The 143,885-nt window shown below is 46.0% G+C and overlaps 3 protein-coding genes across 9 annotated transcripts; 2 read left to right on the forward strand and 1 right to left on the reverse strand.

Annotated features, from left to right (window-relative positions):
• Positions 1-1,989: 1,989 nt before the first annotated feature.
• Positions 1,990-18,075, forward strand: ERFL (ETS repressor factor like). The gene is made up of 5 exons (XM_054998942.1): positions 1,990-2,053; positions 11,538-11,772; positions 15,676-15,865; positions 16,420-16,543; positions 17,477-18,075. The coding sequence occupies exons 1-5, from the start codon at positions 1,990-1,992 to the stop codon at positions 18,073-18,075; spliced, it is 1,212 nt and encodes a 403-aa protein (XP_054854917.1).
• Positions 18,076-21,945: 3,870 nt separating this feature from the next.
• Positions 21,946-78,108, reverse strand: ARHGEF1 (Rho guanine nucleotide exchange factor 1). Of its 7 annotated transcripts, none has more exons than XM_054998984.1 (32): positions 78,028-78,108; positions 68,100-68,195; positions 67,692-67,769; positions 67,163-67,276; positions 66,378-66,476; positions 65,554-65,596; positions 55,718-55,823; positions 55,166-55,306; positions 53,900-53,929; positions 51,740-51,839; positions 50,924-51,017; positions 49,878-49,913; positions 46,937-47,086; positions 46,740-46,842; positions 45,323-45,511; positions 43,921-44,105; positions 42,769-42,915; positions 41,696-41,778; positions 40,780-40,905; positions 40,116-40,230; positions 39,778-39,878; positions 39,236-39,313; positions 38,621-38,696; positions 37,634-37,801; positions 36,254-36,341; positions 35,831-35,932; positions 30,020-30,081; positions 29,386-29,553; positions 29,080-29,265; positions 28,241-28,395; positions 26,821-26,918; positions 21,946-26,047 (listed from the first exon to the last, which is right to left on the reverse strand). In XM_054998984.1, the coding sequence occupies exons 2-31, from the start codon at positions 68,124-68,126 to the stop codon at positions 26,841-26,843; spliced, it is 3,228 nt and encodes a 1,075-aa protein (XP_054854959.1). In that variant the 5' UTR covers positions 68,127-68,195; positions 78,028-78,108; the 3' UTR covers positions 21,946-26,047; positions 26,821-26,840. The 7 variants fall into 7 exon arrangements, with proteins under 7 accessions (XP_054854959.1, XP_054854958.1, XP_054854956.1 ...); XM_054998983.1 differs by having other exon boundaries at positions 28,241-28,392; positions 46,937-47,089; XM_054998981.1 differs by having other exon boundaries at positions 46,937-47,089.
• A 17,094-nt stretch (positions 78,109-95,202) lies between these two features.
• CD79A (CD79a molecule) lies at positions 95,203-105,137 on the forward strand. The gene is made up of 5 exons (XM_054999521.1): positions 95,203-95,313; positions 98,088-98,552; positions 101,873-101,991; positions 103,150-103,218; positions 103,719-105,137. Exons 1-5 carry the CDS (start codon positions 95,259-95,261, stop codon positions 103,839-103,841), a joined length of 831 nt encoding a protein of 276 aa, XP_054855496.1. The 5' UTR covers positions 95,203-95,258; the 3' UTR covers positions 103,842-105,137.
• The last annotated feature ends 38,748 nt before the right edge of the window (positions 105,138-143,885 follow it).

The following is a 143,885-nucleotide window of genomic DNA, read 5'->3' on the forward strand; positions in this document are numbered from 1 at the left end:
GGTTAGAAACTGGGGGGGAGGGGTAGACCTTCCGAGGATGCTAACCCGAGCGCTGCTATGGAGGGATATGGGGGGCGGGGGGGGGGGCGTGCAGTATCTCGCGAGCGCAATGGCCAAGGGTGTTTGCTCTGGGAAGCCACATTTCGAAGTCAATGGAAGAATGGGGGGGGTTAAGGGAGGGGGAGAAGGAAGGGGAGACGGAAGGGAAATTCTTGTCCGCAGATGAAAGGAGAGCCGCTCCTCTGGTAGGAAAGCGTTGGGTCCCCTGTCTTCCCTACAGGCAGTGTCCTACGGCTGTTTACTCAGAGGTAAGTCTTGGTTTAAACCAGAGGCTGGCGAAGCGAAAACGCTCTCCTGCGGAATTTTCAGCATCTCGTTTGAACTGGGCCGTTTGTCGTGCAAAGCGCCGGCCGGACGCGTTCAACTAGAACGGCACGTGTGGATGACTTGCACGGGTCGCAACGCCACCCCCATTCCCGAAGACGCCGCGGGAGCGCGAACTCCTCCGGGGAAGTCCCGTGAAAACTGAGCCTAAAATGCTCTGTGTTCAGTAGGGCGCCTTCTCTTCACGTGTTTAGGATGCCGGCCGGATTCCTTTTTGGAAAACCCGAATAGCCGACCTTCCCCAGCGCATCCCTGCCTTGGCTTGGGCGGGGGCTTTTCGTTTCAAGGACTTCTCGCTGTCCTGCTCCCATGCATTTCTCTCTTGAAATTGCTCTTGGACCAACCGGGGTGTGTTTATTATGAAAAGCAGCGAGACCAGCCAGCAGGGAGGTCTGCGGATGAGGGTGGTCGAGGGTCTGGCGGCAGGTGAAAGGGGTCTGCAGCTTGGGAACGAGGAAAGCGGCAGGGGCCATGAAGAGCAACCGTCTGGGGGCGGGCAAAGGGGGCGGCTAGTAGGCCTCTCCCAGTTGTGTAGAAGAAAGGAGGCGTACAGGAGCCAGGAGGCCCGTTCACACGACCAAGCATCCCCGCTTCCTTTAAGGCGAACACGCGAACGCAGAGGCGTAAAGGCGGCACACCAGACCGCAGCTAAAGCGCCGCGCCCAGGCTCCATTCCTCGGCATACTTCCTTGGGAAGTCAACGCATTTAATTCAGTGGGACTTATTTCCCGCCTGGACTCTTGTGCGTCTCAGGCAAGGAGACCAGACTAGCCGCCCAGTGAACCCCAAACACGGAGCTGCCCTTCCGGCGGGCATGTTAGCAAACCCGCTTGGGGTTCATTCAGACGTGAAGGTGGCGCTTTCTTCCTCCTCTTGGAAACGGGGGTCTATACAGAAGGGCGGTGCGAGTGGCGTCCCTCAGGGTGGGAGCTCTTGGGGAGCAGGAAGGGAGATGGAAGGGTGGGGGAACCGGGACAGGTAAGAAGCACACGGTGATGGTTCTGCCCCCGGTTTGAGCCTAGAATGAAATTTCAGTTTGTGTGTTGGGGAGGAAGGGTCTGGAGTCTGGCAGAGGCCGGCCTGAACGCATGCTCTCTCTCCCCACCCCCTCCCTCCCAGTACTATTCTCTTCCATCTCCCCCTTCTGGTGCCCCTCTGAATCATTTTCTTTCTTTCTTTCTTTCTTTCTTTTTCTTTCTTTCTTTCTTTCTTTCTTTCTTTCTTTCTTTCTTTCTTTCTTTCTTTCTTCCTTTCCGTCCTTCCTTCCTTCCTTCCTTCCTTCCTTCCTTCCTTCCTTCCTTCCACTCTTTCCCTTTCTCTCTCTCTCTTTCCCTTTCTCCCTCCTACCACTAATCTCTTCCATCCCCCCCTTCCTTCCCACTTTCCCTCCTTCTGGTGCCCCTCTGGGTCTTTTTCTCTCTTTCTCTCCCTCTCTCCCTCCTTCCACTATTCTCTTCCATTTTTTCATCATGCCTTTCTCCCTTTGGGTTCCCCTCTGTGCCTGCCTGCCTGCGTGCCTGCCTGCCTGTGCCTGCCTGCCTGCCTGTCTCTCTCTCTCTCACTCATATTCCCCTTTCTCTGCAGGCCTAACCTCCTCCTGTCAGCATGGACTGTAACTGCGTCTCTGATCTGCTCCTCACCTCACCAGTTCCAGCTCTGTGGACTCCAGGTAATGTGGACTCCATTTCACTGCAAACATTCCGGCAGTCCCGGCTGGCCTTGTCCTTGTTCCTTGCATAACCAACCCGTTCAGACCTGCCTGGCCTTTCGCTGGGACCAGCAGGGAACGGCCACGTTTTCACCCATCCTCTCGCCAGGCATATACACCCACCCAGGTGGAATTTTCAGTCGGTCCTTCCCAAAATAAAACGGAGCTGGCAACCTAGGAGCTTTCTGGATCCGCAGTGGCTATGGGTCCAGCCCTGAGTAGAGACCCAGGAGCCAAACTCTGCTCTACCTACCTGCAATTTCTGTAGTCCAAAGATCCTGGGAGAACTTCTCGGACTGCTTTCAATACTGAAATATTCCAAGAATATTCGGTATTCGCTAGCACCTCAACACATGCAGAGGAGCATTCTGTAAATATTTCAGCTCCAACACAGAATACCCTATAAACTCCAGTGTAGCTGTCTGTGCAACCCATAGAATCCAAGGCCATCCTCTGCCCATTAAGCACACCGGCCCTCATGGCCCCTCATTTCACACAGCTCAACATCCTCCCTTCCCGTCAAAATCTTCCCCAAGGGTCTAGACAGCTCTAGAGTTTGTAGCTCCAAGCTCAAGGCTGGGAGAGGAACAGGGACAATCAAAGGAAGTGGTTTTAACCGCAGGGCACTCTTTTCCAGGCTGGGCCTCTGAGGACAGGAGCCCTGCATGTTTCATTAGCAGCTGACTCCAATCCCCCCCGCCCCTCCCCACATCCAGGCTGAAATAATGGCATGGAAGTCAAAACAAGAATCCAAACAGCTTAGTTACAGTTCAGTATCAGTGGAGAGGCTCTCCCTTGCACAGCCAGTGTGGAATAACAACAACAACAACAACAACAACAACAACAACAACAACAACCCTGTGCTTATTATAATAATAATAACATTTGATTTATATACCGCCCTTTAGGATGACTTAACACCCACGCAGAGCAGTTTACCAAGTATATACCGCTCTTCAAGACAGATTACTGCCTCACCCAGAGCAGTGAAACAAGTTAGTATTATTATTATCCCTACAATACCGCTGGGGAGCTCGGGCTGAGAGGAGTGGCTGACCCAAGGCCACCTGCTGAGCTCATGGCAAAAGTAAGAGTCGAACCAGCAGAGTGGTGGTGCACAGCCAAGCCACTTAATGACTGTACTACAGCAGCTCTCCAGTGCAGTTAGAATGTCAGACTAGGAGCTGGGAATCTCTGGTTCGAATCCTGATTTGCTAGGAAGCTAACTGGAAGTCCTTGGGCCAGCTTTTCTCTGTTGCTCTGCCTAATAGATCCAGAGGAGTTAGCCGTGTGAGTCTGTGGTAGCAAAATAGTAAAGAGTCCTTTAAGACTCAACAACTTTATTGTAGCATAAGCTTCTGAGAACTGCAGCTCTCCTTGTCAGATGCATCTGATGAAGAGAGCTAGGATTCTCGAAAGCTGACGATGCATCTGATGAAGACAACTGTGGTTCTTGAAAGTTGATGATGCTTCTGACGATGATAGCTGTGATTCTCGAAAGCTGACGATGTATCTGACGAAGAGAGTTGTGGTTCTCGAAAGCTTATGCTACAATAAAGTTGGTTCATCTTAAAGGTGCTACTGGACTCTTTACTATTTTGCAACTTTTTTCCAAGGCTCTCAAGGCAGGATTTAGGATTTCCTGCCCCTTGTTTATCCAAAGAGAGTCTGGTGACAGGGCCATGATCATCTAGTGAACTTCCTGGCTAGACAGGAAGGGTTTGAACCCAAGTGGGCCTGTTCTAGCACTTCAGCCATCACATCACTCTGGCTTTACACTGAGATAATAGGAGTATCCTCTCCCCATATGTGCTACCAATATCTCACAGTCTTAAGTCCCAAGACCCTGTGAACTTCTACAGCGCAGCAGTTCTTGATTCTTGCCTTTTTGCTCTTTTGCTTTGGAGGTTTTTTGGTTTGCTTTCTTTTTGCAGAGGTGGATGTTTAAAAGAGGGTTTAAATCAAGGCCCATTCAAGTATAGTGGTTAGAGTGTCAGATTAGGATCTGGAAGACCTGGGTTCGAATCCCCGTTCTACCACGAAAGCTCACAGGGTGACGTTGGGCCAGCCACACACTCTCAGCCTAACCTACCTCATGGGGTAGTTAAACCTCTGAATGCCAGCGTCAGGAGGCAACTTCAGGGAAAGGCCTCAGCCTCTGTGCCCAGTTATTTGTTCTCCATAGCAACTGGTTGGCCATGGTGTGAGACAGGATACTGAACGAGACGAGCCGTCAGTCTAATCCAACACAGCTCTTTTTATGAGGATAAAATGGAGGGGAGTAATGGAAGCCACTTGGGGTTCCCATTAGGGAGAAATGCAGGGAATGAAGGAAAACAACAACGTTTTGTACCTTCAGAGGACCCCTTCAGCCCAAATTTGCCTGCTGACGATTCTGGGAAGAACTCTAAGGTGTTCAGGTATGGGGTGTTCAGGCTGGGTTTCTAGGCTTTCAAATGAGAGATGAATGCTTCCCAGAAAAATATACCCTTCCATAGCAGAAGATTGTAATGATTGCTTATAACTGAGGAATCCTGGATAGGTTTTCCTAGAATCCCAATGCCCTAGAATCAGGGCTTTTTTTCAGCAGGAGCGCGGGGGAACGGAGTTCCAGAACCTCTTGAAAATGGTCACATGGCTGGTGGCCCCGCCCCCTGATCTCCAGACAGAGGGGAGTTGAGATTGCTCTCCGCGCCGCTCAGCGGCGCGGAGAGCAATCTCAACTCCCCTCTGTCTGGAGATCAGGGGGCGGGGCCACCAGCCATGTGACCATTTTCTCGGAGGGCATCCCACTGAGTTCCACCCCCTCTTTTCCCAGAAAAAAAGCCCAGCCTAGAATAAACACCTTTGGCCCAGGCCTGGAACCCTTAGGGCAGCCACGGAGATTTACCTGCTTATTCTCAAGTTCCATATAGAGAGAGCACCATTTTTCTTTTTGGAAGGACCGGTGGTTGCATTCCATTTCAGCGGCTCCATTTTATGGGGTAGCTCAAATAATGGTGAATCCCCCCCTTGGTGCAATGGAGGTGTGCAATGGACGCCATCTGTTTTTCAACATGGCTGAAATGAGAAACTCCAGGGCCTTTTGCTGTAGTCCTTTCAGCACGAGGGTCCTCTTTCATTGGCTTTTCCAGCCGTCGCTCAGTGCAGGGGGTGGAGGCAAGGGGACACCTCCCTCTGTCCACGGCATTCTGCTTGCCCAGAGAGAATGGGATCAAGAAGAAGTGTTTAGGACTTTGAAACCAAGTCTTTGAACCTCCTTGGGGAGGTTAGCCTCACGCTTTGAGAGCCGTGGCATTCGAGTGATATATAGAGAGGCCTTCGGGGGAGTGAATGTAATTTACTGCAGGGGTGCCAAAGGTAACTGAAAATCAAGGCATTGATCAACAGTTCATTAGGCCTGTTAATGATAGATTCATAGATAGAGGCACAGATCTGAGAAGGCCGGCCTGACCTCTCCTGTGCCGAAGAGGGCAGAGTATCTCCCCCAACACCTTCTGCTTGAAGTCCATCCCTCGTGGGCTGCAGAGAGAGCTCAGCTTTTAGCCATGATTAATTAGCTGGGGTGGAGGTGACCACGTTGGCTATCCCAGCTCCTCGGGAGATGCCTGCTTTTTAAAAAAAATAAATAACACAGTGTCAGGTTGTTATTAAAGCCCACAGCAGAATTAAGATCTGAAAGCGGAGAGTGCAAATAAGTGAAAGGAGCGGGGAGTGAGTCCACTTCTGGAAAGACATCTCAAAGGACATGGGCAACAATTTCTGAGTTGTTTAAGAGGAAACTCTTAAGAGGTGTTGCCACCTGTGCAGTCATTCTGTGTGCGTGGGCGGGTGCGAGCACGTGCCCCGCTGGTGCATTCCTGTGCTCGCACGTTCCTGTGCATTCCTGTGCAGAAAAAAAGCCCTGAGTCTGTTCCAGTTGGCATTGTTGCTCTGGCCAGGATCCAAGCTGTGGAGACCCTTCAGTGCTCAGCTCGGCTTGTTTCTCAAGTGGCCCTTGAGGGTGGCAGTCCATGGAGAATGCACCTGGTAAATGAAATGGCTAGCTCACCCCTAAACAGACCGTAAAAACATATTGTTTGTTTGTTTGTTTTAGATTTTTATTCTGCTTTCCCCACAAGCCGGCTCAGGGTGGATTACAACACTTTTAAAACACATTGAAATAACTTATACAGTATAAAACGATAAAAACCATTTAAAACCATCAACCATTCAGTATGCAGTAATATAAAATTAGCCAAATGGCAGCCATCAGACTCTACTTGAAAAGCGATTTAAAAAGATGGTGGACAGCTCTAAGGGGAGGGTTCAGATCTTTCAGTCTTCCTCTTTTTTATTGGCCAGCGGGGGCCAAACACATCCTCAACCCTATGCCTGGTGGAACATCTCTATCTTGCAGGTCCGACAAAATGATAACAAATTCTGCCAGGCCCTGGTCTCAATCGACAGAGAGTTCCACCAGGCTGGAGCCAGGAACGAAAAAGCCCTGGCTTTGTCTGAGGCCAGGTGGGCCTCCCTGGGGCCAGGGACCACCGAGAGTTGTTTCTTTCCCAATCGGAGCATCCTCCTGGGGTACATAGGGATAGGTGCAAACTATCACACACAAAAACTGCATACGATAAAACAATATCCAAACATCATATATGAACTGTTCATGTGGCAATTTTTTTTAAAAAAAATGGAGGGCTGCAGCATCACTATAAAAAGAAAATACTGTCATTTCAGATACAATACATTTATATGCAATAACGCCTATCAGGAACCATTTGTGCAATGAAGAAAGAGTTCAGGTTTAAAACAAAATCTTTTCCATATCCAATTGGTGGCCGGATTACTGACCTGTTTCCATATGGATTGTTCCTTATGGAGGTTCTGCTTTGTGTACATGAGCGGAACATCCAAGCATGGGGCCTTCTCTCGGAGTTCATTGGGAAAATCTTTAACTACACCAGGAAATCTCTTTATAAATGGCAGCAATCTCCTTTTCGTCACTTCAATCCATAAAGTATCTAATCCCCAAACTGTAGAAATCTTCACAGCCAAGCGGAAAATATTCACTTCCTTAAATGATATACTGAACCGAATCTGTAAGAGGAAAACAATATTTTTTTCTTTGATTTGCGGTGTCACTCTAAGCAGAATCTTAAACCCTCACCATATGAGCCCCGGAGGACTCTCCGCTCTGGCGGAAAACAACTTTTAAGTGTCCCTGGCCCTAGGGAGGCCCGCCTGGCGTCGACCAGGGCCAGGGCCTTTTCAGTCCTGGCCCCGACCTGGTGGAATGCTCTGTCTTGCGAGACAAGGGCCCGGCAAGATTTGCTTGCATTTCGCCGGGCCTGTAAGACAGAGCTATTCCGCCAGGCATATGGCTGACGCCAGGCAGTGCCCGCCCCCCCCTGTGAAGGGGGGGTTAAACCATCACCCCTATGCAAACACAGAAGCATGTATGAACCACTATGCAGCATGAATTGTTATATTTAATGTTTTTAAATGTTTTTAAATGTATTATTTAATGTTTTTAAATGTTTTTAAACATGTCTGTATTTGTTATCCGCCTTGAGCCTGCGAAAGCGGGGAGGGCGGAATATAAATATAATAAATTAAATTAAATTAAATTAAATCCACTGAAGTCGGTCGACGAGAAGGGTGTAACTCTGTTTAGGATGCCATGGCTGGTTTCATTAATTTTGTTACTCAAATTATTGGTTTTGGTTATTCAGCTCGGTTTTTTGTTTCCGTTGGTTTCAGTGGGAAGCACATAATTCTTGTAACTCTTCCCAGATCCTTTCGACAGGGATGAAATTCTCAGGGTTTGTATTCAAGGAATCCTCCTGCCAGTTTCAACAGACAGCAAATTGTTTTCCTTGTTTTGTAATCTGTTAAAATTCTCACTAGCGGAGCAGGCAGAGTGCACCATTCGGAAGTCCAAGAAGGCTGTTAGTAACATGTAAGAATAACTAGGAGGGGGGATTCCATATGTACACTCATTCATGTGTAAAGAAACTTTCTCCCAGCATTTTTTCTCCTAGCCTAGCTCATTTCCATATCAGAACCTGGCTTGGACTTCAATCACTGGAGCTCAGTAAAAAAGATACGGGAGACCAGGCCATTTGCTTCCTTGCACTGACACACTCCATTTTTGGTTCAAATTGTACTCACAGTCCTCTATTTTTTTAACCTATGAATGGGCAGCTGCATATATAAGTATCCCCCCTCCCTACATTATGCCCTTAGTTTCTTTTACTGAAGGAAAGTGTTATCTTCCTTTCCCCCCATCCATCTCATCAAGGTTAGAAGCATTTGAAGGCAGTTTTTATCAGGAAAAGGGATAACCCTACTCCCATGGCTGTATTTAAGGAAATTCAGTTGGTATCTAAGGTGCAGCTGGATTTGAATCTTCCTCTTCTACTACAGACCATCATGGCTACCCACCTGAAACTATCTTCAAAAAATTAATCTCTTGCATCTCTCTTGTTGATTATCTCTCATATCTTGGCTACTATGGTTTAGGTTTGTGTCTGGCTCACTACTGTACTGCTACTGTTTGCTATATATGCACAAACCAAAACTGCATGGCAGATACTGACTGACACCCAGGGAGAAAATAATACTTTCTCTGTACTCCCCCTCTTCTCTGCAGGATTGTGGCCTCTTATGCCAGTATGTGCAAGAAAAACATCTGTTCCTATGCTGAGTAGAAAAGACAAGATAGTAAACAAAGAGGAACCCCTTCTTATATAGAATCAATCAAAGCCTCCCCTCATTAGTGAGTCAGAAATATGATTGGTGTGAATTATTTGAAAAGATAGACCTATCTATTCAATCCTATCTGGTGATAAGTTTTGTGTGCACCTCTGGTTGGAAGCCACCCTGTCAGTTACATATATGCTGAGTCTTCTCACTCTTTCTGATTCCACTGACTTTCATGAACTTCAAGCTGGACGGTGAGGTGCCAGAATAACTGCATATTCTATAGATTTCTGCACATTATAGATACTAATGTTTCCACTTGGAGGCATTTTCAGTTTGGGTTTTGATTGATTCCAAATGTACAATCAGCAAGTTAAAAAAAATGAAATTACTGAATTTCAAGTGAGATGTCTGGGACAGAGGAAGCCTGGCACTTTTCACCAATAGACCTTATCCTGCATATTGTAGCCCAGTCAAGCCCCCTTTTTTCTTTTGGAATCCATTCCTTACCTGAAGTTTTTTTTACATGCTTTGTTTAATCAAAGTATTTGTGCAGAATCTGTAAATTTTTAAGTAATCCAGTTTTAAAAATTAAGCATAGATGAGACCTAGAGAGGGGAAGTTTAGATTTGCAGAACTTCTCAGGGCAAGTGAAGCATCAGAGAAGGATAGAAGTCGGGGAGACGTTGGAAATAGTGAAATAAGCCATCTAGGCTCAGCACTTTTTTGCTCACTGGTAGGACAGGTGTGGTGTGTAATACAAACCGCTCAGTTTTCTACACCTATCCTGTCCAACTTGCTGTGTGTTGTGTGGCCATTCAGATAGGCAACTATAAAAGAAACATCACCAAGCCCTTGGCTGCTTGCTTTGCATGGCCAAAGGGTCTCATTTGCCTTGACATACCAGAAGTTGTGCTGCTCTGCCCTAGTTTCTCCCCTCTGCCTTCCTCAACCAGGTTCAGTGACCCTTTCAATGTCTTGCAGCCATAGACCTGGGCAATGAAGCTAATTAACTGATAGCCACTGGAGTGTGATGAACAAGATTTCAGTCCAGTAACACCTTAAAGACCGACTAGATTTCCAGGGTACGAGCTTTCAAGATTCAACGCTTTCTTCATCCCAGGCTGAAATCCCCATCTAGTATGACGCTTCATGGGTCCTCTTGGACCAGTCATTCTCTCTTATCCTAACCTACCGCTCAGAGATTTGCAAAGATAAAATGGGGAGGGAGCCAGGTATACAGCCATGAGATTCTTGGAAGGGCTTTTGTGCAACAATACATTACTGAGTACTAGCAGCTTGGGCGGGGGGGGGGGGCTCTCCCAAGTCCGGAGGGGTGGAACTGGTAGAAATCAGTGCAGCCTTATATATACCAGCACCTTTTTTGTAAACAAAAACAACTCAAAAGAGCACTGGTGGAAAGGAAGGAGAAAAACGTAACGCATGAAAATGTTTGCAAAAGTTATGATGCAACATCCTGTCTTTCTATTGCACTTTGGTAGAAGAAACTTGGGACGGAATGTGGGATGGTATAGCCCGATCTCATCAGATCTTGAAAGCTAAGCCAGGTCCCTATGTGGATGGGAGACCACCAAAGAAGACTCTGCAGAGGAAGGCAACGGCAAACCACCTCACTTGTCTTGAAAGCCCCTTGCTGGGGTCGCCATCAGTTGTCACTTGACAGCACATACATATGGACATAGAAGAATCTTCCTCTTCTCGGTGTTTCTGGTCATACAGTAGAAAAGAGCAAGAATCCAGTAGCACCTATAAGACTAACAAAGTTTGTGGTAGGGCATGAGTTTTCGTGAGTCACAGCTCATTCGGGTAGTTGCCCGCCACCACTCAGGTACCTCCTGAGAACAGCTAGACTCATCCTCTGGAAAGCAACTCTTCCAGCTCAGCCCCAGCAAAATAACCAAGTAACATGTTGGAAACCCTGAAAAACTATCTTATAGCAAACTGTGGGTAGTGCCCAAGTGGTCTGGCACATAGGAAAGAGAAATCAGAGAAATATCCCAAAGAAATGGATTGTACCAAGGAAGCCAAAAATGCCTTAATAGAAGAAGGTTTGTTATAGGGGAGGGGGAGAGGGAAATGGTGGGTGGACTTAAAAGGGGCAGGGAAGAGGATAAAATGCAAAACACAGGAAAGAGCACACAATCACACAGCACACAGTCTATCAAATAAAACAATGTTGAGCTGATTCAGCTAAGCACACTTTACCTAAGTTATAGAAGGTTCCTCAGAGCATATGCAGAGTTCCTTGCTGTACCAAGATAGTGGAGGAGTCGTTAACCCCTGGCCCACTGATCTTGGGGTCTCCAGATGTTCCCAAGTGACTCACAAAAGCTTATACCCTACCACAAATTTTGTGAGTCTTATAGGTGCTACTGGACACTTGCTCTTTTCTATTGCTACAGACAGACAAACACAGCTACCCATCTTGATCTATGGTCATACACCACTCCCTTGTTTGTGAGGCCCCAGTTAGGTATAGGATTGTACCCAGCCCCATGTGCCTTACTCTGTAGCTGGGTGCAGGGAGCAGTGGTGTCTCGGTTTGCTGCCTCTGAGCCCTGCCCAAACCTGTTTCCTTCACATAAAAACCCAGTTCATGGCTAGAAGCCTTCCTTCTCCAATGCACATGAGAAAACACCTGGTTTCCAAGAAGAGAAACGAGTATCTAGTGGTGGCTTGGGCTGAAGATACCTTCTGGAATGAAGCTGGTTGATTCCTTTTCTCTGCTGGGCAGGTTTCGCCTTCCCCGACTGGGCCTACAAACCCGAATCAAGTCCCGGCTCGCGGCAAATCCAGCTGTGGCATTTCATCTTGGAGCTTCTGCAGAAAGAGGAGTACCAGAACGTCATCGCTTGGCAGGGGGACTACGGGGAATTTGTCATCAAGGATCCGGACGAAGTGGCCCGGCTCTGGGGCATTCGTAAATGCAAGCCCCATATGAACTATGACAAGCTGAGCAGAGCGCTAAGGTAAGATGTAGGGTGGGATGAAGGAGAAAGCCACTGAAAGAATGGTGGCATGGCTCCCTGGACATTTCAGGGGCGGGGGACAACGCCTCTCTGCAGAGCGATCCACAATGCTGCGCTATAGCAGTACAACACCCCCTAGCTTTGTACCGCAGCATTGCAGCTTGTTCTGGTATCCTGGAGACAGCGTCCAACCTAAAAACGCCAATTTATTTCTGCACTGTTTTTGGAGCCACTTTCAGGGCCAGTTATCGTCTGCTGGTATATCTTTATTTCATAATAATGAGACCATTTGGGGGCTTAATTTGTTTTCCTTTAAACACCATATCGAAGACTGTTAACCATTGGTTAATTATCTGGGCAAGTGATCACGTATGAGGCTGCCTTGCACTTAGTCCCAGCGCTGGTCTAACTAGCTCAATATTGTCTACTTAGATAGGCAGCTGCTCTCAGCACTGACTAAACTTCTTGAAGGGAATCTTGATTTTTTTGCTTGCATGAGAAGTAGTATACTCTGCCCCCACCCTGAGCCACAGTCTTTCTCTGTATACAGACAGAAGAAATGCAAAACTTCATGTACTTCTTGTGGTTGCAAACCTCTGAACACCAGTGCTATGAGGCAGTATCAGGGGAAGTCCTTCTTGGCCTCTATGTCCTATCATTGGCCTCCAGAGTAACTGGTTGGCCACTGAGTTGGTTACTGTTTGAGACAGGATGCTGGTCTGATCCAACAGGGCTCTTCTTTTGTTCACTGTAAAAATTCTAACAGGGTGATGTAGTTTACTTAAAATACACCATGAAGATAACCTAGAATGTATTAAACAGATGATCCAGTTCGTTGCTAGGCCAACTTTAATATTTTCGTCTTCACCCAGTTTGGAATACCAGTGTTCCATTTTGCCTTAGGAACACTCCAAAAATGCTTGTAAATGGACGTGAAAGATCCGGTGATAAAAGATTTGCGTTTCAAGATCTATCTCGAGATCTAGGTGCTCACTGATTCCACGGTGAGCTCTGTCGCTTGTAGGTCTTCTTGGGTTAGAAGATAGATCAAGATGGGTAGCCGTGTTGGTCTGTCTGTAGCAGTAGAAAAGAGCAAGAGTCCAGTAGCACCTATAAGACTAACAAAATTTATGGTAGGGTAGGAGTTCGTGAGCTACAGCTCATTTCTTCAGATACAGCTAGAATGTGAGTCTATCTGTCCTTATGTCTTGGAGAGTGGAGTGATTTGATAACAAAGCTCAAGACAACGCATCCACCTGGACTGAATCGAGATCTAGGCTTCCTGTCTCATTACCAATTGCTGGTTTCTGCACTCCCACCACGCCTCTGTGTACCCCACCCGATCCAATCACGCCTGCTACTGTCATTCACCTTCTATTATCATTTGGCTTCTGTCATCACTCCACTCTCCAAGATATAAGGACAGATGGACGCACATTCTAGCTGTATCTGAAGAAGTGAGCTGTGGCTCACGAAAGCTCATACCCTACCACTAATTTTGTTAGTTTTATAGGTGCTACTGGACTCTTGATCTTTTCTTGGGTTAGAAGCTAAGACTAAACTGGAGGGGGCATGAAAAGTAAACTCTAGATTGACTTCTTTCCCTCGTCACGGAGGGATCAATTATGGGCCTCCATATAAAGTGATCACTGGGTTGGGGGAAAGATTTCAGCCACAAGGAGTGAGCCCTGTACAGAGCCGAAGGATTGTTTCTGGGCCCAATGCTAAGATGCAACAGGCATTTATTTCCCCAACCCTATCCCACACTACAAAAAAAAAAATTTCATTTCTGAAAAAGAAGGCTGTGAGAATTCGTAGTGGGATGGAATAAATACCGGAGATGTTTTCTCCTGACCCAGATCTCTCCATCCAGAATACCGGAAGCTTTTAGGGGATTGGCTTAGGTTCCCTTCTCTTCCTGTGCCTGCCCTACTTGAATTCTTAGAACTCTTGGGAGGAGGGGAAAGTTTACATTCCCTCTTTTACACTTTACTTTTCTAACCACTCAAGAGCGTCTGCCACCCTCTTCTTGTCTCTAGCAGCCTTCCTTCTGTAATTGATCAACAGGGATATTTGTTATTGCTTATTAATTAACTGCTCCCCTCTGGCCACTTGAGATTCCGCCTCCCTAATTAATATTTATGAGGAGCTAAGCGCTATTGACGCTTCCTATTAACTTGGTCGGGGAATTCAGCTCTGCTCTGCCCAGTAAATAAATTCTGCAGACTCCGTAATAATGCTGGAACCCTCCCCACGGCACCATCTTGGCAGCGGGGCAGGAAGCATGGAGAATACTGACATCGGGGAAAGGAAGTTTGATTTGGGGGGGGGGGTGCGATGCCAGGAAGAAAGTGAGTGGTGCTCATAAGAGGTGATGCTCTCTAAGGCGAGGCTGGCTTTCTCATCATGATAGGAGTCAAATAAGCAGAGGGGCTGTGGCTTAATGGGAGAGCATCCCTTTGGCATGCAGAAGGTTGCAGGTTCAATGCCCAGCATCTCCGGTTGAAAGGATCTGGCAGTATGTCTTTTATTTTTTATTTTATTTTATTCAGATTTTTAAACCACCTCTCTCTCGAAATGAGGCCCAAAGTAGTTTACAACGTTAAAATTTACAATAAATATTATACATTTTTTAAAAAAGCAACACGGAGGATCCCACAAGAATATAACCAATAAAAGAAGTGTAATCCCAGTGACTGGAACAACTCAAAAGTTAAACAACCAGGTAGCAAAAATTCCAGTGCTACATACAATGTGAAAGACCTTCACTCAAGACCCTAGAAAACAGCTGCGAGTCTGAGTAGACAAGACTGACTTTGATGGACTAAAAGCCTGAGTCAGTCTAAGGCAGTATTACGTGTTCACTGGGGGTGTGTGAGTTGTACAGAGCCTGTGGAAAGTTTTAATATAGTTGGTAAGTCATCAGCTACTGTTCTCCATGGCCAGTTTTATTTCTTCCATTGTCAATTTGTATCGAAATAAAATCAAAGTCCAGTGCCACGTTACAAACTAACTCCATTTCAACACAAGCTTTCATAAATCACAACAGGTCCACTTCATATGAGAAGGGAAATTACACTGGGAAAGCTTTCTCACACCTACCTTTTCTAAAGCAACTTCTTCTTTCTTCCCCTTGCATTTATTTATTTATGTCATTTATAGTCCACCTTTTCACTCAGACTCAAGGGGGATTACACAGTGTGAGATCAGTACAATCAGTATCAAGGACATTTCCATAAACAATGCCATAGGGTAAAATAAATACAAGTTTACAAAGACATAGCATTATCAAAAATCCAATACAAAGTTGAAGAATTGCTGAAACAGAACATAATTCTAGGACTGACATTAAACAACATGAAGCACAGGTAGCACATAAGAGCACATATTTAAAGCAACAGATAATACGTAAGGCAACATAGTGGTGAAGTCTGTGGTCCCTAACTCATTAGCGAAGCATCTGAGACCCCATCCCTAGAATACAGCCCTTCCATTTGAGTAAAAAAACCTTTTTGAATAATTTGGTTTTGCATCGCTTGCGGGAAGCCAGGTTCTCCTGACCTCCTCAGGCAGGCCATTCCACATGGTAGGGGCCACCACAGAGAAAGCCTGTCTATGGGCTGTTGTTCATTTCACCCATGTGCAGGCTGGCACCTACAGGAGACCCTGTTCAGATGAATGAAGCTCTGTGGAGGAACGCTTGGAAAAACTCCTGGTATAATTCACACCAAGCCTTGACTCCTTCTCTCCCCCATAAAAATTTCCCCAAACTGGTATAGAGAAGTTTCATATACCTCCACTATGACTTTGGACACACACAGTCTTGTCTGGGGATTTGCGGGAATTCCACTTGGCGCATGCGCTCATCTTCCTCCATCCTTATTTCGCTTTGCCTTTGGCCAGGTATTACTACAACAAGCGGATCTTGCACAAGACGAAAGGCAAACGCTTCACCTACAAATTCAACTTCAGCAAAGTGGTTTTGGTCAATTATCCACTTCTGGACATGGCTGCCAACTCCTCATTTCTGCTGGCCCAGAACCCCTTCAACGGGAGCAACCATGGGCCAGATTGTGCCCCACTCACCCCCGAGGTAGGTACTGGACAAGAGGAAGCAGCACTCGGGGCCTGGGCTGTAATGTCTTTGCTTCGCACAAAGACCGGTGCTTCAGGTTCTAGTGTGAAGCTCATGCTTTCTGGAGTACTTTAGAGGCTTTTAAAAGATCGGAATACCACAAAGCATGTGCAGAGTGCCATTTGGGTGTGAACAATGCTGTAAAGTTGCAGCCAATTTATGATGACCCCATGGGGTTTTCAAGGTGAGATAAAGAGAGATGGTTTGGCCATTGCCTGCCTCTGTGTAGAGACCCTGGATTTCCCAGGTGGTCTCGTATCCAACAGGGGCTGAATCTAACAGGGGTGAATCTGCTTACCAGCCTAGGCCATTCAGGTCATGCTGCATTCTTTTGCCACAAGGAGTAACGACGGTCATCTTCCACGCATTCCTGCAGTTGGGAGACATGGCGGCACCCTTTCCAAGCAGCCTTCAGTCCCAGCACCTCCCCTTTTGCAGAGGCCAAACTATCGCTCAGTAGGACACTTGGTCTGCCTACCTCTTTCAACCCCCCCTTTCTCCACCCATCCCAGACCCTGCAAACTCTCTTCTCCAATCCGCGCCTGGGGGACGCCACCACCCGCGCCCCACTCTTCGAACGTCAATCCGAGACGGAAAAGCTGCGCTTGGATGCGGCCTTCCCTTTCCTGGGATCCGGTGAGAGCAAGCTTTTTCCCCTTCCCCTCCAGTCATTTTGGGTTTTCCTGCTCAAAGCCAAGATCCGTTTGACTTAGTCACTTCCTATTGTAATGAAGATAGGTTCAGGTGGGTAGGCAGGTTGGTCTGCAGTAGAAGAGCAAGATTTGGGCCTAGTAGCATCTTGAAAAGTTCATACCCTGGTAATCTAGTTGGTCTTTAAGGTGCTACTGGTCCCCAATCTTGTTGCAATTAAAACATCTTCCACTCCCCTTCCATGCTGCAGCCTTACCCCCCCAGTGTGCCCCTTGTCCAAGCCACCTGGCTCATTTATCCCATTATTTAAGATGGGAGCCCTTTGTGGACAGAAATGCACCTGGGGAAACTTGCATAAGCTGCTCCAAGCCTATGGGGTAGAAATCAACTCAATGTCAGAAATTTCGGTACCCGAAGAATCAACGCCAGGGGTCATTTCGTAGAAAAAGAGCTGGAGGAACTCATTAGCATAACTCATCAGCATAACTCATTACCATATGCCATGCCTCTTGCCATCACCGGAAGTGTGTCATTAGTATAGCTGATTTGCATATGCCACACCCCCTGACTTCACCTATCCTGGTTGTTTTGGACCCAATCCTGGCCATTCAGGGCCAAAATTGGGCCCAAAATGACAAAAAGGGGCCTGAAAATGGCTGAAAAGGGGCCCCAAATGGTCAGGATTGGGCCGCTGATGAACAGGAGAGTGATCCACCACCCATCAGAAGCCCGATCCAGTCCGTTTCGGCCCCAATCCAGGCCAAAATGGACCCAAAATGGCCGAGAGTCAGGTGGGCGGGGCCACCTGACATGTGACCTCTTTGGGGAACTGCTGGAACTGCGTTCCCTCTCGAAATGAGCCCTGATCAGCGCTGTATGTACAGATCATTCCTTCACTGGTTTTTCTTCTTTTTGCAGGTGTCACTGGATACACGAAACCTCCCAGCCTGTTGCCCCCTTATGGCAGGAATGCAGCTTTCCCCGATTACCCCTGGAATTTCAACCCTTACCTTACCAGCACCTTCCCCCTGAACAGCTCCAAACTCCCAGCTTCTCTCTATTCCCCCCACTTCTACCCCAACCCCCTCTCCAGCTCGCTGGCCCAACTGCCCACCCCCCTCTCCCTCCTGCCTGGGGACAGCACTGAGCGGGCTGGGGCGGTGGGGGCCAGCGCTGTCCCCCGCCTTTCCTTGCCCCCCCACAGCACACCCCTGCCCCTGCGGGTGGACACCAACGGGGCAAGCAACCGTGAGAAGGAGCTGCTGGGCGGCAGGGCACAGAGCCCCCTAGGGGGGCGAGGGACCAAAGAGGACCCTGGCTCAGATTCCGAGCTGGAAATCACCGACCTGAGCGAGTGCAGCTCAGAGAACGAAGGCTGCGATTTCAGCCCTGACAGCTTGGAGGCGCTGGAGAGCCAAGTGAGGCTGGAGACAGAGCGCATGGCAGGAGCTCCACGGAGCCCAGCGGAGGTTAGCCTGGCTCCTGCCAAGGAAGGGAAGGGGCTGTTACGGAGCTGAAGCCGCAACCCTCCCGGAGCCCCACTGCCAGCCCTGCTCCCCCTCCGTAGCCAGATTAAGTCCAAATCAAACACTTCCCCAGCCCCCACCATTCCCACATTTTGATGTCTCTATTTTTATAGGAAAAAAAATTTATTCATTCAATATGCTGAGTCAAACATCCTAACAGCATCGCTCCCACAGCCCCCCTTTCTCCTTCCATTGGGGCTGAAATACACCCCCCAACACTCTCTCTCTTTATTATTACAGCACTTAGCCAGTACGTTACCCCCCCCCCCAACACTATAAACTTATATTCCCCCCTCCCTATTTCTCCACCTCTATCCAAAGAATTATGAGCTTCTGATTGTTTGGTGCAACAACTCATCCACAGGCCCAGAGCAAGCAGTGTGTTGGGTTGCCAGCTCCAGGCTGAGAAATTCCTGGAGATTTGGGGGGGGGGTGGAGCCTGGGGAGGGGAGGGTTTCAGGAGAGGCCTCAGTGTGGCATAATGCCAGTCCGAACTCCAACGTGTTCATTTTTTCCAAGGGAACTGATCTCGGTTATCTGGAGATCAGTTATAATTCAGAGATCCAATTTCCAGCTCAGACCCCTTTTCCCACCATCTATCACAGCCGCCTGCCTGCCATAACAACTCCTAAACCAGATGCCCGTGCGCTCACAGAAGCCAGACATCGTCGCTGTCTACTAAATCCCACGCCTTCATGAATCTTTTTTTGCAGCGATCACATTTCCTCTCAAGTTTATAGTCCTTTTTCCCTGGAAAGACAACCAGAAGTTCTTATCCCAGCTGCCACAAGATGGTTTGGTGCTTTGGGAGGGAGGGGGGGGTGCCCTTCCTCAAAAAATAGCATATTGCAGGAGTATTTGCCAGTGGGTCACAGTGGCCTTCCGTCTGGCAGCTGCATTACCTTGTGGTTAGGACCACTTCCAACGACCAGATTGGGAACCACCAAGAAGAGCAGGCCTTTCTCCCCAGGTAGCTCCAATGGAGAGTTCTTGGTGTAAATGAGAGCGGGACCACAAGTGACGCCTGACATAGGTTGGACACTTGCCAGCTTCCCTCAAGTTTTGATGGGAAATGTAGGCAGCTTGGCGGAATGTTGGGCAAGTGACAGTTGAAAAGTCCGTTGGACAGCAGTCGGAGAGCCAAGCTGCAAGACCAGCATGCCTACATTTCCCATCAAAACTTGAGTCTTGAAGCTGATATGGCCACCTTCCATACTATTTCACACATTACATTTTGAGGTATACACCTAAGTGGTTTCCAGTGTGAACACGGCAAGTATATACCGATACACTGGTCTGGCACCTGATAGTAGCCGTAGCCATTGCTGACCTGCAGGTAAAATCCACTCTACCCCGGCACAGAATTCAGGCTGGTGCTCATGTTTTCTTTTACTGCCGATTTCAGATGACAAAATTACGATGAACCCACCCCAAGAATCCAGTACTCTAGGATGTCCCCTCACATTGTGACTGTACCCTACGAAAGGAGACAACTTAACCCTTTCTCTCCCACCCCAGTCCCCACAACCTTTCAAAGTGCAATATTGTCTTGTCATGCTCTGGTGTGACCCTCTTATGTAAAAACGCCCCCCTGCTCCCCCCAAAACAAAGTTTTCGCCCTATCACTGTACTCGTGTCTTCGTGTTTTAAAGAAAACAAAAAAGTGTATTTGTGTGGTTGATATGAAGAAAATGTTTAACTTTCCCCAGCTCTTTTTTTGTAAATACTGTATTAATTTATGGTGTGTAAAAAAACGACAAGAAAAAAAAAGATGGAAAATTTTAACGCTGGCAGGATCGCGATCCTGCTGGCTTTCAAAGCAATAAACTCTCTATTCGGCTTCGTGCCTCAGCTCTGGGCAGGGCAAGGAAAGCGCCTGGCGCTTGGAAGTTTAACCAAAATCTCACCTATGGAAAGAAGGGATTGCTCAAACTGGCTGGAATCCAAGGGTCTTAAAAATACTAATGAAACTTTCTGTTTTCTAAATATGGGGACAATCATTCCAATTCTGACATTATGACAGAAGAAAAAAGTGACCTAGCTTAGTTAAACCTCATTTAGATGGATCCAATCTTTTTCTTGGTATGGACCGAAGGAATAGAATTGAAGCAAGGTTTTCACAACCTCCTTGGCTAATTGATTCTGCTTTCAGAAGACGCAGTCAGGTGTGGAGCTTCAAGATCTGTTGAAGTAGCAACCACCACAAAGCAAAAGTGTTACCTTGGTTTGTTTTTTAAAGTAGAGTCAAAGGAGTGCCTTAAAGACCAATAGAATCTTCCAGGGTATATGCTTTTGTCTGTAAAGTTCACTTTGACAGACAAAATAACTGCACTTACATACCACCCTTCTAGAGAATTAGTGTTCCAGAGCGGTGAACAAAGTCAGTGTTGTTATTATCCCCATAATCCAGCTAGGGAGCTCGGCTGAGAGGAGTGGTTTCCTCAGGGCAATAGTGGGAGTCGAACCAGCAGACAGCTGATTCCCAGCCCAACCACTTAACCACTGTGATACAGCAGCTCTCAAAATAACTGTGCTTATATACTGCTCTTCTGGACAGATTAGTGCCCCAATGACAGCAATGAACTAAGCCATGTTATCCCCACAAATACAGCCATGGAGCTGGGGCTGTGAGGAGTGGCTTACCCAAGCCCACCTGCAGAGTTCATGGCAGTAGTGGGAGTCAAACCAGCAGAGTGCTGCTTTGCAACCCAACCCCTCAACAGGTATTTCCTCCTCATTTCAGTTCAGTGGCACCTTTGAGACCAACAAGATCTCTGGTGTAAGCTTTTGACAGTCAGAGAGCTCCTTTCTTCAGACATGTCTGGCAATCTTGTTGGTCTCAAAAGCACCACTAAACTCAAATCTTGCTGTTCTACTTTGGACCAACACAGCTACCCACCTAATCATTCTCATTTTTCCCTGATGAATAGGAAAGCTCAAAGCCTGGAAAATTTTGTTCATCTTTAAGGTGCTCCTGGATTTGAATTTGGCTCTACTGCTTGGGACTAAAACTGTGTTATAAGAATGCTCTCAAAAGACAGCATAATTTCTAAAGAGGAGCTGGGGATTAGACCTCCTTCAGCCTAGAGCCACGGTAGCTCTAACCTTTTCTTTGCTGCAAAAAGACACACACACACATTTTTGTCATGTCTGTATTACAAATTCACCAGCAGCATTTTTATCATTTAAATGGATTTGCCTTTGCCCCATACACTCTGGGAACTGTAGTTCAACAAGATGCTGAGAATCTTCTGTTAGCCTTTCTCTAGTGACTGCCACCACCACCTCATTAAATAGTTCCCAGGATTCCTTTGGAATAGAAAATTAATGGTATATTATTTTAGCGGGGAGGGGCAGGCATGGCCCAAACAAAGGCTGCGACAATTCTGATCAAAAGGAAACTTGTCCTTATTTCTACTGAGATCAATATGGTAGAGTCAAAAATCCATTTTATGGCCTGTGCCCCTCATTCTGGCCACTCTCTGATTTCAGTTAAAGAGGCCTGAGGGTATTCACTCTCATACCATTTTAGAAACTAAACTTGTCTATGCCTGGATTGTAGCTGGACAGGAGGCTGCTGTGGCATAGTGGTTAAATAGCTGGACTGTGAATCAGCACTCTGCTGGTTCGATTCCCACTACTGCCATGAGCTCTGTAGGTGGCCTTGGGTCAGCCACTCCTCTCAGCACAGCTCCCCAGCTGTGTTACTGGGATAATGATAACACCGACTTTGTTCACTGCTCTGAGTGGGGCACTAATCTGTCTAGAAGAGACAGATGGGTAAAACAGAAGACACAAACGGATAAAAACAGAAGAAAAACAAAGGGATCAACAAGTGGAAAGAGAAAAGGCACCAGGGGCTGTGATGAATATATATTTTAATTTGGCATCTTTACAAGAATATCTTTGGTTCAGTCTCTTTCTTTCTCCTACTACACGTACCTTTAGTCCCTCCAACAACATACACAAAGCCTTGATTTCTCCTTAGACAAGAGGAAAGAAGGAAGGAAGATGAAATGGGTACAAACCCTTCCTTTATACCCACCTTAGAAAGGAATGCTGGTCTTCCCTCTCCGCAACCCATCTCGCCTTCCATTCCTTCCTTATTCAGACCCAAATTCTACTCTATTCCCATCTCTGGGAAAAAGAGCTTTATTTTCTCTCTACTGTTTCCACTGCAAAAAACTTTCTAAGTGGAGGGTAACACTTTCTTTCCGTTCTGCAATTTTTTCCCCCTCTGATACTTTCAAATATATAAAGAAAAAAATATTACAAGTCTGAAGGAAGACATTATTGCAGAGTAAATCCAAAAAAAAGGGGAGGGGGGAAGAGTCATTTTTGTACTGAGCCCTGTGAACGCACAATGAATTCTGGCCCAGGAAACCATTCTCAAGATTACAGATTAGCTACCCACTGGTAGTTTCTTCTAATTCAGATGATATGGGGAAAGGTTAGAGGGGAGGCAGATTAAAGACGGGCCAAGCTCCAAAAGGTGTTATGCTTTTCAGAGTGAGTTCAAAAAACAAAGAAAACATTTCAATCAAGTTAGTGACTGTGAGAACACTCCAGTGGCCAAATAAGATAGGTAAAATAGCACAGATGAGCAAAGTGATGTGAGAATGCATTCAGATGTGGACTGAGTGGCCCAACTCTGTTTGTCTATCCAAACAAAAAAAACCCCATATTGTGCATTACATTTTTCACCACTCTTGGTGGCGGCGATTGCAATTTTTCTGAAGAAATCATCTACCTCTGGCTAGAAAAACGCACACTTTAGTCAGAGGTAATATAGTGGGTACTAAGCAAAATCAGCAAGAATAACCCACTGAATTTTAGCAAATGAACTTGCTCATTTTGCATATTATTCCATTCCCAGAATTGCAGGATTTTTAAACAGTTTGGAGTTGGGGGGTGGGGGTGACTGGAAAAGATTTTAAAAAGCAAACAATGAGTCTGTGTAAAGCTCTGGATTTTTCGGCAGAAGTCCTGCTCAGACTTCTGAGGTTTCAGCATCCATCTTTCTTTACATTCGTAACAGCTGGAAAATTACTTTAAACTGCACTCCTCCAAACCCTGCCTGAAATGCGAGATTCTGAGGATGTCACATTACGCACAGGGCCCTTCCTACAGATTTGGAAAATGGAAACTATATTTGATTCACTCTCAACTCAACCTTGATTTTGGTGTAATTCCGTGAGAGACAGTAAGAGTTAAGGAGAAAAGGAGACAAACACAGTGGGCATTTCTGAATGTTTGGAACAATAGAATGTGTGGCACGGGGAATTCAACCTCAATCTGTGATCTTGAGAATGGTTCTTAAAGCGAAGAACAGCATCAGAAACAAGGGTCACAGGGAAGAGCGGCAGCATTTTTTCAGCTTGGGAGTCCAGATTTTTAAAAACAGTGTGATTTTCACCTGTCTGACTATAACGGATTTGGTGGGGGCTATTACACCCTCCATAATACTGGAAAGCCAAGGACAAAAATCTTACTCTTTTACTCTTTATGCTTGGTTATGCTTTCTTTGTACAGCAGCAGACAAAACAAAATACCTACATATCACTCTTTTTTTTAAAAAAAGCCTCGGGTTTCTTGTTGGAAGGCCCAGCTAAGGGAGTCTAATCTACTCCCTTATATTCACTTTTATATATTTATATATATATATATATAATAACCCAGCAAAATATGAATTTTCTTAAAAATACAAATACATTATTAACACATATAAAGGCACTGTGGAAGAGGAGGAACATGTGCGCCAGTAATTTATTCACTGCATGGCATGGGGGGGGGGGCGTGTTCTGGTTTTGCCTGCTCACTGCTCCCCCTCTGAGACACATCCTTTCCCCACACTTGCTAGGCCAGGCCCCAAGCCCCACCCACCCCACTGACCCTCTGCCAAATCCATCTTTTGCCTACCCTCAAGTAATAGGAATATTTCAAGAGGACACGCTATGTTGCATACCCAATCCCACAGGTGAGACAAAATGGCCAAACCGTGTGTGTGTCAGTGCACTTGTGTGAACAGAAGGGCATAATGCTGGCAGGTACAGTAAGCAGAGGAGTCAGAAGCAGATAAGGAAACCCAGAGGCCGGGTGCTTAGTGCCCACCCCACGGCCCCAAAGGAAGCTCACTGCCATATGCAATCCCAAGAGGCCCAGAGGCAGGAGGCACCAGCAATTCCTTCACCTCCATCCTCCGAAATACTACACTGGCCAATCAGACCTGTGCCCCAGAGCGGCTCCACTGAGTTACACCACAGCGCCACCTGCTGTCCATTTTGTGGAGCAGCCAGCAACAATAAGGCATGGGGAAATGTTAAGAGGCTTTTCGGCTCAAGCGTGGATAGCATTTGCAGCCCAAGTAAATGCTCACTGTTCCCCAGAGAAACGTGGTGGGTTTCTCCTAACTCAGATGCTACATCTGTGGCAGTTCATGGCAAACTTCACAGATAGAAACAGCACCTAGATCTACCGGGACGAGGGGAAGAAGAGCCCTGGTTAGAACTATGCCGTGAAAGCCAGGTAGAACCTCAGTTAGAGTGGACTCGTTCTTAAGTTTACCCAGTACGCTGCTGCAATAAGTATCCAACTCCAAACAGCCCTGGATATGCCAAGGGAGACACAGGGAATGGAGGGGTGAGGCAAGGGAGGCTGGGTGGAACTTCCCTGAAAAGGGCAAGAGTTTGTAAACTTTCTATACAAAGCAACACCAGAGCTTCTGTTGTGGAATCCCTAGGGGTGGCAGAGGACAAGGTTCCCCAGAGGACAAGGTTCCCCAGAACACAGTTTAAACTACTGCGCTAGGGCAAGAGCTTTCATCTTTTCCAGACTCAGAACCATCTTTATCCTGATAGAACTCATTTCGAGATCTGTTGAGATCTGTCACCCTCCTCTCTTCTTCAGACAATCTCTCTCTCTCTTAGCCTCTTTATTTCCTCTCACCTCTCTAGAAGACGGATGTAGCACTCCTGGAACAATCCAGCTAGGTTTGTGGCCGTGTGGCTGAAGGCCAGGGCTTGGCAGAAGAGGGCTGGCAAAAGTTAGGAGGCCCAAAACAAAATATTTCCCTTCTGGCAGCCGGATTGGAGCCGGCACGCCTGTGCAATAGGTTCTGCCTTAAAAGCTGCAGTAAGGGCGAGCTCCAGTTTGCAGGTTGGGAGGGAGAGAGGGAAAGTGGGTAGGGGACAGTGCCGCCATTCCCAGAATAAAGATGGCAGGAAAGAACACGAAAGGAGGAAGGATGATTTGAAGGAAGAAATGGGGAGACAGGAGAAGAGGTACAGCAAACTGAGGGCAGCAAAAGTTTCCAGCGGAGCGGGGTCCTTCCCATGGAACTCACAACCAACGGCTTTTTAAGAGATCCATGCACGGGAATCGAACCATTGCAGTGAAGGACGATGCCCACCCCCCTAGGTGCAGAACAGCCACACCTGGTGGGGATCACCTGAGATACTGCTGGCACACCCTCCTTGATGAGCTCCTCTGCGTTATCTGTTTGGCCACCACTGCTGAGCAGGAAGCCAAGTTCTGTGGATGTACGTCCGAGCCCAGACTAGCTATCCATAGAACACCCCAGTGAAGCTACTTTGCCCCCGTCTCTGGTCCACCAGGAAGTTGTCACTTGCACCGACCCCTCTTTGGCACCAACTCACTACTCGTGTTGTTAAAGGAAAAGTTTACAACCCCCAGAACACCTTTTTATCCTGATGAAACAGCTGCACCCCGGGCCTTAAGGCAGCCGTGGACTTCCACGATGATGTACCTCCTTGATCTCTAAAGGAGGACCTTGATAACATGGTCCGCGCAACAAATATAGAACCCCAGAATCTCTTCCTACACTACAAATCCTCTATACAAAAAGCAGCAAAGGTCCCACTCGGTCGCCAATGCTGGGAAAAGGACCATCCAGCAGGAGAAAGCAGTTGGCGCAGAGATCTCTTCCTCTTTGGTTGCGATGGGCCTGGGAAAGGAGAAGAAAAACCAAGACAAAAGCACCATGAGAAGGGGGGCAACCGGATATGCCAGAGAAGCCTGGAATATGAGGTTGGGATTTGGGGGATAGTTTTCATCACTCACCAGTGCCTTGCCTTTAAAAAAAATGGGGGGGGGGCAAACCCTTGCTCCAAAGCCCCACTTCCCCAGCCAAAAGGCCACCTGCTAAACTTGGGTGGGGAAGGCGGGCCTTGGGCAGGCACTGAACGTGGAAACCTCCCCTGGGCCTGATCCGAATCACGAGTCTACCTTATCTCAATGCAATCAAGCCCAGGGGACCACAGAATGACAACATTCCTGAGGCATCACCTTTTTGGAACCAATTTTGAGGGCTGTGCCCGCTCTTACACCCCAAGTGCTGAGTTCAAATCCCTATCGAGCCCTGAAAAGCTCACTGGGCGGCATCTGGGCCAGTTGCTATCCTGAAGGCTAACCCTACTCTGGGCAGAGATGTTAGGAAGCTGAAAAAGGGTGGCCGAGGAACAGCCCTGAGCTCTTGGAGAAACGGGCAAGAGAAAGACGTCCATCAAAATCAATCACACAGACAACCGGCGCTCCCTGCAAAGTGCAGACAGCTGCTGTTTAAAGATCCACACTGACTGAAGCTCCGACCACCTACTCCAAAGCTCCGACCACCTCTCCTGCAGAGATTAGTTGAATGGAAACAGGTTTTCTGGCAGAAAAGGCTCAGGGACAAAGGAGGCTCAGGGCCCCAGAGCAGGTGCCTCTTTCCCCCATTACCTTCCACATTGGTCTCTGCCTCATGTGAAGCTGGGATGTTGAGGCGACGTGAGTTTCCCCATCAGCTGCTGGAGGTGCCAATATTCTGCTTCAATATCCTAGTAGGGGAGACAAACATACGGAGAACATTCCCCAAGCTGGAACAGGAGAGAGAAAAAAAGCTCACGCACATGCAACAGTACCTGATGGTCTCCGGCCTGTCCACATCTAAGCCTGTTGGCAAATTCAAGATACAGATAATAATATGCGGAGGGATTGTGCAATAGGAATGCCACTATGTTTTATTAACAGAAATAGCTTTTAACCACTTTGTTACCCTGTTTTATATTTTGATATGATCTGCTCAGAGCCTGTTTTACAGGGGGAGCAGAATACAAGTGCAATAAAATAAAATTAAAATTAAGAATAAATAACGATAACAACTGCACTTACAACTTGCACTGCTCTTCTAGACAGATTAGAGCCTCACCCAGAGTGGTGAACAAGTTAGCGTTATTATTATCCCCACAATACAGCTGGGGGAGCTGGGGCTGAGAGGAGCAGCTTACCCAGGGCCACCTGCTGAGATCATGGCAGTAGCACAAGTCAAACCAGCAGAGTGCTGATTCACAGTCCAACCACTTAACAACTGTGCTACAGCAGCTCCCTTACGGTAATAACTGTTCCTGTATACTGCTCTTCTAGACAGATTAGTACCCCGCTCAGAACAGTGAATAGCCAATGTTATTATCATCCTCACAATATAGCTGGGGAGCTGGGCTGAGAGGAGTGGCTGACCAAAGGCCACCTGCTGAGCTCATGGCCATAATGGGAGTCAAACCAGCAGAGTGCTGATTCGCAGCCCAACCACTTAACTATTATACTACAGGACTGGAATTCATTCACAATCAGGGTTTGGTGATGGCTTGCTAAGTGAGCCAAAATGTCAGACTGGGGATTCTGGGAATATCCCAGCATGCACTGCAAATGCAAATGGATCTCAGTTCTCGTATCATCTAAGGACGGCTCACTCAAGGGCAGTAGACATTCCAGAGGCAGAATACGGCTTCTTGGCAATCTCAACTTGTATAAGTTTCTAGTCCTCACAGACACGAGAAAAGGGCTTGTTTTCACAGAAGCTTTTGGAATTAAAACCTTTCAGTGATAAGGAGGTGGAGTTTTTCTGTCCCTCACAGCTCCCTATACCTTCCCCCCAACTATTCAACCCCAATGGGAGCTTTCAGTCCCCACACGGCTGCTGCCTGCCCACCAAACTCCAGCCCTTCCATCCTTCCAACCCAGCTGTTTTAAAATTTCAACAAGCTGTGAAAGTATCAGTTCCAGAATTCATTTATGCCAGCAGAGCGAGCGGCGTGCACCGCATTTTCTGAGCATGCAATGTGGGGTTCCTAAGCCCCGCAAGGCCCTGCCATACTCCTACCTTCAGTCCCTGAACTGCATCTTCCAGAAGTCGCAAGTGGTGTTTCACCCCGTCCGACTGCTGGTGTGAAAGAACGATGGGGGAGCTGTGCCCTTCCCTGTCCAAGTGCTCTGAATTCCACTCTGGCTCCTGTGGGCCATTCGGGGTCCCTTCTGCTAGAGACAAAGGTGTATCCTCAGCACATGGTTCTTTCTCGTCCCAACAATGCAAAGCTTCCCCGGTCAATTGTCTCTCCAACACAGGGCCGGAGCTAGGGTTCTCGGCGCCCGTGACAACCCAAGTCCGGCTGCCCTCGTGTGTGCGTGCAGCGCGCATGCACTCCCGATGCTGCATGATGATGTCACTTTGTGATGTCATCATGCAGAGCGGTGGCAGCACCGGAGGCTGGGAGGCTGCCTGCACCACTTGCCTGCCCCGCTGAGGGGGTGGCCAGCTTGCCGCACGCTCCCTGTCCTGAGGGGGTGGCCTCCCAGCCCTCTGTGCCACTCGCTTGCCCGGCTGAGAAGGCGGCCAGCTTGCCGCGGCACCCTGTCCTGCTGGGCAAGCGAATGGTGCGGGCAGCCACTCAGCCGCCCGCGCTGCCACCGGCGTGCTCCCGGCGGTTGGCAGCTGCGCCCGGCGCCCCCTCTTTAGTGGCGCCAGGGACAGACTACCCCCCCGCCCTCCCTTAATCCGACCCTGCTCCAACACTGTCCCTCTGACACCCCTCTCACGTCACACCCTGTTTTTTCAGAATATACCACTTTGTGGTTCAGTGTCTCCCAACACGATTTCCCACTTACACCCCTAGAGTTTCCCCCCCAGCTTGCCTCTCCATTCCTGGATTTCCCAGCACATACCTGTTCTCAGACTCTCGCTCTGGTGCTCCGCGCTATTCTCCATCTCAGATCTGTCTCCCATTTCCCACTCTTCTTCCTCTTCCCCATCACAGGAGTTCCCATTCTCCGGGGGACGATCCACGCTGTCCGCAGGGAAGCCAGTCTCGACTTCCTCCGATACCTGCAGTAGCCTCTTCAGTGCCAGTACTGCAGGGACATAAGAATTACGGAGATTACACTCTTCCTGGGGGTTTGGCTGAGGTTGTGCCACTGTTGCAGGGAAAGGAGGAATCTATGAAGAAAGGAGGGGAGATTGGGCTTGCGCACCTCTCTCCTGCGCAGCAGCTGCGAGAGTTCCGTGCCCTTCGGGCCGTGGCTTATAGAGGGGCAGGATGTCGGCCAAGAACTCCTCCATGACCTTGCTAGACCTCTGCTCACCCACTTGGCCACGCTCCTCAAATTCGGCCCCTTCCAGCGTGCTGTCCTTCTCCCGTTCTGGCGTGCAGGAACAAAAGGCCGATTAGATCCTTGCCCTTAAGCTCCATGATCCTCTTTCCTAAGGCCCTAACCTCAAGAACGATTCAGCAGGTCTTCTCCCTCCCGCACATTTTCTAGTTTCTCCTCTCCTGCCTTTTAGGAATAGGAGAATCTCTTTCCTGGATCGGATCAGGTATCCTTTCTTTCCTAGCCTAGCATCCTGTCTCCTACAATGGCCAACCCAAAGGCCAAAGCTCGCCCCGACTGATGGGCCCCGCAATGACAAGCATTCAGAGGTACACTGCCTCTGAACATGGAGGCCCCATTTAGCCAACTTTCCCTGTTGAATTTTATCGATCTCTGAATTTTGCCGGATGCCCCCAATTTCTAGCATTAAGAGAGTGTGAGAGAAAAATACTCTCTAAATTCTTCTCCACACCATGAATGCTACTCCCAGTTGTAAACCACTCCCCGCAAACCTCACCTTCAGGCTGCAGCACCTCCTTGCTGCCGTTCTCTGTACCACCGAGCAGCGGCTCTGGGTAACTGTTGGGAGGAAAATATATCTCAAATGCATGTTTTTGCCAGAAACCCAAGGAATGTGTAATACTCCAATACCGTGTAAATGCAAAAGTCCTTCCCCCTGAGCATGATATTCTTGTTTCATCTTTTATTTGTGCATATGTTATGCGCTGTCAAGTAGTCTCTGACCTATGGCGACCTTATCAATGAAAGACCTCCAAAATGTCCTATCATTAACAGACTTCCTCAGATCCTGCAAACTGGAAGCTGTGGCTTATTTTATTGAGTCCAGCCATCTCATTTCAGGTCTTCCTCTTTTCCTACTGCCATCCACTTTTCCTAGCATTATAGACTTTTCCAGAGAATCTTGTCTTCCCATGAGGGGACCAAAGTACGATAGCCTCAGTCTTGTCATTTTAGCTTCTAGGGAGAATTCGGGCTTGATTTGATCTAGTACCCACTTATTTGTCTTTTTGGCTGTCCATGGTATCTGCAGACCTCTCCTCCAGCACCACATTTCAAATGAATCAATTTTCTTCCTGTCAGCTTTCTTCGCTTTTATTTACTGATTTATATTAAAGTACTTTTTATCGAGCCTTCCCCTCCTCTCCAAAAAGGGGCTCAAGGCTTTTGGTTTGGGAGAAAGGGTTATTATTAATGAAGACCTGTTACAAACGGAAGAGAATATTGCGTTGCTGCGAAGAGAGACCAAGTTCTTCCTGCAATACAATTTGAATAAAGAAGTATCGACAAATAAGGTTTGGGACACACATAAGGCCGTGATCAGAGGGATACTAATGGACTTGAACGCGAGAGACAGGAGGAAAAAGGAGGAGAAAAGACAAGAAATTATGGAAAAAATTAAAGCCAAAGAAATTCAGCTCAAAAAGAGACCAGGCAAAAAGAAAATATATCAGGATATAAAAATATTGCAAGAACAGTTATCGGCAATGAACAATAAAGAATTGGAGTGGAATTTAAAGAGGATGAATCAGAGGTCGTTTGAAGGCGCAAACATACCTGGGAAATATTTGGCATGGCAACTAAAAAAGAGGAAGGAGAAGAAAACTATTAGTACGATACGAGAAGATGATAAGCTATTAAGTGATCAAGTCGCCATTAGTAGAGCCTTTTTTAAATTTTATGCAAAATTGTACCCAAAAAAAAGAGGTGAACAAAGATTCAATAGCGGAATATTTAGATAAGACGAAACTTCCGACACTTTCTGAAGAATGGAAAGAGAAACTGAATAAGGAAGTGACAGAAGAAGAAATAAAAGAAGCTATTCAATCAACGAAATTGGGGAAGGTGCCAGGCCCGGATGGACTAACGGCAAAATTTTATAAAATAATGGGCCAAGAATTGGCACCTCTCCTGAAAGAGGTGATGAATGGTGCTATGCAGGATCAAGAGATTCCTGATTCTTGGAAGGAGGCTAACATATCATTGATTCCAAAAGAAGGACAAGATTTGACTAATGTTAAAAATTATAGACCAATTTCACTGTTGAACAATGATTATAAAATATTTGCAAAGATGTTGGCGGAAAGAATTAAAGGATGGATGTCGGAATTCATTGCAGATGAACAAGCGGGATTTTTACCTAATAGACAAATTAGAGACAATTTGAGAACAGTAATAAATGCTATTGAATATTATGATAAGCATTGTGATAAGGTTGGTTTCTTTTTCGTAGACGCAGAAAAAGCATTTGACAATCTGAACTGGGACTTTATGTTCGCCACCATGGAAAAGCTCCAAATGGGAGAAAAGTTCATACAAGCAGTTAAAGGAATTTATAAAGACCAAAGTGCAGCGATTGTAGTGAATGACGATTTGACAAAAAACTGAAAATAAGCAAAGGCACAAGGCAAGGCTGCCCATTGTCTCCATTGCTGTTCATATTGATTTTGGAGATATTGATGATTCAGATACGAGAGGACGACACAATCCGAGGTATAAAGATAAGAGAGTTTACCTACAAGGTCAGAGCATTTGCGGAGGACATAATGTTGATTGTAGAGGATCCAATTGACAATATGCCAAAGGTAATAAAGAAGATAAAGGAATTTGGAGATCTGGCTGGTTTTTTTTGTAAATAAAGAGAAGTCAAAGATACTATGCAAAAATATGACCAAACAGAAACAACAAGAATTGATGGAATTAACCGGCTGCGAGGTAACAAACAAAGTAAAATACTTGGGAATTGAACTAACCGCAAAAAATATAGACTTATTTAAGAACAACTATGAGAAATTGTGGATACAAATAGAGAGAGACTTGATAAAGTGGAACAAGTTGAATTTATCATGGCTGGGCAGAATCGAGACAATAAAAATGAATGTTTTACCTCGTGTGATGTTTCTGCTACAAACGATTCCGATTATCCGAGACTCTAAACAATTTGAAAAATGGCAAAGAAAAATTTCAAATTTTGTGTGGGCAGGCAAGAAACCACGTGTTAAAATGAAAGTGTTACAGGATGCGAAAGAAAGAGGTGGCTTGCAACTGCCCAACTTAAGACTGTATTATGAAGCAATTTGTTTGACATGGATAAAGGATTGGATAACGCTGAAAAATCGCAAGCTTCTGGCATTGGAAGGTTATAGGAAAATATTTGGATGGCATGCATACCTATGGTACGATAAAATAAAAGCGGACTCTCTGTTTCTGCATCACTATATTAGAAGAAGCCTCTTCACAATCTGGAAGAAATATAAGATGTATCTGGAAGATCAAATCCCCTCTTGGGTGGTCCCGTATGAAGTAATAGACCCGAGAACTGTCGAGAATGAGCAGCAATGTTTAACTTATAAGGAGATAACACAAATACAATATTCAACATTAAGAATAAAGTCACAAGAAGAATGGTCTCCTTGTTATAGTTGGCTTCAATACAGACAGATAAGGGATCTTTATAAATTGGACTGTTCAAGGGGAGGAATAAGAATGGAAAATACAGAATTGGAAGAAGTAATGCTACAAGAAGGCAAGAAACAAATCTCAAAGATCTATAAGATACTTCTAAAATGGTACACTGAGGATGAAATAGTAAAAGTACAGATGGTGAAGTGGGCTATAAATTTTCATAAAGAAATAGCAATGGAGGCATGGGAGCACTTGTGGAAGAATACAATTAAGATTACAACATGCACGAATATTAAAGAAAATGTATACAAGATGATATACAGATGGTACTTAACACCGAAGAAAATTGCGCTGGGGAATGCTAAAATGTCAGATAAGTGCTGGAAATGTAAAAAGTATGAAGGATCATTATATCATATGTGGTGGACTTGTGAAGTAGCAAAGCAGTACTGGGGAGATATAATAGAAGTAATTAATGAGGTGTTACAAACCCAAATAAATAAGAACCCAGAACTGCTGCTATTAAATTTGGGAATGGAGAATGTTCCAGTGCAAAATAGAACATTGTTATTTTATATGACAGCTGCAGCAAGATTACTGTATGCGCAGAAATGGAAAGTGCAAGAAGTACCTACTGTAGAGGACTGGATTTACAAATTGCTGTACATGGCAGAGATGGATAAAATGACAAGAAAACTTAAAGATCTAGATCCGGGACAGTATTTGGCGGACTGGGCGAAACTGAAACAATTTTTGGAAAAAAAATGGGATGTGAAAGGAGAACTGTGGCAGTTTGAGAACTTTTGAAATAAGACATTTTAAACAGAAGAGAGAAGTGACTTTACCATTAAGAATGTATACCTATTTTAGTCTAAGCTTGGATCATAATATTTAAAGAATAAGATAGGGAAGTTATGTTAAGTAATACTTTTATCAGAGTACATGAATAAGGGAATAGTTAAACAAATATACTGATGGGGTATACTATATATATTATTATGTTGGTAGATTAGATTGTACATTATATGATGAATGTGTAGTATGGTGCTGTGTGCGGTGCCACATTGGTGGCAGGGTGCACAGTAGGGGTGTTCATACATATTATAATGATAATAGTATATTTGATAGAATATATGTTTAAAAGAAATAGAATATGTTTAAACTAAGACTTTTGTTATATATTATATTATATTATATTATATTATATTATATTATATTATATTATATTATATTATATTATATTATATTATATTATATTATATTATATTATATTATATTATGAGGGGTATAAGATTTATACTATATTGATAGTATAATTGATAGATGTATATTATACTGATAGAATATTTGATAGTATAATTGATAGAAGTATGCTATATTGATAGTATATTTGATATATATGATAGAATACCTGGGGAAAAAAAATTAGAATGTGCTTAGACTAAGGGAATTATTAAGTAATAAGAGGGGGCAAGGGTTGGAAAGCTGTTGGAAGTCGATAGAGAGGGGGGGAGGAAAAGGGTGGGGATAGGGCTAATTAGATATCGAGGGAATGTATGTATGGAATTTGAAAAAGTATACTCACCAATAAAAATTAAAAAAAAAAAAACTTTCCAACATCAGCCTCCTGTTGGAGGCTCCAGGCTGTGAATTCTGACAAGACTCTGTCCAAGCTTTTTACGGTGGCTTGTATCTTCCCATGACACTCAACCAAGGTTGAAGGGTCCCTCCAGCATCAAAGGAAAGATCCTGATAGTCCGGAGGAAGGCTGAGCTGAGCCCGCATTGAAAAAATTCTGTTCATACAAGGTGATGCAACTTCCCAGCCAAGTTGACTGCTCGACTCCCATGGCATGCGATGGTCATGATCCCAGAAAATATATTTTGCAGGATTCCTATTTCTTTTTCTGTTCATAGATCTTATGGACACTGAACTCATACAATGACATAGATGCCCCTTTTGGTCTTCTAGGGCTTTGCTCGAGCTGAGCACAGACCCTTTGGCACCAAAGAGGACATCATCGGAGACTACTCACTTGGTGCAGAAATGCCAAAAAGATGCCCTCCCATGTCCGCTGCCCTCGATTGGGTCAGAGTTGGCTGATCTTTGCCCACTCCCTTTGCCCATGTTTCAAAAAACTCAACATTGTTCCAGGAAGAAAGATTTGGTGCTTTCTTTTGGATTCTTCATTTCAGTGTTTCAGAATTCTATTTCCAACCTGTTCTCCTCCCCCCGATTCTCTCTGCTTATGGTCAATATTCTTGAGACTTGTTTTAAAACAGTAATGTTTCTAATGGAAATGTTGCAGTGTAGAGATGTTGACGGCAACTCTGGGACTTGGTCCCAAGGTGAGGAAATTATTATGATTATTTACAGAATTTATATCTCGCCTTTCTGCCCTTATCTGGGCACCATGGCAGCGAACAGATTAAAAACAGATGTAATAAATACAGATCTTAAGAATCATTAAAACCAATCAAAAACACATCATGCAAACAATGTAAACCAAGTTAAAGTACTCGCACACATAAAGACAACAACTGAAAACTGGGCAGGAAGCAGGGATTGTGGAGGGAATGCCAGAAGAAACAAAGAAAAATTTCACCTGGTGGTATAAGCCAGCAACAAAAGGGGGTAGGCACGTCTCTCTGGGGAGGGAGTTCCAGAGTTTTAATGCTACGACTGAGAACTCCTTTTCCCAGGTTAATTTCGGAAGTACCTGGAGCAAGGCCTCGGAAGATGACTGCCGTGGTTGGGTAGGTTCATAAGGGAGTAGGCGGTCCTTCGGAGATGCGGTCCCAAGCCACGTAGGACTTGGAATGAAAAACTTCCAAAGGAATTCCTGTATGACATCCTACCACAAAATCCTTCATCATTCCTTCTCTTCCAAGAGCGCCATACTTACTAGTGTGGCGAAGTTCTGCTTGGCACTGAATGGCGGGGCTTCCGGCGAGTTGAAGAAGGCAGTTTCAGAGATCCGGCCGTGTCACTGATCAGACTGCACCAGCTAGGAGGGGACAGAGGCAGGGATCAGTTGTATCCTAAAGTCGAGGAAGGCAGTTCCAAGAGACTCAACACATTGCCGGGGATGAGGCCCACCAGGAAGTGTTGTCCCTGGAACTCTAAGGCAAAGCCAGCCGGCACAAGCTCTATTATTACCACTCCAAATGCTCCTCAAATTAAGCTTAAGGCCTCTTTCCCCCCCTCTTTGTCAAGGGCCACTTAATGCAAATTCAGAAAGCTCCCTCTTGATGCCACGGTCACCTATTCCTTTCCACTCTGGCCTAAGGCATGTCAATTCTCCAGCCCTCCAGCCCCGATTTCTTACTTCTTTCTTTCAGACACTGTCTGTGCCACCAGCTCGTAGATCTGCGCCCCGTTCTCCCAGCTGAAGATTACATAGAAGGCCTTGCGATCTAAGAAGGAACAAAAAAGGAGAACAAGAGGAGGATCTTTGCTGGCGTTCATTTCAAGTGTACAACCAGGCATTTCCTTCATAAAAAGGAAGCCACAAAATACAATTTAGAAGACACTTTGCATCCAGCAGTTCCCGCACCCCAAGCGTGCCATGATCAGAAAGGCACTTTTTATGCCTTAAATCCACTGAAGCATAAACCCCCCACAAATTATAGGACTGGGCTGGAATCCAGCTTTTTGAGAATCTTTAATTTAAGAACGAGTAAGTTTCTAGTCCTTAGGGATAGTGTATATATGCTCTAAAATGTATGGGCTAAAATCTCAGAAGCCAGAGTGAGGTCGCTGAACAAGAGAGTGCCTGTGGTTAGATGGCGGACTACCCATGGACAGGGCCTCTCACCTTTATCTCTCCAAAAGTATGCATCTCCTACTAAGACATGACCTTGAGCATCTAGATGTCAGTTTTGCTACTTTGCCAGCTGCTGAGAATGTACTGATTGTTTATTCATAACGATAAGAGGTTCTCACAGAACCCGTGTAATCTTGCGCGCCAAAAACCTAACCATTGGTGGAGCGCGGGACTTTTCAAGTATATCACAACCAGTATGTTTTGATTCCTCACTTCTACCAAGCTTTGTGATGGAGTGCAGACCTGAACGGTAAAATCCTGAATAAAGCCTTTTCTATTGGAACAAATGCGTGTTCACTGGAGAGGGACCACCTGTCAGGGAGGGACTGACAGCCATACGACAAAATTCTGTTCCAACTGCTGCCCAGATTCTACAACTAGAATAATTTCCCATCGCAATGGTAGTGCTTGCAACAGAATTTTAGGTTCACATTAAGAGGGTAGGCTCAGGGATTTATTATCTTAACAGTTACAAGATTGAAGGCCTGGCCTTGATCTCTCTGCTGCCGTTTCTCAAGTTTCTTCAAGGCGTTTTTTCCCCCTCCACAACCACAAACATTCAGGAACTGAGTCACGCCACTGACTCATCTAGGGCAAGCATGTACATGGTGTTCTAGCAGCCAGCAGAGCTGAAGTTTTGGGGAGATGTTTTCCTCAGTCCTGCTACCCAAGTACTTAACTCATTTGGATGTGGCAAAGATTTTCTCTGTGTAACACGCAAGCTCCATCACAGTTCCCCAGCACACCTCTTTAAAAGCACATTCCTCATTTCGTTTCCCTGGGGGTGATGTACCATCCCCACGGAACAGGCGTTCAAGCCCTGGACAGCCCAGCCCGTCCCTGAGCTCTTGGAGAAACCACCCGCCTGTCTCCAATGCCCACCTGTGGCCACTTCGCGGGTCATGGCCGAATTGAGTTTGATGATGGGGCTGAGCATTTGCTTCCCATCAGGGGTCGGCGTGATGGTGCGGCTGTGACATTTCAGCACCAGGCGCTCCTCTTGTTTCTGAAGAAGGACCAAGATGTCGTCTAACAAGAGAACGTGGACATCTGGGAAAGGTGAGGGAGAAGAGAGAGTATGGGTCGAAAAAGGATAGGAAGAAAAAGGTCGGGGTGGGTGCTTCCCCACCTTCTTGCTCACCCCCACTTAGTTGGTAAGAGGAGATACGCCATTCGGCCTTCCCTAGAAGCCACAGCCATCTGAAGTTCTATCTACAATTCATAGATATGACCAAGGGTATGGCAGACAGGTATCTAGGCCCGGTCTGTCCCGAGGGCCTACTAAACCAAGCCCTGGAGAAAACCCTCAAATGTTTGCAGAATGACCCAGAACTGATCGGTGAAGAAGGCCAGAAGTGAGCAAGCAGCATAGTTGCCACATCTCTTGCCCAGGACACTCCAAGGGCTGAAAGAGCCAGTTTGGTGTAGTGGTTAAGAGCGGCAGGACTCTAATCTGGAGAACTGGGTTTGATTCCCCACCCCTCCGCTTGAAGCCAGCTGGGTGACCCTGAGTCAATCACAGCTCTCTCAGAGCTCTCTCAGTCCCATCCACCTCACAAGGGTGATTGGTGTGAGGATAATAACAACACTCTTTGTAAACCACTCTGAGTGCGGCATTAAGTTGTCCTGAAGAGCGATATCAAATGTTATTTTATTATTAAAGCCATGGGTGGAATGGTTGAGTTTTTTCCACAGTGAAAAGAAGCCTCTCTCTTTTTATTCTTAGGCCTCTTATTCTTATGCTCAGCACAGAGGGCCTAGAGTCCAAAAGAAAATGAACCTCTACAGCCACCCCCACCTGACTTTGTCCTGCTACGACCCACACCAAAGCCTGACAGAAGGAAAGAGATGGCATGCCCTTCAACTAACCGACTGATTTGTCCCTGGTCACTCGCCAAGTCAGAGGTCCCTCATAAACGAGCTTCCTGCTGGTGATGTCTGTGTTCTATGGAAAAAAAGGAAGATAAGAGTCCTCTTCATCCAACACACACTCATATGCAAAATTAAGAAATGGGCAGCAGAAATAAATTTGCAATCCTGGAAGAACCAATACCCATGGAAGCCCCCTGCCCCAGGTTCAGATCAAAGATCTCTGCCCTGTTGAAGTCTGTTCCCCAGACCTTGTCACAGAAATGAAGAGTGTCAATATTTAATGGCCAAATTACCCAGAGCAACCTCAGAACCCCATCTGGTATTTGCCATCTCTTCCCGCGCATTTCTTACAGGCGGAAACTCAAACAGTGCAGCATCTCTCCACACAAATAAAACACAGTGCTGGGAAATGGGGCACTTGCTGAATTTCTGCCTGTCATAAAAGGCCACAAAACTTGACCAGAAAACAGACAGCAATTTTGTTGGTGAGGTCTGGCGTCTATTCTCAGGTGCTCTTTCCCCTGCCAAAGGAGTTGAGCGTGAACAGACACACATTCTGTCAATAGTGACTACCCCACTGCTTGATGGAAAAAATACTAAGACAAAACTCACCCGAAATTCGCTAAGCAGAGGATCGGTGCTTTGCTTCAAATTGGAGAGATCCAAGCGACGCTGGTAATCTTTGAGTTTCTGAGGAGTGCAGTGAAGAAAGGGATGAGGGAGAGATTAATTCTCCAGTTCATATAATTGTAACAACTATGTTTGTACAGGCCAAGCATTAGAAATCCACAGAAACACCCAAACTGAGCGAGTGGTATGTCAAATGTTAATTATGAGCAAAATCATATCATATATTGGGATAAGAGAAGGCCAAAAAAGGAATGGAAGCAATAAAGAGCATCAGAAATTAGTTATAACAGCCTGGAATATGAAATACGACAAGGTTGAGAGTAATCCTCTCTTTTGCAAAATGGCTTAACTTGGAATGATTTGTATTGCACTTATGTGTTTCTCCGTTGTAGCTGCAGATGATGCATTATAATGTATATCTGCGGGTGTGGAATTAGGTTTTCAAATCAGGAAAAAAACAATAGGAACAGCGACCCTGACAGGCAGGCAGCAGCACGCAGGGCAACGGGGGGAACAACTCTCACCAGCAAATTCTCCATGTCACGCACGGCATGGTTGACGTGGTTCAGGATTTGTCGACAGCAGTCGGCTGCCCTCTGCACCTTTGCACGCTCCTCGTCCTCCTCTGGAAAGGTGGGGAGAGTTGAGACAGGTGGGAATGGGGCATCAGACCCCTCCTTAAATAGGACCCCCCACTGGTCCATTTATTGCCTGACGATAAATGGACGGACAGGACCTGGGCCTCACCCAAGAGACTTGGTCTATTTTGCCTCTCCTTTGGCCTCTCCCCTACTGCTTTGCTTTCAACCCACTCTTGTGCCTTCAAGCCCTGGACAAGCTCCGCAAATCTCCACCCGCTCACCAGTGCATTTGGCGATGTTGAGAAGCAGCAGCGGATACTTGGTCAGCCTCTGCATCTCGATCGGGATGATGTCCTTCAGCTGCAGCCGCCTGCAGCGAGGCTGGCTTTCTGCCTCCTGCAGGAAGAAGTGAAAATCCCTTGTGGTTGAGATGGGAGGGAGAAGGAGAGATGACGGGAAGGCACCTGCTTGGAATGGGTCTGCGGATCTGGACTTCAAACGGAGGAAGCCCACATTTTTTCCCACCCCTAACAACCCCCTAGAATATCTATTCTTCTTTATGATCAATATTTGAGTAATACTACTTGCCCCTAAAACAGAAAAGAAGTCTGAATTCTGTATTGCAGAAACCCAAAAGCTGAAAGGAAACATGCAAACTAATTTACATTATTCTATGTTTTAAATAACTTATTCTGCTTCTGCTGCTGGCCCAGGTAAGTCTCAAAAAGCAATCCCTCGAATCTAAAATGGAGTTCTCCGTTCTTTTTCAAGCTGAACTCAGGAGCCTTAAAAACTAGGGGAGGGAGGGAGGGGGAGAGAGAGAGAGAGAGAGAGAGAGAGAGAGAGAGAGAGAGAGAGAGAGAATTCTGCAGCCAAGACTGAACTCCACCTTCTAATGTGAAATTCTAGAAACCCAGGCTTGCTTTAAATGCCTCTGAAAGTTACCTGGATGAACTGGTTGAAACGGGGCTCCTTCTTCTGTTTGGCTTTCAGCTGCTCAAGGGCAAAAGACTGGCGGCTGCAGAAGCGGGCAGAGATCTTCTGGAACCAGCTACCTTCGGAGCCGTCAAACTGGGGGGAAAGCGAGTCACACAGAAAGACCCCTCACTTCTTTGCTCTGCATCACAACCTCCAGACTAACACAAGGTCCTCATCCACCTTTGCTCCACATGAATGAGCCACCACTTGAAACCAAACACTTTTATACAGAACTTTCACATTAACTTATGCATAATGTTATTTGCAAGGAAGTGTATACTTTAAAAAAAAAATCTCCTGCTAATAATTCCAGAGGTATTTGTCTCTTTCAGGAAAGATAAACAGGAGTCCGGGGTAATTTTGAATACTAGTCATTTTTTATTCTTGTATCAACTTTCATGGACTGGACTCCACTTCCTAAAATACTTGTAGCATAAATGATTCCATGGGGGGGATATAAATGGGCACACATGTCTCTCTATTTGTGTAGTGGCCCGATGAAAGCCCACAGCTAAATCTTGGCATGCTCTGAGAGTTAAACATGAATCATAGGATGCCGAGACTTAGCCCTAAAACCCATTACTGGGGTTAATGAAGCCCTGCCACAAGCAAAAGGGAAAATAAAGAATGCGCTCCACACTGAACAGAGAGTTTTCCTTACACAGATCAAGGATTCGGATGCAGCCGTTAACAAATATTTAGTCCTTGGTCTAACTTCTTTATAAGTGCTCAGACCTTAGCATGTGTTTATCTTCAGAAGCCATACACTGCCCTGTCCGTTGGACTAGTTTTATCATCCCCACCCAGGGCTGCCAGGTCTCTCCAATCCCCTCCTTGGACTATCCCCGATCCCTGCTCTAAATGAAAAGTATACACTTCTTACCCGCGCCAGCAGTGTATCCCCAATCTCAGAAACAAGAGAGTTGTTTTCCTCCCGGAGTTTCTTGAGTCTTTCTAGGAACAGTTCTGAGGACAGACAGACACCGAGAGATGAAGCAAAACCTCCGAGACGCTTATCACTCTCCAGCCCCAACATACCAAACATGCACACAGTCAAGCACCGGGAAGACAGGGGACAATACATGCACTTAGGGTTGCCAACTGCCTGGAGGACACAATGTCCTGTCCCTTTAACAGAGGCTTAATGGGATCTTATGCCTCCATGCCGTGAACAGCTGTTCATTTCCACACGCTATTAAAGGAATGGGACATTCTTCTCCAGGACTGCTGGCAACCGTAGATGCACTAGCAGGCCCAAGTGTGCAATCCCATAATTTGGGTTGATCATCATTTTGGGAATAAAATATGAGAGTTCTGGTACAAGACTGCACTAGACCAAGAGAAATACCATATGGAGCCCCAACTGTGCGTTCATATGTTGCTTTCGTCAGCTGGCACAAAGAATCCTTCTTGCGCGTTCCCAGTTCAGGCACCCAAGCCAGGCTGCTGAGCCCCAATCCTTGCACACTCCCCCCAAAAGCACAGGCTTTCTTTGAGAACCTTGTGGAAGGCAGAAAGATCGGTGGCTTGCTATGAAGCAGCAGCCACAAGCCGGGGAGGTGGGCATGTTGACACGGCAACAGAGGCCTCCCCGGTTCCCCTCTCTCTGGACTGTGCCAGTCCTTCACCTCACAACCAACTGGGCTGATGTCCCTTTCCAGGAGCATGCTTTGAAGACCATTTTAATCCTCTACTGCTCAGTTTGCTGCCATTTTACCAGTTCTGCTCACGAGCGTTTTAGGAGAAGCCAAATGTTAAGAAATCTAGTAGCTGTTTTTCCGGGCAACCGGCAACACGCTTCACTGCCCGTCAGTAGTTATAAAGCGGTGAAAGGTTGGTGCCAATGAATTTTTACGGAGATTCTAAATGATACCATCAAGAGGTTCCGTTCCTTCCAGACCAATAAGCCTAAAGTGCATGTTTTTTTGGACTCTCCCATCACCCCAGCGCTCTTACTGTGTTCATCAACTAAGTCTTCTAAGCTGGGGAAGATGTTCTCCAGGTCCGTGGCCCCAAAGAACCCTTCGGTCAGCAAGGGTTGGTAGAAGACTTCCAACAGCACCCGTAGCATCCGCAGGTGGGCGTGCTCTGTGATGAACAACTCTGGACGCAGGGGAAGAACAGAAGGGAGGTTAGAACAAAGTTATACCTCTGCAGTGTCTATATATTTATGTGGCAGAGGAATAAATACTAACCATGCCATGTTTCCCTCTGTCCTCTCTGACATTATTCCCAAGCTCCCACTCTCCAGGATTTTTGCAAACGATGCAAAACTGGTAAGAGGACTGTACTGTAAGGCAGTGTTCTCAGGGGAATGTATCAGTAGAGGGATAGAGACCACAGATTTTACTACTATGCGCTCTCTGTTGCTTTGGGTATGATCCTACTGGGTAGTTCTATGTTGTTTAATGTATCAGTTTTAGAACTTTATGCTCTGTTTCAGCATTTCTTCAACTCTGTACTGGATTTCTGCTGGCTTTAAATTTTCGCAAGTTTGCATTTATAGACCCTATTGTGTTGTTTATTGAAACGTGCTTGAAATTGTATTAACTCACACTGAGTAATCTGCCTTGAGTCTCAGTGAGAAAGGTGGACTATAAATAATGCGAATGAATAATAGAATTTATAAATAATAAATACGTTCCAGGTGATCTGTAAACGTTCAGTAGCGAAACAGAGATGCGTGTGACTGAAATGTATGCAAATCGCAAACGTCAACTTCATTGAGAAGGCTTGGATCTTCTAAGTTCAGAATTCTGACTGCCTTCTCATTGGGGGAGGGTGGCCCCAGTATGCACACATAAGAGTCCTGGCCAATGATGAACCTTTTGGAACGTGCGTGTGTTTGTTTATACACATGCATGCAGGACCCTACGATCACTGTCTATAGCAGGTAAATTGGTACATCCTCAAGCGACAACTGCTGTGGTCTAAATGGTGAGATCTAACAGCAGAGCTCTCTGCTGTAGCATGGAAGGAAGAAATTAAATTCTTGAGGACGTGCTTCCTCAGAGACGAATCCCACTTCCCGCCTTTATCAGTGACACTTTTCCGGGGCCCAAATATTTCCGAAGAGGGCACCCATGAGCTCGGGGGTGCCTGACGTACCGTTGATAACCTCCTGCCGCTTCACTTCACTTTTCTTCAGCCTGAGGAGGGTGTCGGGGGGGATGAGCTCCCGCCAGTTCGGCGGTTCGAGCTCCAGCTCCGAAACACGCGGCTCATTCTCCTCAGACTGGGGAAGCAGAAAGGACGGCGGGGGCTCCCCTCCCCCTGCCCCTCCTGGTTCCAAACTGTGTGGGTCAAAAAGAGAGAGACAATGAGAACAGGCCCATGCCAACATAAAATCAGATTAAAATATCACAGCCCCATCCCAGAGCCCTGCCATTTTTAGTCCTCACAAAACCACAGGTCTCAGGGTTCCTTGAGCAACGCCGCAACAGTCAGATCTGGATTAATCCAGTTTAAAATCTGAAGTGAAGGATGCAAAATGGCTGCTGTAGAACATCGTCACATCCCAAACTTTCCCTTTAACAAAGGCCACAAAACAGATGTTCAAAAGTATACAGCACAGAGTTCGAAAAGGACCCTTCTTTTGTGCTCCACTCACATCGGGGGTCCAACTCGGTTATAAACTTTCGCCTCTCTCTGGAAATTCCAAAATTGTCTCCATGACAGCAGAGGGTTTAACAGGGTCCTTCCCCCTTTTCCATCACTCAAGAAACTGGCAGTAATATTTTCAGCAGAAATGTTCTATTTAATGACTGTTCCATTTTGATAGATGAGTAATTCTCCTGGGCATTTTACCACAGGAGGAATTTAACAGGACTCACTAAAAGATGCAGTTAGAGTCTAGAACTTCCCTCCATTAATTTATAATATCTATGTGGCTACTTGTCATGACAGTTGAACAGAGCCTCCATGGAGACAGGCAGTATACCTCTGGGTAACAAATGCTGGGAACACGTAACAAGGGCAGACCATAACCTCTAGGGTCAGGTTGTAAGCTTTCAGCGGGCTCTGGCTGGTTGTTTAAAACCAAACATTGAATTGGGCTGGATCCAGTAAAGCAATGATGTATCCTTACTGCTGTTGTGTTCATTTGACCGGGGTAGAGTGTGTTGCTGCTGCATAAATGCTAAAAGAATTAATGGTACTTTATTGTTATTTGCCCTAGGAAGTTTGAAAAAGACAATATGGATGACTCATGGAATTACTTCTGTCCTCCAAACCAGAAGCGATAGTTGGCTAGAGTGACTTTTCCCTTTGCCCTTGCTCCGTCCCAGTGAACAGATGTAATAAACAGCAATTGTTTAATTCCCACAAAAAGAACTAGAACTCTGAACTGCTGCTGTTAACTCCTGCTGTGTGAGAAGGTAAGTAGTGAATGTCACAGCCTAAGAACATCCCTGTGTCGTTTGCAAAAGGATAAAAAACCCGGTTGTGCTTGCAGGGCTCCTTGGGACTACTATTTGGAGGGGGGGGCACATCAAACCCCCTCTTCACCTACTTGCGGCTCCCCTGCTTCTGCCGAGCCTGATCTAGGGACGGCTTCTCTTCCAGCTCGTTGGCACGAGCAGCGGCCTCGATGTCCACATCACTCCGGGAGCGCGGCTGCTTGCCCTTGGCCGAGCCACGCTGGGACCGCTTCCGCTCGTAAACCCGCAGGCTCTCCGAGCGGCCCAACTTCCCTGTCAGCCTGGCGAAGGAGGAAGGTGGGCACAGCCAGGCCACAAACAGGAGAGAGACGCAGACCAACCGGAGGCAAGGGAGCAGGGTAAGGAAGGTTGAGTTTCACAAGGTAGGGAGCAATGAAATGAACCACGGAGATGGGGGAGGGCCACAGACCAATCACGAGAAACACAGAGGCGGGGCAAAACGTGGCCATACATTGGCACCAGACACCAAGAGGAGAAGAGTCATGTGTGCGTGCATATGGGGTGGGGGAAATCACAAGAAATGGGAGCACGAGCACAGAAAACACCCAATGGGAGGTAAGACGTCAGCACATGCAGCGGTGGGGGGGAAAGGGAGAAAGAGGAAAAAGATGTGAGAATCCCATAACCGTAGAGAGATCCATGCACCAGAACGGGCAAGGGGGCGTCTGTCGTCAGGCCCAATCCCTCATGCAGCCATGCGGAGAACAGCCATCACTCAGAGAAAGGCGGCAACCTCAAGAGGGCTGATCCCCTCCTCCAGGCTTTGATATAAGCAGGAGCTGCAAGAGGCAGCGAGTAACTCCAGTTCACCACTCTGTGCCTGTCGAGGGACAGGGAGCCAAGCCAATAGGCACCAATGCTAAACGGTGCCAGGTGGGGCACGGGGGCACTGTTACAGGAGCTGACTGTGGCAGGGAGAAAGGAATACTTAACTCGGTTTGCGTGTCTCTCCCTGAGGAAGAAATTCATGCAAAGGGTGAGGGGGTGGGGTGGGGAGGCCACCAACCTTTTTCGCCTTCTAGAAGGAAAGAACAGAATATAGAAGGGGGGTTTGATTAACACTGGGTGGAAAGGAAAGGGGAGAGCGTGAAGGGGTCGCTGTCGTCATAGAAACTATGGAAGCTCATAAAAACTATGGAAACTAGGAAAAGCTTCTTTAAACTATGGCTTTTTAAAAATACACACACCAGGGGTGAAAGGAAAAAAGAATACAGTTCTCTAAAATAGGGGAGAAAAGCTGGATCGTTTCCAAGCGTCCAAATGCTGACAGTTTCTTCCTCCCAGATGCAAATTGCAAGTGCTTATCTTTTTACTGCAGACCAGCCAGTGAACAATTGGCTCTGTTCTTACAGTTGGGTGTATTGTGCAAATTTTCAATCCGCACATCAATGTGCTTTCCAAGAGCGGGAAGGGCAGAGTCCACTCGTCTGAACCCTTCCACCACCCAAACCGCTTAAAACGCCGGCCACCACCCACACCCACACTCACCTTTCATTTTCTGCTCCCTCATCCGCCGGGGGCTGTTCCCCAGCAACCGGCTGCTCGGTTACAGGGGAGTCTCCCAAATCTACTTGGACCTGATTGTCCGATCCTATAGACAGCAAAAGGAGCATCAGCAGAGAGAAAGACGAATCAAGACCCATCTTCCTTCCCATTTCAGCATCCCAGCTCCTCCCATCTCTCACCCTGTTCGCCATCGGTGCCCTCTCCGGCTGGGGGGTGGACAGTGACAGACACACCAGGAGGGTCTGACACTAATGAGCCTGCTTTGCTCCGTCCTGAGCTTCCCTCGGCTACCTTTATCCCTTTTCTGTCAATCGCTGGCACCTTATCACCTGCTAGTGGTATAAATTGTAAAAAAAGAATGAAAGTTAGGAGAGAGAGCATACGAAGGATTATAAAGCCACCCACTCCAATTATTTTCCAGTGCAAGGTCTCCCCACCACCACCCCGCCGCCCAATTTCTCAAGGCTCCACTTCCATCTCAAGAGTTTATGCACAGATTAAGCCCCGCCTTGTCATTTCTGACTCAAGGCCGCGGTTTCATTTACTCCCAGGTAGCTGACAGCCTACCTCTGAACTGCAGCCAGAGATACTGCTGCAGCATTCTTTTGGAAAACGAGAAATAAAATGAAAAATTCCACAACCAGAGAACCCAAACCTTGCGCAATGGGAAAAAAATCTGGTGTATTTCTGCCTGGCTCTGCTAGCCATTGGGCTCCACAAGGCAAAGGGTATCCTGCCTCTTGACTACTAGGCATGGCTGGCTCCAAGGCTTCTTGGCTTCCCAAACAAGGAGGCCCCCTTAATGGCCAGGAGAGCTGGAGGTATAACCTGTAAGGGGGAGCGGGAGGGGCTAGAAAAACCTTCTGAAGTCTCATTTCAATCCAGCCCTTCTTCTATCACATAAGCAAGGCGGCATCCCATTATCCTTCCCAGCCAGACAGTCACCAAACCCAAACCAGCTTTGTGTCAGCATATTGGGTTCATTCTATGCAGGGCTCGTTTTGAGGGGGAACGCACAGGAACGCAGTTCCAGTAGTTCTCCAAAGAGGTCACATGTCAGGTGGCCCCACCCACCTGATTTTCGGCCACTTTGGGCCCACTGCAGCCTGGATCGGGGCCGAAATGGCCAGGATCGGGGCCGAAATGGCCAGGATCGGGGCCGAAACAGCCAGGATTGGTCCTGAAATGGCCCAGATTGGGCCTCTGATGGGTGGTGGATCACTCTCCCGCTCATAAGCGGCCTGATCCTGACCATTTTGGGCCCCCTTTTGGCCATTTTCAGCCCCTTTTTGCCATTTTGGGCCCAATTTCGGCCCTGAATGGCCAGGATTGGGTCCAAAACAGCCAGGATAGGCGATGTCAGGTGGTGCAGAATATGCAAACCAGTTATGCTAATGACACACTTCCAGTGATACACACAAAAAAGAACCAACCCACAGTAATAAGGTCTACAGACCCATACAATAATTATAGTTACACAAATGTAACAAAAATGTTACATTTGTGTGACTGTATAATTATTGTATGGGTCTGTAGACCTTATTACTGTGGGTTGGTTCTTTTTTGTGTGTATTCTGGTTACCACACAGTATTGCCCTTCCTACTGCACATTACACTTCCAGTGATGGCAAGGGGTGTGGCATATGCTAATGAGTTATGCTAATGAGTTCCTGCAGCACTTTTTCTACGAAATGACCCCTGATTCTATGGCTTCCAACCGTACCCAGGAAGCTGCCTCTGGGCATAGTCCAACAGGATCAGAAATCAGACACACTTGGTGCAGATCACACCAGGGGAACTGATGGAGCTCCCTAGAACTCCCCAGCAGGAGGGTGGGGCGTCCTCTCCATCTGTTAAGCTGGCCGAGCCCCATGGGCTCCCAATAAGTAAGTCTCCCAATAAGACCAGGCCTGCCCACTTATGCCAGCCATGCTAGCAGATACCCCTTTCCAATACCCAAATGCAGAGATAGCCTTTGCGTTTACGGGCACTCAAGACTCATGTCCCTCTTCAGACCCAGTGCTGTGCAAGGCTGGGAGTGCATATTCTCCAAACCCGAGTCCATACGGCCAGTTGCAGGGTCCCGAAGCCAGGGTGCGCTGGGATGGGCCTCCTCTGCTCAGGTGGGGGAGAGCCGCAGTCTTCCATTCCCCTCCTCTCCTTCCCTCTAGTGTTATCCCTCGTCTTTCCCACAGGGCTTCTACCTGGACTCCTGTCACTCATTTTTCTGCCTCTTGGAACCTACACTAACTAGTAACCAACCTTTCTAAACAGGTCCACCCATCCAAAGCACCTAGCTGAAAATGAGTTTGTTTTAAAAACTATCTGCCTACTCCAAAAGCTAGCTTTTTGTGGATCTAAACCTGGAGATGGACACCTAGAGCTAAAACACAGAAGGCAGGACTGCCTTGCTGACCAGGGAAGAGCACAAGTCCAGGTTCCTAGCACTGAACTGACATCCTGCATCTCTAAGCAAGCACAGTTCTAGCTAGCTCTCAGCTCCAGCCCCTGACATGCCTGGTTCACGCTCCCCTCTCTGGTCTGCAAGTCCCTGACTACACGCTTTCAAGCTCATAAGGTTTAAAATTTGCTATTTCAAAAACAAAAGCCGGCATCCCCAGGAGATTTTACTTCTGCCTAATTCCGGGCTTAATGCAGCTGCAGAAATCACAAAGCCGACTGAACTGGGGAGAGAAAAGACCGGGTCAGAATTAATTCAAGTGTATAATTTGTGCATAAGCCCTCAAGAAAAGGACACGGCCTTGGAGGCTTACCCACCCCTCTGCCAACGACAACAGACATTTCCCGCAGGACAGACAAACAGATGGGACACACACTGAGCAGCCACGGCATGCCAAGAAATCTGTCTGACAATGAGAAGGGTGTGATGGACTCTTTTCAGGATGTGTGTGATACGTATTAGTAGATTACCACCGGACAGAGGGCAATGTTACGTAAAACCATGGACACAAAAGTTAGCGCCTCGGGTTATAAAACAGGATGTATTAGTCTGATGTGGCTCTCCCCCACAGAGGAAGGGAGCCATGTGACACCACGCTGGGGCACCATGCGTTACTGGGGAGCTGCTTTTTCGGAGAGGTGGGGAGGGGGCACTGGTACCTTCACCCTCAGGTTTGGATTGTCTGTAATCAGAATCTACAAAAAATGCAGGAGAGAGAGAGAATATAGCTGGAGGAGAAGGAAAACTGGACGGGAACGGAGGAATATGTCAATCAACCCCCTCCCGGGAAAAGGCAGGCCTGTGTTAAGCCAAAGTCGCATCTGGAGAGGATCTTGCCAGATGTATCACACCATCGGCCTCCGGGCTGCAAGTCGGTTGTTTTGCAGTGGGCTAACGAGATACTGTGGCATATCTCCAGAGAGTCTCTAATTTATTTTATCGTATTTATTTTATTTAATTTATAGTCTGCTTTCCCCACAAGTGGGGTCAGAGCAGATTAACAGCATATAAATACAGATAATCGGGGCTTTTTTTCTGGGAAAAGAGGTGGTGGAACTCAGGACCGCACAATGATGTCACTTTGGGTCAGCTGGAACAAGGGGGGAGTTTTTTAAAGTTTAAATCGCCCCTGGAGAAAATGGTCACATGGCCGGTGGCCCTGCCCCCTGATCTCCAGACAGAGGGGAGTTTAGATTGCCCTCCACGCTGGCGCGGAGGGCAATCTAAACTCCCCTCTGTCTGGAGATCAGGGGGCGGGGCCACCAGCCATGTGACCATTTTAAAGAGGTGCCAGAACTCCGTTCCACCGTGTTCCAGATGAAAAAAAGCCCTGCTTATAATAAAAACAAATAAAAACACTGGTAGCAATCATTTCATGCCACCATTCACAAATGCTATGCACGGGCATCTCCTAGGTTACGTTTGTCCAAGATCCCCATCATCTCTGGGTAACATGTTCCCCTTAAGGTAGAATTGTGAGACCACCTCTTTTCTAGCAATTGCAACAGGAGTGGCTCTGTGCCTCCTGGGCTTGTGCAGACTAGCAGTGCCAAGACCCAGTGAGAGCATTTCCTTGGTTCTTTTCTTGGTGTAGTGAGGACCGATGACCCCAGGGGTCTTGAATGCTAAGCACAGGGCGAGAAGCAGCCTCCCTATGACATAATCTGCACATCGGTTTCTCTTCTTCACCCAACAGAATACTTACAGTGGGAATCACCCCGGTTCCACCGTGCAGGGTCCAAAATGCTGAATCCCTTCTTTGGTTTAGGGGTCTCTTCGGGTTTCTTGGTCCCCGAAATCTAGACGGGCAGGGAGGGAAGCAGAGACAGGAAGGCTGGGATGAGTTTACTAGCCACGCACAAAAGGGGAGTCGGCCACTGGCTTCGCATCTCCCCAAAGTTTCCTTCTCCCCAAAAAACAATCTTCAAGGCTCATCAGAGGTCACTCAACGTATGTCCCAGGCTCAGTTTCCACTGCCATCTGTGATGGGGGTGTTTGTCTGGCCTACCTCCAGTTCAAAGGATCAGTTGGAAAGTGATACGAAAGACCCTCCACCTGAGACCCTAGAAAGCTGCTGCTAGTTTAAGCAGACACAGGATGTTTCTGCACGTCCTTAAAGGGAAGACCCCCTCATCGAACGCGGGCAGCTTTTCCACCTCCAGATGTCTCCCTTTTCAAAAGGGTTGCCGGTTATTTGGCTTCTAGTTTTTCGGTGCCTTTTTTGGAACCGCACTTTCCTGAACAGCCTGAAATCATTTTGAAAACGTAGACATCTGGAGTGAGGTGGAAAAGTCGCCCATGCTTAGTGAGTGGGCTGTCCCTTTATCGACGTGCAGAAACAGCCATATATTCAAAGAATGAAAAGATTCCCAGGGGCACCTTGTCACACTGGTAGAAGGGGGACAAGAATGGGTGTGCCCCTCCCTTCTTCCTTCTTGAAGAGAAACTGAACATTACGCAGTGGAAATCAAGAGCGCATGCGCACACTGCACCGCCCGCCTCCTTTCAAACCTTTGCTTACCTTCTTGCGGAAGAAGTACTTGGATTTCTTGCTGTCGGCCCCTTTGGTCTTAACCCCCAGGTACTTCATATATGTCACAATGGCAGCGAAAATGGAAGAGCTGTGGGGACAGAACAGAAATGTGAAATGGAAAGCAGCCAGGCGACAGGGGCAAAGCAGGCAAGGGGCTTGGGCAAGGGTGGCTACTTTACAGTTTAGTATGGAGCCCAGTGACCTAGCAAAGAGACACTCGAGAAAAGGAAGTCTTCCGACATTACTACGGTCTTTATCTGATGGCGCCCGTCCCTTGGCATTTTATCTTAGCCTTTCAGCATCACGTTCAACAGGCAGTGTTCTAAAGAGGAAAATCAAAAAGAGTCCAGTAGCACCTTTAAGACTAACCAACTTTACTGTGGCATAAGCTTTCGAGAACCACAGTTCCTGAAAGCTTATGCATCTGACGAAGAGAACTGGGGTTCTCGAAAGCTCATGCTACAGTAAAGTTGGTTAGTCTTAAAGGTGCTATTGGACTCTTTTCTATTTTGCTACTACAGACTAACACGGCTAACTACTCTGGATCTGCAGAAGAAAAGCTCTGCTTGCTCAGTGGTGGGATAACCGTACACTCTGTACATGCTCAGAGGCAGGGGTCATTTCATAGAAAAAGAGCTGCAGGAACTTATTAGCATAACTCATTAGCATATGCCATGCCCTTGACATCTCCGGAAGTGTGTCATTAGCATAATTGATCTGCATATGCCACACCCCCTGAACTCACCTATCCTGACAAAATGGCAAAAGAGGCTGAAAATGGCTGAAAAGGGGCCCAAAATGGTCAGAATTGGGCCGCTGCTGAGTGGGAGAGTGATCCACCATACATCAGAGGCCCGATCCTGGCTGTTTTGAGACCAATCCTGGCTGTTTTAGGCCCAATCCTGGCCATTTTGGGCCCAATCCAGGCCAAAACGGGCCCAAAATGGCCAAAAATCAGGTGGGCAGGGCCACCTGACATGTGACCTCTTTAGAGAACTACCGGAACTGCGTTCCTGCGCATTCCCCCTCAAAATGAGCCCTGCTCAGAGGTATTCCCAGAAGAATAGTTGGGACTCAGATGTGGCTGGATTTGGGAATTTTGCCCCAAAGCAGAGATGGGGGTTCCTCTGTAATCAAGGCACTCTGCCAACATCCAAAGGCATTCTCCATTTTTTGCTTTATGCATTTCTGAGCATCAGCTCAAATTAAGTTCATTCATAATTTCCTTCTCTCTCACCACCCCCCGCCCCCAATCCACTTTCAGATATGCAACCCTATGGCTGCTTCCCAGGTAATATTTTCAGCATCCTGCCAATACATGCAATGCAATACTTGGTTTCAAAGTGGTCACTGTACATTGCCATGCCAGAGCAGAGGGATATAGGCAACTTATTAAAAAGTATTCTGTACAGAGTGGATCCCACGAGGCAAGAAGGAATTGTTTTCCGCACGGGCTGACTCCAAGCACCATGGCTGAGGAGGGAGGAAGCAGGGGCACATGCCCCATAAACTTCCAAGTTAGCACTGGAAAGAGAAATGTGCCACCGCTTGTGGATAAAGAAACTTCTCGTTTTAATGGTTCTTATTTGCCACCTCCAGCATTTCCATTAACCCAAAATTGGCCAGGCCACGGAAATGACAAATGCATATCCTGTCTTAACCCACAAACTTTCCCCAGGGAGGAAGGGAGCACCTCCCCCCCCAAACTCAAAATGCACACAGAGGAAGCCACGAAAAACCCGTTCACTCTGGAGCAGAACTTTGCACAAATAAGGTCCGAGGTTCGGTTTCCAATGCTTCTAAAAGGATTTCAGGCTTGCAGCGCTGGGAAGGACCTCTGCTTAAACCTGGGACAGAGCCTTCCAGCTGGGGTAAGCAGCATCAGGCTAGGCAGACCCATGGCATAACTCAAATAGAGCACTTGCTTAAAGGCACAAGGAGGACCGGCATGTTTGTCAGGCTGCATGCCGCAAAGGTTAAAAAAAAACAACCCTCCCTTCCCCACTTCCGGAGCAGCAGTTGAACTAAATGTGCTCAATGCCACATCCGGCAGCGGTGTTTCCATAGAGGCTGCAGGCAAGAAACAAAACCCCTGTTTTCCCCCAACAAACCACCCAACACACTTCAACCCCGCCCTCCAAAACCTACCTTTTTTCCTCGTCGGCAGAAATGGTGAGGCTGAAATTTCACAGAAGAAAGAGGGGAGGGGGGAGAGAGCCAGCTGTGAATCTCGCATTTATGAATCGTAAATCGTATCACACAGAGGAGCTCGGAGCTGCCAATGCCATTATCCCCCCCCCCCCGAATCTTCACAACAATTCTGCAAGAAAGGCCCGACTGCTCGTGCGCGGAACTCATGAATGAACCCAGGATTTTCTGGTCCAAAGTTAACACTTCCTAGCCTCCTGACCACTGAGGGGAATAAGCAGCCAAATCCTGGTGGCCAGGGCATCTCAGGCCTCCTACCCAGCCCGCCTCTGTACTCACCGGTATGTCAGCCCCATCTTTCTTTGGTAAGAGAGAAATGCTCAAAAAGCAACTAAACATGTTCTACAGAAGAGGATGTTGAGAGACGCCTCAAGCAGGGATGCTGTTCCGAATGGATGCAGCAAATGAAGAGAGGATAGGGGCACAAGGGGAGTTTATACACCCCGCAAGGATGATGCAACAGGAGGCAATCTCCCTGGGAAGGGTGGAGGACAAGTCCCCCCCCTTCCTCCCCTCTCCAGCTGGTTTCCATTATCTGGCAGGGACTTGGCAGCAAATGGGAGTGGGGGAGGCCGCAGTCAGCCATGCTGGGCCACGTCCCTCATTTCTCAGAGATGAGAGGCCAGAGCCAGCGGCTAGTTCCTGGCTCGGGTCCCAGCACAAAGTGGGACAAATGCCCAGAACCAGAAGCTCATTTCCTGGGGAAAGAGGAGAGGGGGAGACAGAGCAGGGCCACCCGGTTCCCTACTGGGGATGCTGGTCTGGGTGGGCCCATTTCTCTGGTTTGAAGACTAGATGGGACCAGTAATTGCAAAGGGTGGAATGAGGGGGGAGAGTAGAATGGGATGAAAAGGAGAATCTAGAGAGGAAGATAGATACGAAACAGGAAAGACATTCGGAAGCAAGAAGCTGGGAAGAACAACAGGGGCAACTGATCAATCGCCCCCGTTCCCCAACGGGTCAGCCCACCGGTTTTATCCGGTGCAGGGACATTGGCCTCAAGTCCGCTGAGTGGATCAGGAGGTGGTCAGGATTCTGATTAAGTCCCCTGCTGTGGTCCACGGAAGGAGGATCGGCATGTCTAAGGTTAGGGCAACTATAGAAACCTGGCATGAACCGTTCATGAAGTTCTTGGGCAGAGGAGAGCGTGGATGCATGAGTCCATCCATCAACTCGGGGTGGGGTAATTGGGCATGGCAGACTCACTGCATCTCTTCTAGCTTGCCCAACAGGAGTTCCGCCAGCTGCTTCTCCTTGGCCTCGAGAATCCCTTTGTCTTTCGTCCGATAACTTTCCAACTCGGAAAGCTCTGCCTCCCCAGGCGTCATCCCCATCTTCCGTTTTTCCCTGCAAGAAGGAAAGGCAATTTCCCCTACATCATAACGAATGCATGCCCAAGAACGTGAGCACCCTGAAGTTCGCCTGGCCCCAGTTGACCTTCCCCCCTCCCGAGCCTGTGACATATTCTGGAGATCCCTGAGAGTCCACAATGAGATGCTCAAGAACGGTGGACAACCTCGCTGAGTGACAGGATGCCCATCCCTCTACTTTGGGAAAGGGGCCCTGTTTAGCCCGCCCCAGACCCCAAATCCAGGCCCAGCCAGCAATCCCGGGTGGAGCAGCAGAGTTTATAACTGCAGACGGTTTGCTGTGGTTTCCCCAAACCAGCCTCAAATGTCACTGCTACACTAGTCCCAGCTCTGCCCTCCCCACTTCCCTCTGCCGCTTTCTCAGTGCCCAAGACCCCGGGGACCAGACCTGAAGTCCTCCAGCTGCCGGGCGATCTCTGGTTCTTGGAATGCCTGGATGTCCAGAAGGAATTTCCTCTGCACGTCATCCGCAAGGAGGTCTGGCCGGGTTCGGTCTGCAGGGGGAAGAAAAGGGAACCCCACCTTGCAAAGCTGGACGCTTGCTGAGACTCCCTAGAGGAAAGCCTGGTATGGCATTCCCAGGTGAATGCGGGAAAGCAGGAGAATCCCCCACGAAACTCAAGGTGCTCGTTTGGCCCTTTTGCCAGCTTGTGTTCCAACAGCCCAACCTGCCCCCCCTCCCCACACACACCAGTTCCTCTTCTATAGGATGGCAGCACAAACACGGGCGCGCTGCGTCTATAAATGTTTAAAATTTCGGCACCCTTACCAATTTAGCACAAGGCAATCAAATGTTCACACAGCACACAAGCTGTGCTATTTATGCGTAAACCTTTCCAAAAGAAGAATTTGGAATTGTTCGGTCTTAAATGTGGCGCGAAAGAACCACTCGGAAAGAACTTGACATGTGAGATGCCACAGGAACTAAAAACTTCTTGCTTCTACACGGTGGTTTAGTTCAGTTCAACAAGCTTCGCACACCCTTCCAATCATTCTTGTAATGAGGCAGACCGGTTTCATTTCCGCCCCCCCCCAGTGTAAATAAGAAAGTGAAGCAGAGAGATGAGTGTGCCCAAGGCCACCTGTTCATCTTGTGACTAAGGAGAGATTCGAATCCAGTTCTCAACTCAAGTACCTCACCCATTGTTCTGAACAAACTCATCAGCGTGATTCGACTTAAAACACCGTATTCAATGTACAGGTCTGTAAAGTGCAGTTAAGTCACACCCTGTAGGGTTGTCAAGCCAAGAGACTTCAGAGGTGGTTTGCCATTGCCTGCCTCGGTGCAGCAACTCTGAAATTCTCTGCTGGTCTCCCATCCAAGTACTGACCAGGGCTAATCCTGCTTCGCTTTTGAGACCTGACAATAGCGCTACCTCGGCCATCCAGGAAGGGCACATATGGCTTTACCACCTGGGTCTTGAGTCTGCAGTTCATTTTTCTCCAATGCCTCTCTAAGAAGGTGAGGGCCAAGCCATGCCACCTGCTCTGCCTCAGATGGACTGCCTGTGGGTCCCCTGACCCCAACCCTCTCTCCATCCATCCAAGCACAAATGTGCCTCTGACTTCACAGCAGGAGTGCCCTGACGGCACCCTTTGAGAGATCTGGCAGCATGCTGTGAAATCATTACTTGCTGACCTCTTATTTCACTCGCTCCTGCACTTAGCTTCTGAGATTTGATAAGACTGGGCTTGCCTGGGCCTTCCACGGCAGGGCTTCGATGTGCATATTAAGGCACAAAGCAATTAATCTGGTGCTTTTTGGTTACTGATGGTAAAGATGTAAGGAGTGGCTTTTATTGTTGTTGTTGTTTATTTATAGTCTGCCTGCTTCACTGAGATCCAAGGCAGATTGCATACCGGAAGTGAATACAATATAATCATTTCTTTTTGGACTTGCAGGCTGGCCCAGACATGTGCAGGGTATGAAGCCCTGAGAACCACAAATTGTTGTGGCTTTTCGCAAAGCAAAAACTAAGATCAGCAGAATTCTGGCCAACTTGGCGCTTGCCACGTCCTTTCCTAACCTGTACCAGAATGGCAGCCCTTTCCAAACAGCACAGCGGCCAAGATTCTGCCAGCTTCCCTTTACCAACGCATGCTGACCGCAGGAGCGCTCCCAAACCTCTGGCATTCTGCATTCCATTTCAAGGTTCCCATCCTTAAGAGTCGGGAGGAAAATTTTTGTTGCTATATTGGTACCAGAGAGGGGGGGGGGAACCTCTGGAAACTCAAAATAATCCTCCCCACCCTGCCCCCCACGCTGTCCTGGCAGCTGTCCTGCATAATAAACCAAAGAATCGGCTTACAGCCCTGACTCAACAGGAGTCAAGGGATTTGGAGGCCGTTTCAAGGGGGGGCCTTTCTCAGTGGTTTTGTGCAAACAGAGCGCCAACGAGGCACCGAATTGCTTGGGACTGCCTCTGTCCCTTGCCAAGATGGAAGCTGGTCACTTCTGGCACCAAGCACATTGCCCCAGATAGTATCGTGCAGGCTGCTCTGGGGCAGCGCCGATTTGTTCATGCGGGGCTCCCTCTCACAGAGGGAGGAGGGAGAAGAGAGTCCCGGCTATTTCTGAGCTTCAAGCAGCTGTCCTCCTTCACAGGGTATATAATCCAAGGGCCCCTTGCAAATCCTTGGCTTCAAAGGGCCTCAGAGAGACTTTGAAGAAATAATGCCTGAACGAAAACACAGGATTAGGGCAGATGGAAGGAACACAGCCACAGTCCTGCTGGATCGGACCAAGGCCAAAAGCAACTAGAGGCCACCACAGATATAAACAACAGGCTGCCCTGTCGTGCAGATTCCTGCACGCAGCAGCCGCCCAGTCGCCCTGGAGGATCAAGGTAAGAGGGCACCGAGGCTGAGGCCTTCCCCTACTGCTGCCGCCCAGCTCTGGTGTGTTCAGAAATTCGCTGCCTCCGAGTACGGAGCTTTCCTCTACACTCATGGCTAGTCGCCGCTGATGGACCTACCCGCCACGGATCTGTCTAATCCCTTTTTCAAGCCGTCTATGCCTACGGCCATCGCTACACCCTGTGGCAGTGAATTCCACATTTTAATCACTCACTGCGTGAAGAAGTCTTATCGTGAATCTACTGCTCCTCAACTTCACTGGATCCCCTCGAGTTCTAGCATTTGGGGAGAGAAAACTCTTAACTACAGTGGTCCAGGCAATGGTCACCTCTAGGCTAGACTACTGTAATGTGCTTTACGCAAGGCTTCCCCTGAACTTGATCTGGCGGCTGCAACTGGTTCAAAATGTGGCAGCACGGGTCATCACCGGAGTGCCTTTTACTGCACACGTAACACCAGTATTGCGCCAGCTGCATTGGTTACCGGTGGAGTACCGGATCAGATTCAAGGTTCTGGGACCAGCGCATCCGTGGGACCACCTCTCCCTATATGAGCCCCGGAGGACGCTTCTATCTAGTGACAAACATTTGTTACCAGTCCCTGGCCCCAGGGAGGCCCGCCTAGCGTTGACCAGAGCCAGGGCCTTTTTGGTTTTGGCTTCAACCTGGTGGAACGCTCTGTCTAAAGAGATCAGGGCCCAGCCGGATTTGCTATCCTTCCGCCGGGCCTGCAAGACGGAGCTGTTCCACCAGGCATATGGTTGACGCCCCTGGGCCTCCCTGCCGGCCACCTAGAGGAAGCTGTGCCCCTACAAAGGATACCTACCACCTAGCCTTTGCCAAATACTTCTGAAGGTGGTTAAGTAGTGGTCGCTGGAGAAATCTGCTGCTATATGTCCTTAAAATCTGCTGCTGCTGCTGTCTGTTTTTAAATATTTAAGGAGTTTTAATTGGTTTTAAAGTTATATGCATTTTACACTATTGTATTAATTGTAATCCACCCTGAGCCTGCTGATGCGAGGAGGGTGGAATATAAATCGAATAAAATAAATAATAAACAAATAAAAACCTTCCTCGATCCACTTTCTCTACCCCTTGCATAATTTTATAAGCCTCTCCTCGTAGCTGTCTTTGTCATAGACTGAAAAGGTCCCAGATTCTTCAGCCTTTATTTAAAGGAAAGGTGCTCCAACCTCTTCTTTATCTTGGTTGCCCTTTTTCTGTACTTCTTCCAGCTCTGCCATGTCCCTCCTGATGATGAATTGAACAGTACTGAATTCGATGGTTGTTGTGGGTTTTCCGGGCTGTATCGCCATGGTCTTGGCATTGTAGTTCCTGACGTTTCGCCAGCAGCAGGATACAGTGAAGCCTCCCGCCATTAGCTTTCCACACCCTGGGAAACTCTTACAGGATGACTCAGCCCAAACCCACCTTCCTGAGTAGATATAAATGTCCTGCCAACATCTTTTCCACACTCTGACACTGAGAGATCTCTGTCTTTTGGTGCTGCACCTCTGAAGATGCCAGCCACAGCTGCTGGCGAAACGTCAGGAACTACAATGCCAAGACCACGGCAATACAGCCCGGAAAACCCACAACAACCATCGTTCTCCGGCCGTGAAAGCCTTCAACAATACAGTATTGAATTCATTCACGGCATCTTTCCTACATAACAGCTGGGACCCGAGCTGGCAACTGCAGACCAACCGCCGTTCCAAATGGGACACGCACAACCCCTGATTTGCTCACATAAAGCCACTGAGTGGGGAAAGCCTCAGCCATCTTGCCAGTGCACAGGATTCAAGCAAATATCACAGCTCACACCCACCATATCAGTATCTTAAGATATCTCATAGATCCAAAGGAGTTAGCCGTGTTAGTCTGTAGTAGCAAAACAGTAGACTCCAGTAGCACCTTTAAAACTAACCAACTTTATTGTAGCCTAAGCTTTTGAGAACCACAGCTCTCTTCATCAGACGCATCATCAGCTTTCGAGAACCACAGCTCTCTTCGTCAGATGCACTGTTAGCTTTCAAGAACCACAGCTCTTTGTTAGATACATCGTCAGCTTTCGAGAACCACAGCTCTCTTCGTCAGATGCATCATCAGCTTTTGAGAACCACAGCTCTCTTCATCAGATGCATCTGATGATGCATCTGATGAAGAGAGCTGTGGCTCTCGAACGCTTAGGCTACAATAAAGTTGGTTAGTCTTAAAGGTGCGACTAGACTATTTACTATTAAGACATCTCAGATGTTCCTATCGCTTATGGACAGACCCACACTCTCATCCTAACCTACCACACAGGGTTGTTGTGAGGATAAAGTGGAGGATAGCGATGTAAGCTACTCTGGGACCCCACTGGAGAGAAAGATGTGGTATGACTGTGACCAGAATAGCTGTTCCCCCTTCTGTCCCCTCCTTTTAAGAGCTCCCCCCTCTATGCACTACTGGCTGCAGGGGTTGGTGGGGGCTGCCATCTTGGGAATCGTAATTTATCTTATTTATCGTAATTCTCGCTGTATTTTATGCTTGCTAGGTTGATATAGTCTAGCTAAGTTTTAAATGTAGAAAAGAGATCCCTCTTCTGTATCTGTATCTTCAGATACAGCTTACATCTTCAGGTAGCTAAAGAAGTGAGCTGTGGCTCACAAAAGCTCATCCCCTACCACAAATGTCGTTAGTCTTAGAGGTGCAACTGGACTCTTGCTCTTTTCTACTGCTACAGACAGACTAACCCAGCTACCCATCTTGATCTATGTTTTAAATGTATTTATACCTTGTTGTGACCCGCCCTGAGCCCGCTTACGGGAAGGGCGGGATAAAAGTCCAATAAATGAAATGAAATTTAAATGTGAATAAATAAAGATAAGGAGGGGGAAAGTATGCCAACGATGTCACACAAAATCTCAAATGGAGGGCGGACAAGTGAGAAAGATGCTCAGTAATGGGGGACGGGTCTTCAGACCTCCCCCCCCCCTTATTTCAGATAAATCAGCCTATTTGCCATATGCTACTTAATTTGCACTGTCCACAGAATTTAGGTGAAGTTAGCAACAAACCCAAGATCTTTAAAAAGGGACACGGCATTTCCGAATCAGTGAGTTCACATCTGCTTCTCCCTCCGCCCCCGCCCAGTACATATATTATATAAACACTCATTCTCTCTCTTTTACAGGAAACAGCAGTAGGATGTGACTTTGCCTCGGCACCACGCTGTGCAAACCTCACTTTTGGAAGAAAAACCCAAAGAGCAGGGCAGGAGGGGCCGGCCGAGCAGTGGGTCGCCATTGCCCATCATGGCCACAAGATGGCACCTTGAGGATGCTCAGCAGTTTTTCTCTGTCCCTAGCCCCCCCACCGCCCCCTAGTATGGCAGCCGTGGAGGCTGGGCTGGGTCTGTGGCTGCAGATGAGCTAATCTATTGGCCAGGACAGCAGGAGAAAAGAGCAGCCCCCCCCCTCCTCGCCAAGCTCCCAAGCTCTTCAACTTCCGGACTTTTGCACAGTTTAACCAGCTGGGTGCGGCCCCACCAGCTGTCAGCAAAAGCCAGGAGGGGAGCTACTGGCAGAGACTGGGGGATTGCGGGGGGAGGCTGCACTTTGAGTCTGGGAAGATCTGTTCGCACAGCCTCCTCGACTCTTCCCATATATAGTGGCAGAAACTTCGACAGATACCTGCCACCCCACGTTGCCTCTGACCAATCGATTCCCAGCCCTTCGGCCCCTGGGCATGTTTGCTCAGAAGTAAGTCTGGCTCTGGCCAGCAGGGCGTGCTGCCAAGCCTGTGCGCCAACGGAGCCCAGCCCTAGCAAAGCTCCTATCCCTGAACGCCACACAGTCTCTGAGACTGTGCCCAAAAGTTGATCACTGCAAAGACCCATGCATCTGGCGAAGAGAGCTGTGGTTCTTGAAAGCTTATGCTTCAATCAAGTTGATTAGTCTTTAAGGTGCTACTGGACTCTTTGCTATTTTGCAAAGGGAAGGTTATTCTGGACAGAGGACTGTGGGGAGGCTGCCCCCTCCCTACTTGAACATCACCTGGCAGAGAAGCAGCAACGACAGGGAAATCATTTTCTCCCTCCCTGCCAGAGTTGCTGCTTGCCCTGAGACTACAGAGGCCAAGGGAAGGACACTTGGGCCTCCGCCACTGACTAAGAGGCAACGAGGTAGTTGTGCAACCCTACCAGGAGCTGTGGCTCAATGGGTGAGAGTCTGCTTAGTATGCAAGAGGTCTCAAGTTCAATCCCTGGCATCTCTAGTTAACAGGGAGTAAGGGATGTGAAAGAGCTCTGTCTGGAGAGCAGCTGCCAGCCTGAGTAGGCAATACTGAACGTGATGGACCGATGGTCTGATTCAAGATAAGGCAGCTTCATGAGTGCTATCGTACTTTGGTCACAACATGAGAAGACTAGATGCCCTGGAAAGGGCGACAATGCTAGGAAAAGTGGAAGGCAGGAGGAAAAGAGGAAGACCTAAAACGAGGTGGCTGGACTCAATAAAGGAAGCCACGTCCTCCAGTTTGCAGGACCTGAGCAAGTCTGTTAGTGATAGGACATTTTGGAGGTCTTTCATTCACTTGACGGCACATAACAGACACATGAGTGCACATGTACCAAGGGAAGCTCAGTCAGGCTGCGACAGGACAAAAATGCCCAGTTACCAGGTTCTGGGTGTCAGATTCTGCCCCGCGGGCCTCCCTGATCTTGGCTCTGGGAGGTTGTCAGGGACAACGCAGGTTCTCGCTCTGTGGACAGAGAGGGGATATACATCACCCTCACTCCCTCTCAGTCTACTCTCAGGCCTGCTCAACCTGACGGAGTCCTGGCTGCCCCCCCTTACTTCTTGCCTTCCACAGCCTTTGGCCTCCTGGGCTCCTCCAGGCTCAATCTTCCTCCTCTCTTCCCTCTTCCACACTCTTCCTCCTTCCAGCTCCTCTCTCACTCTACCAGACTCCATCACGCTCCTACACAATCCACACCATCCTCCTTCTCCTAACTCGCCACCACCTCCTTGGGAGAGAACTTCCCTTACATCCCTTCTCCCATTTCCAGCTCCATCTTCCAACCACGCCCCCCAGCCCTCTAGCCATGGCCCTGGCTGTCCTAGGCAGCCACACAAGAGGTTGCTTTGTTGGCTGCTCTGGGCAGCCACACCTGTGTCTTCTTTGCTGGCTGCCAGGCTTCCTCTGCTGAATGCCTCAGGCAGCCCAACCTGGGGCTGCTTTGCTCCCAGCCTCATCTGGCTCTGGTTAGCTCCTTGGAGCCTACCTGTAGGTTGAGGCATGGCCCTGTGCTGCATTTGTTGCCTTCCCTCCACTACAGGTATGTTTGCCAGCTGGCTTGCTGTTCCTGCATCTTGTGCTCTCTCCCACCAGTGGGGTCCTCTCCTGGCTGTCCTCATTCCCCGTCTGGGCTCCTAGGCTCCCACTGGAGGGTGGGGCTAGCTGGCTTCCACCTGCTCCTCTGAGGCTTTGGTGCTTCTCTCCCTCCCTCTGTTGCTGTCGGGTTTTGGACCAGGGTGGCTGGGTAGCTGTCTCCCATTCCCCTCCTCCCGGTAAGTCTGAGGGCTGGGCCTCAGACCCCGGACACTGGGCTCTGACAAACTGATCACTCTGCCTATTCCCTGGCTTTTGTCAAGTTTGGAAAGCCCAAAATAGCAGGGGTGTGGCCGGGTGGGTCATCTTAGATCAGCTGCGTTGGATCACATCAATGGGCCATCAAGTCCAGAATCCTTTTTCATTCAGTGGCCACTTAAATTCCCCTCCTCCAACCGGAGACAACCCACCAACAGGGCCAGTACTGGCATTCGGAAGGTTATTGCCCCTGAACATGGGGGTTCCATTTCATCACTGTGGCCAGGAGCTCTTGATGGGCCCTGATTTGCTCTAATTCCCCTTTAAAGCCACCTGAGCTGGTGGCAGCCATGACATCCTGCGGCAGTGTGGCCACCCCACTGGGAACACTGTTCCACCTTAAGGGTTAAAAAAAAAAAACAGGCTAATTTGCATCACGAAATTTTCCGTTTAAAGAATGGGAGCTTGTTTTCAGAGCAGGAAAAAAATCTGGTAAAATAATCCTCTGACCACTGACAGAATGCTTAATAGCGCAGTCCTGTGCAGAGTTACTCGAGTCTTAAAGCCACTGATTTCAAAGGACATAGGGTGGAGTAAATCTGTCCAGGATTGCCCTGTTAATGAGTAATTTACAGAGAAGACGGTCAACTTCCTCTGCCTGGGAGCTGCTTGATAATCCAACTCCCCCAGCCGTGAAGTCACTGCCCTCCTTTCCCTAGCTGCAAACGCTGTGCCACTGGCCAGTGAGCAAAGCTGCCTACCGCTAAAGGTGGGCGTCCGACATCCTATGCAATATCAGCTGCCGGCATCTACGTATTGCATTTTAATTCAAGCAGCATTGGGAGACCTTTTTTGGTGGAAACGTGGACTGAAAATCATTTTTTAAAAAGGCTGGAGAAAGGCGAACCAGGCCTGTCCAATGGAGACAGCAGCAAACTCCCATTGGCAAAGCTTCTGGATTCTGCACCCCCACCCCCACCCCTGCAGCTCGCCCAAGGCAACCCACCAGAATTCTGCACCAAGAAATACTGGATTCTATAACCTGTAGTCATTCCGGACACAGCAAATCTGCCTACGTTTCCATAACCTGAATAAGTTCTGCTGCTGTAGCACAGTGGTGAAGTGGCTGGGCTACGAATCAGCACCCTGCTGGTTCGACTCCCACTCCTGCCATGAGCTCAGCAGGTGGCCTTGGGAGGCCACTTCTCTCAGCTCCAGCTCTCCATCTGTTTTGTTGGGATAATAATAATACTGACTTTGTTCACCACTCTGAGTGTGGCACTAATCTGTCCAGAAAGACGGTATATAAGCATCATCATCATCATCATCATCATCATCATCATCATCATCATAGAAGGGCCAATCAGCGCCCCAGGGCACCAAAGCCACCATATATACAATCTCCATCTCCCCCTTGGTTCCAAGCAGTCAACCAGGAAAAGTGTAACCATTAAAGTCTAGAAGTTTTCTTGAGAAAAAGAAAAAAATAATGAGATTCTCAGGCTGCAGGCTGTATTAAGTCCTGCATTTGTATGGACCTGCAGAAATGCCGGATGGCTCTGCATTTATTTCAGCTTCCGATGAGCTTTCTTAAAAGCGCCCGTGTGTCTCTGAAAAGCCCACAAGTGAACTTAGGCAAGGCATGTGAACCGTAATTAATCTGCACAATTTTATTCTTGTTGCAAAATCTATTCGCACAGAGACCACAAAAGTTGTTTCTGGTTTAACCTTCCTGTTCTCCCCACCATCACCACCACCCTCTTCCTATTATTGCATCATCGACTTTAGCTCTTACCCAGCTCAAACTGCACGGGGGTTGGGATAGGGACACGCAGCAACTGCAAAAGGAAACAAAAAAGGTAGAAGACGGTAATTAAAACCACCAAGGACATACACTCTGCCCTGAGGGATCTCTCATAGAGCAAAGACATACAGTTGTTAACTCAATGGAACCTCTCTATTCAAAAGCAGTCTATCCCCAAGTGCCAGAGTCAAAGAGCACTCCTTTGTGCCCTTCTTGTAAACTTGCAGAAGGACTCTGCTGACTCCTGCTGAACAGAGGATCTTTGACTAGACAGACCTTTGTTCAGATAGCGAAAAACAATTCTTGTGGGAGTGACGGCTCAGGGTGTCCGCTGGCTCTCTTGTGCAAACAAGACTTTTATCCCCGTCAAAGAGAAGAAGGCACCAGAGGACAGAAAGGGGAGAGGAGGGGAGGGAAGTTATATGCAGTTTGGCTTCCTTACTGAGCTATCCAGGGGGCACATTAGACATTACGATCAGCCTGCATGGACAGATTTTCTGAGCAGGGAAAATGTACAAATGCCACATGTTTATCGTAACGTGTGAACGCTGCACTCACTGTTAAATGTGATGCTGCAGCAAAAGAATTCACCCATGGGACTAATTTAAACCGGACGTGCAAAACAACGATGCAGCGTTTAACCAAGAGATCATGAACACAGAAGCCAAGACTCTGAAGATGTCCTGAACAGAGCTAAGCCAGCCCTGCCATGTAAGGTTCCCATGAGAAAAGGACAGGGTGGAGTTGGGGAGAGAACAGACCAGGAGTTCAGAGATGGGAGGCAGTCCAAAAAGGATCCAACAGCGTTTGCTCACCCCTGCTTTATCCAAGAAAGTGTGGCAAAATTCCACAAATTGCTTCTTCCCTTCCTTGGGTGTAAGGTGGCGGATAAGGTCCACGTGCAGGTAACAGAGCTATAGAAAAGGGGAAGAGAGTATTTTACTGGTAACGGGGAAGGGGGTAGAAGCCTGTGACGTCAGACTCCTGCAGACCTTGTCATGTTGGCAATCCCAAAATCCTGGACAAACATAGAGGACTGTAAACCAGAAACTGCTGCCAAAGATACACTCGGGGGGGGGGGGAGCGTGCAACCAATGTAATGGCCAGGACAGGTGATGGAGGCACAAGAGGGGAGGCTGAACATTTCAGATCAGCACTGATCCCCCAGGTGAGAAGTTTCCACCTCACCTGCTGGTTTTGCACACATGTAACGGAGAGAAGCGTTTAGCATGCAATGCCGCTGTCCACAGCCCAGCAAGGGCCTTACCACACTGAAACGGCCCGTGCCATTTCAGGTATTGGGCAAACAGCACAGAAGTGTTTTACGAGGCTGTTCAACCAAAGTTAACTAGTTGTATGCAGGTGGCCCAAGAAGGTGTACACAAATGCACCTGTTCCGCCGGCGACTCATAAGGAAGTAAGAAAAGCTCGGCTGGATCGGGCCAGCAGTCCACTGAGTCCGGCCCCCATCTCACACAAAGGCCAACCGACGCAACTCATGCGCTGCTCCCGTGCAGCACAGCCAAGCGGGCCAGCCAGGCGGGCCAACTGCACAGCTGCACTGACCAAAGTCCAGCCACGCATACTGCGCAAGTCTCACCGCAGGGCTGGAGTCGAACTGGAGTACCACATGTTGCAGAAAGACCATCAAATAGGCGGGATGCTTCTTCAGTATCTCTAGGTTCTGGAACAAGCTGCTTTGCGCATCTGGGTTCTGGAGCACAGGAGAGACATCAAGGTAGAAAATGAGCACAGTTCCCTCCTCCATCTTGGTCTGCTCACCTTCCTCAACACCCTTGGGAGTCCCCCCCCCTCCAATCTCGCGCCCAGCACCACTCATCATTACCCCCCTCTACCATACTTCCCACCCTGGCCTGGATAGCCCAGGTGAGCCCGATCTCTTCGGGTCTCAGAAGCTAAGCAGGGTCGGCCTTGGTTAGTAATTGGATGAGAGACCTCCAACGAAGACCAGGGTTGCAGAGGCAGGCAATGGCACACCACCTCTGTCAGCCTCTTGCCATGAAAACCCCACCAGGGGTCGCCACAAGTCAACTATGACTTGAGGGCACTCTCCACCACCACCTGCTTCCCATCCCACCCGAGTCTGCTCCTGCCTGTCTTCTACTCACCAGCTCGATGTCATTCTCAAAGTCCTCGTCTTCAGCGCCAATGATCGTTATCCCAGTTTGGGCACCCGGAGCCGGGTTCTAGCAAGGATGGAATGGCAAAGACACAGAGAAGGTCTACCTTGTGCCAATACATTCTTGCCTTTGCCAAACTACATGCCTCTTTTGAAGATCGAACTCGAATCACCGAGGGGTTCAAAGTCTTGTTGGCCCCCGCCAGCCCCAAGAACAAACCCGAGCAGGGAGTTTTGGAGAGAGACCACGTAGCCCCTACCCTTCACTAAATCCTATTTATAACACGCACTGCTCCCTACGGGATGCAGAAAGGAACTGGGAGCTCTGATTTGGGGAATGTTCCCTTCAACTGCTTTCATAACCAAAGCTTTCCCGTTCCCCACGCCCCTTACTCACTCCGTTGTATGCCTCTTCCAACTCCATTCTGCCCCCTGGGGAGGCGTCCCCCAGTGGCTGGGTCGAAGGATCCACGGGACAAGGCTTAGCAGAAACCTGCAGATGACACCCAAAGGCAAAGGTCACCAACCGATCGCTCCCCACAGCTTCCACTTCCGACCTCCTCCCAAAAGTTTTTCAGGGCTATCTTTTCCCTGGAAGGAATCCTTTCACAGGAGCCTTTGACAAGACGTCATGGGCCTTTCTCCCAGCTGGGGACTCATTCTCTTCTCTTCCATTTTGTCCTGTGAGGTAGGTTAGGCGGAGAGCGTGCGACTGGCCCAAGTCTCCATGTCAAGTGGGGATCCCATCTTGGGATCTCCAGAGCCTGGTCCGGCACTCAGACCACTACACCCTGCTGGAGATCGAACGAGATGGAGCCCTTTTCCTCTTTGGAAGAGTAGCAGTTTCACAGCACACTGCCGAATCCCTTGACAGGTGCCACCATGCCCCTCCTGTTATTCGAGTCAGGGGACCCACAGGCAGTCCAACTGAGGCACAGCAGGTGGCCTGGCTTGGCCTGTTCTCACCTTCCCAGAGTGGCACTAGAGAAAGATTACCTGCAGACTCAAGAACTAGGGGGTAAAGCTATATGTGTCCTAACCTGGATGGCCCAGGCTAGCGCAATCTCAGCAGATCTTGGAAGCTAAGCAGGGTCCACTCTGGTCAGTACTTGCATGGGAAGTCCAGGGTCACTATGCAGAGGCAGGCAATGGCAAACTATTTCTATGTGCCTCTTGCCTTGAAAACCCTGTGGGGGGTCGCCATAAGTTGGCTGTGACTTGACAGCACTTTGCACATAAAATTATATGTGGGCTGACCCACTCCTGATTGTCAAAGGGAGCTCGTATGATGGAGGGACCACCCCCTTAAAAAAGGAAGAAAACTAGCTTGGAAGTCTCCTCCCTGACATTGGCTTTTCTACATGCAGGGAACTGTCTTGCATGGAGAAGCTTTCAGCCGCATGACCCCCCACCCCCACTGGCAGTCCGCAATGGTACAGCCCAGACACAACCAAGCTGACGGGAAGGCTGCTAAAATGTAGGTTCCAGTGAAGAAACTGAGGGAAGGGGATATTGGTTGGTACTCCTCTAATGGAGATCAAAGGTTGCTCCAATGTGACACCCGGCTGTGAGATGCTAGCTCAGCTTTTCAGAAGCAGCCAGTATCATCCGTGGCAGCAACTGGGAAGCTGGAAGGGGCGGGGGAGCGAGATTTGCAAACAGAGAGGTATTCACGCTACCAAGGCTGCCCCTCCGTCTCCTCTCTCCCCGATTACTCAGAAATTCTTAAACTAGGTGGAGGTACAGAGGGGCATGAATACTGCTTCTGTCACCTACAAAGAGGCTTCACAGAACGGTGCAAACAGGCGGGGAAACTCCACACCCCATAGACAGCCTGACTCATAAAGGGCACTGTGCCAGCAGCTTGGCACAGGGCAGGCAGGGTGGAGACCACTTTTTTTTGGGGGGGGGGGAGGGATATGGATGGAAAAGCTACATTTCACAAGGTTCCAGAGCTGGACTGAACTACTATTTGCCTGCCTAAATATGCACATACATATAAACTGTGCCCCCCCACCAAGTTAGGGGGTATTAAGCTAACCTGAGTATTGCAATCTAATCTTAGAAATCCATGCACAGAAAACTACTAGGAAGTGTGGAAACTGATGCATTGAGCTTTGGTGTCTTCTTACAGAAGAGCAAGGGAGAAAAATGGCTCATTGGGCATTTAGCACTTTGGAGCCCTCTAGCGGGGAAGGCTGAGTTATTTTTTGCACCCACATGCCCTCTAGTGGGGGAACAACAACAATACACGTGACATCTAATTAAAAGGTCCTTTCAGGGCATGTTTAAACCAGGCTTGGCTACCCGAGATGAGCTGAAACTATTCCAGGTGACCACACCTTTCTCAGTCACAAGTGGCCAATGGAAATATTTATAGAGAGGAAGCTAGTAAATCTGTGTTTTTGAGGACTAGTCACTTTAATAGTCAGATGTGCAAGACTGATTTAATAATGGAACACTGAATGATTACTGAAGGTATCGCCTGCTTTTATTGCACAGTCGTTACCTTGTAATCTACTTTACGTATTGTTTATATTATTCCTTGCCTTAGATAGTTTGTTGTTTGCACGGAACTCTAATTCTGTAATCCTGATCCTATTGCATTGCTCATCGGTTGCCTTATGCTGTTTGGTCGCACTGTTTTAAATCCCGTAATCCACCATGAGTCTCAGCAAGAATGCGGACTATAAATAAATTAATATTAATAATAAAAGGAGAGAACAACAATAACAATATTAATAAGGCACAAAATGTAATCCAGGTTTTTTAAAGCTAACATAGCTTCCACCCAAGGAACATTTTCCTCCTCTTCAAAATAGGCAGAAGTACAACAGGGACAGCTTTCCTCCAACATTGCAATTCCGGACTGGGAAAAGCTGCACTTATGCCGATCTCCCCAACAAACAACTCTTTAAAAAGGCATAGAAACTTTGATAGGATTTTGTATCTGATGCACCCGGGTAGGAGAATGAACCGTGATCACCTATCCAAGCTCATTATTCCCACACCTCACATTCTATGCGCTTTTGAGAAGCTAGCGCCAAAACAACTTGCCGTTGCCATGAACGAATGATCAGCGCTGCAGCAGAAACAGGTAGCTGTGATGTTTTGTTAGGCGTGGTTGTCGGAAACCTACATCCCTTCCTCATCCATGGAAATTGTTGGGAAGGTCTCAACCTAGCCCACCTCACAAGGTCATTGTACGTGTGAGATGCACATGGGAAAGCAGAAACGATGACAATTATCTGCCCAGCTGAAGGGGCTGGACTGGCTCCACGGTGAATAATCATCAGAACAGGGTGGGGGAGACCAAGGCAGGAAAAGCAAGCACAGGGCAGTGAACAGACTTCAGGAAGAAGATCCGCGAGTGCTTGGAAGGAGACAGCATTAATTAATTAATATACAAAATCTTCCTTCCCGGCTTCAGAGGGAAGTTTCAGGATGGGCAAGCCAAACTACCTTCTCATTCCAACCGTACCTGCTTCCTGAAGGCTGAAAGTCCAAATAGGAAGTGATGCCACAACACACAACCCTCCCTTCTCCCTTCTGTTTTTCTCTGCTGCCTCCTGAACAACAGAGCCTAGGGAAGAGAAAATCCCCATGCCCAGGACACCTGTGTTCCCTGGGGCTTTCCCTTCCCTTCTGGCCAGGGGCACCTCCACATTGCCGGGTTCTAAAACAAAGGAGCAGCCTGCGAATATTTACAAAAGGCACCGATTTCCTGCAGCAGGAAGTGATGCAAGCACGGCTGTCGCCACACACATGTGCGCGCCAGTCGCCAAGAGCGATCCACTGGCTCACAGGCCTGCATTACCTCTGCGGTTTCAGGGAATTCAGGAGGACTTCTGGGAGGCCGGGCCACAAGTTCACCAAGTGCAGAACTCTGCTCCCAACTGTGTCCCAGTCACATGCATCCAAACAAAGCATAAAGGCGGTGAGCTCTACCCTGCGTTTCACACCCAGCCTCTGGTTTTCAGGCTGCTTCGAAATATGGCGGTTCCATTGAGCTCTTGCCGAATTTAACAACAGACCTGTCCTTGAAATGGCTTCATCTTAGAAGCACGGCCACCCCCCCTGCACAGCCACCAGCCATCATCACAACTTTGGAGACAGAAACAAAGCAGGGAAACCCCGGATAGTCAAAAGCTACAAGAACCAATACCGGGAATATACAGTCAAAATTTTTGGATTTTTATAGCAATATATTGGTGCAAAATGTGCAAAAGTGCAAAGTGTCAACAATAAATACAATCTATAATAAATACAATCTATAATAAATACAAGGTAACAATTATACAAGGTAACAGTTGTTTGTCCGTGTTTTTGTAATGTTCATAAAGAAACGTCTGGGTGAGAGCTGCAGTAGAGCCTTCTTAGGAACGTAGGCAGACAGTCCCACAGAGGAGGGTGACCACAATCCAAATCAAATGAAAATATTGATGTGCCGACGGGATTATGCTTGCATATTATACCATTCCCGTTTCGTATACACAACTTCTTCCTGGGCACAGTTATTGGAACCTTCCTAATGGTCTTCAATTAGAACAGCTCACCACATGATATTTTCATTACTGGCATGAACCACCATTTCAGTGCAACGGACATGTTGCACATTTTGCACCAATATATTGCTATAAAAATCCAAAAATTTTGACTGTATATTCCTGGTATTGTTTCTTGTATCATCACAACTTTGGGCAATGCATTCCATGCCCTAATTATTGATTGGATAGAGTGAGCCCCATCTTTAGACATAACTCAAGGTTCAGCAGAGGTCCCTGTCAGTTCCCAAACACTCCCCCTCCCTTAAGTTCTCCTTATCCCAATGAGAATAGCCAGAATATTCCCTCTTCCTTCTGGGTTCTCTTGCCCCTTTGACATCTCCCCACAATTCATCTTCCAGCTGTTCTCTGAGAAAGGCACTGGGGGTGGAGGAGAAGGCAAGAGCCCGTCAGAGTCTTCGAGCATGTTGAAGCTTGGAGGAAGTACCTAGGTATATTCATTTTTGGGGGGTCCATAAAGCAGATTTACTCCAATTTTACTATTCCATCTCACCTCCAGGTTGGGAGCAGGCCTACATCTTCCGAGTGCAAGCAAGGCGGCAGAATCCCACAGAGACAGTTTAAAGCGAATGATAGGGCCTTCACCCAACTTCTAGAAATTCAATGGTGGAAAGAGGAGACACATCTTAGCCGGCTTCTCCTCGTGGCCCAGCTATCCCCTGCCCTGATCCATATCTGCCTTCATTTCCCATCTTCTCGTTTCCTTCCTTGGTTCTTTTTTTTTTAAATCCTAGTGTCCATCAAAGAGGATAAGGGGAAGGAGAAACAGAGCTAAGGGAGGGGGATCAAGAGAACCAGCTCAGGGTCACCTCATTCGACCCTCTGGACACGTGACAAGTCAGCCCATGTTGTTTTCAGGGACTTTCGACTGTGACGAACCACTTGTGAGCACTCATTGGGGACACAGCTCCGTAGATACACACCGAATGGTGTTTTGGTATTTGCAGATCTTTTCTGCAAAAGCACTCAGCCTCTGCAGCCTTAAGTCAAAAAGCATAATCTTGTGTACAGCCAGAGGCGAACACCGCTTGTTCAGTTGGAGCAAGCCGATACACACACTACTACTTCCTGCTGCCACCACACTTCAAACTCATGGCCTTTCGTTTTCTCTCTTCCCTTTGTGACTACCTCGTTGCTGAAATTTAGACTGTAAACTTCTCCTGGCAGATAGCACTTTGTCCGGCTCGATACGTCCCATCTTAGAAGAGGCATTCCCCCTTCTCTCATACACGGGAAGGAACACCTCTTCTAAGATGGCGCCTGCTACATGCACGGTCTAAAATGAAAGGACGTATGCTGCTCTCCTTCCAACTGTTTTATTCAGATTTATGCAGAAGAAATCAACGTAACGTGATCTTAACTCATATGACTTGCTGTAACTGGCTTGGCTGCACTTTACGGAGGCCACCAGGAACAGGTTTAATTCAGGAGGCCCCACAGTGAATATATGAAGCTTCTGTGAATGAGACCAGTTGTCTGACTCAATATTTTACTTCCTTCTCTGACTGGTGGAAGCTCTTTCCCACTCCTATCTGAGATCCTTTAGAGATGCTGGGAATCGAACCTGGACTTTCTGCACTGTGTCACTGAGCTACCATCCTTCCCAGGGCTTTTTTTCAGCGGGAACGCGGTGGAACAGAGTTCCAGCACCTCTTGAAAATGGTCACATGGCCGGTGGCCCCGCCCCCTGATCTCCAGACAGAGGAGAGTTTAGATTGCCCTCCGCACCTCTGGAGCGGCGCGGAGGGCCATCTAAGCTCCCCTCTGTCTGGAGATAAGGGGGTGGGGCCACCGGCCATGTGACCATTTTCGCCGAGGTTTGATTTAAACTTTAAAAAACTCCCCCCTTGTTCCGGCTGACCCAAAGTGACGTCATTGTGCAATCCTGAGTTACACCACTGAGTTCCACCACCTCTTTTCCCAGAAAAAAGCCCTGCTCCTTCCTCTGAAACATTATGCAAGAATCTAGTTTGGTTTTCCTGCTGTGACAAGCAGCAGCTCTCTAAGGCCGAAAAGGGTCTTTCCTAAACACCTGCCAATCGAGATCCTTTATCTGGGGATAGCTGGGACTGAAACTGGGGCCTTCTCTGAGGAAAGCAGGCAGCTCTGCTACTGAGACCTTCCTTGAAACATCATCTTCTGTGTAAAACTCCAGCTGACACTAATTTCTACAGGAACTTCTGAGCAATGTTATGGTGGGGGCCAACCTCCAGTCCAGTTCTGACTGCGTGTGGGAGGTCACGGAACAAGGGCAGCCCGTCTCTGCACACAAACCCTAACGTCTTTGCAAATCAAAGCCTTCTCTCCATGCCCCCTGCAATGCCAATAATGGACCCTCGCTGGAAAAATATCTTATAGGATGCCTTTTTCATCCCTTGCCGTTTTCCTTCCCACCCCTGGATGTAAGGCTTTACCCCTGGTTGTATGTATACCTTTCCCAACCATCGATTTGCTCGATGCATAATCGATCCACACCAAAAAAGAAGAGCAAAGAACTTCAAATAAGGCCCCCAAACGATCCTTTGACTGGGGCATGCAGGATGCAGAGACAGTAAGCCAAAGAAAAGACAGAGGGCTTATTTGAGGCTGGAACCTCCTCAAGAGGAGGCCAGGCAGCCCAGTCTCCCCCCACCCCAAAAAACCACACAGCGCCTGGCATGCGCTCCAGAACTGACCTCACAGGCTCAAGATGCTTCTTCGGCCTCCCAAGCTAGAAGAATGCTTGGCATGCGAAACCTTCTCTCAGGGCAGCTGGAGCAATGAGAGAACAGGAGGTGGCAAAGGGGGAGGGGGGACATGCCCTGTAGAGGGCGCCAGGTAAGGCTGACTGGCTGAGCCTGTATTCCCAAAATGTCACCATCGGACAGGACTTCAGGGGTCCCATATTTCAGACAGCTGCCGCATCAGAGCGTCTCTGGATTTTTAATTATTGTCTCCCTGTTTTCAGGTTCTAGGGGAAGTTTAGGAATGGGACAGAAATACAGATACTACCTATTAGGCAATTCTTAGTGCATAAATAATAGAATGATAGGTAGGGTTTATCTAGGTCAAGTTTAATAACTCTATTTCTAACCCCCCTTTTTTATTGTCAACAAAAAACTATATTGAAACGAGGAATAGACCCTCTTATTAAGGACAATTATAATTCTTGTTCAACGAGTGGTTAAAGCATTGATGATTGTAATAGTAAGAATTCCATCTTCTTTGTTATGCATTTATATTGTTGTTTCTACGTTGTTGAATGCTCAATAAAAATTTAATTAAAAAAAAAAGGAATGGGACAGAAAGCTAGCAATGTCCCCCTCACGGAAGAGAGTTCATTTTGCTTTGTATGGCACAAGGCACACTCTATGCCCTCCAGGAGATGTCAATTCTGTACTCACAACACAGAGATGGAGGGAGAGAATTAACTGCATGTGTGGGAAGCAACGGAGGGAGGTCCCAAGGGTGCAGACATTGCAGTTTGCACAAAAACACTCTCCATGCATTAAAAGGACACCCTGATTAACTCCGGTCTATACTTCCTGGAGCCTGGCCAGGTTATATAAGCAGGCAAGAGATAGGCACACAGTACAGTTAAGTTCTACCCCATCCAATCCTGCCATCACCCTACCGGCACTTTCAAAATACCCTCGTGTGCCCCCTTTCAAACACGCAAACGGATGCTCTCTCCGCCTGTCAAAAGCGGCTTTCTATTAAGTTTATCAAAGGAGTTTATCAAAGTTTAAAAGTTTATCAAAGGAGGTCTTAGGCTTTTACACTTTTATTAATTTGGGCGTGCTCTGTTGTTGTTGATTTTTATAATGAGTCACCGATTGAATCTGTGGGTCAGCAGAGCAATAAGGTTGGGAACCACTGGCACAGATCAAGAACCACCCACTGTCTTGGACGATACCCCTTATAATAATCTCCACAAATAAATCATTCACTACCTAATATTTCTAGGTACCATTTCCCCCTCCTCTCCCCACAAGACCCCTTGCGTCCAACCTCCTCTTTCCCTCCCATCATGCCCCACCTGCCTGTCACCCGAACCCCAAATTTCAGCATACCCGTTTTCAATCAGAAATCACATCCGTCTCTCTCTTGAGCCTATAAATTGGATCCTAAACTTTTGCATGAGCCCAAAAGAAATATATAAAAAGAATGGAAACCAGGCCTCAGCCCCATTCATTGCCCGGGAGAGAAGTCCCAGCATGGATGCTCAACACCACACCTGACCTCAATATAGACTATGCTATTTGGTACTGGCTGCTAATGTAGATATGCTCCTACTGAGTAGTTTCCACATTGTTAATGATGTCATGATAATTAGTTATGCTTTGTTTCAGAAAAGTTTCAACTCTGAGCTTCAGCATTATGGTTGTTTTCAAATTTTCTGCTCCTCGTGCACTATTGTATCTGTTATTGAATGCCAAGGTTGCCAGGTCCAGGCTGGGAAATTCCTGGAGATTTGGGGGGTGGAGCCTGGAGAGGGTGGGGTTTGGGGAGGGGAGGGGCCTCAGAATGGACTCTAATACCATAGAGTCCACCCTCCAAAGCAGCCAGTTCTCCAGGGGAACTGATCTCTGTCACCTGCAGATCAGCTGTAATTCGGGGAGATTTCCAGCCACCACCTGGAGGTTGGGAACCTTACTGAATCGCTGTTGCTCATATGGTATTTTGTTTAAGTGAACGTCCTAGCTGCGGATTATATTGCACTGCCTGCATAATCCGTCCTGGGTCTCAGTAATAAAGGCGGAATAACACCACCAACAATAACAATAACAATTTTTATTTATTTATTTATTTGTGTCATTTATATGCCGCCCTTCTCACTGAGACTCAAGGCAGATTAATGAACTTGATAATAATAATTATTAATAATAGTGTTTATTTATGTCATTTATAGTCCATCTTTCTCACTGAGATTCAAGGCAGATTGATGAAGGGGATGATGACAGCAATAATAACTGCAGTGGCATACAAAGAGCGCACTGCGCTCAATCTCAAAAGATCCAGAGGCGTTAGCTGTGTTATTCTGTAGCAGCGAAATAGAAGAGTCCAGCAGCACCTTTAAGACTAACCAAATTTACTGTAGCATAAGCTTGCAAGAACCACAGCTCTCTTTGTCAGATGCAACTTTATTGTAGCATGAGCTTTCGAGTACCACAGCTCTCTTTATCAGATGCATATTGTAGCATAAGCTTTCGAGAACCACAGCTCTCTTTGTAAGATGCAACCTGACCGTTGCATCTGACGAAGAGAGCTGTGGTTCTCGAAAGCTTATGCTACACTAAAGTTGGTTAGTCTTAAAGGAGCTACTGGACTCTTTTCTATGTAGCCTCAAAAGAGAAAGTCAAGGGAGGCGGGATCCCAGCCCTGCATTCTCCGCCTCGCACTGCGCCGGCGAGTTCTGGTTTCCTTTGTAACCCCCAAACCCCCAAGGCCTTTTTGCGCCGGTTTCTCCGCCTCCCCCTCGGCCCCTTCCCGGCCCGTTTCGGGGCTGGGAAACAGGTGCCGGGGCTGAGGCGGGGCTCGCCCGGCGCAGTCCTAACCAGCGCTGGCCCAGACCGCAGGAGCGCCGCTTAGGACTGCGCTGCAATCCGGCCCGGGCGCGTTAAGACGCCGCGGCGGAGCTCGGCGGGGCCCCCGAAGGCGTCGGGCGAACGCCCGCCCTCCCCTCCGTCCCTCCCCGCGCCCTCTGCCGGCATCTGAGTCCGGGGAGCCCCGGCCCCTCCCGGGCTCCGCTGCCTGCCCCGAACGGCGCGCGTTCCTCACCTGGGCTGGAGCGACCCCTCCGACGCGGGGCCCGGGACGCCGCGGGCTGCTGGCCGGGCTTCCTGTTGCAGAGGGCGGCTTGCGGGGAGGGGCCGGGCCGGCGGCGGAGGGGGGGGGCAGGAAGCCGCCTGCATTTTCCGGCGCCCTCCCCGCCTGTCTCCTCCTCCTCCCAGCCGCGGCCCTCCCCTCGCTCGCCGTGCACAGGAATGCGGCGCGCTTGGCGGAAGGCGGCTGGGGAGGCGCCTGGGACTAGGGGCGGGCGGGGATCGGGGCCGCAGGGCCAAGCGCCGGGCGCGGGAGAGACCAGGGCAAAGCCGCTGCCTCCCCCCCGCCCCCCCATCCAGTGGCGAGGAGTTCCAGGGGTTGCACGAGAGAGCGCTGGAGACTTATTTATTTATTTATTTATTTATTTATTTATTTATTTATTTATTTATTTATTTATTTATTTATAGGTGCTGGTTGTGGATTTTCCAGGCTGTATGGCCGTGGTCTTGGCGTTGTAGTTCCTGATGTTTCGCCAGCAGCTGTGACTGGCATCTTCTGAGGTGTAGCACCGAAAGAGATCTCGCAGTGTCGGACACTGAGATCTCTGAGAGACACTGAGAGATCTCTGTCTTTCGGTGCTACACCTCTGAAGATGCCAGTCACAGCTGCTGGCGAAACGTCAGGAACTACAATGCCAAGACCACGGCCATACAGCCCGGAAAATCCACAACAACCATCGTTCTCTGGCCGTGAAAGTATTTGACAATATATTTAATTTATATTCCGCCCTCCCCACATCAGCAGGCTCAGGGCGGATCACAACCAAATTTAAAAACCGATTTCATCATAGATACAATTTAAAATCATAAAACATCCCAATACATAGATTAAAATACATGTAAACATTCACGTGCACATACACACATATATATATTTGATTACCCAGGAAGAAATGATAGCTTTTATCAGGGCTTTTTTTCATGGGGAACACGGAACGGAGTTCCAGCACCTCTTGAAAATACAATAGTGCTTGAAAATAATACGATTTCAAAGAACCCCCTGTGTTTCTTCCTCATTTCCCTCTTGAGAGTTCCGCCACCTCTTTTCCCAGAAAACATCCCCTTGGATTTTATCTAGATAAACTTTTAGCCGACAAGGATCAAGAAATTACTCTAAAGGTGGCAAAATTCACTGTGCAGGCCATACAGATCAGGTATTTTATAGAGGGAAATATTTAAATATTTTATAACTTCAGGGATTTAAGTATTTAACAATATGGTTTTAGGGAACTCAGGTCTCAAGGTTTTAAATATTTAAGAATCCGAACTCTGGAATTTTATTGGACAGCTCTGTAAATAATATGACTTACCTTGATTGTAGGTTGTATGTTATTACTTTTGGTCTCTGACCAATGACATTTGATTAATGCGTTTTGTTCATGTATTGCTTGTTCTGTTATAGGGTTGGCAACTCCGAGCTAAGAAATTCCTGGAGATTTGGGGGTGGAGTCTCAAGACAGTGGGGTTTGAAAAGAGGAATGACCTCAGTAGGGTATAATGTCACAGAGTCCACCCTCAAAAGCTACCTGGGGGACGGATCTCTGTTGTCTGGAAATCACTTGCCATTTCAGGAGGCCTCCAGACTCCACTAGGAGGTTGGTAACCCTCGCTCCTGTCCTTCAAAGTAGTCATTTTTTTCCTCCAGGGGAACAGAACTCTGTTGTCTGGAAATCACTTGTCATTTCAGGTCTCGAGGCTCCACCTGGAAGTTAACGACAAGACCAGGGAATCACGAAAGTATACAAAGTTGATATTAATAATTCAAAGTGCAAACATGCAAAAATGTGTCAAGTTACAATAAATACAGTACAAAGTTACAGAGTCCATCAATAACCAATTCATACAATACAAGATGAATATCCACAGTCCATAGCATTCATTAAACAATTATAAAGTGCAACATGCTATCAATAAAAGGCCGCCAGTAGGTGGAATGCGGTGCAAGATGTTATCTCTTAACAGTCCATGGAATAATTATGAATACGTAGAAAATCGCCGACGGGAATATGCAGGCAATTTTTCAATAACCCGTTTCGTGAGTACAACCTCACTTCATCTTGGGCGTACAACAATTTGGACTGGGCAGACTGTAAGTATGAAATTACAAAGGTAAGATTGCATTATGATAAACATTCTAAAATAAATGATCCTCATTCACATACTCACAAGTGCGACATTTATACAGAAGCACCCTCTCCTACGGCTCATGCGACGGTGGTGTGGACGGACCAATACCAAATTAAAAAGGACGCCGTATATATTTCAATTGGGACCGAATCAATTTGTATCGTATCTAATCAAGCCCAGCTGGGGAAAATCGACCAGGGTCCACGCAAACTTACAGTGTATTATAAAAAACAGGAAAAGGGTATTTCTAAATTCATTCCAAGTGGTTTAAGAGACTGAAGTTGAAAGATCCATTTAGATTCTAATTGTAGGAGAGCCTTGCCCATGTCTAAGGCATGAGGGCGGACCAAGTGTTCCAACACTGAAACTTTGAAATCGTTGTGCGAATGTTGACATTCAAGAAAATGGGTCACTAGAGGTGCCTCTAGCACTGCATTCCTAATTCTAGAGACGTGTTCTTGGATCCTAATCCTCAGGGGACGGGTAGTACTGCCTATGTATAATAACGGGCATGTACATTGAATGATATAGACAATATTAACAGACTTGCAATTTGAAAAAGCAGTCCTGTTGGAGGAGCGAGTCGGCAAGATCTGTTCAAGCTTGACCATATGTCTACACACATTGCAGTTACCACACGCAAAATGACCATTGGGCATGTTAACGCGTGGGGGGGTGGTAGAAAACTAAGATCTTATTAAAATGTCCCTAATGGATTTTGTGCGTCTGTAGCCGACCGACACTCCCGACTCGCATCCACGAACCCCGGAGACAATATGCCAGTGCTGTCTAACTATCGAAGTAATCTTATGGGCCAAGGGGCTGTAATCCAAACCCCATTTAATACTATTATCAACTGCCCTGCATCTGGGAGTCAGCAGTGTGTTTCTATCCGTACTGTCTGAACGTACCTGGGCACGTGCAATGACATCGCTGGGGTATCCTCTAGAGACAAATCTCTCCCCCAACTCCCGCCGCCAAATGCGGTAAAAATCTGGATTGGTTGAATTTCGTTTTACTCGCAAAAATTGACCCAAGGGGATGTTGTCCCTTAAGCTCCGCGGATGAAAGGACTGGTAATGTAAGTACGAACAACGATCGGTTTCCTTCTTAAAGGGGCACACCGCCAATTTATTGTCTGATTCCTTGTAAATGGTAACATCTAGGTAGTTCAGACTGGCGGGGCTGCCCATCCAAGTGAATTCGATCGCCGGGTGTAAAGAATTGAGCCACTTGCCAAGATCTTCTACACAGTCACCTTGTTTCAGTAAAATGATGACATCATCTATGTAACGCCGATAAAGAAGGATCTGATCCTTGAAGGGGTTCTTATCGTCATTGAATATCCACTGTTTCTCTAGATCTGACATAAAAATATTGGCGATACTCAGGGCTGCCGCGCACCCCATGGCAACCCCTTTTAGCTGGAAATAGAAACAATCGTTGAATCTAAAGTAATTCTTCTCCAATATAATGTCTAGTATATTCAAGAGAAAAAAGGAGGACGGTGTTTGGTCTCTCCGTGAGAGGAGGGCATCCTGTATGACCCTTCTCGCCTCCTCATGCGGGATAGATGTATATAATGACTTGACATCCAAAGACATTAAATACACGGTTGGGGGGGTCACCAAGGATTCAATTAGGGAGATAAGGGACATGGTGTCCTTCAAATAAGAAGGCATGTTTAGCACCAGGGGTTGTAGAAAGTGATCTAAATAGCACGATAAAGGTTCCAATATGGAGTTAGAACCGGAGACAATTGGGCGTCCGGGAGGAGGACGTCCCGGTTTATGGATTTTTGGCAACGTATAAAAAACAGGTATTCTGGGGCTGGGATTGATGAGGGCATCTCTGGTCTTCTTATCAATCTCGTTGTCAGCTAACCCCTCATCCAAGACAATCCTAATTAACCGTTGAATCTGAGGTGTGGGATTGTAGGATATCTGCTTTTGTTTTAATTTTTCTGTGTGGGGGACTGCTGGTGTAATGTGTCATAATGCTTTGCCTACTTGTACTTTGGAAGGGAGAAAAAAAATTTAAAACTTTATTTTGTGTTGTTCTTGTTTTATTCTTTGTTGTGCAGTTGGTTCCCATCATAGGGAACAATGGGGCTGGCTGGCCAGACATCTCTGTAGGTGGTGGGGGAATTTGAGGGAGGGTGTCTGTGGCTCAGGTGCTCTTTCACAGGGACCAGCTGGCACTCAGAAGTGTGCCCACCATTGTGGCACCCCTGGGCTGTGCAGAATTGCCCAGGGAAAGAGAGTTTAGAAGTTCCCAGCATAGGGAACAAAGGGAGAGGGCTGGCCTTTGCCAGCCTGTTCCTGGGGTTATGGGTGTGGGGCAGGTGGGGGTGGATTTGGGTCTGTGAGGGGCTAATGTGGGGATTTGGGTCTGTGTGTGGCAGCTGGGGGGGAATTGGGTTTGTGTGGGGCTGTAAGGGGTGGACTTTAGGGGCTGAGAGGACCTACTTGAGGAGGCCATGAAATGGCCCCCCCAAGTGGGAGCAGTCTGAGCCTTGGTGGGGGGTGGGAGGAAGGGTGGGAGAAGGGCCCCAGAGGGCTGGGGGGCATTTTGCATGCAAAATGCCACCCCTGGCAAGACAAGCCTCCCCCAGCTGTCAGTGGTAGAGATGAGAGCACCTACTTGGGGAGGCCATGAAATGGCCCCCCAAGTGGGAGCAGGCTGAGCCTTGGTGGGGGTGGGAGGAGGGGTGGGAGAAGGGCCCCAGAGGGTTGGGGGGCATTTTGCATGCAAAATGCCACCCCTGGCAACACAAGCCTCCCCCAGCTGTCAGTGGTAGAGATTAGAGCACCTACTTGGGGAGGCCATGAAATGGCCCCCCCAAGTGGGAGCAGGCTGAGCCTTGGTGGGGGGTGGGAGGAGGGGTGGGAGAAGGGCCCCTGAGGGTGAGGGGGCATTTTGCATGCAAAATGCCACCCCTGGCAAAGGAAGCCTGCCTCTTCATTTTTTCCCCATAGGAAATAATGAAGAAAGATGAGCAGCAGCATGCTAACAATATGCTGCTCCTTCGCTTTCTTATGGGAGGATGGGGGGACCTGCTTTGGGGGGCCGTAACATGGCCCCCCAAAGTCCAATCTGTCTGAAACTTGCTGGTCGTTAGAGAAGGGTTAGAGGAAGGTCCCCACCAATTTTGGGCTTATTCGGTGGGAAAATGCCTCCTCCAGGCGTCCTGGAAGACGGAGGCATTTTCCCATAGAAAAAAGCCGAAAGAATGCCGAAAGAATGCCGAAAGAATCCCGAAAGCCGAAAGCCGAAAGAGATTCTTGTTTCGGCTTTCGGCTTTAACGATAGAGAATCTTCTTTCGGCTTTCTACTTTCGGCTATAGCCGAAAATTTTTGGCTTGCACACCCCTAGTCGGGAGTGTCGGTCGGCTACAGACGCACAAAATCCATTAGGGACATTTTAATAAGATCTTAGTTTTCTACCACCCCCCCACGCGTTAACATGCCCAATGGTCATGTTGCGTGTGGTAACTGCAATTTTGCGTGTGGTAACTGCAATGTGTCATTTTGCGTGTGGTAACTGCAATGTGTGTAGACATATGGTCAAGCTTGAACAGATCTTGCCGACTCGCTCCTCCAACAGGACTGCTTTTTCAAATTGCAAGTCTGTTAATATTGTCTATATCATTCAATGTACATGCCCGTTATTATACATAGGCAGTACTACCCGTCCCCTGAGGATTAGGATCCAAGAACACGTCTCTAGAATTAGGAATGCAGTGCTAGAGGCACCTCTAGTGACCCATTTTCTTGAATGTCAACATTCGCACAACGATTTCAAAGTTTCAGTGTTGGAACACTTGGTCCGCCCTCATGCCTTAGACATGGGCAAGGCTCTCCTACAATTAGAATCTAAATGGATCTTTCAACTTCAGTCTCTTAAACCACTTGGAATGAATTTAGAAATACCCTTTTCCTGTTTTTTATAATACACTGTAAGTTTGCGTGGACCCTGGTCGATTTTCCCCAGCTGGGCTTGATTAGATACGATACAAATTGATTCGGTCCCAATTGAAATATATACGGCGTCCTTTTTAATTTGGTATTGGTCCGTCCACACCACCGTCGCATGAGCCGTAGGAGAGGGTGCTTCTGTATAAATGTCGCACTTGTGAGTATGTGAATGAGGATCATTTATTTTAGAATGTTTATCATAATGCAATCTTACCTTTGTAATTTCATACTTACAGTCTGCCCAGTCCAAATTGTTGTACGCCCAAGATGAAGTGAGGTTGTACTCACGAAACGGGTTATTGAAAAATTGCCTGCATATTCCCGTCGGCGATTTTCTACGTATTCATAATTATTCCATGGACTGTTAAGAGATAACATCTTGCACCGCATTCCACCTACTGGCGGCCTTTTATTGATAGCATGTTGCACTTTATAATTGTTTAATGAATGCTATGGACTGTGGATATTCATCTTGTATTGTATGAATTGGTTATTGATGGACTCTGTAACTTTGTACTGTATTTATTGTAACTTGACACATTTTTGCATGTTTGCACTTTGAATTATTAATATCAACTTTGTATACTTTCGTGATTCCCTGGTCTTGTCGTTTTCCTCCTATAGTTACCGGGGTTGCCCGTTGTTTTTCTTCCACCTGGAAGTTGGCAACTTTCGACCCTATCCTTCAACACACTCGTTTTCTCCAGGGGAACTGACCTTTGCAGCCTGCAGATCAGGTGTAATTCTGGGATATCTCCAGGCTCCACCTGGAGGCTGGCAACCTATTGGTTACTTCCTTAAAAAATTCAGTCAACACCATGTGTATTTTGAACTTAAAACATAGGAAAACATAAGAAAGAATTACATAGTGAAAGTCATACTGACTTAGCTAACAGGCATGTTTTCAGCCGGAAAGAAAAGACAGAAAAAGACAGAGAGAGGAAGACAGACAAGAACATTCACAAAAATGCAAATTACCAACATTTAAACCAGCCAAAAAACTGGTCAAATGCTCCCTTATTATATTAACTCAGCCTGCAGCTTTCTCCAGCAGTCTTATGACTATTTCTACTTAGTTACAGCCTAGTTAGATAATTTCCTTTTGGCTAACAATGGTTTAACTCTATTATAACTGAAGTGTTGTTAACATGCAACCTCAAACACAACCCTATTCTGTTGTTTGAATGAAAGGCGAGCTTTCAGTTCTGCTGCAGTCGCTTCTAAGAGATTCGAACACTTCCCAGGGCATTCTCTGCCCTACGAAGTTGCAGCCCACCTACTCTTCCTGTCTGCCGGCTGTTCAGAACAGAGGGGCGGGAAGGCATCTGAACAGGTGACTCAAAGCTTGCCCCGCTCTTAGAGAACAAAGTGGTGTGGAGTTAGAGCAAAAAACTCTCAAATCCTTCAGCACCTTAAAACCCAACACCTTTATTGTAGCCGTAGCTGCTGTGGGTTCGACCCCTGTATCATTTGGAATAACCCCAAGCTTATTTGGGAGGCAGAGTTGCCAACCCCCAGGTGGGCCTGGAGACCCCCCAGAATTACAACTGATCTTCAAAACACCTGGATTTGATCCCTTAGAGACCAACGAGATTTTTCAGGTATAAGTTTTCCAGAGTCAAAACTCACTTCTTCAGATCCAGGGAGGAGGGAGATCTTCGGAGATCAATTCTCCTGGAGAAATGGCATCTTTGGAGGGACTCTGTGGCATTATACTCTGCTCAGGTCCTTCCTCAAACCCTGCCCTTTTCAGGCTCCACCCCCAAATATCTAGGAATTTCCCAACCCAGTGTTGGCAGCCCTAGAGGCAAACCCCCAAACTCCCTGCATTGTCTCCCTAAGGGCAAATTTTAGATTGTAAGATCTTTGAGGCACAGAGAGGTTTTTCTGTACCTAGAAGTGCTATACATGTTGATTGTGCTGTATAAATAATAATAGGAATAATAGTTAATCCATAATTAATGCCTTATTCATGTGCACTACCCTGGGAACGTTGCACCCCAAACCATATTAGGCTAAAATGAAACTGAGCCACAGAAAATGCTGGGGTCTTTGTGAATGATTTAGCATGGGGCGGGGGGAGACTGTTGCACCAATATAGATAAAAGCACATGACAATAATCAATACTGAGCAATACTAGGCCATGTACTTGTATTCTAGATGAACTTGCAAACTTTGCATGAACCGTCTGTGTATTTTTTTCTAAGTGTTAGGTAATTCTAACAGGTGTGCTTTAATCTTTTGACAGTTAATTAAAATAGTGGACTCTATCGAGATTAATGTTCCTCTATCAGAGATTCAACCAATAGTGATCTCTCAACAACTTTTTTTGACATTTCTCACAGATTTATAGTTTTGTTTTGCAAGTCTGAGTATAACGTCATTTCTTACTAATTGGAAGGTTATACAATAGAAACTATGAATATTCAATGAAGCATCAGACCAATTATCGTTTGTTTGTGCTATCACATGAAAAGCTCTTAGATATTTGCATATGATGACTTATAAAAATGCAAATTCAGATAGAATGCCAGAGCTCTGATGGAAGAAATCTCTTGAGAGAATTTAGGTGAGAATTTATTTTTACCTATGCATTTCATAGAAACTTTGATTATGTTAAACTTGGTATTTATAGGAAATGTTAGCAAACTTATTTCTTATTGCCTTTCTGTGTTGTTTTTATAGGATTTATATTAATAACCATTTATATTTTAATTACTTGCTTCATTAAAAAAAACTAGGGTGTATTTTCAATAAAGTGAAATAAACTCTAGACAGGTGTCTGTGTGTTTGATAAGGAGTTGCAAAGCAATATCGAACCCTATATAAAATAAATGTACCGATAAACAGGTGGTTCAAAGAACTTAGCTGTTTGACAGGTCTGAGAACTAATTGCGGAAAGCTTTCCAAGAGAAAAGATATATCTTTCTTTTGGTTAAGTGGAAGCTTATTTTCAGACACGGGCAAAAGCTCATTACAACTTTACAGTGAAATCCTAAGCAGAATTACTCCCATCTAAGGCCATTGACTTCAGTGGTCTTAGACTGGGGTAACTCTGCTTAGGAGTTCACTGTTCCTTTGATGGGCTGCTACTACATCTCTGCGTTGAATAAAGACTTGGGGGAAACCTTTAGGAGAACTCATTCGCAGCTATGGAGTGGGATGTCATCAATAAGCCCATGGCACCCAGTTCTATATGTCACTATTCGAGTCCCTGCAGGATGCAGTTGAAATCTTGGATCGCTGCCTGACCGCTGTGGTCCGATGGCTGGACACGAATAAATTGAAATTGAACCAAGACAAGATGGAAAGTGATGCTCGTCATGCAGGCAGAGATCTTGAAGGACATCTAAGGGAGTTCATCTGACCCTTGCAGACTCGGTTAGGAGCCATGGGGTTATACGGGATCCAGCACTAGAAAAGCAGGTTGTACTGGATCCAGCTAGAAAAGCAGGTTAAGGCAGCCCCCCAAATGCTTTCTACAACTTCACTCTAGCCTGGAAGATGGCTCTCCACTTTGACCTGGCCTCCTGAATCCATGCTATGGTAACATCAAGACTTGATTATCGTAATGCACAATACACAGGTCTCCCATTTAAGTTAACTAGGAGACTCCAGTTGATACAAAACGGTGCGGCTCAGCTCTTAGCAGGAGCGAGAGGGAGCATGAATATCACTTGCATCCTGCAGTCGCTCCATAGGCTACCTATCAGTTACGGTGCTCAGTTCAAGGTATTGGTTATCACAGAGAAAGCTCTTCACAGCCTTGCTCCAGTATACCTACGGGATTGCCTCTCTCCCTACGTTCCCTCACGGCAGCTTCGTTCATCTGAACAGGGTCTCCGGCAGGTGCCACCCTGCTCATGGATGAAATCAACAGTGGCCTGTACACATATATGCGCTGTGGTGCCTCTGTCCTATGCAATGGCCTCCACTCTCCTGGCCTTCCGCAAATGATGCAAAACTAAATTATTCAGAAGGGCTTTTTACACAGATAGGAGGGCTGTATCGAAGGGAGATAATTTCAAAGAGATGCTTCACGAACGAGATAGGAACCACAGACTTCACCACTACGTTGCTGTACATTATATCGAGTGCTTTAAGTATGTTCTCCTATGCTATCAATGGGCTTAGATTGGAGTAACTCTGTTTAGGACTGCTCTGTATTTTGCCTAATATCAGCTCTAGAATTGCTCGTGCTCTGTTTCAGCCTTTCTTCAACTTTGTACTGGATTTTTGCTAACGTTATATCCTTGTAAACTTGCATTTATTTATCCTATAGCATTGTTTATTGAAATGTCCTGGAGATTGATTGTGCTAATCTCACTCTATCTAATCCGCCTTGAGTCCCAATGAGAAAGGCAGACTATAAATGTCATAAATAATAAATAAATAAATAAATGTATTGTCGAAGGCTTTCACGGCCGGAGAACGATGGTTGTTGTGGGTTTTCCGGGCTGTACTGCCGTGGTCTTGGCATTGTAGTTCCTGACGTTTCGCCAGCAGCTGCAATGCAATGAATAAACAATGCAATGAATAAATAGAACTAACTTTTTTAAGAAGTTAAAATTAAGAACCATTTATATCCTGCCTTTCTTCTACCATGCAAAGCAGGGTTCCCATCTACAGAGACCAGTTCCAAAGCAGTTTAGCCACAGCAAGCTTGCAGCGTCACCTGCCTCTAAGACACAAGTCCCCAACCTTTGTCAGCCTGCAGCCACCAGGGTGGTGGACATAACCACAAAATGGCTGCTGCAGGAGGCAGAACCAACCACAAAATGTCAGGGAGTGAGATTATGCGTAACTCTGATGGTAACTCTTCCATATTTCGAGCTGGGTTTAATAGGATGCCTTTTGAAATGAGCATACTGTTTAAAAACATTTTCTTGCAAACACACACAGTAAAGCAGTGACGATCCTCGTGCAGTGGGGGCAGCTGCTGAATAAACTTTTGAAATAGCTGCACAGCCAAGCAGATTGGCAACAGCCAGTCAGAAGCCCTGCTGGGAGAAAGTCCCACCCACTCTCTAAAAACACTTGACAGGTGTCAGGAAAGGTGTTGATGAGTGTCATGCTGTCCCATCAGCATCGCACAGGGGACCTTATCCTGCTGTATGGTGGGTGGAGAGCGCCCTGAAGTCATAGCAGACTTACGGCAACCCCTGGTGGGGTTTTATGGCAAGAGACTTAACAGAGGTGGTTTGCCATAGCCTGCCTCTGCAACCCTGGTCTTCGCTGGAGGTCCCCCATCCAATTACTAACCAGGCTTTTTCTGCCGTGGCCCCGGCCTGGTGGAATGCTCTCCTGATGGACATCCGGGCCCTGCGGGCCCTGTTACAGTTTCACAGGGCCTGTAAAACGGGGATGTTCTGCCAGGCCTTCGGCTGAGTGCCAGCAGTGTCCTCCTCCTTCCATCTAAGACCACCACTTCTTCTGGGGCTGCCCTCGGCGATCTGCTATGCCCGTATACGGACTCCCAATATTTGTTTAAATAGCCTGCTCCTGGACTATTTTAATGATTTTTTAAAAAAATATTATTGATTTTATGTTTTTGTGTTTTTTGTGTTTGTGTTTTTGTGTTTTTTGTGATTTTATGTTCTTTCCACCCTGAGCTCATCTGTGGGGAAGGCGGGGTATAAATCGAATAAAATAAATAAATAAATAAATAAATAAATAAATAAATAAATAAATAAATAAATAAATAAAGATCTCTACTAATCTTTGGCCACCCAACAGAATAAAGGTTTTGCAACCTCTGCTTAAGGCAGAGTGATTTACATCTCCAGATGCACCACCAAAGCCTACCTAGAACTACCTTTCTGTGCCTGCCTCCTCCCCAGGGCTTTTTTTCTGGGAAAAGAGGTGGTGGAACTCAGTGGTGGAATTCAAGACCACTCCGTGACGTCACCTTGGGTCAGCTGGAACGGGGCGGGTGTTAAAGTTTAAATTGCCCTCGGCAAAAATGGTCACATGGTCGGTGGCCCCACCCCCTGATCTCCAGACAGAGGGGAGTTTAGATTGCCCTCCGCGCCGCTCGGCGGCGCGGAGAGCAATCTAAACTCCCCTCTGTCTGGAGATCAGGGGGCGGGGCCACTGACCATGTGACCATTTTTAAGAGATGCTGGAACTCCATTCCACTGCATTCCCGCTGAAAAAAAGCCCTGCTCCTCCCACTATCGTGACATAGGAGTCAACTTGCTCTGGAGAACTAGCATTAGTGGGCTGGGAGGAGACCTTGAATAAATAGGAGGGGGAAGGGAGCAGCATCAATGAGGAGGGAAGTTCATATCCCAGTAACAAAATCAGAGGTGTTCCTTCGCCAGTAGTTTCCATGTGCACTTTCATCTTGGACCTAATCCAGGATTTAAAATCATAACAACTGCACTTGCATACTGCTCTTCTAGACAGATTAGTGCCCCACTGGTGAACAAGGTCAGTATTGTTGTTATCTCCAGAATACAGCTGGGGAGCTGGGCTGAGAGGGGTGGCTTCCCCAAGGCAGTAGTGGGATTCAAACCAGCAGAGTGCTGATTCAGAGTCCAAACACTTAACCCCTATGCTGCAGCAACTCTCCTAATAACTATGCTTATATACAGCCCTTTTGGACAGATGAGTGCCCACTCAGAGGGGTGAATACAGTCAGCCTTATCTTTATCCCCTCAATGGAGCTGGGGCTGCGAGGAGTGGCTTACCCAAGGTCACCTGCAGAGCTCGTGGCAGAAGTGGGAGTTGAACCAACAGAGCGCTGATTCGCAGCCCAACCACTTAATCACTATGGACCTGAATCTTGCTATACTACAGCAGCTTTCTTCTAGGCCATTTTGTTGTTGGTATGCCATCTCTTGATCTCCCCATTTTTTTAAAAATACAAAAAAGGAGCCTGACCACACATAAGTAAGGGTGGGACTAAATGGTTGTGGCCAAAAGAACAGGAGAAAGGTGGGCATATAAATTAGGGATCCCAAGTGCCCAACGGTGGCGGGCAATCTCCTGGCAATTATCTGCTTGCTCGCTTGTTGCTGGCAACCAGCGGAGGTTTCAGGCTGCCCGGAGATCACCTGCCATTGTCAGGCACCCTGGGAACACACACAGTGTGTGCGCTCCTGGCAGATGTGACAATGTCACTTCCGGAAGTGATGTCCTTGTGCCAGCCATAGGAGCGCTCCCGTGCTTTGTTAGGGGCTGGTATGATGTCACTTCTGGAACATCATCATGACATCGTTGTGTCTGCACCAGGAGTGTGCATATGCAAAGAGGAAAGTCCTGCTAAGTACCAGGCCCCCTCCTGCTGGGAGGATATAGGGACCTGGGAACTTTAATATAAATAAGCCAACTCTGGTGCTCTTTTTAAAAAGTATTATCATGCAAAAGCTCACTGAGTAGCGATGGCTCCCTCTGCTGCTGAAATGCAAGCATTACACTTCTTCATTTATGTTTCAGTATGTCAAAGTGGCTGTATTGAAGATGGGGGAGTCCATCATTTATTTTACTGCCCAGTGTGTGATTCCCCAAGTAGGAAATGATTGCCAGCTCATCGTGCTCATTGTACTGGTTGGCCAAGGGTATAATTGTCTGATAAAGGTGTATTTTATCAGGTTGTATTTGCTATTGCAGAAAGAAAATTTGAGCGAGGTATGTAAGGAAATAGATTTTTTAAAAGCGGTTTTTATTTTAATGTAAATGATACCTCCAACTAATATGGATAGAGGTGCATGATTCCTGTATTTTATTAATGAGATATTTGTTTGTGAATTTCTTGATACCAACAGTTTTAACTTGTTTTTTGAAAGACCTTTGGCTGTTTGATAGAATTTATGGTTCAATCCTAAACATTCTTGATGTAAAATCAAAAAGAGTCCAGTAGCACCTTTAAGACTAACTAATTTTATTGCAGCATAAGCTTTCGAGAATCAAGTTCTCTTCGTCAGATGCATGGTACAGAGACTGGATCATGCATCTGTATCATGCATCTGTATCATGCATCTGACGGAGAGAACTTTATTCTCGAAAGCTTATGCTGCAATAAAATTGGTTAGTCTTAAAGGTGCTACTGGACTCTTTTTGATTTTGCTACTACAGACTAACATGGCTAACTCCTCTGGATTCATGATGTAAAGTCATATAATTATACCTCTATGCTTTCCTCTGCTAAATAAATAACATTAATGGATGCATTTTAGATTTTGAAAAACGTCCATCTGGAAAGAGTTTCAAACCCTTCCTCCCCACCCCCAGCACTGTTTCTCAACCTGCTTTGGTACTCTCCTGCTTTGCTTGAACTTCTTAAAAATATTATATGGATCTTTCAATATTGCATTTAAAATTAACCTTTGCCAGGGCTTTTTTTCTGGGAAAACAGGTGGTGGAACTCAGCGGGTTGCCCTCAGCGAAAAATGATCACATGGCTGGTGGCCCCAGCCCCTGATCTCCAGAGGGGAGTTTAGATTGCCCTCCGCGTTGCTCCAGCGGCATGGAGGGCAATCTAAACTCCCCTCTGTCTGGAGATCAGGGGGTGGGGCCACCAGCCATGTGACCATTCTCAAGAGGTTCCACCGTGTTCCAGCTGAAAAAAAGCCCTAACCTTTGCGAGTTTTTATATCAAGAAAATTCTTTTAGGATCACACACTGCCAGTTGCTTTAAGCAAATATATAAATTTAAAGATTAGATTAGATGCATTGCATCATTATTTAAAATTTTTTGTTGTGTTAATGTATAGTCCTGCCAAACTATTCACCTCGATCAGCAGACTCTGCAGAGGTGTCACAGAGGTTTTTGAAATAAATAGATTTATCGGTTCAAGGTTTTTCAAAACTAGAGTTGCTAGGCCCTGATCCAGAGAGTATACCTGATGTACACGATCTCGGCAGGCAAACTGGCCATTTAAATACCATGGAGCAGAAGGAGCCCATACCATGGGTGTGCTTAAAACTACCCACAGAATATCTGGATCTGTGTCCAGCAACTATATTAATGTGCTTACTTCCCCTTTCTTCTGTTTTTAAAGATCAAGAGTAGAAGGGAATTCCTTCTACTTTAGGTTACTCACCTAAAATAGCCAGGGGTAGAAGGGACAGAGACGTCTTACTACCCAATAAAATCACCTTGACTGGAGTCCCATCTAGGAATGTCAGGCTGGAATTTGATCACTTAGGTCTGTTTGCTAACTCTGGCCTGTCCTGACCCTCTGGTAACACAAGAGACCTTCTCCATCTACTCTTGGGCATGCTTTCTTGTTCATTTGACAAGATGCGGTTAGTGACCTAACTTCATCGTTTGCATGGAATTTGCATTGATAAGCCGCACATACCTGTACTGTGGGACAACAGAACACGTATGAGGGTGGAAAGAGGAACTTCGGACTACAAATTCAAATTCATTTTTATCAAGTTGGCAAGTATATGGAAAGAGCATTTTACAAGTATATGGAAAGAGCATTTTACATTAGAAAGGTGTTAGAATGTGGCCAGGGACTATTTGTCTACATCTGTTTCAAGGGCCATTGTTAAAACAGGCGGGTAGCTGTGTTAGTTTGGAGAAGTCGAACAAAATTCAAGTCCAATAACACCTTAAAGACCAAGATGGATATCAGACACGACACATTTGACACGAGAAAGCTTATACCCTTAAAAATTTTGTTGGTCTTTAAGGTGTTACCGGACTGAAGTTTGGTTCTGTTAAAACAGGGACAGACTGGGCTTTCTGTACCTGTTTCAAGGAAATCAGTATTTATATTTTGTCTATATTTTGCCTTTAGAGGAATGTTTGGGGATGCCCTTTTAAAAATTAGTGTCACTTTTTAGAAGAGCTATTCTCTGGATTTTAGCCTCTTCTACCTCTCTAACAGTTAAATCAGTGGCGTGTTACGGGTGCATCTTGTCCCTTGTACCCATTAGGATTGCCAGCCTCCAGGTAGTGTCTGGAGATCTCCTGGAATTACAACTGGTCCCCAGGCCACAGAGATCAGTTCACCTGGAGAAAATGGCTACTTTGGGGGGTGGATTCTATGGAATCATGCCGTGCCAAGGTCTTTTCCCTCTCCAAACCCCACTTTTTCCAGGTTTCTCCAGGTTTCACTCCCCAGATCTCCAGGAATTTCCCAACTTGGAGCTGGCAACCCTAGTACCCATGGATGTAAACATACATGGCATGAACACTAAGGCACCACATTACACAGTCTGCCCAAGCTTACGCTACAGGAAAGTATGCTCATTTTTCCAAAAGCATAATATTGTTCTTCTAGCATCTCTCTCACTGCAGGAACCAATACCATCTTTGCTTTTAAATCAGAGCAGGCCAAGCTACAAGTGACGCCTTACACAGGTTGGACACTTGTCATTCCCCAGCTTTTGATGGGAAATGCAGGCATCCTGGTTTTACAGCTTAGCTCTCCATTACAGCTGCAAGACCAACCCTGCAATCCTTCGGCAAGTGACGTTTCAATAGCGTGCATTCTGATGCAGGTAGCAAGGGAGAAGCAAGGACCCTGCGGGCTCTTCCTTCTCTGGCTGGTGGCAGGGATGAGGCTGGTCTCTGCCTGGAAATTATATTCTTCCTGGGAGGGGATGCAATCTCCCAGTGGTCTTTAGACCTCTTTCCGAGGATAGATGTCCTTCGTCTCATGTCCCCTCCCCTTTAGCAAAGTGTAATTGTTTGTGTAGGAGGAAGGGTAAAGTAAGCACACACAGCTATGCTTGGTGTGAATGCAGGGGTTCTACAAAAGCGAGGGTAAACAAAAACTAAACTAAACACACAAGAGTAACTCCGTTTTCATTTGTGAAACGTTGGAGAACTTATATGAGTGTTGGGCCCCTGTGAATGTTTCCAGCGTCCAGTTAGCAGAAATTTATGTTAACTTCAAATGCAAAGCAAAAAAAGAAAAAAAAAAACCTTAGCTCAATGAAGTGGAGCAAGAGAGCAGCCGGGCGCATCTCCTGATGTCTGCCCAAAAGGGGGGGGGGGGAAAGACGCCTGTCTTTAAAAACAACCCACAGGTCCTGCAGGGACTATCAGAGTGATGCATAGATGCCTAGGGCAGCGCAGGGGAACACCGAGTGGTCAAGAGGAACCCACAAATCGCAGGATGGAAAGTGGCCCACAATGGCTTTATTCCTTGCTCCTCCTGGGACTGTTTGCAGGTAAGGACCGACAGAGGCCTGTGCAACTGGAGAGTCTAAAGATGCGGGGAAGAATTTAGAACAAAAGAGAACAAACAGTAAAGATGATTGTGTAGGGCTTGGGTAGCAGCCTGGGGCATGGAAGTTTAACATGCGAAGCTTTGCCTCACTCTTTCAGGAAAAACTTTCTTGAAAGGTGCAAGCAAATTTGCCCTTCACAAGGCAGGAGGACGCAGTGGTAACTTGATTAAATGTGTGCTGGTTGCTGGCTGTGGAAGAAGTTGCCATAAGTGCTGGTGGGCAGCTACAGTTGATTCATCAATTGGTGGAGTTGCAATGCACATTAAACAGCTGAGCTTGTTTTATTTCTGGAGTCCCGTTTGGTTTGGTTATTGTAAAAGAAAACAGTTTTTCCTTCTAACAGCATTTTTTTAATGCAGCATGTAAGCTTCCTTCTGTATTTCAAAGAAATATATGCTGAGTTTTTCCGCAATGTGCAGATTAATTTACATTTAAACGATTGGTTAATTGATAGATTATCAATTTGTTAAATAGTTTTAATCAGTTCACAATGTAACCTCTCCTGATTCCTTAGGTTAGAAAAATCCTCAGCACAGATACCACAACCTCATAGAACAGTGTGGGTTTACATTGTTTTAGAACTCTTAAAATTTAAATACCCATCAGCTCCAAAGAGGTCATAACTGAACTCAAAGGGATATCACATTTTTCCACCTAACCTCTCCCTCTTCATGTTCTATATATTCTTCTACTATAGGCCCACCCCTCCACCCCCAATCATTGGGCCTAAAAGCACGGCAGCGAGCAGCTTAGTTTTCTGCTCTGTTTTAATGACTCAACATAGTTTTCTATTATCTGCTGCTGTTTCATCTTATTTATTGGTTTGTATATGTTGTCTTGTGAACTACCCTGGGCAAAAGTGTGTGGATCATAAATATTATAAATAAATAAATATTGCCTTTTAAAATTCATTTTTCCTGGGTTTCTGAACTGAGTAAGGTGTTAGGGAAATTAAAATCGGAAACCATCACATTTCCCAGATACCATCCATGAATAATTGTGCCTGCAGTATAAACTATAATCCTTCCTGCGGTTTCATATTATAATATTTGGCATCAGTGTTAAATGCCTCTTGCTAGGATTTTTTTCCCAGTAGGGTAAAACATGAGTCCGGTGGTGCCCTTAAAGAATAACAATACATTGTCCAAACTCACTTGAACAAACTCAAGTGGTTGGGTTGAGAATAAGCACTCTGCCGGTTCGACTTCCACTACTGTCATGAACTCTACAGGCAGCCTTAGGCAAGCTACTTCTCTCAGCCCAGCTCTCCAGCTGTATTATGGGGATAATAATAACACTGACTTTGTTCGCCGCTCTGTCTTGAAGAGCAGTATATAAACACACTATTATCGTTATTATTATTTCTAAGGTGTTTGATTTCAGTGTCAGATTAAGTATACATAAGTATATTTAAATATACATAAAAGACAACAAACTTCTGCCGTGCCCCTTTGCTTTAAAAATGTTGATTGGCTTTGTCCAAACTCCTTTTGCAGAGATCTCTTGAAGGAGACAAGTAAATAGCTGGTCACCTACGGTATGCTGAGTAGAAATCTCTGCTTGGCATCCAAGAATCTGAAAACAGGAAGACGGCTGGTTCCATTTGGCTAACATAAGTCTATGTTTAGGCGAGAAAGCTAGGTAAAAATTCCATGCAGACTAGCAACTTTTGTGAACTTAATTTGCAACCCATAAACCCGTTCTTGCCAGAGTTTTGCTCCTTTTCCATTACACATGCACTTTCAAACCTGCAAAACACACACACACACACCTTCCCTATAACCAGTGCCTGTTTCAGTGGTTTCTATTCCTTAGGGGGCAAAAGTACCTTTTTATATAGAGTTCTATATCCGCTCCACCCTTCAAGGACCCCATTTTTTTTATTCCTCACAAGGGTGGGCTGTAAAGTTTGCATCTGAAAACTTCTTCTCAACTTTGTTCTGTTTCCTGTCAACAGGGGTAGGGGAAAAGGAACTAAAACCTGCACAATACCCTTGAGAGACGATAGCGGGGGTTATATGGGGGAGATGTGGTTCAGTGGCCTGATCAGCAAGGAAGGAACGGTGGAGAAAGCATCGCAGAGGTTGTTATTGGAAAGGTGATATAATATAGGGAGTCGGGTCTATTTTCTTACAGTCTGCATCAGAACTGCAGAAGTGTGATATGGAGAAAAGCCACAGGTGAAGTTTCACCCACCTCATTCTCAGGAAAAGCTTCATCGGCTGATTTTAACAACAACAATAACAACATTCAATTTATATACCGCCCTTCAGGACAACTTAATGCCCACTCAGAGCAGTCTACAAAGTATGTTATTATTATCCTCAGGAAAATCACCCTGTGAGGCGGGTGGGGCTGAGCGAGCTCTAAGAAAGCTGTGATTGACCCAAGGTCACCCAGCTGGCTTCAAGCGGAGGAGTGGGGAATCAAACCTGGCTCTCCAGATTAGAGTCCTGCCGCTCTTAAGTGACTGACCCGAGGTCACCCAGTTGGCTTCAAGCAGAGGAGTGGGGAATCAAACCTGGCTCTCCAGATTAGAGTCCTGCCGCTCTTAAGTGACTGACCCGAGGTCACCCAGTTGGCTTCAAGCAGAGGAGTGGGGAATCAAACCTGGCTCTCCAGATTAGAGTCCTGCCACTCTTAACCTCTACACCAAACAGGCTTCCTTCCATACTTTTTGGACACTCAGAAACCACCAATTCTGTTTTCCTCAGGTCACTTTTGTGGTGCACTGAATTCATCTTCACCTACAGAGCCATTCAATGTCTCAGAGCAAGATAAAGGAACCACAGCAAAAAACAATATAAAGCTCGTGACCAAGAGCCCCCGTCCAGTTTCGAAAGATGAAACAGCGAGACAAATCCATCGTTCTATAGTGGTGAAGGATGTACCGTCATCTCTCTTAACCTTGGAAGGGCATCCTGCCACCCTGGAGTGTAAATTCACAGCTCCAAGTATTGTTAATATCATCTGGAAAAAATCCTGTTCTCCCAACTGCAGTGAGACTTTTCATTCCTCCAGCAGCAATAAGCATCGATCAGTTCTTGTGGTTAATGGCAATGGCGTTTCAAACCTCTCCTTCCTAAAGGCCCAGACCAGGGATTCTGGCATGTACTACTGCATCGTGAGTACTGCGAATGACTCCAGCCAGTCGTGTGGGACATACCTCTGGGTTCGGAGTAAGTGTGAAGTTTGGGCTCAAGGGCTGCAGATTGTTTTGAAAAATAAGCAGAAGGTGGTGTCCTGTAAATGGCCAATGCATGTCAGAACAATCAGAGGGGAATCTGAGCAAACTTCAGAAAGCTTGCATTTGTCCTGCAAAATGTAGTTGTGATATAGAGCTGAGATGAAATATGCAAATACCTTAGAAACTGGGTTCACATTTCAGAAAGTGGCTTTAAAAAATTTGGACGACATTGCTTTTGAAATTCCACCACCTCTCTGGGGTTGTTTTGGTATCTATAGGTCTGACGTGATTATCGGAGTCAAGTCAAGGAAACCCAGACACTATATGTTAAATATACTGTGTAGTTTGGGCTTTGGTCTTATGGGTTAAAATTCCTGCTCAACCACAAATAATCATACCTTTTCTAATTTATCCTACCTCACAGAATTCTTGAGAGCCCATGTATGGAACTTCTTGGTGGGAGTATGGGATGCCAATGTACTAAATAAACCAAACCAAACTATGTTCAGCCCAATCCTATGGCAATTTATTGGGAACTAAGGCCCATTGTACTTCGATAGGGCTTACTCCCAAGTAAGTGTAGATAAGACTACTACCTCAGTTTGACAAGCATTTGTTTAAAATACATGACAATATTATTGCCAATGAAATCTCAGGAAACAGTGTTTAAGTTATTGAATTACCATGAACAATAACTAGGTTCTCTCCCCCCCCCCCCTCCTTGAGCGTCTCTAAACCCAATAGTGTTCAAATTTGGGAAATCTGGGGAAAATGTCAAATCAGGAAAATAAAAAAATCAAAAGTCTGTTCAAGAATTTGAGCAAGTGGAAATTTACTGATCATGTTTAAACACCCAGATTTGTTTAATCTGTAATCTCAAAATACTTCTGCCTTGTGGTGATGCAAAGTCACTCTCCTTTGGTTATTTTCTGCCCCCTTCCTTATCTACAGTTTCCAAATGCAAGTATGAAAAAAAATCAGAAGTGGCCCTTGGAATTTCATTGAGATCAGACTAGCCCGGCAGCAGTCCACTCGAAGTTAATGAACAAGACACTTTATTTAATACGTTTTTATCTTGCCCTTCCTCCAAGGAGGTCAAGGTAGTATTGGGAAACACAGATTATACTTAAGGGCCAGGCGGTTACCTTTTCCTAGTTACATCTCCAGTCATGTCACAGACATGTTCTGGGAGCTTCTTGTTTCCATGATGTGTGGAGGCCACACCTAGCCTCGAGGCCCGCCAACCTTGACTAGAGCCAGGGCCTTTTTGGTCCTGGCTCCCACCTGGTGGAATGCTCTGTCTGCTGAAATCAGGGCCCGGCAGGACTTACTATCTTTTCGGCGGGCCTGCAAGACAGAGTTGTTCCGCCAGGCCCGGAAAAAAGGGGTGTATAAAACCCTCCCTGTGAAGGCTGTCCACCATCTTGTTTTAAATGTGCTGTTTTTAATGAATATGAATTTTTAACTGTATTTTAATTGTATTTTAATGTGTTGTTATCCGCCCTGAGCCCGCTTGCGGGGAGGGCGGAATACAAATTTGAAATAAATAAAAATAAATATCTGGATCAGGATCCTGGCAAGTGTAGAGAAGGAGCTTAGACCCCTCCCACACATGCCATTTCTCAACCTGAAATGGCCCCCGAGATCCCTGTTGGTGTTGTATGTATATTGACAGGAGTACATAGTGATCAAGATGGTCATTTGAGATCATTTTTCTAATCCCAGGAGAGGACAGGGAAGACCTTCCTGGTAGTTTAGAACAGTAAAACAGCATCTTGGACTGAAGCATGAATGTATTAGCAAGAAATATCACAGATAACCATCTCCCAGGTAGTAATTTTTCATTCATTATATACAACCTCTTGGTACACTGGTTGTCCGTTAGCCTACCAAGTGGTAAGTAGAATCTTAACACTGCCTTCCTTCTCCACGTTTCTGACCAGTGTGAGGCAAAATTGTCATCACTTGGCAAGGAAGTACAAGCACCGAACTTACTAAGCAGACACACATGGTACCTTATCACAGATTATTCAGTTCAATTGTGCCTGGGGTAGGAGAAGTGAACTATAATTAAGGTGAAGCAGTTTGCCATTTTAGATTGGGAATGTTATAGTCTTGGTTAGGTAGGAGATGCCCATACAACTTTCCTACACTGAATCCCTTTTGAGGGACGGGATATGTTTAGCTAGTATAGCAATAGGGAGAGCAGCAGAATGGAAAACCTGGCCAAGAATACATAACATTTAATTAGATTTCATTTTGCCGTTTCTCCAAGGAGCTTAAGGTGGTATATACTTTATGTTTACAACACATCTGGGAAGTAGGGTGAGGTTGAGGGCAGGCCCAGTGTGACCATCTAAGCTTCATAGGCCAAGCTAGTTTTAGTACTCCAATAAAACGGTATCTTGCCCAGAGCATTCCTCCCCTCCCAGCCTCTGTTAACACTCAACCACCCCATGCGGTCAACTGGAACTTTAATTCCTGCTCTGAAAATGCTGTTAAACGGTGCCACAAAGTACTGTCAGTCATACAGTGTTGCATCTGAAGTTTGAAAATCGGCAGGAAGTGTCTTCTGAAATGGTTGTTGTGGGTTTTCCGGGCTGTATTGCCGTGGTCTTGTCTTCTGAAAGTCTGCAGAAACTTTGGACAGGTTTCTGAGAAAGTACTTCTATGTTGTGGCCCTTTCCCCTTAGGAAAACCTGTGCCTACAGTAGAAAGGCAGGCATCTGGTGCCACTGCGCTGTTTGGACCAGTACTATTTGAAACACAAGGGCACCAAAACCAAGTACATTTAAATTGTGCTTAAATCCTATGGAAAACAATGGGTCAAATTAATTATAACATAGTTCTCAAACAGTGGTCTGAAGGCACACGACAACCACAGGCTTTCTGAAGTGAAACCATTTGGCTTAATGCCTGGATGGGAGATCTCCAGACAGCCTATATTTATATTGACTTGAGTTTCATAATGAAAGAAAAGCAAAATATAAATAAGACTTAGGTCTACTTATATGTGTCTAAGTTTCTCTGGATTGGGACCATGTACATTGTGGGGTTGTAGTTATCCTGTGTTGGAGCATAAGGTTCTCTCTCCCCCAAGTTTTTGTCAAAGCAAAAACTGCTATCAGATGCAAAGTGCTACACATGATTTGCCACTGTTTTCCAAGTACAGAGTTAGGCATTCCTTGGCATTTGTTGTTGCTGCTTCTAGACTGTTCATATCAGATCACAAAAATGATCCACGTGGAAGGTCAGGGATGCCGTGAGGAATCTGGTCCAAACACCTCTCTCTCTCTTGCTTATTTCCTCCAGGACCTCGCCCCACCTCCTTCCTGAATATAAGGGAATCCATCAAAAACAAGATCATCACTGCTGAGGGCTTCCTCCTCCTCATCTGTGCCATTGGGCCAGGTCTCTTTCTGCTGTTGAGGGTGAGCTGTTCCTTTCCACTTTTTGCACGTACACACACATGACACAACCTATTCATCCGTCTGCCTACAGTTTCCAGTCACCAGATCTTGTTCCGCTTTAGCTCGCTATATTAAAGAGCATTCTGCTCCGCTCCTCCCCAGGCACGAATAAACTGTAATGGAATCATTGGTGAACAAGTGGATACATCAAATCAATTTAACAATCTCCTTAGTAGGCAGGCTTTTCATTCTATCCACAATTTTCTTTATTTTGCAGTATATGGACCCTAGGGTTGGACACAAAACCCAACAGTCAGGCCTCTATCCCAAATGGCAGCTTGTTGAAATCATTGTAGGCAAGCTGCCAAGAGTGCATGCTCTCTATCTTTTATCCCAACCTTCCTGCATAGAGAGCAGAGCGGAATACATGGTGCTCCCTTCTTCATTTTATCCTCACAACCATGTGAAATAGGTTGGGCTGAGAGTGACTGGCCCAAAGTCGTCCTGTGGGCTTCCCTGCAAAGGATCTGAACTCGGCTCTCCCAAATCTTAGTTGGAGATTCTGATCACTCCACCACATTGGCTGTCAGTGCTATGGACTGAGCACTGATGAGCCCCAAATATCACATTGCTGTAGCTCTTAGTAAAAAAAAATCTGAGCTATACTGCTCTAAAACCGTCACTGACGGTTGCTGATTAATCTGTACATCAAACTGAAGACCTGTTCTGCAAACTGAAGACCCTCTGCAGCTGCACCTTAAGATGGATCTGTATGTGAACTGGGCTGCAGTCCACAAAAGTATGTGACACAATAAATCTGTTAATCCATCAGGCACCAAAGAGTATTTTGTTTTTGCTGAAACAGACCAATATGGTCACCCCACCAATATTAGCCCCCTTATGCAATACGCAGCTACTTTTCAGTCTAACTACTGATGGTAATTTAGTTTTGTGAAAGGCAAGAAATGGAAAAGTCTCTGCTAGTAATCGCCCCCTTGCCAATTATAATCAGGGAGGAATGACAGCTAGATTATGAAATGTACACTCTTATGAAAAACACTGAAAGTTGATATTATTGTGTAGCAGGACATATCTATTCTGTGGTCCAGCACACCCTATCCACTGCACCTCTCTGGTCTTTTGAGTGGTCCCTCAATGTTTGTTTTTATTTATTTACAGAAGAGATGGGAAAATGAGAGCCTGCTGCAGGCCAAGAAGAAGCAGTATGAGGAGGAGAACCTGTATGAGGTAACTCAGGGAGGCATCTGTCCAATGGGGTGTAGGCAGATTTCAGAGATGGTAATGATTTATTCGTAAGGTAATGGAAATAAGATTTCCAAATAGCAGCCTTCCTCTCCTGCAGCAAACTCTCCACATACACAGCAGCAGTAAACTAAGTGGGATTTTTGTGGCATTCAAAAATGATCAAATCTCTTTGATCCCAATCAAGCTGAAAGTGCCCACCAACGTTGCCTTTTGTTATTTTTATTTACTGGATTATAAAATAACCTTCTTAGTTGCCCAGGGCAGCTCATTATGTGACCTTGGAATTACGTTCTGATTTTTGACATGGTGGCAGAAGCACCAGAACCTCATCCCTCTTGGCCCCCTAACAATTCAATCCTATGCCCATTTTTTGAGAATTCCCACCAAACTGAGTTGGGATTTACTTCCTAATAAACATGTTTAGGATTGCGGCCTAAAACACATTGCTTCTTCAGAAATGATGCTTGTCTTTCCCTTCCTAGGGACTGAATCTGGATGAGTGCTCCATGTACGAGGATATCTCACGGGGACTGCAAGCCACCTATCAAGACATAGGCAACGTTAAAGTGATTGACCTGCAGTTGGAAAAACCAGAGAAACCATGATATGTTTGCCTTGTGTTTTGTTTCCAGACGCCTACTATAAAGATTTCCAAATCTTCTAACAGTATCCTACAGACAAAGCTGAGGAAAAATATGTATTCTTTTCTCGTGGATGCTGCTGACAGTTTGTATAACCATTTCAGACTTCTAACAAGGAAGCTGAGGAAAACATGACTGACAATGCAGAATCTGGTAATAATAGGAAAAAATAGTACAGGAACGTCTCTATTTTCATTTTTCCAGCAAAGTATTCCAGTAAAGTAAGAACTTTGTTTGAAATATCTCTATTCTGGTTTCCATTTTGATTTTTACTGTACTGCTTCCCGATTTTGAGGAAATGGACTCCAAGCCATAAGTAATGGTAACTTTGTTTCAATGATATCCCCAGAGGATGCATCTGCCAGGTTTACGAGATTCATTTAGACCTGTCCTTGCTTTTATTTTCCTTTCTCAACAGAGTACAACTAGACATATTTGCAGAACAAAGGAAGATTTTAAAGTCTCCTTACTACATTTACCATCTTTCTCTCTCTGGGGTCATATTAAAAAGTAGCCCTATAAATTGGCAGCAAAACCTAGTAATTGCTAACAGCTATTGGGTAGTATCCACAGTATTACCCAGCCACTTAGCTGAATTCCCAGTCAGATTTTGCAACTTTAAAAAAATTCAGTCATTTAAAGCAGACTGAACATTTAATGGATAAAGCAGCACTTTAACTTTAAAAGGTAGGCATTTCATCTGAAACATGCAGTGGGGGAAAAACAGACAGTATATAATTGGATAAACTGTCTGGCTAATATACCAGGAAACCAAGCATGCGCTCACTTCAACTTCTGTCTTCACCTTTGAGGTATATCCCATACCCATACTGTCCCACTCATCAATGGGAAAAAGACAGGGTTCATTATAGGCCTTCCCCTGTATTCTTCAGAGGTTAAAGCAGGAACAGGACAAACTGATGATGCTTGAGGCAGATGGACCTGACTTGTAGATAAGGATGTATACGTTTACATGGACCAATGAGTTTTTGTTTCCATAAAGCACACAAAGAAAGACATTTCCAAGAGCTTGATCATTTCCCAAAGCATTTTTCTGGTTGCCTTGTCTCCGGACTGTGACATGCAAAGCTCTGGTTGTGTACTGTGATAGATGGAGGAGTGTCACAAACTATAAGCAATACACCCTGTTGCAGTCTCTTCAACTCAGTTCTTAATCAGAATCTTATGTTACGAGTCAGCTTGCAATTCCATGTTGCTGTAATTATAACCTAGGGGTTTTCATGTGCTTTGAGATGTCAATAAAATAATCAGATCTGACTCTTTGATTATGCTTGCAGGTGACAAGAGTATCATTTGATATTAAAACTTTTGGGATGGCTTAGTACTAAATTAAAGATTACACTAACCCCTTCTGCACTGGGGACGTTCCTCACTTTCCCTGAACTCAAGCCGAAAGGCATGGAATCACCTTGTATGTGGCTGTTCGCTCCTCTCTAAAACCTATTAAAATCTTTCTTTTTGACACCCAGATATTTAGCCCCCTGTACACTATCCCCACCTGTGCCAAAGCAAAAAGGGAACTTCCCCCTATGCTTTCAAACCAGCGATTCAACAATCCCGCACAAGACTTAATTTTTTTTTTTTTTTAAAAGAGGCGGGTGGGGAAGAATGGAAAGGGAGATGAGTGGGCAATCAGAATGCAGTGGGCTGGCAGGGGGCAAGTGGGAGGGGAAGAGGGTAGAACACTAAAACCTTAATAAAGAGTATGCACAGAGAAACAACCGACCACAAAGTGGATTTTTTTTAAAAAAAATAATAGTTTTTTTTAAAAAAGCATTCCCAGGAAAGCCAGGGAAAAGTTGCAGTGGCAGGATAACTGCTCATGGCGACAAATCTGGTGCACACAGTCACAAAAACGAACAAAAATGCTGCAGGTTGGGAACTGAACCGACGAAATTGACCAGTGCAGACTTAGCTACTGATGCATGTGTAATGCAATTCTGGTGACTATTTTCATAGCAAAGCAACTTCAGTAGATGGTAATCTGAAATGGTGAAACAGTGGAAAGGTGCTTAAACTGTCCTCTACCAGTACTTTTAGCTTAGCAAGTATATCCCAAGCTCCTTTGCGTCCAAAGTTCCACACACATTTTTGCTAGGTAAACAGGCAGCAGAACACTGTGGAGTGGGAGGGAGGAGTGGAAGAAAAGAGTAGCAGAGGCATGTTCTTTGGCCCTTTGTTGAAGAGCTTAAGTATTCTGCAAGTATTTCATGCTTACCATTAAAAGCTATTACTTCATCTATGGACAACCACTTCACGTTAGTCACAGCAGTCTTTTGTCAAAAATAATTTATTGAGAGAATACTAATGGCAATGAACAATCTTAACCAAGATATAAAGCCATCAAGATCATACAGGTTGTAAGAATTTTCCCCATGGAGGCATTTTTACAGCCTTTAATTATCATATTAAATGGAATGTGACCAAGTTTAGTATATAGGCCTGATTTTTTTAAAGTACCCAGACTCACCATACTAATTTTTGGTTCATTTTTTGAATTACTTTGGGAGAAATTAAACTAGGAAGAGCATGGTGAAGACTTGTCTGTCTAGAGTTGCTATGCTGGAACTGGCAGCCCTTCAGAATGACCTATCAGTGTGGCTTCTCTCCTGTGTGCGTTTGCTTGTGCCGGGCCAGGTGTGATGAAGAGATGAAGCTTTTCCCACACACACTACATGAATATGGCTTCTCTCCTGTGTGCGTTCGCTTGTGCCGGGCCAGGTCTGATGACTGGACAAAGCTTTTCCCACACACGCTACATGAATATGGCTTCTCTCCTGTGTGCGTTCGCTTGTGCCGAGCCAGGTCTGATGACTGGACAAAGCTTTTCCCACACACGCTACATGAATATGGCTTCTCTCCTGTGTGTGTTCGCTTGTGCTGGGTCAGGGTTGATGAAACGTTGAAGCTTTTCCCACACACGCTACATGAATATGGCTTCTCTCCTGTGTGCATTTGCTTGTGCCAGGCCAGGTGTGATGAAGAGATGAAGCTTTTCCCACACACGCTACATGAATATGGCTTCTCTCCTGTGTGTGTTCGCTTGTGCTGGGTCAGGGTTGATGAAACGTTGAAGCTTTTCCCACACACGCTACATGAATATGGCTTCTCTCCTGTGTGCGTTCGCTTGTGCCGGGCCAGGTTTGATGACTGGACAAAGCTTTTCCCACACACGCTACATGAATATGGCTTCTCTCCTGTGTGCATTCGCTTGTGCTGGGCCAGGTGTGATGAAGAGATGAAGCTTTTCCCACACACGCTACATGAATATGGCTTCTCTCCTGTGTGTGTTCGCTTGTGCTGGGTCAGGGTTGATGAAACGTTGAAGCTTTTCCCACACACGCTACATGAATATGGCTTCTCTCCTGTGTGCATTTGCTTGTGCCAGGCCAGGTGTGATGAAGAGATGAAGCTTTTCCCACACACGCTACATGAATATGGCTTCTCTCCTGTGTGTGTTCGCTTGTGCTGGGTCAGGGTTGATGAAACGTTGAAGCTTTTCCCACACACGCTACATGAATATGGCTTCTCTCCTGTGTGCATTCGCTTGTGCCGGGCCAGGTATGATGACCAGACAAAGCTTTTCCCACACACGCTACATGAATATGGCTTCTCTCCTGTGTGCATTCGCTTGTGCTGGGCCAGGTTTGATGAAGAGATGAAGCTTTCCCAACACACGCCACATGAATATGGCTTCTCTTCTGCTTGCATTTGGTTATCCGGGAGTAATTGTCTTACGGTTGTCCCACCTTCACTGCATAAATAAAGCTTTTTACCATGGGAAGCATTTAGATGCTCATTCTTTACAGTTTTGTTTTTAAACAACTGCTTTTCAACTTTACCTTTCTTTACTCTACTAGGCATTAGCTGTTGCAGGGTTCTACTACAGGAAGCTGAATTCATGATTTTGATTAAAGACTTCTCTTCCAGTACGTCCTTTGGTTCTTTACTGGGTATTCCATATCCAGAATGTTTCCACTTCAAATGTTGAACGAGGTAAGGTTTAGAAGTGAAAGCCATCTCACAACAGGAACACTGATGACAGGTGCTATCTTGCTGCGGTATCAAGTGTGAATTCTGTCTGTGGGCTATTTGCAAACAAAAAATTCCATTTTTTTGTAATCCTTGAGTCCTCAGCAAGACAGGGAAACTATAAAGTAAATAAATAAAACATTTTAAACCTGTGAATTCCCCCAGTTTTGCTGCAATCTTTCCCAAACCTTGTTTGATATTATCATTTTGGATAGATTGCAGTGAAAGTGCCTTTGGATGCCACATGCATGGGAAAGTATGTATTGTGCAGGTCCTGTTCACATTATGCCGTTTTTCATACCTCAGCTCCCACAACCACAATTTCTACCTTCAAAAAGTTTTTTAAAAAATAATCAGTAACTGACAGACTGTTATAGCTTAATGATGTTATAACAATCTTTTGCTATACTACCAATTCCAAGCTTTCAATAAAGAAGTCTCTATCCCTTTTGAAAGATTTTTAAAAAATGAAAGCTGGGAACTAGCAGACCATAGTAATAGATTGTTATAATTCAATAGCATTATTACAATTTGCCAATGACTTTTTTTTAAATGCCCAAAAAAAGCCTTCCAGCAGCACAGAAGAACTGAGAGCCAGTTTTGTGTAGTGGTTAAGAGCGCGAGACTCTAATCTGGAGAACCAGGTTTGATTTCCCACTCCTCCACTTGAAGCCAGCTGGGTGATCTTGGATCAGTCACAGCTTCCCAGAGTTCTCTCAGCTCCACCCACCTCACAGAGTGATTGTTGTGGGGACAATGATAAAAACAGGGTTTCTCACCTGTAACTGTTGATCGTCGAGTCTCTTCTGTGCAGACACACATTGGGACTGCGCAGGCGCAGGCCAGCCGCGGAAAAGATTTTTCTAGCTTTTAGAGATGTGAAGGGGACGTTCGGATCCACCGCGCATGCGCGCCGGTGTTCCCGCCAATTTTGAATGCATATATATCCGAACGTCCCCGGCATTCCCTCAGTTCACCTGAGCCGCCGGAGAAACTCAGAAACCAAGCACTCACAGCGGGGTAGGTGGGAGGGAATGTGTGTCTGCACAGAAGAGACTCGACGATCAACAGTTACAGGTGAGAAACCCTGTTTATCGTCTTCGTCCTTCTGTGCAGCCCCACATTGGGAGAATAATTAGCATCTCACCAATGGGGGCGGGTGTGAGTGTCTACTGAAACAAAGAATGCAGGACAGCCGTGCCAACAGCTGATTCACGCCGTGCATTCACGTCCACAGAATAGTGTTTGATGAAAGTGTCTGCAGTGGACCATGTCGCAGCTTGGCAGACGTCCCGGAGCGGCACTCCTCGCAGGAAGGCAGCAGAAGCAGCTTGCGCTCGAGTGGAATGAGCGGTAACCAACAAGGGACACTGGACTCCAGCATGCTGATAGCAAAGTTTAATCGTAGACACAATCCAGCGAGAGATGGACTGGGCAGAAGCAGGTGAGCCCTTGCGAGGGCCAGAGTAACATAAAAACAGGGCAGGAGACTTCCTGAAGCATTTGTTGCGATGTAAATAAAACAATAAAGCACGCTTTACATCCAATGTGTGTAGTGCTCGTTCCCCTGGGGATGAGGGCGTTGGAAAAAAGGAAGGGAGGACCACCTTTTGCTGTAGGTGAAATTTGGAGACCACTTTGGGCAGAAATTCCATGCTAGTGTGGAGCATGACCGTACCAGGGAAAAACTGCAGGAAGGGAGGGTCACACCTCAGAGCAGACAACTCCCCCACACGCCTAGAGGACGTGACCGCCACCAGAAAGGCCACCTTTTGTGTGAGCAAGGGCAGGGGACAGGTGGATAGGGGCTCGAAGGGCCGGAGCATCAGTTGGGAGAGTACCAGGGACAGACTCCACTGAGGGATCGGCGGGGCCCTAGGAGGGAAGGTCTTAAACAGGCCCTTTAGGAACTGCTTGGAAAGCCAGTGAGTGAAAACGGTCTTTCCATCAATCTGCTCATGAAAAGCAGAGATCGCAGCCATGTGGACCTTAATGCTGGAGAAGGCAAGACCCTGTGAGCACAAATATAGGAGGTAGTCGAGAATCACAGGCAAAGGGCAATCAAAGGGAGAGACCCCTTTTGAGGCCAGCCATTGGGAAAAACGTGACCACTTCCTCTGGTAGGATAGCCTGGTGGATGGCTTCCGGGCATTTAGAATGACCTTAAGAACCTCCGAGGAGAGGCCTACTCCGGAGCGCACAGGAGCCAGGCAGCCAGGCTCAGAACTGCCACATTGTGGTGTCTGACCCCGTCCCTGGTCAATAGGTCCGGGGCCGGCGGAAGTGCTAGGCACCGTCCCCGTGAAAGGGAGAGTAAGAGCGGGAACCAATCCTGGCGGGGCCACCGTGGGGCAATCAGGATACAGTGGGTGTTGAAGGCCCTTATCCTGGAGAGGACCTTGTGCAGGAGTGGAAAGGGCGGGAAGGCATAAAAGAGCCCCGGGGACCAGGGTATCTGAAAAGCATCCCCTAGGGAGTGACGGCCAATTCCGGCCCGGGAGCAGAACAGCGGGGCCTGCTTGTTGTGGGCCGTGGCGAAGAGGTCGATGAGTGGTGTGCCCCATGATCGGAAGACCTGGTGGAGGTAAACCCTGTTGAGGGACCACTCGTGCTGAGGTAGAAACACCCTGCTCAGTGTGTCTGCTGCGGTGTTGAGCTCCCCGGCAATGTGAACGGCCCTGGGAAGGACGTTGTTGACCATGGCCCACGTCCAGAGAGTCGTTGCTTCCCTGCAGAGCTTGAGCGAGACCGTTCCTCCCTGCTTGTTGAGGTAATAGCAGGCTGTGGTATTGTCCGACAGGACCTGAACCCTCCTGTTCCGAATGATATCTGCAAAACAAGCAAGGGAGTAACGGATCGCTCTAAGCTCCAAAAGGTTTATGTGCATGGATGCCTCAGTTGGGGACCAGACACCTTGGGCTGAGAGCTGCCCACAGCGCCCTCCCCATCCCAAGTTGGAGGCGTCAGTAAAGACGGTGACCTCTGCCAGGAAAGGGCCAAAGGGACAACCTTCGGACAGGTTCTCAGGGACAGTCCACCAGGCCAGGGAGCGCTGCACCACCCTGGGGATGGAGAATTTCTGATGCTGGCCCATAGTGAGGGGGTTGTACCTCCGGACGAACCAGTTTTGCAGAGGCCTCATATGCAGGCGTGCGAAAAAAACTACCCCTGTGGAGGAGGCCATAAGGCCCAACAACGTTTGGATCAAAAGGGCAGTCTGGAAACGGTTATGCAGGAAGTGACGGGCTAAGGAGGAAAGCCTGGTCAGGCGATCGGGGGGCAGGAAGGCTCTGCCCCGGGGAGAGTCGAGATGAACCCCAATAAACCTAATGGCCGTGCCTGGAGTAAGGACGGACTTATCCCCATTAACCACCAAGCCCAACCTAGCCAGTACAGACAAAGTGAGGGCAATATGGGCCTGGAGAGTCAGCTGAGGGTCCCACCAGGAGCCAGTCATCCAGGTACGGGTAGATAAAGCATCCCCTGGACCGTAGGTATGCCACCACGGTGGCCATGCACTTCGTGAAGACCCTGGGTGCAGAGGCCAGCCCAAAGGGCAACACCGTATATTCATACACAGAATCCCCATAGACAAACCGCAGGTACTTCCTGTGGCCCTCGAAAATGGAGATGTGGAAGTAGGCGTCTTTCAAGTCTAGAATAGCTAACCAAACGCCAACCTCCAGGAGCTCTATAACCCGTGCCAGGGTCAACATCCGAAATTTCTCAACCCTCAAATAACTGTTGAGGCCCCTAAGGTCCAAAATGGGCCGGGAACCTCCATCCTTCTTATCCACCAGGAAATACCTCGAGTAAAATCCCCAAGGGGAAGTAGCGACATTGACCAGTCGGACAGCACCTTTGTTCACCAACTCTATAACATTATTGTGTAACACAATATCACAACATGGAGAACAACGGGGAGGGAGAGAAAGGGGAGGTGCATCAACGAATAACAATTTGTAACCATGGGCCACAATAGACAGGACCCAAGTGTCAGATGTAACAAGTTGCCAACAGGGCAAAAAAGGCCGAAGCCTGTCCAAGAACCGGGCAGTTGAGGGAGTGTCCTCAGAGGCCAACAGGGGAGCGTTCAGGCTTAGTCAGAAGACTGAGGGCTTCTGCACCGAGGTCGAAGGCTTGGGTGAAGAGGGCTGTTGCCTGCCCTTGGACCGGCCGGAGCGCCTGGAAGAGTGACGCTGCTGGGCTGAATAGGATCGGTGACCGTAGGACTGGCCCGAAAAGAAGCGCCCTTGACGCTGCTGGTAAGGCTGGTAAGGGGTCTGGTACGATCGGAACCGACCATAACGATACCTCGGACCCGACGACTGAGCTGAGGGGGCGACTCCGAGGGACTTGGCCGTCTGCTGATTCTTTTTCATCAGGGAGAGGGACTCATCCGTCTTCTCCGAGAAGAGCTGGGGCCCCTCGAATGGGAAATCCTCCACTTTCGCCTTCTTCTCTGGCGGCAGGGCAGTGGACCGGAGCCAGGCGTGTCGACGCAGGACCACCGAAGTCGCCATCGAGCGCGCCGCGGAATCGGCAGCATCCTTGCCCGCTGTCATCTGCTGTTTTGACAGCCGTATGGCTTCTGCCTGAAGGGCCTTCACCAAGTGGCGGCGATCCTCGGGGAGATCGGAAAGGTAAGAGGACAGCCGCTTCCAGAGGAACAGATTGTAGGACCCCATTATGGCCTGGAAGTTGGCAATACGGAATCCCAAAGACGCGGACGAGTAGACTTTCCTGCCCATGCCATCCAGCTTTCTGCCTTCTCGGTCCGCCGGGGCCGACGAGGAACCGGAACGGAACCGAGCCTGACCTTCCTCAGCCACGATGGACGAGGGTTTCGGATGACTGAAGAGGTACGGGCAATCATCCTGCTTCAAACGGTAGTACCTCTCTACCTTCTTTGCCGTTGCGGACACAGACGCCGGTGTTTGCCAGAGCGCGAGAGCGCTGTCAACGAAATCCTCCACAGGGGGAAACGCCACCGACGCGGGGGACCCGGAATACAGTGCCTCCAGCAGCTTACTCTTGGGCTTGGAGGTCGTGGAGGAGACGTCTATCTCCAGCGCGGCGGCCATCCGCATCATTTGCTCGGAGAACAGCCTGTAGTCGTCATTCGGGGACGACGAACGGGACCCACCTACGGTGTCATCCGGGGAAGGGTCAGAAGCCGCATCCGAAGAGTATTCTGACGGGGAAGCCAGGCCCTCCTCATCCTCGGAATCTGAAAATTCTGCCGGCGTTTGCGTCGGAACCGAAGTCCGGCGATCAACTGGGGCTGAAGGACGAGGCATAGGAACCGAGGAATGGACCAGCACGCTAGCCGCAGGAGGAGCAGGCGCAGGGTGCACAATCGGCTGAGCCAGGACGGAAGGCTGCGGAACCGAAGGATGCTGCAGGAAGGGCACGGACTGCTGGAACCAGGCCACAAAATCCTGCCAGGAGGCCATATTCCCCACTCCTGGGACAGACTGGCAAGGAGGTAGAGGAGCAGGTACCGGGGCAGGCCAGCGGAATGTTGCCGGAACCGACGAGGCGGACGGCATCGGAACGGAGGATTCCGAAGGCGCCGGGGCAGACGGCAGGGAACGCTCGAATGGCTGATATGGTTCCGAAAAAGGCGGGAACGACAGGAATTCCTCCGGAACCGACGGAGGAGGCGTGCAAGGAGGTGACGGGGTGTGGAGACTCACCACATCGTCAGCTATCAGGACCGGTCTGGGCGGAGTACCGGGAAGCACAGTTGGAGCCGGGGACGGAGCACGGCCCTTGGCCTTTGACTTGGCCTTGGCCTTTTTAGGCGGGGGCTCCGAAGAAGCCTCTGTGGCCGAAGTTTTGGACGAGGGCTTCGATTTGGATGACGGGCGTTTCTTGGCCTTCCGACTCGAAGGACGATCCCCGGAACCGGAGTCAGATCGGGCCTCCGGAACGGGCTGCCCCGTCGGTTCCGATGGAAGCGGCTCTGGCGACTTACGAGACGGCGCCGGTGACGGAGCGGCGGAGCGGGGCCTATCTCCCGAAGAGCCCGATGGCTTGGGGGGGAGAAGGTTGGCATCCCACAAGAAGGCACGGAGCCTGGCCTTCCTATCGCTCCTCGCTTTCGGGGTGAAAGACATGCACACCGCACAACGCTCCACGACGTGCCCCTCGCCCAGGCAGATGAGACAGAGCTCATGGCCATCCGAGTGTGTCATTTTCGTCCCGCACTTCAGACACTTTTTAAATAAGGACGTCTGAGACATTTTGAACGGTATTCCCCGACAGATGGACACAAGAAAATACCGAACAGCACAGGAAAAAGGCCAAGAAACTCCGAAGAGACGCTGAGAGACAAATAACGCTAGAGAAGAAGAACCTTTTCGACGGCGGCGAAAAAGGAACTGAGGGAATGCCGGGGACGTTCGGATATATATGCATTCAAAATTGGCGGGAACACCGGCGCGCATGCGCGGTGGATCCGAACGTCCCCTTCACATCTCTAAAAGCTAGAAAAATCTTTTCCGCGGCTGGCCTGCGCCTGCGCAGTCCCAATGTGGGGCTGCACAGAAGGACGAAGACGATCATACTTTGTAAACCGCTCTGAGTGGGTGTTAAGTTGTCCTGAAGGGCTGTATATAAATGGAATGTTGTTATTATCAAGAATGAAAGTGCGGACAATCTGCCATAGAGATGGTTTGCCAATACAAATTCCTCTGCGTTAGCAGCAGCAACTAACTAATACAACCGGGGTGCCTCCACAAGATCACAAACCAACCAACTACTATAGGAGGCAAATTAGGAATGAAATTCCTCTGAGGTATTTAGTATTTTTTTATTAATTTTTATCCAAAAATGTTTTGTTATATCAAGTGCAGACAGTGCTAAAGTGTAAGTCGTATCAAATACATACAAAAGTTATAATTCAGTATCAATAGCTTTCACATACTAATACACGACCAAATTATACAAATTCATAGCCATAACAGGTAATTCATAACCATAATAGGTAGATAGTCCAACTTGTGCAGTAATCATATCACTTCTTTTACAGAGTGCAGACCATTCTCCAAATGGCAGCAGAGTTGCAAGTCGTCTTCCCAACAGCCTACGGGTCTTACGCCAGCCAATTATCAATCCCCGTTTCACCGAACAGGCTTCCTCACGGGCATGATATCACAAACGGTCTCACCATTCTCAATCCCATTAAACCAAATGAAAAAAATTCAACAGCGCATTGCTCTACTCCCATCTGGAGAATGGTCTGTGTCACGGCTACAGGCCCTCAGTGCCTCGACCCAGCTTAGGGGAAGAGCCAGCAAAGGTCTATCAGCCGGGCTAAACAAAATTAGCAAATTGGCAAGAGAAGGAAAGTCCCTCAAATGCCCTCAATTCTGCCACCAGTCCCTCAGGGTTCCCAAAAGCTTTAGGAGGAGAGGGACACCCTCCAAGCCTATTAGGGAGCTAAAAGGAGCAAAGTCTACCTAGCAAGGTTGTGCTTGCAGGTAGAGTGCACAGCAAAATGTTATTAGGTAGGTGGTTCACGAGAACTAGCAAAAATGGGTTCGGCAAAGTACCTTGAGTTTTGAGACCCCAAAGTCACACACCCAAACACAAAATATAATATAATTATTTATTAAGGTGCAAGGTCACATACAATGGTACAAGACAGACTGTGAGGAGTAAAACAAAAATACCTATAGCTTTATTTGCTCTAACTTATACATACCAATATCATAGTAGAAGTAGATTGTCAAAGTTGTCAAGAAGGCAAAAGGCAAAATCTCTGGTCACAGAGGCAAAATCAGTCAGGCTTCATAGCACAGCAAAATGGATGGGTTCAGGAACGTCCATCCCCAGACAGAGCCAGTTTGAGAAACTGACCGAGTTACAATAGTGGTTACTGCAACCCAGACAGAATCTGAGGTCCATTATTGGTAATGGGTTTTTTATGCCAATCTTGCCACCCGAGAAGGGAGGGCCGGTCCACCAATCGGCTAGCAAGAGTGTGATCTCATAGTCAAAAGTGACTGTGTGCAAAAAAGGAGTTAGGTGTATGGCTGCAGTCCAAGACACCCCCTCCCATCTTGCAGGTGCAATTAGTTTCATGAAGCAAGAATGTTAATTGGTTTACTGTCTGGCCATGGAGGTTCTCTCGCTCTGAGTGTCTTATCTAATCTGCAAGGTCAGAGTGTTCGAGAAGCGAGAGGCATCTCCGTTCTCAAGAGAAACGGCTAGAAGCAGAAAAGGGGGAGTTTGTGGGCTAGAAAATGTCTTAGAATAGCAAGGCCTCTTGACCAAAGTTTTAAGCAGCCATTCTACCTCAGAAAGGCTAAATACAAAAGAAAGTTAAGCATTTTTCTCTACATCTTCCCCCTTCAGGAGATGAAATTACTGGGTTTACTCAAATTTCATCTAAAAAACTAAAAGAAAAATGCTAGTAGTAAAAAATGTGCAATATTAAAAGACCCGTATTTCCAAAAGGCATAAATAAAACACAAAAGGATGGGTAAAAACACATAAAAACAGTAAAATGAGGTAACTTGAGAAATTAGCAGCCACTGTGAATGCAAGAGAAAGAAAAAATTTAAAGGCAGTGTTTTACATTTGGAAGCAAAGCAAAATATACTGTAATTCAGGTAACAAGAGCAGTTACAGAAAGTAATCAAGGTTAAACAATTTAACCAGCAACATCACAGTAAATTCTGGACAATCTGTCAGCCACAATGTTTTCAGAACCCTTGATATGTTGCACAGTGAAATCAAAATCTTGCAAAGCAAGGCTCCATCTTAACAGTTTCTGGTTAGAGTTTTTAACTCTGTCTAACCAGCAAAGTGGGGAGTGATCTGTTTGAAGTGTAAACTTTTGTCCCCACAAATAGGATCTTAGCTCAGTCAGAGCCCAGACAATTCCAAAACACTCTTTTTCAATAGTAGACAAGTTACATTCTCTGGGCAGCAATTTCTTACTCAAAAAGACAACAGGATGTAAAGTTCCATCAGGCCCCTTTTGACACAGGACGGCTCCAACTCCAGTTTGGCTTGCATCTGTTTGCACAAAAAAGGGTTGAGCAGGATCAGGAGCAATCATTACAGGGGACTGCATCAAACAAGCCTTCAAAGACTCAAAGGCAGACTGACACTGAGCAGTCCAAACCACTTTAAGAGGCTGACGTTTTTTGCACAGATCAGTGAGTGGTGTAGCAAGGGTAGAGAAATGATTAGTAAATCTCCTATAATAGCCAATGAGGCCCAAAAAGGACTGAACTTCTCGCTTAGTTTTAGGTACAGGCCAGTCCAAAATACTTTGCACTTTAGCCTCTAAAGGCTTAATAGTACCACCACCAACTCTATGGCCTAGATAAGAAACTTCTGCTAAAGCGAACTGACATTTGGATACCTTAATAGTAAGCCCAACATCTCTTACACGAGTCAAAACTTGAGACAAATGATACATATGATCAGACCAGGTATCAGAAAAAATTGCCACATCATCTAAATAGGCACAAGAGTACTCAGAGAGGCCCTGAAGCATGGTATTAATTAACCTCTGAAAGGTCATGGGCGCGTTCTTCAGGCCGAAAGGCATAGTAATAAATTGATAAAGTCCCAGATGAGTGACAAATGCAGATTTGATAGAAGCATCTTCGTCCAAACAGACTTGCCAGTAGCCTTTGTTCATGTCCAGAACAGAAATGTACTTAGCTCTGCCAAGCCTCTCAATAAGTTCATCAATGCGAGGCAGAGGAAACTGATCAGAAACTGTAACAGCATTCAACTTCCTGTAATCCACACAGAAACGAATCCCTCCATCCTTCTTAGGGACGAGCACAACAGGAGCAGCCCAAGCTGATTGAGAGGGCTTGATAACATTCAGATCCAACATTTCCTGGATTTCCAAAGCAATATCTTTAGCATGCTGGCCACTAACACGGTAAGGATGGCTAGCAACAGGCAAAGCATCTTGCGTATTGATGGTATGTGTTAGCAAAGAGGTTCTTCCTGGACGGCTAGTGAAGACATCAGCAAACTTTTCCAGAACAGCATAAAGTTGAGCAGTTTGCTCAGATGACAAAGCAGAATCAAAAATAATGCTGTCAATGCCCCCAGGGTCTTTACTCTCAGCGAGCAAATCAAGGGGTTGATCAGGCACATCTTCAGTACACTTCAGAGCAAACATGCCAGGCAATCTCTCATGGTATTTTTTCAAAGAGTTTATATGATATAGCTTAGGCTGAGGATGAGCCTCAGGAAAGGCAACCAAATAATGCACAGCACTCTCCTTTTTGACAATTTCAGCAGGACCAGTCCACATCACAGCCATTTTATGCGGTTTAACCGGGCTGAGGACTAGGACCTTATCCTTAGGGAAATATTCGCGAGGCACAGCTTTTCTATCATAAGCCCGCTTCTGTAACGTCTGGGCTTTGGTCAAATGAAGTTTTGCAGATTCCCAAATAGCAGCCAAAGTCTCTTTCAGCTGGTGGAAATAAGTCACAACAGACATAGGCTTCAATTCCGACACGCCTTCCCATTGCTGGCGAAGCATAGTCAAAGGAGTATTCAGAGAGCGGCCAAAAACAATCTGATTAGGAGAAAAGCCCAAGCTCTCTTGCAAAGTGTCATTATAAGCCCCAATCATAAAAGGCAAAGATTTTTCCCAGTCAGGGCCAAAGTCCAGTACATATTTTCTCAGCATCTGGCCCACTGTACGATTAACACGTTCAGTCAAGCCATTCTCCCAATGAGCATAAGGGATGGTGACTTGATGTTCAATCTTAGCAAGCTCAAAAACTTTTTTCATTAAGCCCCTCACCAAAGAAGGTCCCATATCTGATCGGATGGTCTTAGGCAGACCCCATCTGGAAGCCACAACAAGCAGGGCACGCGCTACAGCAGGAGCAGTGATGTTGGCCAGGGGGGTCACATCCAGATAATGCGAGGAAAAATCAATAACAGTCAGGAGAAACTTCTTTCCACTCCTGGACGGTTTAGCAAGAGGTCCAATAATGTCAATCCCCCATTTGGCAAAAACTTCCTCTACTATAGGTGCCGGTTGCAAAAGGGCACGAGGGTGGTCTGCAGAAAATCCTTCACGTTGACAGACATCACAAGTCTTGACAAAAGCAGTAACAGCTTGGCACACTTCAGGCCAATAAAATGAGCGGCTAACTTTCTCCAACGTCCGTTTAACTCCAAAATGGCCAGAAAGCAAATTTTCATGAGCTAGCTGCAAAACTTTCTCCCGGAACGGCTGAGGAACGACAAGTTGTTTGATGGGAGTATCAAGTTTCTTAGCAACATATTCTCTGTAAAGCAATCCATTTTCCACAAGGAATTTCACTCTAGGTTGGTCAAAGCATCTAGGAGATTTCTCCACAGCTTCCCAACACGATTTCAAAGAGGCATCAGCCTTCTGGGCTTGAATAAACAGTTGCTCATCAGCAAAGACTTGAGAATTTACAACAGCAGAGTCAGAAGGTTCAGGGCACGCTGGCCGGTCAGCCGAAGGAGGAGCAGTTGCTACAGCAACAGGCTGGGCTGACACACTAACTTCACAAAGTTCAGGCTTTTGCTGTTGTTTAAGTTCAGCAGGCATGCAGCAAAAGGATTTATAAGCTAAGTCATTTCCAATCAAAAATGCAGGAGTAGCTGTATCATGAACTAGCACAGTCAGTGATCCATTATAGAACTTATATTCAACATGCACATTTGCCAACTCCTTCTGAATAGGCTGGCTAGAATAAGGAGTAACTGTTAAGGTTTTACCTTGCAAGAACTGGTCAGGTTGCACAAGTTGACGTTGAACAGATGAGACATCGCTCCCAGAATCTCTTAAGCCAGAAACTTGAACAAAGTTAATCCTCAGTTCATGACTAAATTCCATTTGAGCCCAATTTATTTGCTGTGGGTCAATGAAAGACATAGCAACAGGTTGGCTGGCACTGGGCGCAGCAGCAGAAACAGAAGCTGTAACAGGAGCCGAAGGAGGCTGTGTAGGCTGGGCTGGCTGAACAGCAGTCACAGCTTGCTGGACAGGCACCGTAGCATCGTCTTCCCAATTCTCAGGCTGAGAGGCAGCAGGAGCTGCTTGCACAGTTCGAACACGAGTAGTAGAAGCAGGTGTACTAGTCTTCTTTTGTCCTTTGGCTTTCAGGACAGGACAGTCCACAACATTATGTCCTTTTTCCTTGCAATAGAAGCACAGACCTGATCGTGGTTCCAAACGTGGTCTCACAGCCACAGTGGGGGAGGTGATCTTCTTTGCTGAAGAGGCGCTGCCAGTCTCAGAAGCTTTAGCTGGCTTTGAAACTTCAGCAGCTGAACGAATAGTCCCTCCACTTCCCACTGCAGGTTTTCCACCAAATCTCTGCCTATGCAGTTTCATCTTTTGGGCCAATTCAGCTGCTGGCTCTAGAGTTTGAGGGTCCCAATCCTGGACCAAGGCAGTAAGGTCTTCAGGCAACACTCTGTAGAATTGCTCTTTCAGCATAAGCTCTTTTAATTGCAGGAACGAGTGGACACCTTCTGCAGCAAGCCAGCGGTCCAAATTCTGGGAGAGTTTGGCAGCAGTTAGATAGTAGTTCTCCTGGCTACGCTCCACTCTCCTAAAGGCCCGCCGGTAGTTCTCTGAAGACAAGGCAAATCTTTGCAAAGCCAAAGTCTTAAACTGGGGGTAGCTTCCAGCAGCTTGAGCAGGCAAATTCCCCAGCAAGTCAGCAAGGACTCCAGTAACTTGAGATCTTAGAATCAGCATATAGTAACGATTAGGGACACCCAAGTCCTTACAAGTCTGTTCATAGAGCGAAAAAAATCCAAGAGGATCTTGGCCGTCTTTAAAAGTTGGAAACAGGCGCCGGTCAAAAGCCCACGGCGAAAGCGGTGGAGGTCGAGCAGGTCGGACGGGGGAGATGTCTCTGTCAGCCGGTCTCCTCGGCCTCGTAGACTCTTCCTCCTCCTCGTCGTCTGCTGACCAAAAATGCACATCTGGCATACGTCTTCTAGAAGGTCTGGGCAAGGAAACATCTTGGCGGGTCCTGTCTCGGGGACTCGCAGCTCTCTCTTCCACATCCTCCTCAGACCATAAATTCACATTGGGCCGTCGCCTACGCCGCCGCCAAAATTCATTCTCCAGCTCAGTCTCTGAATCACTACGGCTCTCATCCTCCAAAATTGCTTGTCCTTTAGTTCCAGCAAAATGCCGGGAACGGCTTTTTGAGGGCACAGCATCCTCAAGATAGTCCACAGGAGTAGTAAATTGAATCTTAGCACGTGGAGGCGGAACAGGTCGGTCGTCTGTTCTCTGGTCATCTTGCCAAGGCTGCAAATCTGCAGGAGTAGATTGCTCAGTAGCCCGTGTCTTGGGACGCACAGGGGGAGTAGTCTGCAAGTCTTCCTCCCGATCATCTGGCTCTCCAACAGAATCAATGGTGTATAACGACTCATCAACAGGTCCACGGAAGGGGTTAGTATTTTTCCCTCCAGCAGCCATCATAAAAGCCTAACTGCTTCTGACAAAACAAAAAACTCTCACAGAAAATCTCAAAGTGACCGTTGCACAAACAAAATAGGCAGTTACTTCAAAGTCTCAAAAGAGTCCAACTCTGACCCCAGGCCAGTAATTAGACTAAATCAACACCGCAATGCCACCATGTCACGGCTACAGGCCCTCAGTGCCTCGACCCAGCTTAGGGGAAGAGCCAGCAAAGGTCTATCAGCCGGGCTAAACAAAATTAGCAAATTGGCAAGAGAAGGAAAGTCCCTCAAATGCCCTCAATTCTGCCACCAGTCCCTCAGGGTTCCCAAAAGCTTTAGGAGGAGAGGGACACCCTCCAAGCCTATTAGGGAGCTAAAAGGAGCAAAGTCTACCTAGCAAGGTTGTGCTTGCAGGTAGAGTGCACAGCAAAATGTTATTAGGTAGGTGGTTCACGAGAACTAGCAAAAATGGGTTCGGCAAAGTACCTTGAGTTTTGAGACCCCAAAGTCACACACCCAAACACAAAATATAATATAATTATTTATTAAGGTGCAAGGTCACATACAATGGTACAAGACAGACTGTGAGGAGTAAAACAAAAATACCTATAGCTTTATTTGCTCTAACTTATACATACCAATATCATAGTAGAAGTAGATTGTCAAAGTTGTCAAGAAGGCAAAAGGCAAAATCTCTGGTCACAGAGGCAAAATCAGTCAGGCTTCATAGCACAGCAAAATGGATGGGTTCAGGAACGTCCATCCCCAGACAGAGCCAGTTTGAGAAACTGACCGAGTTACAATAGTGGTTACTGCAACCCAGACAGAATCTGAGGTCCATTATTGGTAATGGGTTTTTTATGCCAATCTTGCCACCCGAGAAGGGAGGGCCGGTCCACCAATCGGCTAGCAAGAGTGTGATCTCATAGTCAAAAGTGACTGTGTGCAAAAAAGGAGTTAGGTGTATGGCTGCAGTCCAAGACACCCCCTCCCATCTTGCAGGTGCAATTAGTTTCATGAAGCAAGAATGTTAATTGGTTTACTGTCTGGCCATGGAGGTTCTCTCGCTCTGAGTGTCTTATCTAATCTGCAAGGTCAGAGTGTTCGAGAAGCGAGAGGCATCTCCGTTCTCAAGAGAAACGGCTAGAAGCAGAAAAGGGGGAGTTTGTGGGCTAGAAAATGTCTTAGAATAGCAAGGCCTCTTGACCAAAGTTTTAAGCAGCCATTCTACCTCAGAAAGGCTAAATACAAAAGAAAGTTAAGCATTTTTCTCTACAGTCTGCACTCTGTAAAAGAAGTGATATGATTACTGCACCAGTTGGACTATCTACCTATTATGGTTATGAATTACCTGTTATGGCTTTGAATTTGTATAATTTGGTCGTGTATTAGTATGTGAAAGCTACTGATACTGAATTATAACTTTTGTATGTATTTGATACGACTTACACTTTAGCACTGTCTGCACTTGATATAACAAAACATTTTTGGATAAAAATTGATAAAAAATACTAAATACCTCAGAGGAATTTCATTCCTAATTTGCCTCCAATAGTAGTTGGTTGGATAGCAGCAGCAACAGCAGTTGCATGGACAATTCTTGCTGTGAGGAAACAACCAGACTACAACAATCTTTGGGAGAGCATTTCCAGATGTTTCTTCACCAATATATACTTATTGTTTGTGTTTCAGAGGACCAAGACATATTTGTCTAAGGAAACACTTCTAAATGTATGAGATATAATGCTCTAGTGCCGTCGGTACTGATGTATTGCTGCTGCATCATTTTGCAAAATACACTGAATATAATTTTAAAGGGAAAAATAGACTTTTCCTCTTTGCTGTATACGTATATAGGACTGCATAAGAAGTCCTTAAAACAGTGGCTAAGATCCCTCTCCATAAAATATATAAATCTAGCATATTCAATATTGGTTAGTCAAAAGGTTGTGCAAAAGTGTACAGGGCTGTATCATTCAATTTGTGTGTGTTCAGCATGGCTAGGTGAAAAGGCTGGAACATTTCGAAGAGTGACCTTGCTAAGGTAGATTCATAGCCTCTTTACAGATTAGTAAAAAATTACTTTCTTTCATACCGATTAGGCCTGATCCAGTGGAAGAGGTAATCTCACACTTGGACATAATAAAGAGACTATCATTCTCAGCTGCATTGTTACATATTTAGAAGTCACACAGTTAGGTCAGTCCTTTTGCACATTCCATTGATGCAGAAAACTGATTCAAGTGCACTTAAAGCTGCCTATTTTCAAACTATGGAAGAAGGGCTGAAAAATGCTTTAAATAGCCAATGTGATTTCAGCATTAGAGTTGTCAAAGAGCCAATTTATATAACCACACTGATGTGGTAACTAGTCATCACAGCCTAGCTATACATGACACAGTCCATTTTTTGCATACAGGACCGTCGCAAGGACTTTCCATCAGAAGTATGATCCAAGTTTTCTTCAAGGAACTTGATCGTCAGGTGTTTGGGCGCCTGATTCAATTTGGGACCAGAAGGACAGGGGCTTAAGCCTTCCCTCTCCCCATACCATTTTCTTAAACTGAAATAGTTCCAGAAGGCTACTATATGCCTCATCATGGAAACTTACATATACCCCATCATTACAAGTAGAGCCTCCAAACGAGCACATAGCATCTCCATGGGGCAGTTTCAGATTAGAAAAGTGGTATGTTGGGGGGTGGGGTTAAGCCCTTTCCCCTCATATTCCAGTCTGAACTGAGACCCTATTAGGGGTGTGCACCAGGGAAAAATTTGAGTTTTCTTCTTCGGGTTTACGCAAAGTGGGAAACTGTTCCAGAATATCTCGAACCCCGAAGTGGCAAGCTTCGGGTCTTTAAATCGTTTTAGTATGCTCTGTAAACACAGGTAAAAGTCAAGGCCACAAAAGGGCCAACCTCTTCAGCATAAAAAAGCATTTAACAATTGAGTAGCAGAAAAAATGGTTAAGACATATAAGACAAGAAGACTCATCATAACATAGATAAGGGTGTCCTTCTCTACATCAGATAGAAGGAGCATGGTAAGTCTAAAGTTCCTGTCTCATTTGAGGAGAGGAAGACATCCACTCTTATAACATCCCTTGGGGGATGTTACAAAGCTTCCCCCAAGATGGGCTGGCAGCCCTCTGTCTTTGATCCTCATACACCACCTGTAGAAAGAATCCCTGCCTGAAGGCAACATGAGCCGATGCATAACAGACCATTTTGTAATGGCATACAATGGTAGATGTATCCACCCAAGTGGCTGTTCTAGATATTTAGAACTGATACACCAGCCACGATGGCTGCACTCCTGACTGAGTGGGCTGTTAATCCTTCTGGAGGATTAAGACCTTGGGAAATGTAAGCCAATAGGATGCACTCTTTCAGCCACCTGCTGAGAGATGCTTTGGACACCTTCCTACACTTGGCTACTGGATGACATGCCACAGAGCTTCTGATCTCTGGACTGAAGCTGATGTTAAATGTAGACACATTAGGCTCTTTGCACATCTAAGGTATGCCAGTTCTCCTTGGGATGTGACAGACTGGGGCAGAAAGGTGGAAGGTACACCTCCTGAGATCTGTGTAACATTGAATTCCAGTCAGAGAACCACATCCTTTTGGAAGGCTATAGTCTTTAGCTATAGACAGAGCTCCAAACTCTGATAGCATCTGGCAGAGGTGATCACTGTAAGGAACAGCACCTTAAGTGTGAGAAACCTAAGATAGCTTTCATAGTGGGTAAAACATAGGTTTTGTAAGTGGTTAGAGAACCACATGATGTCTCCAGGGAAAAAAAAAACCAGTGATTCACTGGTGGGTTGGAGAAACACTGCTCCTCTGAAGAAACATCTGACAGCTGGATAGATTCAATAATAACAACATTCAATTTATATACCACCATTCAGGACAACTTAACACCCATTCAGAGAGCTTTACAAAATGTGTTATTATTATCCTCATGACAATCACCCTATGAGGTGGGTGGGTTTGAGAGAGCTCTGACAGAGCTGTGGCTGATCCAAGGTCACCCAGCTGGCTTCAAGTGGAGGAGTGAGGAATCAAATCAAGCAACATGGCTAGTGAGGGAGCTGAGGTAAAATCTGTGGCATGTTCGTCTTTTTACCAGAGGGCAACAGAAATTATACTTGTAGCAAGGGTAAGCTGGTAGCTCTATGGGAGGAAAAGATACAGGGGCCTGAGGTGCACTTATCCACATTCCATCTTATGAAAGGTGAAGAGTTCTTGGGAAAATACATGAATCACACTTGGGGCAACAGGAGGAGGAAGAGAAGATATCTCAGGAAAAAGAAGAGCACCAATAAAAGGAAGAGGGCAAGTGGAAAAATATGATGCACAGGAGCAAGAAAATTAGGAAATGCTGATCCTTTATTACTGAACAATCAGTTCCAGGCCCTCCCCATAGAGAATGACTCCGGACTACTGGAAAAAGAACTGCTATCCAACGCTCCACAAAATAAAAAGGAGGTTCCTTGGGGATGAGAGGACTTGTGCTTCAGCCCCCCACAAATAGGAGACTCGTGGTGGTGATTGGGGATTCCCTGCTGAGAGGGGTAAAGGCTAAAGTGGGCCAACAAGACGTGTCACGTAGAGAGGTATGTTGTCTACCAGAAAGACTCAAACCCACAGATTATTATCTTTTCTTGCTCATCCATGTGAAAACAAATCATACTGTCCAACACATCTCAGAACATATTAAAATAGACTATGAGGGTCTGGGTAGAAAGCTAAAGGACTTGAGAGCGCAGGTTGTGATTTTGTCTTCTTCCTGGTTGAGGGCTGTGGCTTAGAAAGAGAGCGCAGAATACTGGAAATAAGTAACTAGCTATGTAAATAGTTTTATCAGGAAAGGTTTGGTTTCCTAGATCATGGACTATGCTTTTGAGATGAAGCACTTCTGTTGGGAGATAGTTTGTACCTTACAAGAGCAGGAAAAACTGTGTTTGGCAAGACCCTAATAAATCTGATAAGGAGGGCTTTAAACTAAATCTTGTGGATGAGGGAGACAAAATCCCCACAACTAGTATGATGCCACTTACAGGTGATGAGAGCAGTAATGATGAGTGGGGAGTGACATACATGCAGAATTTGCAATTAAGGACAAATATGAAGTTTTCCAAGCACATAAACCAGAGATTCCGATGTCTCCACACTAATGAGCAGAGTACAGGAAACAAACAAGAGGAACTTGGAAGTTAAAACTTCCAAGATGGGGGGGGGGGGGGTGATAGCTGTGAATTTCCTGCACTGTGCAGGGGACTGATGACCACTGGTGTCCCTTCTAGGGGGGTCTGAGTAAATCTAAAGGATCTAGGGGTTTAAGTAAATCATATAATGAACATGAGTAAAAAGGCCAATGTGATTTTAGGCTGCAGCCAGCCTGAGTAATTTCAGTTTTAGCCTGTTGTTCCACATTGTTGCTTCTAGCAGCAAATTTGCTCCTCCACTTTTGTTTAGGCTGCTGGTAAGGCATAACAGTTCCAATGTCCCTTAGTGTGGTGGCCCTCTCCATTTCAGTTGATTGCAATGTAGATGATATTGCTGCAAGGGTTCTGGCAGCAAGTCACTACAATAGAGGTAGAACAGTGCAGGTGAAGACCAAGAGATTCCCCCCCTCAAAAAACACAGACACAGAAAGAAAAATACACACGTTGAAGGAACGCAAGGGAAGAAAAAATGACCTAAGGAGCTCTGGAGAGAAAAAAAGGGCAAAAGGCAGTCAGAGCTCCAGCAGAGTTCCATACTCACTACATGGCAACAAAAGAACTGAAGAAAGGAGCGGTCCTCCCTCTCCTCAGAGACATGAAAGGAATGACCTAATATCCTGCCTCCAGGGGTCATGGGAGAAAAAGTACCCAAGCATCAGGATGTCCTCCTCTTCTCAGATTAAAAGAATCTATCTACTAACGGGGGGTCTACAACAACTTTTTACTGAATAAAACCTGCAGAAAATATTGGAATGCAACAACTAACTAGTATCATCTGGAATTCAGATTTTTTAAAAAGGAGTTCATTGTGGAAACTCTAGACTAAATGTTGAGTTTGGAACTAGCAGAGTTTTTTTAAAAAAATCCTGCATTAGATCAATCCAGTATCTAATAATGTACAGTTAATGTAGTACCTCTTTGCAATTTCCATCTTGATCCCCACTTGATACAAAGCTCTTTTCCATATTCTTCTCCATACCAAACCAAAAGCTCTGAATGAAGGAAGATTATCTTGCATGCTCTGTAGAAGATTTTCCCATGATACTGGAATGCAACAAGGTTTTGTTCTTCCTCATTCCTGGCACAGTTAACATACCTGTAGGTCCAAAGTAAAGACGGAGACTAATTAACAGCCAAGGAAAAGTGGCTACCAGAAAAGCTCTATGCAAATTTTATTTTTGAATATTCTCATTGTGAGATTAATGTTCGGTTGTAACATTTAAAATTAAAACATTTCCATGTTCTAAGTAAAATATTTATACCCCATCTTTACATAATAAGCTCAAGGTTAGTTTGCCTTTAAAAAAAATAATGTAACACCAACATAAAACCCTAACGCATAAAATTGCAAGCAGCATTAACACAGCAACAGAAAATATCAGAGGAAAAAGGTCACTAAAACATGAAAGAATGTAAACCTGTCACCTGACAGTTAAGCTTATTAATAATATTCAAGAATTCTTCAAAGAGTATTCCCTAAACAGGGCACCTTCACAAAGAAGACCCCATGTACTGGACAGAATGCATATTGTACAATGGAATATACATGTTGGCTGCTGAGGAACCAAGTTCACATGGAACCTGGTAACATAACAACATTTTATTTATATAACACCCTTCAGTACAACTTAAAATGTCCAGTCAGTGCAGTTTACAAAGTATGTTATTATTGTAGGTGGAGGGGTCCAGGAGTTCCTTAATCTTCTTTTTGTATTCCTCTGTTTTCATGATCACTGTAGCATTGCCTTTATCAGCTGGTAGAATGATGATGTCTGGATCTGCATTGAGGGTCTTGATGGCATTTCTCTCCTTGCGTGTTATATTGCTGGTGGGAAGCTTTGCCTTTCGTAGAATCCTGGCTGTCTCTCCTCTTATTTCCTCAGCTTCCTCTTCAGGTAGATGACGAATGGCAGCTTCTACATTTGCAATGATGTCTTCCACAGGAATTCTGGTGGGGGTGACTGCAAAGTTTCCTCCCTTCGCCAAGATGGAGGTTTCTTCTGGTGAGAGTTGACGTCTGTCAGATTGATGACAATGCGTGCATTGTCGAGCATTGGGCTTGTCTGTCTTTTTTCCTGTAGTTTGTTAAACTTCTGCTTCTGTCTGGATGTGTGGTTGGTAAAAACTTGTTCCATCTTCCTGTAGGTGAGATTATCGACCTTGTCCCAATCCTGACTTCTCATTTTATGGCTGGTGTTGATATGCAAGCAAAATAGCTCCTTGTCTGTGGCAGCAAGTTCTCTGCGGGTAGTGTGGATTCTTTCATGTAAGAGGGCCTGTTCTACACGGTCATAAATGTGGTTCGCCTGTGTGTTTTTGCCATATATCAAAGGAATTACTGATCAGATGGGAAAGCTTATGAAAAAGCATAACCTTCAAGCAGTATTCAGACCCACCCGAAAAATACAACAGATGCTACGATCAGCAAAAGACAGTAGAGACCCCCTCACCTCTGCAGGAGTATACCGTATACCCTGCAGCTGTGGACAAGTTTACATCGGGACCACAAAGCGTAGCATCCAGACAAGAATAAAAGAACATGAAAGACACTGCAGACTTGGACAACCTGAAAAATCAGCAGTGGCTGAACATAGCCTAACTCAAACAGGGCACAGTATCTTATTCCAGGACACCAAAATACTGGACAACACTTCCAACTACTTTGTCAGACTGCACAGGGAAGCCATTGAAATTCACAAGCATAAGCAAAACTTCAACAGGAAAGAAGAAACCTTAAGAATGAACAGAGCATGGTTTCCAGTTCTGAAAAACACCAGGCTAACAAAACATTCTAACCCCGACAATAGCCCTGCAGAGAAGATTAGCACATCAAGTACCAATCCATATGCAAAAGAACCTCCTCAGGATACAGTGAAGCCTCCCGCCATTAGCATTCCACACCCTGGGAAACTCTTACAGGATGACTCAGCTCAACCCCACCCCTCCTGAGTAGATACAAATGACCTACATCTTTTCCACACTGTGACACTGAGAGATCTCTGTCTTTTGGTGCTACACCTCTGAAGATGCCAGCCACAGCTGCTGGCGAAACGTCAGGAACTACAATGCCAAGACCACGGCAATACAGCCCGGAAAACCCACAACAGCCATCGTTCTCCGGCCGTGAAAGCCTTCGACAATACATCAAACACCTCTACGGGGAGGAAACATTCCAACAGACCCCTCACAACTAAAAGAATCTTCGAAACCATACAGGCAAACCGCATTTATGACCGTCTAGAACAGGCCCTCTTACGTGAAAGAATCCACACTACCCGCAGAGAACTTGCTGCCACAGACAAGGAGCTATTTTGCTTGCATATCAACACCAGCCATAAAATGAGAAGTCAGGATTGGGACAAGGTCGATAATCTCACCTACAGGAAGATGGAACAAGTTTTTACCAACCACACATCCAGACAGAAGCAGAAGTTTAACAAACTACAGGAAAAAAGACAGACAAGCCCAATGCTCGACAATGCACGCATTGTCATCAATCTGACAGACGTCAACTCTCACCAGAAGAAACCTCCATCTTGGCGAAGGGAGGAAACTTTGCAGTCACCCCCACCAGAATTCCTGTGGAAGACATCATTGCAAATGTAGAAGCTGCCATTCGTCATCTACCTGAAGAGGAAGCTGAGGAAATAAGAGGAGAGACAGCCAGGATTCTACGAAAGGCAAAGCTTCCCACCAGCAATATAACACGCAAGGAGAGAAATGCCATCAAGACCCTCAATGCAGATCCAGACATCATCATTCTACCAGCTGATAAAGGCAATGCTACAGTGATCATGAAAACAGAGGAATACAAAAAAGAAGATTAAGGAACTCCTGGACCCCTCCACCTACAAAAAACTAAAATGAGATCCCACTATGTTATTATTATCTGCACAACAATCACCCTGTGAGGTGGGTGGGGCTGAGAGAGCTCTGGAAGAGCTGTGACTGACCCAAGGTCACCCAGCAGGTACTCTTAACCACTACACCAAACTGGCTCCTAACACCATCTAAGTTATTGGTTTTATCTTTGGTAAAGAAATATGAGTCCTTTATTTAAGGAACTCTGTTCAGGACAGGATAGAGTAATCTAGCTAAAATACAATGACAGTGAATTCAATGGGCTTAGATTTGAGTAACTCTGTTTAAGACTGCACTGTAGGATGGAGAGAGATGCAGAAAGCATGTCCTGTTCTCATGGTGGTTAGGTGGCGAAAAGAGAAAAAAAGATGATGGTGGAAGGAAGATATTTGAGAAGAGCAATCTAAGCATCATAGGAGTAGCAGCAGGGCAGTAGAAAGGAAGGATAAACAGTTCTGTGGCTCTTTATAGTCCCCCTCTGAAGCCAAAGGCTAAAAGACAGCAGAAAGTCCTTCAGTTCCAACTCCATCTAAGTTACTAATAACCTAGTTTCTGGAGGTGGAGACTTAAATGTTTTTTAAGAAAGAACTTCCCAAAATGACTTACTTATAACCTACATTTAATTTGTCACACTGTCATCTCCAATCATATCTGCAAGGTTTATCAAAAACACATGAATATAGACTTGTTTAAGAATAACTATGAAAAGCTCTGGACTCAAATTGAAAAAGACATGATAAAATGGAATAAATTAAATTTGTCATGGTTAGGTCAAATTGCCACAATTAAAATGAATGTACTGCCCAGAGTGATGTTTTTAATGCAAACAATTCCAATTGTGAAAGATAAGAAACAATTTGAAAAATGGCAGAGGAAGATATCAGAATTTGTCTGGGCAGGAAAGAAACCAAGAGTCAAGATGAAAGTTCTTTGTGACGCTAAGGAAAGAGGAGGAATGCAGTTACCTGATCTAAGACTTTATCATGAAGCGATATGTTTGGTGTGGCTAAAAGAATGGGTGTCTTTGACGAATCATAAGTTATTAACATTGGAAGGACATGATAAACTATTTGGATGGCACGCATATATGTGGTACGGGAAGCATAATATGGATGCAATGTTTCAGCACCACTACCTGAGAAGAAATCTACTGTCAACCTGGCTCAAGTACAAGAAATTTATAGTTAAAGAAATCACTTTGGATTGTTCCAGATGAAGTAATCAATCCAAATATGGAATATCAGGGAAAGGAATGGCTTACCCTCAAAGAATTAACAGTATTAGAAAATGATGGGTTGAGACTTAAGCAAAATGAGTTGCCATTTTAATATGGTTGGTTACAATATAAACAAATTAAAGATTTATTTGATTCAGAACCTAGAAAGAATGGTTTCAGAATTAAAAATTCAGAACTAGAGGAACTATTATTGGGGGATAATAGTAAAGCTGTATCTAAAATGTATAAGTTGTTATTGAAGCGGTTTACAGAAGAGGAAACAGTCAAGGTGCAAATGGTAAAGTGGGCCATAAATTGTAATAAGGAAATAGCGATGGAAACATGGGAACAACTATGGAAAAATACCTTAAAAATATCAACTTGTACCAGTATTAAAGAGAACGGTTATAAAATGCTGTATAGATGGTACTTAACACCGAAAAAATTAGCCATAGCTAACAAACAGTTATCGAATAAATGTTGGAAATGTAAAGAGCATGAAGGTTCTCTATTTCATATGTGGTGGACTTGCCAAAAGGCTAGAGACTTCTGGTCTAGAATATGTGCTGAGATGTCTTTGATATTACAATACAATGTTGCTAAAAATCCAGAAATGTTATTACTATCTTTACATTTAGAAGATGTTAATAGAAATGATATTGTTGTATTACATGATAGTAGCAGCAAGAATGTTACATGCTCAAAATTGGAAAAAAGAAGTACCGAATATTGAAGAATGGACAAGGAAGCTGTTGTACATGACCAAAATGGACAAATTAACTAGAAATCTGAAAGAGCAAGATCCAGAAATTTTTTTGTAAGACTGGAAGAAATTTAAGAAATATTTGGAAAAGAAATGCGATGTTAAAGGACAATTGTGGTCTTTGGAGGGGTTTTAAATTTTATTAAGTAAGATTTTAACAAAGGGAATATATATAAGATCTCTACCTTGGGTAACATAATTGTATTACAGTGAAATAATAATCTCTATGAATAAACGGGGGGTTCGAGTGTTGTTGGAAGTCAATAGAGAAAAGGGGGAGGGGTGGGGTTATATATTTAGAAAGGTTTAATTTGGATGAGTTTTATGTATTAACCAACTATTTTATATCACCTCATCCAATAAAATTTATTTTTTAAAAAAACACATGCATAAACTGCAATCCCACTTTCAAGCCACCTTCAACTCCTAAAGAAGGTATAATCTCTCTGCTCACCCCCACCTGCACTGCTAGCAGGAAGTATCCCTTTGCAAAAGAGATTTGAGAACAAAGAGATCATCATGAAGAGACTCTCATGAATTTTATATTTTCCCATACTGAGCCTTGTGCTGGAAAAGTATTACATTTGTAGAGGCAACGGAGCATCCACATGGAAGATTTCCCCACACATTCTATGCCTCAGCCCTCCAATCACTGCCATTCCCCACCAAAAGGGAGCTTTTTAAAAAAGCTATTTTTTACATTGTAATGATATATTGCAGTAATGTACTAGTCCCCAGCTTTCATGTTAAAAAAATGAAGTATGTGGCCCTTTTCATTGCAGAATTATAAAGAGAGATGTTTGGATCCAATATCACCTTAAAGACCAACTAGATTTTCAGAGTATGAGCTTTCAAGAGATATGAAGGAATCTCAAATGCTCATACCATAGTTGATCTTTAAAGTGCTACTGGAACTGAATCTTGCTCTGCTACTACAGACCAACATAGCTACTGACCTGAAACTATCTTCAAGGAGAGATGTGCATATGATACCTCTCCTTACATAATTCCCCAACAAAAAGAGCTTGTGGCTTACTTTTATTTTAAAAAATCAGAACTGGGAATTATTATATTGTTGCAGTGGGTCACTATGTTATAATGATCTAGCAATTACCTTTTTAAAAAAAACCCGAAGACCTTCAGTCAGGGAGGGGAATGGTGGGCAGGACTTACAAAAACAAACATCTTCCCAGGGCTTTTTTTCAGTGGGATCTCCCAGGATCTGAGATGCAGCACCTCTGAAAAAAGATCACGTGACTGGTGGCCCTGCTCCAGGTGACTAATGACCTGTGGGCCGTCTTCCCCGGTGGAGCTTCTCCTGGGAAGCCTGCTTCCCCGGCATCTTCTGCAGCCTTTCCCTCGCTCTCTCATTCTTTCCTCCCTTTCTCTGTCCATGTCTTTTCTTCTTCCCTTTCACCACCTTCCTTCCCAAGGTGCCGCCTGACTGGCTGAGAGGCAGGCCAGGAGGGAGAAGAAAGGAAGAGAAAGCCACCCTCCTGTTGCTCTTCCCCCTCCTGTCGCCACGCCAAGCAATAGGTGAGAGAAGGAAGGCGCGTGGCTGACTGGAGGAGGCACAAAGGTGCAGATTGGCAGGGCACTCCCCTCTCAGCTGCCCCGCAGGGAAAGGGCCCCCATCCTGCCCACCAACTTCACGGTTGTGCTATGTTTCCGGCAGTGCATGCGCACACACACGCACACACACAAGATAATAGAGATCCACCACCACTTTTCCCAGATAAAAAGCCCTGCATCTTCCCATCTGCGCATCATCCAAAGGGGTCTTGACTGTTGTCTTTTCAAGAATATATCAAGCCAGGTACTGGAATGATCACAGCAAAACTCGGGGTGGGGGGCAAAAACAGGAGAAACAGAAGATGGCAATTTGTGCATGCTCCTGAAAACAGGACTGCAGTAAGAAAGCCACAGCACAGCAAAACAATATAAAATGTCTTAAGAAGAGTTATCTGTCATCTACTGCTACATGAAAGGTGACCTGTAATAGTGATGACTCACTTTTTATTCTTGTACAGCCATGGGCGGTGGAAAGCATGGCACGCCTGCACTGCCCTTCCCAGCCCTGATTAGGCCAAGATGGCAGTGGAGGAAGGAATGTCCAGCCCAGCTGCCCTGTCCTCCCTCCTCCCAGATCAGGGTACAGGGAAGGCGGCAATGCCCAGCACAGCCACCAGGCCCTCCTCCCACCTCAATCGGAACACTGTGATTCGGATGTTGCCTGGCCTGGTCACCCAATCCTCTCCTTGACCAGATCAGGGTGCAGGGGAGGCGGCAATGCCTGGCCCGGCTACCCTGCCCTCCCCTGGCCCTGATCAGGGCACTGTGGAGGAAGCAATGCCCAGCCCACCTGCTCAAGAGCCTGTTGTATTTTTTTCCCACAATGGGTTTTGTTTCTAGTCTCCTTCGTAATGTCAGAACTGACTTTGGCCCAGCCAGGAACCTTACATGGTTGTTTCATTCAGAGATTACTATTAACATTAAGATATAGCAAGCTGGACTTTGATTCTCATTTTCCAATATGAATTTCAATCATGCAAAGACTCACGGTTCCATTAAGGAACAATCCATTTTTTCTCATAATTGTACATCTCATCAAAAGGGACTGAGCAGCTACTTTTGTACAAAATTCCCCATCATAGCAGCAGCTTGAATACAGTACTAGAACACTAATTGTCCATTCAGTTCTGTCCCTTGTACATGCTATTTATTAATTTTCTTCACAAATCCACCTGAAGAGTTATGCTCAGTTTTTTTTTTTAAAAAACATTTTTAAGAGTTATGCTCAGTTTTCATGTCATCAGTACTATAACCTTTACACATATTGCCTTCCTTTTAAAAAGATTTTTTTGACAGACAAATATTAGGATCAACTTGAGTTCTCTAAACTCTTTCATGAGCAGTATGTTAACTACAACAAAAAACCTCCTTAAAAAGTACAATTACCTATTTTTGATTCTCTTATGTTAATGTGCTTTGCCAAATGAATGGTTTTATTTAATCAATTTGATTATTTCCTATTTTGATTCTATTCATTTTAATTTATTTCATTTATACTTTGCCTTTCTTCCCAACGGGGACCCAAAGTAGCTTACATTCATTCTCCTCTTCTTCACTGTAATTTCACAACAACCCTGTGAGTTAAGTTAGGCAGAATGTATGTGACTGGCCAAGGTCACCCAGTGAGCCTCCATGGCAGAGTTGTATAATCTGATTGGCAGCAATCATAAACATGCATACATTGGATAGGTCATTTAGTTAATGAGACTTATTTATAAATACATTTTGATTTGGAGTGTAATAGGATTGTATTAATTTAAAATAATCTATTCTTCATTCAAGTTCTTTTCTGCACTGGACTTTTTCGTCGGTTCAGTCTCCCATACTACATCCATTTCTCTCCAGAGTTCTGCAAGCTTGGTCAAGATACTCCAATTAAGTCTCCCAACTGTTTTGCAGACTTTTTTTGTGTTCTTCACAGTGAAAGGCTGTATAAATTGCAGAGTCTATTCCTTTCTGGGGTTTCTGCCGTGTTTCTCCCTGGGCACATACCCTGTGCAAAGTCAAATCAGGGCTTTTTTGAACCACAGGCGGTTTTCTTTGATGTGAGGCCTGGCCCGGGTCCTGCCTTTCACCCTTTCCTTTATCCCCGTTTCCTTACTGGTTGGACAGCAACCAGTCCAGTTTTTTCTTTAAAAGTAAAACAAAAACAAAAACTTTGCAATGTTGCTGCATTAAAAAAAACCCTTGCAAACTTCCTCAGCCTATCAGCTACAATATGTCTAACAGAAATTTTAAAAATGGGCTAAAAAGTGTGTTGTGTGTCCATGTTAACCTCCACAGTAAGAAATAAATCCCTTTAAAATTTTTTAAAACAAACAATGTTGCAGGTGCATTTTTAAAAGTACAACTTTCCTCAACTGACAGACCAATGAAATAAACAGACGTGACTTCATTTTGACTCCCTCAAGTGCGGAATTACAGAGGTCCAAAGTGGATCCAATCCTTGTGGACTGAATACCCAGAAAACCGGATGTAAGTGTGCATGCAGAAAACACCCAAGTTGACCAAGCATCTTTACCTCATCCAGTTGGAGTTAGTTTCATCCTTTCCATCAACGTAAACATAATAGTTTCTCCCCTTAGTAATCTGTAATTAAAAATAGACATAGAACACATATCCATATACTAATTACATCATTTCTAGTGTGTGCAACACAAATACAGGGCTAGTTTCCAGCAAACAGGGAAACATAAACCATTACTTTGTCTCACTTCATAAATGAACAATAGTATATTAGCATCTCATTCATAGAAACCAATCGCATGAGAGAGTCCTCAGAGTACATTTAAAAATCTTCACATGCATGGTCCCAAAGCAAAAAAGAACGGGACAGTTAACAGCATCCATACATTGTTGAATATAGTGCTATCATTGCACTAGAGCAATTCTCTGCAAGTAGACTGGCCTGTACACACAAGATTATTAGTTGCAAACAATTGCTATAGAGTAATAGCATATTGTCCAACAATGTGTGAATGCTGCAACAAAGAAGTGAGCAAGAAGACTAAACAGTAGATGAAGCTAGTAATCCTCTTCAGTACTATAAGAAACAGCGTTTAACTACAACAATATTTTCCCAGCTGGACATGCAAGGAAAAGTGGTACAACAGTGTGTCTCATGACAATTTAAAAAGATATATAAATTGTGGCATGAGCTTTTCAGAGCAAGAGATTGCTTCATCAGATGCAGGAAAAAATAAGCAATGGATAAAGCAAAAAGAAAATAGCTATCAGGCAAAAATCGTATAAACAAAGCAAAATATGGTTAAAACACTGCTACAAAGTAACTCTGCACAAATGAAAGCATGAATACAACCAAGAAGTAGTTATCTAGGTACAGTTTTCTATTGCATAAGGTTATTACAGCCCTAACTTACTGCAGAGGGTAGTTTCTGGTGGGTAGCTGTGTTGGTCTGCAGTAGCAGAATAAGATTCAGGTTTACTGGACCCAAATCTTGCTTTTTTACTGCAAAGGAGAAAACTAATTTATATCCTTAACTTAGAATTAAGTTTTTTGCAAGGTGAAGAAGGCAAAGCCATTGTGTTGAAATACAAGAAATTACACTAATGCAATAGTCCAGGAAGCAAACCCAACCACCACCACCCTCCCCCCAGCTAAATAAAACAAGGAAGACTACTTCCCTGAATGTTGTAGGCTTTGTGGGGTCACTAATTAGGGGGTGCAGTCCATAGAGCTAATTTATTAGAAAAAAGAGATGGCTAGCTCAGTTTTTGGTAGGAGGAACACACAGCAGCCCCATGCATTTTTGGCACAGAGACGTAAGTTTCTTTGCACAAAGAAGTTATAAAATAGAAGCATTATGGGTAAATAATACCATCCAAGAATAGCCACTGTTGGCTGCTTCTTCATCCTCTGTCATTTCCCCTTCATAGGGTCCAAAGTGAATTCCTGCAGGGAGAACTTCTCCTTCATTCCAGACTCCTAGACCAGCATTGGGGATACCAGAAGAGCCAATTCTCAAACCCGGGGGTAAAGTGAGGGTGGCTCTTTTTTCCAGTCCTATTTCTGCTGTTGCATCTTTGATGAAAACTGGAGGACCATGAACTGAACATTCATCAATAAAAAATATCAGACAATACTCACAATCTAGGGAGTGAAAGAAGAAATTAAGTACTGAGATACAATTCAGCAAAAGTCTTTCCTTTGTTCAAAGTTATAAATTTGCAACATTATGATGAAAACTGGTATATAATTCATACCTCCTATCCGAAATTTGCTCTTCTCATAAGTTCTTCCACTATCAGAAATATGTTGACAAGTCAAAAAGAAACCTGAGTTTACCATGAACTTCCATTCTGTCATTCTAGTGATGACAAGGAAGTAAAGAATGGTGAACTCCTGGAGTTCCTGTGTCAAAAGGTAGCACTTACAATCTTCTGATATCAAAAGGCAAGGAGTGACCCATCCTCCCAGATGGAGAAACTTCAACTTTCTGGAACCTGTGGAACTCTTAAACTATCAGCTTGTTAATAAAGACAACCATGTGGTTCAAGATCAGTGAACAGGGGAAAAAACTGAGAGTGCTTAAGAGAAATGGGCAGACCTAGGAGATCATGAAGCACCTAAGCATCACTCTACACATTACTTTTTTATGAGTTCACCAAGGAGTCATCCCATGAAATGCGCAGTCACACAGCACCTCCGGGAAATGCCTTCCAAAAGGAGAGTGCCAATGGGCTCAGAAAGCTGCTTCTGGGGGACAGATAGCTCCTGCCTTTACTCCAAGCTTTTTTCACCATGCAAAAGCAGTGCGGAGGGGAAACATTTCCCCATTTCTGCTGCAGCACACACAAGGTATTGTGTGCATATGCAGCAGCAAAAACAGGAAAATTCTCCCTGCCCTGTACTGGTTTTGTATGGGGAAAAAGCTTGGGAGAAAGGAAGCTGTTCTCCCTGCCCCAGTAGCGGCTTTCCAAGCCCATTTGCACTTTTTTTTAATAGAAGCCATTCCCTAGAGTTGCTGTGTGACTGCATGGTGCAGAGATTGGTTCCATGGCAAACTTGTAAAAGAATATAGAGAATGACCCTCAGTTGACAAAAAATGTCTCCAAGAGATTGTGCAAGTTACAGTGAGCAGAGTAGAATCTCACAATAATAAACTGTGGAGGGGTTGACTGTCTTTTCACTCCAAAGACAGAATGGAAAGTCACAATACATTCAATTTTCCTTCTCACCCAGTGCAGAAAGGAAGCTAGGAATAGTGTCCAAAAGCAGTGAATGACTGCTGGCATTGAGGGGAGTCAGAAGCTCGAGCCCTGTTTGTCTGCCATTATGTGCTTAAAGCATTAATGGATCATTCACCTACCAAAGGATATTTTGGCAGAAATTTCATAGACAGTTCAGTAAAGGTTTCCGAATACCGATAATTTCCTTTATTACTTGGATTGGGACAATTCAAGTATACAGCACTTCTGCACTTTGAAGAAAAGAATCACCCCATAGCTACTAGGGAAATTCTTTTGATCTTGTAGACTACCTCAACAAATCCTGGTATCTAATTCATCAAAAACAACTGGGAGAATTACTTTAATGACAAAATTCCCTAAAGGAAAATAATTTTTCCACTAATGGATCAGAACAGTTTAATTATACATTTAAGTATAAGGTACTCATTGGACTAAAAGCCTCACTGAGAGAACAAATCAAATTGTGGGCCAGTTGATTAAGAAAATATGCCTGAGCATCCCACAGACTGGGATTCAGCCTTGCCGTTTCTGATTCATGCATATTAGGACACTAACCAGTTAAGTTTGGGTTTTACCCCTTGTCATGCCTCAGGTGGGGTGAGCCACCTTATGCTGCCAACATTCTGGGATTTAGGGTCCCTTGGGAAGGCTCAGAGTACCCTCCCAACCCTTCTGACCTCCGTAGCTTGGCCAATAACAGGCGTGAGGACCCAGCAGAGTAACAACAAACAAAAGGATTTATTTACAAGGAGGTCAGTTAATCAATCAAACAAGCAAGGTGCATTAGCAACAATAGATGGGTAAAAGCAAAATAAACAGAAGGCCCTAGTGCAAACTGAACTCACTGTCCCTCTGTCTGCCAGGCCTGTCTTCTCACCCTACCTGGATGAGGGCCTCTCCCCCTAGCAGAAATCTCCTCCAGCCTGCTCCCTGGGAGAAAGAAGAACCCAGGCTTTTCCCCTCCCAGACTTATACAGCACCAGCCCCCTGTGTGCTGATTGGCCAAAAAGGGCGCCAAAACGGCCTGGGGGCTCCTGGGAATTGTAGGCAGGCCTACTCCCACTGCTAACAGGCTTCTGAGGCCTTGCTAGGCCTTCCTGGCACAGCCAGATCATGACACCCCTAATGAGCTGGGAGTTGACAGACAAGTCTGCTTAAGCATGAATGGGCTGACACTTTGGAACAAGCTTCCAATACTGTGATTTAATATATGCATAAGCTGGGTAACACCCTCAGAGATGCATGGCAAACTGCTCAAGAAAATTTAAAAGAACCCCAGTTTGTTCAGAAAGAATATTATGACCATATTGCCAAAGAGAGACAGTTTGATATAGGTGACAAAGTTCTGGTTTTGAATCATTGGGTAAAATCAACAGCTGTCTGCACATGTGCTTTCTCTGTGGTGGCCTCCACCTTATGGAATGGTTTGCCTGAAGGGATCAAGAAAGCTGTCACTCTCCTGGCTTACTGTAAATGATGCAAAACAGAATTATTCAGGAGGGTTTTCTACCCAGATTATAGGTCTGGTCATAAGAAGTAGCTCAGAAAAATGCATTGGTAGGGATATGGGCAGGGACTATATGCTACTCTGCTGGGTACTGTCTGCTGATGTAGAAATGCGGCTACTAGGCAGAGAATAAATAAATAACAACAACAACATTTAATTTCTGGCCATGTAAAATCTAAGCGTTCTACAATTTGTGTTTTATTTCTGTTGCGCTGACTTCTGGTAACAACATCACTTTCCCAGCACTGGTTGCTGCTGAAAAATGAATAGGAGCAGCACCTCAATTTTGGAAGTATAATGGACGCCAATTAACTGGGGGGGGGGGGGAGTTGGGAACATATGGAAATATTTTCTTTATTTTATTTATAGTCTCTCTTTCTCACTGAAACTCAAGATTATAATAGGATGAGACATCTAATAAGTAATGTAATAGGATTAGGATGACAAAAACTTGAAACAGTGCAGAAAGTATTAGTCAGGAATATGTTTAACAATGCAAATATGGAATTACAGAAGAAGAAAACAATACAGAAAGAGCAAGATAAAACATAAAACAACAATACATACCATATACCAGTGTTACTCACTCCATATCTTGCAGACAGCCATATTTGCAATAACCACCAAGACAACCACAATGTGTACTACCCCAAACACATATATACAATAACATAACTATTGAGATTAACTATAAAACTATAACTAGAGGCTGAAGGGGGGGGGGCGTTGTTGGAAAGAATAGGCCCTTCATTTCCATCCCCAGCATGAGGCTCACAGTTTAGGAAAGCGTATCAGCTTATCTGTCCTCTAGTGTTTTGAGCAGCAGCTGTTTGAACATGAGAACCACCTGCCAACTACAAGCTCCACTGGGGAAAAGCCTCACCCATTCTCCTGGGATATGGGATGGGTACCACATCAGGGAACAGTGCTCTGAAAAATTACAGACAGCATATCAAAAAACCACATGTGGCTCCCAAGCTACTGAGGAACACTGCCATACACAGTGGTATAGTCCCTAGTCCTGTTCTGTTTATAAAGCACCTTCCTGGACCATTCTATTATAATACCACCTTATTACCCTTATAAAAATATCCACCTGAACTATTCGTTTTACTTAGCTTAGATAATAACAGATGTACTGGCAACCTCCAAACCTTCTCAGGCAGGCCACTACATCTTCAAACATCTACAGCTGCACATAGAAACTGTACATAATGCTCCATGCTCCTGGCTATCGTTAGGGAGCAAATGTTAATCCTATCTTGGCTTAAGTTCTTAAAGAAATTTAAATACAACTTATTTCCCAAGAACTACTGGGACCAAGCAGCTGCAACTCATTCCACAATGAATAGTTATAGTCCAGGACCTTTGTGTATGGCACAATTTAATGAGATCAGGGCCTGGCAATCTGAAAATGTCCTTTCATTCCCAATCTTATACAGTTCCTCCAAATTGGCCACAGGCATATTTGCCTATAAGTCATGGCACCTCCCCAAATAAACACATATAAGCATTTTTACAAGCAAACATAGGACATGGATCTAGAAAATGCTGATTAAAAAAAGAGAATATTACTTACATAAGAAATCATCATCATTTGGTTCACTTATTTCCATATATGTTTTTTTCTCTCTCTTCCGTAAACTGTATGTACTAACTGGTTTGTTTGGCTCTCTTTTCTCATGCTCTGTTTTCTCAGAAACACTTTTCTTTAGTAAATCTGAAGATGAGTATACAGCTTAACTTTTGTATTGCAGATTCAAGAAAACAATATAACATGGAATACATGCAAGAATGAGAACTAAACTATTGTTTCCATAAGAAAGCCAACTGAGAAGACTGTATTCTATTATACTTCATAGTGGCACTACCTACATAAAATAATGTAGTTTTAAAGTCTCCAATAAATTCTGTCAAATATCAGATTTTAGTAGAATAATGGAGTTACTGCACTGCACGGGATGGGAAACAAATGATATAAGATACCAGAATTAATGATCAGTGGCATACACAGGTGACAACATAATTATACAGGAAATACCTTGTTCATGATGCTATTAACAAGTGTCCAGCAGCAAGGGAAAAAAAACTATGTTCAAACATCTGAGAAGGCTAATAAGATCCAACGGATTACTAGCAGTGGACTATCAAGTTTAATAAAAAGAACTCCCTCAGTTATATTACCTCCATCAAGTATTATACTTATAGATACCTTTTGACTGTTTCCTCATTTTAGGATGGCTCTACATTTTATGCAGCAAGCATAATTGCTGCTAGTGTTATACCAATGTATCCTGCACAGCCATGAAAAATATGGACAACAAACATGCATCCTTACACACCAGTGGGAACCCTTGCTCAATTAGAACTTCCTAGACCCATGTGTTTTTTAAAAAGTGGCGCAAGTTACCCACATTTGGAGTGTTTATCATGAAAAATACCAGTGGAACACCATTACGTAGTATATAACAATTATTTGCTGGGCAAATTATGGAGAATCCATTGAAAAAGACAGCCCTGGATTGTTTTTCCTTTAGCAAAAAAGCTTGTAGCCTTTTCTTGATCCTTAAGATGTAGTCAGATAAATATAAAAAAAATCTCAAATGTTATCAAACACAATGAAAGGTTATTACTACTGCCTACATTTCTTTATATTCCTGTTACACACCTTATGAGTTATGACAGTAATTGGCTTATGGAAAAGTAATACATTCTACTTCAGGATCCATCCAGAAGTATACACCACAGAAATAATAGTGAAGATTAGAATGTGGTTCAGTCACCCTGGAATATGGTGACTGAATTGTCATAAACAGATTAAAGATTTCAGAAAGAGAAGTATCAGTAAGGATGTCATGATGCTAAACAGGAGATTGAATACAGAGCAATGGGAATTAATACAGTCAAACGTCAAGAGGGGAGGACGCAGGGCAATGAATAATCATGCCATTTTTTCCTGTGCAATATTTGTCATAACATTATGACTTGTGTGTCTGCCTGTGCTGTGAAAGAACTTCTGCATATATGATGGCACATGGTACTTATTGCTAACACTGATATTTTGCACTTGTAATGTTGTCATTTGGATCCTGGTTATCAGAATATGGCTAGAATTGCTTAGTGTCACTAGCGCT

This window comes from Eublepharis macularius, chromosome 15 (assembly GCF_028583425.1).
Source record: "Eublepharis macularius isolate TG4126 chromosome 15, MPM_Emac_v1.0, whole genome shotgun sequence".
NCBI classification, from domain to species: domain Eukaryota; kingdom Metazoa; phylum Chordata; class Lepidosauria; order Squamata; family Eublepharidae; genus Eublepharis; species Eublepharis macularius.

Coding starts and splice junctions, on each gene's coding strand:
- ERFL (XM_054998942.1), top strand. CDS start 1,990: ATGGACTGTAACTGCGTCTCTGATCTGCTCCTCACCTCACCAGTTCCA. Junction 2,054..11,537: donor TCCAGCTCTGTGGACTCCAG/GTAATGTGGACT, acceptor TCTGCTGGGCAG/GTTTCGCCTTCCCCGACTGG. Junction 16,544..17,476: donor CTTCCCTTTCCTGGGATCCG/GTGAGAGCAAGC, acceptor TTCTTTTTGCAG/GTGTCACTGGATACACGAAA.
- ARHGEF1 (XM_054998981.1), bottom strand. CDS start 68,126: ATGGAGTTGGAAGAGGCATACAACGGA. Junction 49,914..50,923: donor GAACCGGGGTGATTCCCACT/GTAAGTATTCTG, acceptor CATTTTTTGTAG/ATTCTGATTACAGACAATCC. Junction 39,879..40,115: donor CAACATCGCCAAATGCACTG/GTGAGCGGGTGG, acceptor CCACCTTTCCAG/AGGAGGACGAGGAGCGTGCA.
- CD79A (XM_054999521.1), top strand. CDS start 95,259: ATGGAAAGTGGCCCACAATGGCTTTATTCCTTGCTCCTCCTGGGACTG. Junction 95,314..98,087: donor CCTCCTGGGACTGTTTGCAG/GTAAGGACCGAC, acceptor TGTTTTCCTCAG/GTCACTTTTGTGGTGCACTG. Junction 103,219..103,718: donor AGGAGGAGAACCTGTATGAG/GTAACTCAGGGA, acceptor TTCCCTTCCTAG/GGACTGAATCTGGATGAGTG.